This window comes from Lycorma delicatula, chromosome 13 (genome assembly GCF_047948215.1).
Source record: "Lycorma delicatula isolate Av1 chromosome 13, ASM4794821v1, whole genome shotgun sequence".
NCBI classification, from domain to species: domain Eukaryota; kingdom Metazoa; phylum Arthropoda; class Insecta; order Hemiptera; family Fulgoridae; genus Lycorma; species Lycorma delicatula.
In genome coordinates, this window is record NC_134467.1 from 22,595,519 (window position 1) to 22,700,552 (window position 105,034).

Sequence of the window (105,034 nt, forward strand, 5' to 3'; positions counted from 1 at the left end):
GTAATAACATCTCCTAAATTAACTTTTCCTGTTTTTATCAAATTGATTAATGAAGAAACTTTTTACCTGAGAGTGTTAATATTTATTTCTAAATTATTTTAGAAATAATCTATATATAGAATACTAAAAATCAGAGTAATTCAGATTAATGCTGATTAAGTCCATTACTAATTACTGAAGTTCAAGATTAAAGAATGTGAAAAAAAAATTAAAAAGAAACTAAAACTGAAAAATAACATATATAGAAGTATAATTTCATACGTTGAAAAATTTCATTAGCTATAAAGAGTTATTTCAGTTACGCTAAAAAGAATAAATAGAAAATAGTTTATAGAAATTATCACTCTATTGATCACCAAGAAAAAGTGATAGCATCTTTGCCTTTCATACAGAAGGTCCTGGGTTTGAATCTAGGTCAAGTTTGACACGTTTCATACGCTGTAATATTTCATTTATCACAAAAAGATGTACGTAATTGGACAATCAGCCTATAATTATTCAGAATAAATAAATTAATTAATCGGTAAAGATTATTTTAGTTACAAACTTATTTATTAAGGTACTAGCCAGTCAGGACTCGCTTTGCTTGTCTCACCATCTAGCCAAGAAGCTCTGCCTCCTGGACCCTTGGCACGTTTGTATACTAATGTTTGTGAGAATATTAAGTATTTTAAGAAAATAAATATCAGCATTTTGCCGCTATGAACTTACTGAAGTGATTTTTTTAGCTACAACTCCATTTATTGATTCGCAACATATGCTCCGCATTTATTGCTCCATCTAGTGCTCACCCGGCTTTGCCAGGCTGAAGCAGGTATCACTTCGGTCTGCTCTTTGCGGCGTAAAAAGAAATTCAGTTTTTGAAAACTGATTTATTAATTGTAATCGTGTAAAAATACATAATTTTAACTTCAGTTATAAAATTCATACAAATTTTATAAAATAATTGTAGCCGTTTTCCACGCAATCCATGAGGTACAGCCAAATGTGCATTCTTTTTATGGTCTTGAAGACACGATTCTTTTTTGTGTGCCTCACATTAACTGTATTACGAAAAATTACTGTAATTAAAAGATTTTTACAATAAGTTTTTCCGGTACTTTAATTATTCATTTCAATTTCTTATTTCTATATCATAATTTTAACGTTAGCCCTTGTACTGCTAAAAATAGGCTGTTTGAATTTTTTAAATTGGTCGTTCCGTTCCATGAATATAAGTAAATTTCAGAAAAATAACGGATAACCGAATGATTTAGCATAAATCTTTTTTATGCAAATGTTAGCATTCAGCATGGTAAAAAATAAACTGTTACAATTTTTAAAACAAGTCATCATACTGTCTCAGATATAATTGAATTTTGGAATAAGAGAAACACCGGATAAACGAGAGTATAAAAGAAAAACATAAAAACCACCCTTATAATAAATATAAACTTTTTGCCGAATTAAATTTCTTTGTATATCTATAGGGTCCTTAATCTTGCATTTTAAAGAAATCAACTCCTTTATATATATATATATTTTATTTTATTTATGTTCACCATTCCTATTTATGTTAATCTATAATTATTTGAATTAATTAATGATTGAACAAATTTTTTTCCCCTTTTCCCTTTGATTTGTTAATTTATGGACAATTTTAATGTAGCAAGGTCAGGATAATAAGCGAATCTGTATACACATTTCATTGAAGATTATGTTGAAAATTGGCTAAAAGCAGCTTTTCGTGTGAAAATCAGTTACTGGAAGCTATCTAACATATGCTGAAAAACCTTTTTTATAAACTTGGCACTCTGATGAAAAAGGATGACATAATAAGTATAAAAAATACATCATGTTGACATCTGCAGTTTGGTGTAGGAAAATAAGACATTGAAAAGTTAAGACACATGTTATAATAATAAAGTCCTCTCAGGGATTGTAAAACAAAAAGTAACAGTGACTGCAACAAGTCAGTGAAAAACTATTGTTCCAGTTTATTACATTATAGCAGGCATATTGTTGTAAACCCAATACATACTCTTGGTAAAAAAAGGGACGTTCCATTTGTTGCGAATTTTCTTGTAGACAGTAATATTGGCTGCATACTGAAATACTATCTTAAATCAACATGAAGCATACACATTTTTATACGTTTAAAAAAAAAAACTAAATTTGCTTGAAAATTACTAATAAAAAGTATATAATGTACTTAAAATTATACAGCCTTTCCCTAAAAAAAAAAAACACTTTGGAAGGGAAAGGCAATACAATTAACTTAAGTTATGAATTAGGAAGTTTTAACGTCTGTTACTTGCTGTAAGCTAATGAATAAATTTTATTGGAATTAGAAAAAAAATTATAATAATAAACCACTTGAAAGTATTTTAACTAATGATTCTAGGGTTAATATATGTAAAATTAAGACTAAATACGATATATTATGATGCAGACAGAATTTAGTGAAATATTTTTTTTTATACATACAGTTTTTCTTTTTTTATACAAATCCAGTCATAATCATAAATATTCAAATAGTCCTGAAACAGAAAAAAAAAGTTCATTAAAAACATTTCTAAAAAGAAACTAAAAAAAAAGTACTAACATTTTTAGAAATAATTATAAAATTTTGGACAGTGATGCAGTTGGTTCAATATTCTGAGTCACAGGCAGGTACTGTTTATTCTTGCAATTAACTTTGTGTTAAAAAATTTGAGGAAACTGGATTCACATTAGATTTAAAACATAAAGGAGCAGAAAAAAGTGCCAGAAAGCTAGAAAACATTGAAAGTGTTCAAACTGCCATAACATACAGTCCTAAACATGAATCAGAGTTTTTTTTTTTTTTTGTTTTTTGTGGGAGAAAAACACCTGGGCATTATCATCGCCAGGAATTTTATTAATAAAAGGGTAAAATAACTCCAAAACAATAAAGTTTATAAGGTGTAAATGTAATCATATTATTAAAACAAGCCAGGAAGGCAAAATAAAACTCAAAACTAATACCTCAGACGAAGTCGTTAAAATAATCGAATAAAAAACTACCTAATTCCGATTGGTTGTGCAAAAGGGGCTCCCTTCTCGGAAAATAAAATTAAATACATAGAACCAAAATTGAAAGTAAAGGCTAAAAATTATTAAAAAACTCTTCTAGCATAAAAATATAAATGACAATATTAAATTTTTTGCAGTAACCTGGTACTATGCAAAAAGAGAAACATCCGGTCCAAAATTTTGTTATTATTACACAAGACATCACAGACATTTCTAGGTAGATTAAACTGACGCCACATAACATATGCAGTCCACGAGAATGTGGTGCACAGTCATGCGGCAGTTGCATCGTGTTCATAGGGGTGGGGCTTCTCCTGACATTAGGTATTCGTGTGTGATCCTCGTATGTCCTAACCGTAACCCCGGCAGAAGACCACTTCCTCACAACGAGATTTTCTGTAAGAGGAGCCCCATGACAACACTGAATCTTTAATTGGTTTGAGTTTATTATCGACGGTAGTCACCCAGTCACTTTGCCACCGTGCTCTCAGTGATTATTTTATACGATTGATAAAATCAAAGGTAGTAACTCGGGGTCACTACCTTTGAATCAAAGTTGAATATAAGTGAACCATCAATCCATTGAAACTTAAATAAGGACTTAAGTTTTCACTTCTATAAAATTCAAATTGTTAAAGAATTAGAAGATACTGATATTTTTGCCTACAAGATTCTTGTTGCGTTTGGATGGTGATTAAAAACTTAATCTACCTTGTTCATGTCACATAAAGCTCATTTTCCTCTGAAAGATATTTTAATAAGCACTTATTTATTATTAATTGAATAACAGTAAAATACTTAGCAAATTTTATTAAACATATTAATCTGTTAAGCTATTGTAGAACAAAATAAAAAAAAATAATTGAAATTGTATCAGCAAAGTGAAAGTACCTAAAAATAAATAAATTTAATAAATACAAACTACATATAAAATTTATTTACAATTACTTACCATAATATTATCTATTGCTTTGTAATACTGTGTCTTTGTAAAAAAAATAAACTCTCATAAAATTCATTATCATCATCATTATTACTTATATTTGGTATGACATATGGCCAAGTTAAATGTCATTGTTTGTTATTTTTTGCTAAATTGTGTGATGCCCAATTAAGAGATGTTTTCCATGAATTACAAAGCGCTTCATCAAATTTTGACTGAAAATGTGATAACGCACCTGATTCTGGCAAATCTAATACCTGTAAAGAAATAAATAAAAAAAACCTATTTAAAAAATGTTTAAATAATACAATAACAAACTGATACTTCCACATTTAAGTACCTGTTGAAGTCAAGAACTTGTTAGCAGATTTGTGAGAAGGAATCGTTTTCTCATTTCTATTCTTTAAAAATACAATCATTGCTGCAATATTAGACAAAAAATGTTTAAAATTTCTGAATGGACAGATATCATTCAAAATTTATTGCCAAAAAACAACCCCATCAATCCCTTTCATTTAAATATATATTTCTTTAAATTAGCACTAATTTGACAGGACGATGACATTCCTTACTGTTCATTTTTATCTAAAACCCTATTTATTACAACCTCAATTATTTGTTCATAGATGGAGTAAAAGTCAATTTTCATTGAACGATTTATATTCTGTAACATTTTCTAAGAAGAGGGAAATTTTGGTTTTGTAGTGAATATAATTACTGCTCAATTGTTATTTCGTTAATTTTTTTTTTAGATCTGCATTGAGAAAAATTATGTTGTTAATGCACATATAATAGTAAGGGCTACTTAAAGACATTGCTGTCATTCATTAAGACTTCAAAATTAAATTTTCTTATTCTCTATATAAGGATTCTCTGTAATAAGGATAAAATCAAAACCTAAACTGACAACGATTATTAACGTCTATATGCCTACAAGCGCCCATGATGATGATGAGGTAGAGTGTGTATACGAAGAGATTGATGAAGCAATTAAACACGTAAAAGGAGATGAAAATTTAATAATAGTTGGAGATTGGAATGCAAGCATTGGAAAAGGCAAGGAAGGAAATATAGTGGGTGAATACGGGCCGGGCAAAAGGAATGAAAGAAGGGACTGACTTATAGAGTTTTGCACGAAGTATAATTGCCAACACCCAATTTAAAAATCATAATAGAAGAATATACACTTGGAAAAAGCCAGGCGATACTGCAAGGTATCAGATCAGATAGATTATATCATGGTTAAGCAAAGATTTAGAAATCAACTCGTTGACTGCAAAACTTACCCTGGAGCAGACATTGATAGCGACCATAATTTGGTGATAATGAAATGTAGATTGGGGTTTAAAAACCTGAAGAAAAGGTGTCAGATGAATCGGTGGAATTTAGAGAAGCTTGAGGAAGAGGTGGTAAAGAAGATTTTTGAGGAGGACATCGCAAAGGGTCTGAGTAAAAAAGATAAGGTAGAAAATGTAGAAGAAGAATGGGAGAATGTTAAAAAGGAAATTCTTAAATCAGCAGAAGCAAACTTAGGCGGAATAAAGAGAACTGGTAGAAAACCTTGGGTTTCAGACGATCTATTGCAGCTGATGGATAAACGTAGAAAATATAAGAATGCTAGTGATGAAGAAAGTAAAAGGAACTATCGGCAATTAAGAAATGCTATAAACAGGAAGTGCAAACTGGCGAAAGAAGAGTGGATTAAAGAAAAGTGTTCAGAAGTGGAAAGAGAAATGAAGATTGGTAAAATAGACGGAGCATACAGGAAAGTTAAGGAAAATTTTGGGGTACATAAATTAAAATCTAATAATGTGGTAAACAAAGATGGTACACCAATATATAATACGAAAGGTAAAGTCGATAGATGGGTGGAATATATTGAAGAGTTATACGGAGGAAATGAATTAGAGAATGGTGTTATAGAGGAAGACGAGGAAGTTGAGGAGGATGAAATGGGAGAAACAATACTGAGATCTGAATTTAAGAGAGCATTAAAAGATTTAAATGGCAGAAAAGCTCCTGGAATAGACAGAATACCTGTAGAATTACTGCGCAGTGCAGGTGAGGAAGCGATTGATAGATTATACAAACTGGTGTGTAATATTTATGAAAAAGGGGAATTTCCGTCTGTAAAACAAATTGTTAGGGATGTAGGATGTAGAGGGTATACTGAAATGAAACGACTAGCACTAGACAGGGAATCTTGGAGAGCTGCATCAAACCAGTCAAATGACTGAAGACAAAAAAAAAAATTCTCTATATTATTAAAACACATTACCATAAGCTGAATGTAAAATCTGAAATTTCAATATCAGTTAGCAATGCTCCACAACCTATTTGCATTTCTGAAAATGAACAACTTGTTGCAAAATGCCTTAAATGTCAACCAGTTCATTAAGCTGAAAATACTCACTGGTTTACAAAATATTTTAAAGAAATTTAAATTTAAGCATTACCGGCAAAGATTAAAGATTTCTTCATTGACTTTGTCAACATGATCCAAATATACAGAATGTGGTTTACAAAGTAAAAAAGTTAAGGACAAAGGAAGACCATCAGAAAATGATGAGTACCACCTTCAGAATTTTCATATCACTCAAAACACAAAAATTTATGGTTTTTAAATTATTTTTTTCTTTTTGAGTGATATTTCATGGGTTAGTCTGCATATGGATAAGTGCCAATAAATATGTTTTTATATTTTGTTCTCTTACATATGTATTTCCTTGGAAAAACATAATAATTTTTGTTACGAGGAATTTTGTGTCTTATTTGATTAGGTTGTTTAAGCTAGATAATTTTCCATTTTAGGTGAGTATGTGTTTCATGTGTTCATTCAACGTGTTTAAATTTAACTTTAAAAAAAATGCAGTTTTCATATATGAAATTTTCAATGTTTTCATAAATTATTATTACTTATAAAAGAACAGATTAAAAGTTGAATACGCTTATAAAGTACAAAGTGAAGAAAATTAAAAAAATAAATGAGAAAATGTAAGGAATTTTTTTATTAAAAGAAATTAGGGTTGTTGGCCATAGATTAGATATTCAAGTTTGATTAATTTTATAATAGAGATTGAAAAATGTTATGGAAAAGATGATTCCAATATATCAATCAATAATTAAGAATTTAGTAAATATTTTTAGATCAAAAGATAAGGACAGAGAATAAAATCAATCAAATTAGTGATGATAAAAAACCTTCCTCATTACATCAACCTATAAAAGGTAAAAATGTTTTTGTGATAGAAAAATTAACTTGATTACTTGATTGAAAATTAACTAAATTGCTTAACTTTGAATAAAAATGAATTAGAAAGCTTATATAAATGAAATGATATACATTACAGGATAATGCTCACACCAGCAATGAATAAAAAAAAAGAAAACTTCATTCATGGAAAGGTTATTTAAAAAGTAATAATCATCCCCTTCAAATTTCCCACCACAAATACTTGCTTGAGCTTTTTCAGTCTAGTGATGAGGGAAAATATGATTCCTTTTGTGTTAAAATTGTGTTGGCCTGGCCTTGATACAAGTTCATAATTTAGAGGGGCAACATCTTAAAGCGAATTTATTTTAAGAAAATACCCTTGTTAATTAATTTAAAAAAAAATTGATATGGTTTGTAGTTCATTTTTGATGATCCTATAAAAAAAACCTTTTACACAGTTCTATGCAAGAAGACCAACTTTTCATCAACTTATTTTTCCCTTTTGAAATACTATCAAATCATAACCAATCATTACCTTCAAAGTAGGTAGGTAGGTAACACTACCTGAATATGCTGGGCAGTATTGCTAACAATAGATACCACAGATAAAGAAAACAAGAAACATCAACATTCCAACTTGAAGCATAAACTTGCAATGAACCGTGGTTCTAACTTGCCCTGCTCAAATTTTTTACCTTAAATTGGGCGCAATTCAAGAACAAATCAACCAATTTTCATTAACCATTCACAAGCACAACTTCAGTCACACAACAACAGTTCATTTAATTTCAATGAAGATTGAATAGTTTTGGACAAAAATTACTTGGTAAAAGTAGCTTTACCTCAAAATACAGGGTTATCATAAAAGAATGGTGCGGTTTCAGTAATTCATAGGAAGATTGTAGGGAAATTTCTAGATGTTATATTGGTATCCCTGAAAGCCTCCAACCCAAAAGTTTGTTTATCAGCAGTTGTAACCACGTCAGTTCTTGTATTGTTGTTGCGGTGAGTTCAGTGAGTTACTATGTTCTCGGATAAAGACAAAGCAAAGCGTGTTTTATTGATGGCTGAATTAAAATCCGTAATTTTAGTTCAACATGCGTTTCGACGTGAATTCGGAAGAGATCCGCCGCACAAAAATAACATAACACATCGGTTCAAACGATTCGAAGAAACCGGATCGTTTAAGAAACAGAAATCAACCGGCAATTAGAAGTCCTGGGCAGTCCATCTCCCGTCGAAGCGTCGAATTAGGTATTCCAAAATCAACAGTTCACAAAGTTTTACGTAAAAAACTGAAATTACATGTTTATAAAATCCAGATACTGCAGGAATTGAAACCCGATGACGATGTAAAACGTTACAATTTCGCTGTTGAAATGTCGGACAGAATAAGTGAAAACGAATCATTTTTAGACGATATAATTTTTACAGACGAAGCTACATTCCACGTGAATGGATGTGTTAACAGACACAATTCACGAATATGGGGCTCTGAACACCCACACGCAATTATCGAGAAACATCGCGATTTGCCTAAAGTTAATGTTTGGTGTGGTGTGATGAAAAATCGTGTAATAGGGCCTTTCTTCTTTGCTGAAAAAAACAATTAATGGAGTTGTGTATCTTGACATGTTAACCGATTATTGCTTTCTTCAGCCAGATGAACTCGAAAACATTCATCAACTTCATTTCCAACAAGATGGTGCTCCCCCGCACTTCAATGCATCGGTCACGGACGCTTTGAACGAAAAATTTGGAGATCAATGGATAGGCCGGCAAAGATCCATACTTTCGCCTCCAAGTAGTCCAGACATGACACCTTGCAACTTTTTCTTGTGGGGGTACATCAAAAGCGTTGCTTACACACAAAAAATTCGCGACCTAAATCAGTTAAAAAACAGGATTAATGAAGCAATGACAACCATTAACGAAGAAATGTTAACTAATGTTTGGAGACGAGTTTAGTGTCATTTGGACATTTGTCAAGCAACTATGGGCACACATATTGAAATTTATTAATTATGTAAAAAAATGTTTGAGACGACAAATTTGAAAAATACAAAACATAAACTGTAAGTAATTCTGTTTTAATTTAAACCATGTTCAAAACCGCACCATTCTTTTATGATAACCCTGTATAATGTAAAAATATGGACCAGATGTGTAAGAAATCAAAATCTGTGTCTTTGGAATAGAATGTTCAGTAATGCTGAACATTTATATTTGATGAGCTAATTTCAGAAGGGTTGGTTTCAAGCTTAAACAATATGTATTGTATAAGTATTATTGTTGTTGCCTTTTTAGTGAACAACAGTGACTACTAATGTTAATCCATTAAAAGAAATGTCTCAAAAATCTTTATTGGACACTTAATTCAAGGATCCAGCCAGAATTCAACACAAAATCATTTAGCAACATAACCATGTGTGCTAGCATGTGGCAGAAACTAGCTCTTCTTTTGAAAATGTACTGTTAGGAACTCAATCGTTGAAAATTTACCTTTACTTTGCCAACTCCTTGTTCAGAAAGTTAAAGGAACATCATCTTAATGGAAAACATCGGCCCAACAATGAAGAAGTGAAGGGAATGGAAAATTCCCAGAGAGGCAATTCACAAACTTGTTTACCAATGAGGCAAATAGTTATCCAGTTTCTGCAATTATGTTTGATTATATTTTTTCCATGAATTTTATATTTATAATCAAATAAATGTTATAAATTACAATTGGATGTTATGGTTTTAATACTTCCCTTTAATCATATTAAAAAACATAAATTGGATCCCAAAATCAATAACATAATGAATCAATTATTTAATAAACTGGTGCTTTCTTTCTTTTCCTGTTTACCCTCCGGTAACTACCGTTTTAGATAATACTTCAGAGGATGAATGAGGATGATATGTATGAGTGTGAATGAAGTGTAGTCTTGTACATTTTCAGTTTGACCATAGCTGAGATGTGTGGTTAATTGAAACCCAGCCACCAAAGAACACCGATATCCACGATCTAGTATTCAAGTACGTGTAAAAATAGCTGGCTTTACTAGGACTTGAATGCTGGAACTCTCAACTTCCAAATCAGCTGATTTGGGAAGACGCGTTCACCACTAGACCAACCTGGTGCTTACCTAGTTCCATGTACACACTTTAAAAGAACTACTGCACCGGAAATCGGAAGGAATATAATGCCAACATCTCGATTCCCCCCCGAGGGGAGAAGATCCCACCTCATAGCGTGTCCGGTCGCTATACCACCCCCTCCGTTCCTAGCCAGTAGTGGCTTTAACGGAGGACATCTTCTCGCCCTCAAACTGATTGTGCCACACAGCTTTCAGTCCAGGCCCCGCAGAGATGCCCCGAGGGACATTTACATCGGTAAAAATTCACCCCGAGATAGATTTACATGTTTATGCCTTCAGAATGAAGACAACGGACACCTGCAGCTACCACGTCGCCCTCAGGAACTGAGCTAGAAACCTAACCGCGGAATAAAGACCCCGCGCCTAGATCTAACTATTAAAGAGCCACTTTCTGAATGTCTCAGATCCGTACTAACAACCTCAATATAATGCCAACAGGTAATACCACTATTTAATAAACTAGTTTTATAGATTATCCAAGCCATTAGTACAGTTGCACTTTTAACAGGTAATCACATGCCAGCTGCACTTCTGTTGGAATTACAAGTAGCTAATCCATGCATTCAAATAAACAAATTATGGAAAAAATAACTGTATGGACCAGAAAAATTTTAAAAATACTTATCAAAAATATGCCAGCAGGAAAAGGATTAAAATATACTTTTTATGTTAAAACTACTTTCAATTCTTTAATTATAAATAAAACAGTATTTAAGTGCTAATATTTAATTTATAGGTAAATAATTATCTTTACCAAAGTATCACGCAAATAGCTGAGATCTTTTTCAGAACTAAGTTCTGGTAAACCAGTTGAAATCATCATTGCAAATAATGATAATATTAAGCATCCATGGCGTCTAAGTATAAGGAAAGCCTGAAACAAAAAGAAAAAATCTATAAAACAATCATTTTTTTTTATAATTTCAGAATATTTAAAAAAAGTTTTCTTTCAAAATGTTTAATTATTTTTTCCTGGGTGCACAACACAGTGTCATTATCAGGGCTCGGACACAATGTTTATATAGTATGTAAACATTTTTAAATTTAGAAAAACAAATATTTAACTAATTTTGTTACATTATATACAGAAAACGTTGCTAAAGTGGCCTCTAACAAGTAGAAGTTGTGAAAGTTTCGGTTCTGGATATGAAAGCACCTACTTCAAAACTAGTTATTTGTTGTAAATAGGTTTACTTTAATTAATAAATTTATAATTTGTAACTTTTTAGAACTATTATTTGAAGAAGTCTGTTTTTATTTTTATTTTTTATAAATTATTTTTTACTTTTTTCCTTCTTTAGAATATTTACCTTTGTAAAATGGAAAGTAAAAAAAAAAAAATGTACAGTAGAATTAAGTGGTTTTAATGAATAAAATGTATACTACAGTAATAGGAAATACTATCTCTTATGTGGGCCGCCTTGCTGGGCACAATTAAACAATAATGCATTACATCTTTTCCTATTAATACAGAATTCTATAAACTGAATCATAATTCAGTATAAAGTAGCCTATTTAAGGCAGTTAATTAAATGCTAAATGCCGTTTTAAAATAATGTGATTGAATTATTTGGAAACAAATATAACTCATAATTTATATTGGACCTGACAGTTAATTTTTGTCTTTTATTCTGCTGTTTTTAATTAATTTGGCATGCTTAAAATTGAAACTATTTGGTAACAGTTTATAAAAAAAATAACACTATACCTTTCGCATCTATTTAAATATTTTATTGCTTGTAATTTGTGAATCTTTTAAATAACAGCTTCACCTTCAACAAACTATTATTACTTAGAAGGAAAATTAAGCGAACATTAAAATATGAAAAAAAAAGAAATTAATATACAAAAAAAAAGAATTGTCAAAAAATTATTTTACTCTTAAAATTTTGAGATATCAGTCCCGTGATGCTCATATCTCCTCACTCACTTCACTGATTGTAACCAAAATGAAACGGTAACAGCTCGTATTCAAAAATCATGGTACAACATTCCATAAAAATTGCTTAATCTAATCTTTAGATGTAAGCAAAATAATAATTGACAAAAAAGCAAAAAAAAAAAATTAGGTTTATTACTCCCAACCCTTGAATGAATTTGCCTGAATATATAACCAAAGTGAGATGCTAATGTAATTACAAAAATGTCATCTAATTATTACAAAAATGTGACAGAGTTCCGAAAAAAACAAAAAAAGTGTCTTTTGCCGTACCTCTTTCATAGGAGTTTGAAAATACTAAACAACATCATCGACTGTCCTTTAGGTATCTTATCTAAGAGTATTTAATTATGTGAAAAATGTACTTCTAAGAAAAACACCCTTTGGAGATATGAGATAAATAGTGTTCATATCTCCCTCTACATATGTTTTTAATACATATTAAGATCAAAATCAAATGACAACAATTTCCTATATATAGAAATCATGCCAAATTTCTCTAAATCGATCCATACAGTTGGGAGATATCAAGCAAAATTTGGACAAAATATTACATATTAAACTGTTTTTTTGTTAGAGAGGGTCATCATGAAACATCAAGGTTTGCAAAACCCCAATAGCCAAAATTTACCTGATTAGCTATGCTTTCTCACATATGCATATCTAAACAGTAAAACTATATCAACGGGAAAGTAGAATACTTTAAATAAAGAAAAAATATTAGATGATTACAATAAATGTAATTTTCCTATTAACCGGTTGTAAAACATACTGCATTAAAACAGGAATAAAAAAAAGTAATAACAAACACAGATGTAATAACCTGAGAATAACTGTAAGGAAAAACAGAAGTAACTAAAAACAATTTCCAATAATTATTAATCTTAAAAATGTCATTTGGTAGAGATTTATAGGTGAATAAGTGAAAAAGATGCCTATTTCAGAAGCAATAATACAAGCTTAAGAGTTGCAAATGACAAGAATCAAATGCAAACTAGAAAAATTAAATTCAAACATTAAGGCTTTAAAAACAAGCACATTATATGGAATCAAAGTTTAAAGTAAGGTTGCGACCTTGACACAAAGATAACAGTACATAATCAAAGAGTAAGGCCTTGTGATATGATGTGACATGATAAAATTAACAGATACAACAGCAATAAAACATGAATATTTTTCAGATTACAGCCGTCAAAATCTTTGAATGAATATGGTAATAAATGAATTAATAATACCTACTTATAAATTTTTTGAAATTTTTACTTTCCTGGGTATAGCTCTGTTGCTGCTGCAGTACAGTATAAAGGAAAAGTATAACAATCGGCCAAAATGTTGGGTATCAGGGTTTTTTCTAATGTTTCAAGACCCTATCTGTCCAAAATAAAACAAACAAAAAATCTGGACCTGGAATCCTGCTAGCTGGAGAGTATATTTCATATTCTATTGCAGCAGCTGTAACATTACTATTACACACACCCAAAATGAATACCTCATCAGCGTATTCCTCTGTTATAAAGTACGGAATTATTTCAATGGCAAACTGATTATGTTCAAACTAAACTCAAACAAAGATTTCACTGACAGCACAGTTCACAGAACCCTACATACTTAATGAACCTCAGAAAATGATTTAAACATTAATACAGTATTGCGCATAGCTGATCAGCTGTTGTTATTTTATTACCAACTTTGAAATAATAATTTTTATTTATTTTACAATTGTGTAATTTCCAGTTTCTTTTTAATAGCAATTTTTAACAGTAAATTTTATTTTTACAAATTTTTCACATCAAAAAAAAGGATTTGGTTTTTGTTTAATTAAGTTAGTACTTTTCTGACAAATTATTAATTGATTCTATTTCTAAATATTGCACTATTATCTAAATAGTGCACTATTTCTAAATAAAATTCAAATTATTCTAACCTTTCTTTGTTTTATTGAACTTATCTTATACTAGAATTAATCTTATTTAATTCAGAATTAAAATCTCCACAAGTTTTGTCTAAAAGTTTTGTGTGTTTATTACCCACTATTTTTTTTTGTCTTCAGTCACTTGACTGGTTAGATGCAGCTCTCCAAAATTCACTATCTAGAGCCAATCATTTAATTTTGGTATACCCCTACATCCTAACAATTTGTTTTACATATTCCAAATGTTGCCTGCCTGCAAAATTTTTCCCATCTACCTGTCCCTCCAATATCAAAGTGATTATTCCAGAATGCCTTAAGATGTAGCCTATAGGTCTGTCTTCTTTTAGTTAAATTTTTACAAATGCTTCTTTCTTCATTGATTTGCTGGAACACCTCTTCATTTGTCACTTTATCCACCCATCTGATTTTTAACATTCTCCTATAGCACCGCATTTCAAAAGCTTCTAATAATCTCTTCTCAGGTACTCTGATTGTCCAAGTTTCACTTCCATATAAACATATGGAAACTAATTTCCAAACATATACTTTAAAAAACGCTTTCCCGATGTTTAAATTAATTTATGATATAAGCAAATTATATTTCTGACTGAAAGCTCATTTTATTTGTGTTATTCAGAATTTTATAGCACTTCTGCTTCATCCTTCTTTAATTCTACTTCCCAAAGGTATCCCGTCTATCCCAAGAGCCTTTCTCCCATTCAAATTCTTTAATTCTCTATTAAATTCAGATCTCAGTATTTTATCTCCTTTTTCATCCTCTTTGACTCTTTCTTCCTCTGTAAAACAAGTTTTTAATTCATTTCCTCCGCATAACTCTTCAATATATTCCACCCACCTATCGACCTTTTCTTTCGTATTATGATTTGGTGTACCATCTTTATTTAACACATTATTAGATTTTAACTTATATACCACAAAATTCTCCTTTACTTTCCTGTATGCTTTGTCTATTTTACCAATGATCATTTCTCTTTCCACTTCTAAACACTTTTCTTTAATCCACTCTCTTTCACTAATTTGCACTTGCTGTTTGCAGTATTTCTTAATTGTTGATAAGTCCTTTTCCTTCATCACTAGCATTCTCATACTTTCTACATTCATCCATCAGTTGCAATATTTCCTCTGATATCCAACGCATTCTACCAGTTCTCTTTGTTCCACCTAAGTTCACTTCTGCTGATTTAAGAATTATGTTAAAAAGGAAATTTAACATTCTCCTATTCTTCTTCTATATGATGTCCTCTTCAAAAATCATCATCACCTCCTCTTCCTCAAGCTTCTTTGAATTTCACAGATTCATCTGACACGTTTCTTGTTTTTAAATACCAATCTACATTTCATTATCACTAAATTATGGTTGGCATCAATGTCTGCTCCTGGATATACTTTGCAGTTAACCAGTTGATTTCTAAATCTTTGCTTAACCATGATATAATCTATCTGATACCTTGCAGTATTGTCAGGGTTTCTCCATGTGTATATTCTTCTATTATGATTTTAAACTGGCTGTTGGCAATTACTAAATTATACTTTGTGCAAAACTCAATAAATCAGTCCCCTTTTTCGTTTCTTTTGCCCATCCCCTATTCAGAAACTATCTTAATTTATAAATAAAAACACTTACAAACTTAAAAAAAACATTAAAAGTGATTGGCATTACAGAACAGGAAACATTTTGGTGGAATAACATGCTAGGTATTAAAAGCTAAGCTCTCTTATTGTAAAAAACTTATACACACATACATATAAAAATCTGATGTAATATTAAAAAAAAGAACTACTAACCTGTTCACACAGTTTTTGAAAGACTTGAAATTCTATTGCTTCTTTTTTTGCTTGTTGTCCTTTGTTAATAACATGAACAAAATCGTGTGTAAGAACAAATGGTACTCTTTCACGACGAAAACCAAATTTTTCTTTGAAATGTCCAAGTATGTGACCAAAATCTATATGAAATAACTGCAAAAAAAGGAAAAAATATATACAAAAAAAAAAAAAATTAATGATCCTACTAAAATTACTTTTTTATCATTAATCATTAAACTGTTTTAACTATGAGGGTGACCATGATTGGTGGTCCCAGATTAAGTGTAAAAATAGATAAAAATATCGTTTCATGCAGGAAAAACAATGCTGGGCATTTTCTACATAGAAATGGGTATTTGTACATAGAATGAAGAATGATTCATCTAAATTATAGTTAAAAACAAAGCTGCTGAAATAATTCTGCTACCATTCAGCAAGATATCAGAACAGAGATCATAATTATTTTTGATCGATAGAAGGTAAATCAAAAAACCAGTGGAAAAGGTATTCTCCATTGGTAAGCAACATGGAAAATTTTATTGACCTTGTAACTGGTGATAACATGCAAATGATCGCCGATCTCGGTGACAGAGCGCTTTGGCCTATTATCCAGAGGTTCTAGGTCTAAATCCCGATAAGGCATAGCATTTTTCATACACTACAAAATTTCATTTCCATATCCTACACACAAGCTTCTAGCTTAAGTGGCAATATCATCAAAGAAAAAATGAAGGGACAGACATAGCAGCATATAAGTCCTCACAATAAAGGCAAAGAAGGTGATAATTTATTTTAAATAAATTTGTGATAAATTATATGTTATGAAATAAAAATTAAGTAAAACAATTCATTTCTAGATAGATAATTAGAAAAAAACACTCCCCTTCCAAAAAAAAAAATTATATACCTGACCAGTGCGTTTAACCATAATGTTATCAGAATGTCTATCGGCAACACCTAACACATATGTAGCCACACAATATCCAGCACATGAATATGTAAATTCTTCAATAGCTTTATTTAAACTGCTTTCTGATGTGTTATAATCTTTAAGCCATGCTGAAAAGTAAGGTAAAAAATATATTATAAAAATGTAATTTATAAAAATATATAACTAATTTAATAAATTCAGACATAAGTACTTGTCGATGCATGACACTGTTTTTAATTAATATTACAGTTGATATATCTGGAGGCAGTACAGAAACATTTCTTCAGCACAATAAGATGTGGACCAGCAGAGTTACTAACTAATCTTTTAATTAGTTATTCTTTTAAATATATTACTCAATCGGCGTTGAGTAATTGTTAATATCCTGTAAATTGGGATTAAACGCTTTCTGCTGAATAAAATAAAAAAAAACTGCAATTTATTATGTCTAATTAATAAGTTATCGGATTTTTAACTTTGTAAAATATTAGTTAGTTAAAATACAAATGAATAATTTTTTAGAACAACAAACTGAACTAAATTTAAAAAAGTAAAGAATTTTTAACAACTTACTTTAAAACATTTTTAATCATCTTCAAGGAAGCGATTGAGAGATTATACTAACTGGTGTGTAATGTTTATGAAAAAGGGGAATTTCAGTCAGACTAAAAAAAAATGTTATAGTCATGATACCAAAGAAAGCAGGGGCAGATAAATGTGAAGAATACAGAACAATTAGTTTAACTAGTCATGCATCACAAATCTTAACTAGAATTCTATACAGAAGAATTGAGAGGAGAGTGGAAGAAGTGTTAGGAGAAGACCAATTTTGTTTCAGGAAAAGTATAGGGACAAGGGAAGCAATTTTAGGCCTCAGATTAATAGTAGAAGGAAGGTTAAAGAAAAACAAACCAACATACTTGGCGTTATAGACCTAGAAAAGGCATTCGATAACGTAGACTGGAATAAAATGTTCAGCATTTTAAAAAATTAGGGTTCAAATACAGAGATAGAAGAACAATTGCTAACATGTACAGGAACCAAACAGCAACACTAACAATTGAAGAACATAAGAAAGAAGCAGTAATAAGAAAGGGAGTCTGACAAGGATGTTCCCTATCTCCATTACTTTTTAATCTTTACATGGAACTAGCAGTTAATGATGTTAAAGAACAATTTAGATTCAGAGTAACAGTACAAGGTGAAAAGATAAAGATGATACGATTTGCTGATGATATAGTAATTCTAGCCGAGAGTAAAAAGGATTTAGAAGAAACAATGAACGGCATAGATGAAGTCCTACGCAAGAACTATCGCGTGAAAATAAACAAGAACAAAACAAAAGTAATGAAATGTAGTAGAAATAACAAAGATGGACCACTGAATGTGAAAAAAAGGAGAAAAGATTATGGAGGTAGAAGAATTTTGTTATTTGGGAAGTAGAATTACTAAAGATGGACGAAGCAGGAGCGATATAAAATGCCGAATAGCACAAGCTAAACGAGCCTTCAGTAAGAAATATAATTTGTTTACATCAAAAATTAATTTAAATGTCAGGAAAAGATTTTTCAAAGTGTATGTTTGGAGTGTCGCTTTATATGGAAGTGAAACTTGGACGATCGTAGTATCTGAGAAGAAAAGATTAGAAGCTTTTGAAATGCGGTGCTATAGGAGAATGTTAAAAATCAGATGGGTGGATAAAGTGACAAATGAAGAGGTATTGCGGCAAATAGATGAAGAAAGAAGCATTTGGAAAAATATAGTTAAAAGAAGAGACAGACTTATAGGCCACATACTAAGGCATCCTGGAATAGTCGCTTTAATATTGGAAGGACAGGTAGAAGGAAAAAATTGTGTAGGCAGGCCACGTTTGGAATATGTAAAACAAATTGTTAGGGATGTAGGATGTACAGAGTATACTGAAATGAAACGACTAGCACTAGATAGGGAATCTTGGAGAGCTGCATCAAACCAGTCAAATGACTGAAGACAAAATAAAAAAATCATCTTCAGTTACTGATGTTGCTGTTATTATTGGTAACTTTTAAATTAGGTGGACATATATCAACTAATTATATATCAATGGAATTTTATAACTGCTAGAGCAAAATTTATTCGTATTCTGATAACACAGTTCTGATTTTCACACGACAGAACTGGTCAACAGCTTAAAATAACAGGAATGAAGCTTTAAGTAAAATGAGTGACTGGTTAAGCTAGTGACTGGTTAAGGTAATTAATTACCTCTTATTAATGTATTCACGCCTACATAAATGGCTTTTAGTATTTATGAAAATAGTATACCTGTGAACTTAAGTACTCATATTAAAGACAGAAAAATAAAGAGAGCAGTAGAAAATTGAAAATAGTTAGGAGGAATGATAGATTGTAATCTCTTCTCTGATGGTACTTTCAAATAGAATACATAATTAAAAAACAAAGTAATTAATATTTATCTTTGTAAACTATGAAAAGATAAGCCTACTAAATTATTCTTAGTTATTTACTACGTGCATACGTGCATTTCCAGAACATAGCCAGCAAAGGGATTATTAGGTGGGGAGGTGCATACCTTCTAACAGCCTTTGTTACATCTACAAAAAAGGTTATTAAACTTTATAACATCCACGATAACATCCAAAGCGATAATGTAGCTCCTTTAAATATTAAAAAAATTATTCAAGCTAGAATCATTGATCTACCATTATTCTGAATTGAAAATCAAATGACAAGAAGCCAGTTGCATAATTAGAAATAAAATAATTGCCCTTCCAGAAATAAAAGTGTATACAAAAAAGTAGCATAGTAAAATCTATACATGTGTTTAACTATCTTCCATTAAATATGAAAAATATTAATTTACGAAATAAAACTATTAGAAATAACATTAAAGAATGGATTACTAAGTTCAGGAACTACCACAATAAGAAATGATTGTGTAATATACATCTGAAAAATTCTGTTTACTAGTTGATAGGTTACATTTAAGTTTGTCTATTAATTATTTTTACTATTGTAATATCTCAGCCTCCATGCACAGATATCCACCTCTACAGAGATTTTATGCAAATATTGCGAAATTAAATGTGTAAAATTTGAGAATGAATAAATAAATTTAATTACAATGTGGACAAGCATGTTACATTTAAAATGTGGTTGTTCATTTAGTATATTTTTATAGTGTTTATAAGTTTTATAATGCTAAAATGTACATTAGAATACGTTTTAAGAATAATTCAAATCCAATATACTTCGACGATAAATTAAAGATGTTTCTACCTAATTAGAAAAAAATCTTCCACAAGTAAAATAAAGTGACATTAGCATGAACCAAAAATAGTTCTAAGATGAATGAAAATATTTTGAAATTATTAAAACGTTTTATAATAAAATTTGGTTCAGTTTGTCATTACAAAGTTTTTATTTTAAAATGAATATTACTGCTAACCATTATGGACAAAATCACATAAAAAAAGAGAAGAAATATTTTAATAGGTGTTCATGATAAAAAATGTTTTATTGTTTTAAATTGTAATTCTTATTATTACATACCTACACATAAAAACAAAAATTAAAAATACCTAATAATGATCCTTTTCTAAATGCTGATGCTGCAGAAAATAAACCTTTCTCTTTTTGTATATTCGCGATAGTTTCTGCATTTAAAACAACATCTATAAGACCAATTCTATTATCTGTTGATACACACCCATATGGATTCATCCTGTATAATAAAAAAAAAAATTAAAACAAATAAATAAATAGATAACATACATAAATAACGTAAGTTTTAATGTTTTATTGCTATAAATCATATAATTTTTTAACACCCAGCATCTGCCATGTAGACGAAATGTTCATGGCTGATTTATGAACATAAACCATTACCTACTTTTTGCAAGAAGTATCATCGTCTAATTGGAAGAGTACCTGTATTTAAGTTCCCCGATTAAGTGATTTAATAATTTTGTAATTAACACGTTTGTTACTGCCTACATGAACATTCTACATGCTTCACTTAAATAGGTTACCTTTTTCGTATACAACTAAAAATAAATTGCTAAGTTGTTGTATATAATTATTCAACGTATGTATGTTTTGTATATGCAATGTAACACGGTGTCATGATGTTTATTATTGGTTTTTAATATTTACTGTACACAAAGGACTAGTTAATAATTTGTAATAGTATGAACATATATAATTTGTTTTTATTGTAAATCTATTTATTTATATAACAGACATGGTGTTGCTTTTTTCTATTTATTTTGTTGTAAATTTATTAAAAGTTTTCTTTTTTATTCAAATACCAAGGTATTTGAAGTAAGTAATAACAAGTATTACTTACTTCAACAAGGAATGTTATTTTTATTTATAATAAAAGTGATATTAAAGCAAACATTTGGGAAGGGAAATGAACTCATTTTGTTCATGATTTAATGATCTGGGTTGAATATATTGAAAAGTATAAAAGGATCACTTAGTTGGAATAATAAGAGTTTATTATAATATGAGAAAACTGAAACATACTGCACGCTGGAATGTAATTTAAAAACAAAATGTTGCACAAAGCAACAGATGTTGCCATCTAGTAGTTTCATTTCCTTATAACTAACATTCTGAAACTTGTCGACCCATATCCTCTCATTTTCTGTCGCCATTGTTTCAGACTTAAGTATGCCTGCTATGTCAATGCATCTAAAACATGTAGTAATTATATTTTTAACAATGGAAAAAGTATACAGTAGTAGCATTTATCATCATCTACCCATTTATAGTAGTACAGTAATTAACAGGAAGATAAAGAATTTTAAGATTTGTTGATGACATTGTTCTTTTGTCAAAAATCAAATATTCTGAATGGCATGGATTTATTATTAGGAGAAAAATTCAACCTAAAAATAAAAGCATAAAACAAAGGTAATTAAATATCAAAAAAGAAGGATAATAAGGAATTAACTATTGAGGACATCGAGGAAGAGGATCATAATATAACACAAGTGGAAGAATTTGTTATTCAGATACTAGAATTTAAAAAATGAATGAAATAATGTAGAATTTGAAAGCAGATTAACTCAAGCAAGGAGAACACCATTTTATGGTAATGAAACATGCACAATAGGAAAAGCAGAAACGAAAAGAACAGAGGGCTTTGAAATTTTGTATGATTAAAGTATGTTGAAAAGTAGATGGGTTGATAAAACTTGAAATGTAGAAAAGAGAAAATTCTGGCAGAATTTTATAGAGATAAATCATATTGGTGGGCTATGCATTACATCAGTTTTAATTAACCTGGTGATGGAAGGATGAGTGGAAGATAAAGCTGTAAAGGAAAACAAAAACTGAAATGTACGAAACAGATAATTAAGGATGGACAGGGTGATTTTTTAGTCCTGTTACCAAATTGTTAATGTCTGGTAATTTTTTTCTAAGAAAGGGAAATTTTGTTTCATGACATGAAGTTGGTAGCGCTACTGAACGTATAGATAAACCAGTGTGAGTTGTTCTCCTTGAGCTGTGTAAACTTTTGTGCCATTTCTGGTCGTGTTACAAACACGACCAATGTCTTTTACCATAGAACGAGTTTTCATTCTTGAACAATATTTTGCTACGAAATCGTATGCGAGTGTAAAAGAATCATTTCAAATTAAATTTGTTGGTGTTCCTCCACCAGAAAAAATGTCAATTTCTAGACTAGCAAACGATTTTGAGAGAAAGGTAGTGTTTGCGAGAGAAAATGTAGTGGTCAACCAACTTGCTTAACAGATGACGTTTTAGAGAAAGTGAAAAAAGATTGCTCAATTCTCCATGGAAAAGTTTACGAAAACTTTCCACGCAAGTCAATTTGTCATATTCGAGTGTTCAGAAAGCTGCTAAAAAATTGAAATTGTATCCATATCGCATACGATTAGTCCAAGAGCTTCAGACTCCAGATTTAAATAAGCGATTGCAATATTGCCGTTGGTTTAGGACTCTCGTAAACGATAACGGAATTGAATTTTTAAACACAGTGTTCTTTAGTGATGAAGCTTGGATCCATCTCGACAGTTATGTGAACAGTCAAAACTGATGAATTTGGGCGGTTGAAAATCCTAACGCTTTACAAGACAAATCTTTGCATCCTGAAAAAATTGGTGTGTGGTCAAAAAAAAAAAAAAAAAAAATTGCGATATCTCATTGTATAGTCGGACCCATATATTTTCAGACCCATCCATTTTTCATTATCATTCTTCATCTTCTTCATCATTCGGACAGACAGTAAATGGTAAAGTATACAGTAATATTGTGCGCCAATTTGTGTCCCTCCTGGAACCTCAAGAATGGTATTGCTGGTTTCAGCAAGACGGCGCTACATGCCACACGTCTCGAGAAACCATGGATTTTCAGCAAGAGTTCTTTGATGATTGAATAATAAGCAAGGGCTTATGGCCTCCAAGGTCACCAGACCTGACATCTCCTGATTACATTTTGTGGGGCTATATTAAGTCCAAGGACTTGAAAAACAATCCTCACACTATTGATGAACTTAAGTCAATATTACAGACTTAATCACAAATATTTCCAATGCAACTCTTAAAAAAGGTTCCTGCTAATATGCTGAAAAGAGTCTGTGCGTGTATAACCGCAAGGGGTGGGCATTTTGAGCATATTCTTTAAAAATTATGTAAGTAATAGCTTTTTATTACATCTCTTTTGTAAATAACAAATACATTTTTTTAATCCACCTAAATTTCCCTTTCTTAAATTACATTTAAAATTGGGTAAAAGAACTAAAAAATCACTTTGTAGTATGTAGTAATTATGTAAAGGTTAAAATATTAGCAAAGAACAGAAAGGAACGATGAATAGCATCAAACCAGTCGACTGATGACTCCAATTAAAAAATACATTACATGTATATCTGTTGTAATTTATGGCAGGCTTATCCTGGTTATGTTCTACAAATGATTTACCATACATTTCTTCACTTAAATCGTGTTGGTACATTACCTATCTGATGTTTATTGATTTGATTCACAATTAAATAGGCAAAGTTATTTTAAGAATGAAATGCTCAGTAAAGTTCAACCACTATTTGTGAAATATAAATTTTACTTCCCAGGTGTTTATTTTTTGTTTTGTTGATTTTTTTAAAATAAAATAAATGGTAACTTGGGGGGTGCAGAGGTGACCATAACATAGTTGTATCATCTAAAAATGCTATTAAAGTTTTGTACATTATTTTGTATATTTTTAACTGTGTTTAAACTACAACTTGTAAGCATGGCTACATTCTGAATCTGGTATCCTTTATAAGTATAAGTGAAAGTAGAATCAATAAATTTTGTTAAGTATGAATTGCAACAAACTAATGTTACGAAAAAAACATTTTTAGGAAAGTAATGACAAAATACAATTTTATTTCAACATCTTACATCTTATATCTCACATGACTAAATCTTCTAATCATTACAAATGTTAAAAATTACTATATACTTTTTGATTACATGAATTTTTGGAAGTAATCGTGATTCATTAGCCATATCTTTTTAAATCTTACCATATGAATCAATTATGGATATTACCTTATTAAACAATAAATTTTAACTTGTGATATTTTTACTCACCTAAGATCAAGACCTTCATTTTTCCATAATTTATCCATAATTCTGATCATTTGTAATGTTAACATATCTTGCCGTAAATCATCACCATTTTTAAAAATGATATATATGTCATCTCCATGTGGATCGTCGTTTTCAAAAACTAACCATAATGGACGCATTTTGCTATCCATAACTCTGCATTTTTCTAATCTAAAAACAAAACAAAAATATTATATTAGTTAACGCATTGAAAATATAAACAATATTTGAGATAACATTTGTGAAAGTGGCTTCCAAGGATGAAATCTGATGGTTCCTTGTTGAATTAATATATTTATTTTAAAGATGTAAGTCTAGAGGAACCCTTAACAATCAAATTAAAATTTGATAGTAAAATTATCAAAAAGTAATCAATAATATTAATTACCAAGAAAATCGTAGAATTTAAAACTAAATGGCTGTTTAGATTGTTAAATAATGAAAATTTTGTACTTGAACACACATTAAAATATTTCAACTATTTTTTTTATTAACATCAGAACCTCAAATTAATCTAAATAAAAAAAAAATGTTTTAATTTTATAACATATTATGTAAGTAAATTCCTTAAATCTGGAAGTAGACTCTTACCCATGACATTGCAGTCATAGTTTGTAATGTTTGAAATCTGATTTTTCTAGTTTTTTAATTCAATTTTATACTTCTTTAAAAAAAAAAATTAAACTTTTCTGAAGGAAAAAATAAGATCTGAATATTCTGACAATGTCATTTCAAAATAAAGTGATAACAAAAAAATTCTTGTAATAAAATTCAGATGTGTTTCATTGAGAAATAGCATGTTACAGATAGTGCCATAATTCAGTAACTAATATTTTTTCATTCTCCTTTAAGGTCAATGGATTAAATGATGATAAATTCCACCAACTACAGTTGCGTTAAAAAAATAAAAATAAGAACTTATTTCATGGTGGTGGGAAATTACACATTAAACACCAATTACAAGGTCTGTTCAGAAAACTGAACATTTTTAATTATGCACCAATGGAGATATTTAGTGATGGATGGTTAGCAGTTGTGTTCCGCACAACCTCCTCTGTAACCAAATGTTCTAGGATTGTTGAAATCTCTTTTGGTTTCCTGTTACTGTTAAGTGCAACATGTAAGTGTTAACAGTGATTTTTGTAATGTGCGATTTTCAGGAGCAACGATAAAAAGTAAAATTTTGCGTGAGACTGGGGAAAACTTTCACAGAAACATTTCAACTTTTGAAACAAGCTTACATAGATGATGTTGTTGGTTGTACCCATTGTTATGAATGGTTTTCAAGATTTAAAAGCAGACGTCAGTCAATCGAAGGTGACCCTCGACCAGGAAGACCTTTGATTTCAACTGATGACACCCGTGTTCAGAAAATCAATGATCAAGTGCGTGCAAATTCCCAATCGTCTGTTGGAGAACTTGGAGAAAAGGTTAGCATCTTGATTGCATCATATTGCGACATTCTGACTGAAGAATTGAACGTGCATTTAGTTGCATCAAAGTTTGTTCCTCGTTTGATGACCAAACAGGAGAAAGAACATCAATTGGACGTTTGTTGGCAACTTCTTGAACAAGCCGATGACAATGAAACATTCATGCAAAGGATCAAACCAGGAGATGAAAGCTGGGTTTACAGCTATGACATTGAGATAAAAGTTCAATCATACAATGAATTGGCAAAGGATCTTCAAGCCCCAAGAAAGCAAGTCAGTCAGATGCCAAAAGTGATGCTCTCTGTATTTTTTTCAATTTTAATGGAATTGATCACTTTGAATTCTTGCCTCAAGGTGAAACAAAGAACTATGAATACTATCAAGGCATTTTATAAGGGTTACATGAAAAGACACCAGAGTTGTGGCAAGGCAACTCATGGTTCATTCACCATGACAATACACCTGCACACTCAGCTCTGTCAATTCATCAATTTTGTGTCAAAAATCAGATGACTGGCTTTCCTCAGCCTTCCTACTTGCTAGACCTGGCTCCTTACGACCTTTTTATTATTTCCGAAATTAAAATTACTGATGAAAGGATGGCGTTTTGAGACTATTGATGACACTAAAGCAAACTTGTCATGGATATTAAAGACCATTTCAAATGAAGCCAGGACTGCTTCGCAAAGTGGAAATGCTTTTTTCATTAATAGAAGATTTTTAAAAAATGAAATAACAAATGATCTTTCATTTCATGAAAACCACTGCGATGTATAGAGCTCAAAATTCTATTTTTTTTGTAATCTTCAACAAGATAGCAACTGACAATCCAATCTGTAAGATAATTTTCGAAAATTTTTTTCAAGAAAGCTAGTTGAACATTTTTTTACATCCTCAAAATCGAAATTTAACAGTGACAGTGGATCTGAGGGGCTGGGTTTGATTCTGTGAATTCCCATTTTTGCAAAATTTATTCATTAAACTTACTATTTTAAATTATTATTAAGTAAAGGATGGAGAAATTTCAACTGAATTCATTTTTCATGGATTTGCCAAAACCAGTATCTACAATTAACACATCCTTATTCTTGGAAAATAAATTCAGACGTAACACAAAGGACTGAATCATGCTAACACATGATACGTTTGTTTCAATTGATACATGTGGTTAATCTTGAATATAGAGTTTTCATCAGACATAACATAAAAATCTATCTATGAATAAATTATAAATTGTAATTTTGAGGGTTGTACTTCTTTTTTGCCTGTTACTTAATAATATGCATACTAAAATTTTACAAAAACAAATCATAACACGCATTCTTGAGAAATTCAGCTTTACAATTTTGCAAAATATTTGTAGAGTGTATTGTTTAAAATTTGTATTCTGTCTAAGGCCACATTTACTTTTATTCAAAAATAAAAACTAGTAATAATTAATTTTAAAATGACATAAAAAAAAAATAATAATTCATATATAAAACAAATACAACAAACCTCACTCGTTTACATTTATAACTTGGATCTAAAGGACTTGAAACAGAAGAAAACGCATCGACGCAGTGTGGTTCAGTTAAAGTTTCTTGTAAAAAATTTCTAGCTTTTTCTTTATCTTTTCTTTGTTTAACCATATCTGAAACCGTTTTTAATTTATCTAAGAAATCCATTTGCTTCATTAAAGATTTCATATGTTCTTGACTTCCACGACAATATGCTTCCAGAATTAAACCGAAACGAACAGACACCGATGCTACATGCATTTCAGACCTGGAAAATAAATACTATTCATTGTAAACAAGAATTAAAAGAAAGCAGTAGAGTATTTATAATAGACATCATAAAAGAAAAGAACTTGTCCTTGAACGTATTATACCTTACAACTCATTTGACTGAAAAAACTGTGGTTTATACCAGACTATAGAGTTTTAAAGCATATTATTCTTATTACTTATTACTATTTACTACCAAATTCAATTTAATTTAAAGAAATAAGTAAGAATAATATGAGATTACATATCCTAATTTCCCCTGCTTTCCTTGTAGAACATTTCATAACTTTTCTGTCAGAGGTATAAAAAAAAATTAGTATTTTGTATGATTATCAATTAGAGCATTTCTATCTGTTGTTTTAAGTATTTAAACTGTTTTATGACAATAATTTAAATAAAAATTTTATTCTGATTCTCAAAGATTTTATAATTTTTTTTACTGAGCAATATATTTTGAGAAAATATTGTACAGTATAACAATATACACTATACTCGTGTACTGTAAGTACATAGTATCATAATTTTAACTAATGAAATGGAAAAAGTGTGACGCTAAAAAAGAATTTCTATTAAATCTGCTGACAATTTCTGCCATCTGTTAAGAGAAGTCAATTTATACTGTCTCCACTTATAAATGACAGATAAGCATATTAATATATATTACTTAGTATTTTTTTTTTTTAACGTAACCTATTCACAGATATTTCCTCATATTATTTTTAAAAAAATAAGCAGTCACATATTTCTCATACACATGTGAACAAACTCTCCATTCCTCAAATTACAATGAAAGATTGTTTCATTTATCAATGAAGGAGTAAAAAAAATTGACAATTCTAAAATGACAAAAGAAAGTGAAAAAAATTGTTTTAATGAAAAATAAAAGAGAAAAGTAAACACATATAAAAGTAATCTTACCTTAAATGCCAAAATAAATAATGACCAATTTTCTGGTTGTTTAACGCACGTTTCAATAGGAACTCGACAAGATCACAGCATAAATATGACTCGTGTTTTAAAGCCTGCACTAACTGCAGTAGGAACAAGGACAACTTTTCATCACTGGAACGAACAGACAAATATTATATAAATATTCAAAATGAATTCAACACAATGACACATATCGCACACTGGCTTAGACTGAGAATAATCACTAACAATTTTTTTTAAATAAAATAGTTGCTCCAAAAGTTAATAAAGAATATATAATTACATCTATAAATATAAGGACGGTTGAAATATTTATGTTAATGTGTCATAAACATTGTAATGGTGGAAGGTAAGCTGACATGAGTTTTTAAATCACTCTTGCAAAACAATACAGCCATTTTCAGAAAATAACAACCATCCATACCATGCTTACTAAGGAAAATAAAAAGTGAAGTGAGTTTCATGTTGCCTTCTTTACAAAGCTGAATACACTGTTACATACTATCACAAGGTCTAGGTGTAGAGTATAATATCATTACTCTCAAAGAAACCAATAGTAAAAACAAGAATTTGCATGCTCTTATAAAGAGTGGAAAGAGATATGATTCTTTATGGGAAGAGTTTTGCTTTAAGTGAAGATATATGAATGATAAAAGTCGTTCAGAAAGAATTGGAGGAGTCTATCTTGGCGATGTGGAATGCTGTTATCAGGAGTTTTTCTCACTCATGATAATGTACATTTACACAATACTGTCCACATGTCGAGCAGATTCATCATTATGGATGGAAATTATTTGATACCACTCTTTGTAACCTGGACTTTGCACCTAGTGACTACTGTCTTTCTTCACCTAAAAAAAAAAAAGGGTTTTTTCTCAATGGTTTTTAGATTGTGACTAGTTGAAAACCAATCATGATAAAGTGTTAAAAACTTTGTTCCTAGATATTGGAAATGCTTAGAAAACAAAGGTGACTATGTAGAAAATACGTTTTTAATGCTTTCAAACTTATAATATCCGTCATTATGACATTATTTTTCCTGACAGCATACCTACCAGTAAATTCATAACCATTCTTTTCTATTTAAATTACCGATAGCTAATTTCCTTTAACTGTCTACAATTTTTACCTTTTTCAAATTCTCTTCTTTATTCTCTCAATTAATCCTTCTAATATTGTTTTAATTAATTCTTCTCATCTCATGGAACTTTCCATCTGATAGCTTTTCTATTCTGAATTGTTCTAATTCTTTTGCCTTTTTCTTGTTACTTTTTTATTTTTTACTAGTCATTTAATCTTCTTGTCTTTTCCATGAACACATTTGAAATATCAGTTCTTTCTTTTCACCTTGTTTTGCTAGTATAAATAAAACAATTGCCCTATTTTCTTTTAATTTATTTTTCTCTTGTTTTTTATTACACTATACACTTATATAACACTTAAGACTAACTCCATCTTACTATGCAATAACTCTTGTCTGTTGTCTCTTGTCTGTTGAATGCTTTCTTAGTTATTTCTATTCCTATTTTTTACTTAATTTTCACTTTTGCAATTTTCTGTTAACATGATACTTAAATATCCATACTATTTTATTTGGAATGATTCTTTCTCCTTTTGTGCAGATATTACTCTACTGAATCCTATTCTCATTGTTTGTTTTCTAGTATTCACGCATTCCATATTAAAAAAGTATCCTTTAATGAATTGAATATTGTTGACAATGGCTAACAATTTCAATATAAACTGCTTTCAATCAATATTTCATAATGCTTAATTATATCGGCCCACTCATTGCCAGAGAATCTTACATGTCAAGGAACTTAGCAAAAACTGATGCGTATATTTCAATCATTAAGTAACAAAATAGAAATAGTAAAGAATATTTGGAATAATTAAAACAATTATTCTAAAACAGTACAATACTTAAAAGTAATTAGAAAATACAAGGTTATCATAAAAGAATGGTGCGGTTTTGAACATGGTTTAAATTAAAACAGAATTACTTACAGTTTGTTTTTTATTTTTCAAATTTGTCGTCTCAAACATTTTTTTACATAATTAATAAATTTCAATATGTCGCTAGACAAATGTCCAAACGATACTCAACTTCTCTCCTAACATTTCTTCGTTAATGGTTGTCATTGCTTCATTAATCCTGTTTTTTAAGTGGTTTAGGTCGTGAATTTTTTGTGTATAAACAACGCTTTTGATGTACCCCCACAAGAAAAAATCGCAAGGTGTCAGGTCTGGACTCCTTGGAGGCCAAAGTACGGGTCCTTGCCGGCCTACCCATCGATCTCCAAATTTTTCGTTCAAAGCGTCTGTGACCGATGCATTGAAGTGCAAGGGAGCACATCTTGTTGGAAATGAAGTTGATGAATGTTTTCGAGTTGAGGAAAGCAATAATTGGTTAACATGTCAAGATACACGACTCCATTAATTGTTTTTTCAGCAAAGAAGAAAGGCCCTATTACACGATTTTTCATCGCACCACACCAAATGTTAACTTTAGACGAATCGCATTGTTTCTCAATAATTGCGTGTAGGTTTTCAGAACCACATATTCGTGAATTGTGTCTGTTAACACATCCATTCACGTGGAATGTAGCTTCGTCTGTAAAAATTATATCGTCTAAAAATGATTCGTTTTCACTTATTCTGTCCGACATTTCAACAGCGAAATTGTAACGTTTTATACCATCATCGGGTTTCAATTCCTGCAGTATCTGGATTTCATAAGCGTGTAATTTCAGTTTTTTTATGTAAAACTTTGTGAACTGTTGATTTTGGAATACTTAATTCGATGCTTCGACGGGGGATGGACTTCACAGGACTTCTAATTGCCGATTGTCTAATTAGTTCAACCGTTTCGTCTGGTACACTTGGTCTGACAGTTGATTTCTGTTTCTTAACCGATCCGGTTTCTTTGAATCGTTGGAACCAACGTGTTATGTTATTTTTGTGTGGTGGATCTGTTCCGAATTCACGTCAAAACGCACGTTGAACTAAAATTACGGATTTTAAATCGGCCATCAATAAAACACTTTGCTTTGTCTTTATCCGAGAACATAGTAACTCGCTAAACTCACTGCTAAAACAATATAAGAACTGACGTTGTGGTTACAACAGCTGGTAAACAAACTTTTGGGTTGGAGTCTTTCAGGGATATCAATATAACATCTAGAAATTTTCCTACAATCTTCCTATGAATTACTGAAACCGCACCATTCTTTTATGATAACCCTGTATTATAAATTTAACAATATAAAACCCTATATCACTTTCTAAGTGTTAATTCTTTAACACTTTAGTGTTCAAACAAAATAAAAACTTAATTTAATATTATGTAAAACAAATAAAATTATAAAAATTAGCAAACTATTGCAAGTATAAAATAAACTATTAAATGTAAATTTTCACAATCCAATAAGTAAGAAGAAATTAAATAAACATTCAGCAATAACTTAGATGGAAGAACAGTGCAACATGAACACTGATGTCATCTATAATAATGACATAGTTTAATAGCTTATATGTAAATAAAAAATATTTTAAGATTATCATTAAACATTAATAATTATCATCAATAATATTCACCACTGAATATCAATGACAAAAGATTAGTTTATTTAAAAAAATTAAATACAAATCAAAAATATTACCTGACATTGAAAAGGCACTTAACAGCAAAACTTCTAACAGCTTGATCTGCATAGGCGTAATCTAATAATTCTAAAGCCTTTTCAGCAGGTAACTGTGGCCACCTTCCTAATAAAGACATAACTTCCGCTACTTCTCTATGATCATTCCATTCAACACAGTCTAATAATTTCGGTAATAAATTAGGTACCAATATTAATACATCATGCCGCAAACTCCATATCATTTTACGTTCCTGTTCATGCATTTCCTGTAACGGATCTTTTTCAGCTGCCAATCTACAAATAAATAATATAATTATGTAAAAAAATATATACAAATGATATAAAATGTATCTTAAAATTAAAAATGAACACAATTAATTATTCATATAGGATGCAAAATGCAAAAGTTTCAGTACAGAATAAATAATGAATTAGAATACTATAAAAAGGGCAGATAGTACTGTAGTTTCCCATTTAACCGATTCCTGCTCAACTTAAATCTCTATATTAACCAACTGATCTGATCTGTTTAGTACAATGCCGTTCATCTGAAGGACTAGATGTGGTCTGGAAGAACGAAAATCCCAATAATAAAGAAATCTCTTTTTTTGTGATAAGTATAATTACTAATTGAAAAATAAGGTACTTGAAATCGTTATTAATAAAAAAATTTAATTGTTTAATAAATTAAATTTAATCGTTTATTGATCTTTTTTTAATACACTTTAAATTTTATTTACAATAACATCAATTTTGATGAATATAGGCAATAAAATGGAAAATAATCTACAATTTATCACTAAAATTTCTATGAATGAACAATGGATAGTCTTCAATTCAATAATTAGTAAATTAAATTAATTAGGTATAGAAACAATATAAACTGCATTAAATAAAAATCAAATTACAGGACATATTCATTACACCCATTTCAGTTTTTTTATTTAGATATTAAAAGAAATAAGAAGATTAAATTTATAAAATATGCAACTCATCACTAGTCTGATATTCTATTTTTTGTTTTTCTGGAAGAAAAACGCTTCTACGTTATCATCGCTCAGACACGATATATTTGTTGTGATAAAGAAAGCTATATCACATTATATATCTCAATTAAAATTACAATCTACTTTACAGCAATTTGCATGAATAGCTGAAATAAACACTTGTTTGTGTCATCAGATACCCATGAGTGAGTCTAGTAGAGTAGTAAGGCTGGAAAGAGCCTCCTTTGCTGCATCATCAGCACGCTCATCACCTGAAATCCCAATATGGCTGAGGATCCAGCAGAAGCTCAGTGATGTATTACAGTGATTCATTTGCGAAATAACACACTGAATCTCATGGACAACAGGGTGTTTGGAGTACACATCATTAATCGCCTGTAAGGCACTCACGGAATCTGAGCAAACAAGAACATGTCAAAATCTTGGTCTAATTACATGTAAGGCCTTATTAATGGCATACATCTCCACAATAAAAATACTGGTGATAATGGGAAGGCCAACCATAAAAAAGCTCAACCAACAGAATTAACATTTCTAGAGATGTCTGTATAAGCTACAGCATCAGGATTCATAATATTATAAAATTGAGGTGAGGTGGAGGTTTAGTCAGTAGGGTGCAGGCTACATATACCATAACATCTGCAGAACCTGTTAGTGAGCCTGACACTTTGTCTGTAAATGGGATTGAAACTTATACCTTGAAGAACATTCATACATATGAAACTAAACAAATCTATAATTATAAAAAAATTACCTGATTTGTTCTAAATCTCTTGTTGTAGACTGACTACGTGCAGAAGGCTCATTCCTAAGATCATTTTGATTTAATGTTTTTGCATATTCCAACATTCTCTCTGTAGATGGATAAACCACAGTGTTTTCTGCATGGTATCTATAAAAATAATAATAATAATAAATAAGTAATTTTAACTTTTTATCGCTGCTATTTATAGTTCTTAATGTACTTAAAAACATATAACACATAAAGTATCCAGATCAAGTAAAAATAATAATTCTATCACTTCTGGCTAAAAAAATAAAGAAAATAACAAAATATAAAAACTATAATGAAATTATGCTAATTTTTAACAAGACAATGGTTTTAATTGTTACAACCTACAACCAAAACTGCATTTTCCAACTGAACTAATCCTTAATACATTTATTGAACATGCATTTTGTTAGAAATTTGTTTACTATACACTCTCTAGAAATAAAATTTTAGGTGTGGTAAATATAAGTAATAAAGCTGGTGCATTAATACATACAGGTGTCCCATATAGAATGCAACCCACCCTTATATTGGTAGGTATTGAAATAATAAAAAGGCATGTGTAAATCTAATTTTTATTATTACCATCCATTACCTTACATTTAGAGTAAATGTTGGAAGTGGCCGCCATTTGTATTCTTGAATACAAGATTCCATTATTTTTACAGCATTTCTTGCAACTATTTTCAAGTTTGTGGCTGGATATTTAATACAGCTTGTTCAATATTGACTTTCAATTGTTCAAGTGTTCGTGGTTTGTTGCTGTAGGCTTTTTCTTTGAGGTAACCCCATAGAAAAAAATCCGCCGCAGTCAAATCTGGAGATCTTGGTGGCCACAAGCCTCGACCGATAACACGATTACCAAAGAATTCCTCGACAAAATCAGAAGTTGAACCTGCGAAGTGCGATGTCGCACCATCATGTTGTAGCCGGCAGTGTCTGTCTTCCTCTTCCCAGAGTGCAATGAACTGAAATAATATATCCTGATATCGTTCTGCATTAATGGTGTACTCGAAAAAAAACAGGACCGATTATTATCTTCCGCGATATCGCGCACCACACGCCCAACTTCTGTGGGTGTAATTGTTTTTCGTGATAAAAGTGGGGATTTTCAGCACTCCAAATTCTACCATTTTGGCTGTTACATAGCCATCCAAATGAAACCGTGCTTCATCTGTGATAAAGACCGAATCCATAACATTAATTCCCTCACACAGAAATCGACGGAACCGTTGACAATATTATAGCCGTTTTTCTTTGTCGTGCTCAAGAAGTTCATGAACCGTTTGAATGCAATAAGGTCGTAATTGTAATTGTTTGGTCGCCCGATGAATGGTCGATTTAGACAAATTAATTTCAGCAGACAAACGTCTGATCAATTTATTTGGCGAGGCGAGTAATCGGTCTTTGATTTCAGTGACTGTATCTGAATTCAACACTGACGCCGATCTTTTGTGTTCCTTGTTATTAACAGAACCAGTCTCTCTAAATTTTGCAACTAACCTTAATACTGATGTTTTGTTATCTGGGTACTTATGGCGAAACAAATTTTGCACTGCAACCACTGATTTCGTACTGAAGTACGACTCGACAATGAAAACACGTTCATCTAGCGAAAACACCATATTGTCTCTAGCAATACACTGAACGTTATGATTGCATTGTTGTTACTATCGGTACTGTCCTACTGCGTCGTGGCGATGTTCAGATGTTGGACGAGTCCATTTCAGTAACGAGTAGGGGAGTAAGCTTGACTTTTGAAATTTCATGAATGAGTGATTGATGGGTTGCGTTTTATATGGAACACCCTGTATAAAGAAGATTTATCTAAATAAAAACTGAATTTTCAAAATATAGTACTTAGCTGTGTACTCTGTTATTTTATTTATTATTTATTTTATTTTCAATCTTGTATACGTGAGTTATGTTTTGTAGTTGTGGCAATTTTTGAACATAGAGAAACTGAAAATTTTATAAACGCAATATGTTTGTGCGAAAACTTTATTTGAATTTGGGCAATATAACTATACAGACTTGAATACATGCCATTAACAGTGTTACAGTTGGTTTGATTATAATAAATCATACAGTGTTATGATATGTAAGTATAATAATAAATTAGTTTTATTTGGAAATTATGTGATGTTTTGAGGTAGGCTACAAAAACAAAAACACATGAAGTGTGCGAGCATCCAAAACATGGGAATTGTACTGTGAAAACATACCTGTACTTTTAGTGTTCCTATATTTAAGTTTTTAATGAACTCTAAAACAATTATTTCATCCTGATCTCCCTTTTATCATCTGATTTTACAGCTTTAAACTTCTTTCTGTTTCCAAAGATAAAAGTCATCCTGAAAGGAGACCATTTCCAGATGACAGATGAGATCAAAGAAAATTTTTTACAGGACAACAGCAGGCTATTTTGTAAAATATGTACTAGAATACATCCAAAAAGTGGAAAAAATGCTGAGAGCAGTTTAGTAAAATGGAGGTAACTACATTAAAGGAGATAAATCTAATTAAGTTGTCTAACTTGATTACCACTCCAATGGTCTTTGTGAACTGATAGTGTAGTTATCTTTCTATTGGAGGTCCCAGGTTTGAATCCCGATCAAGCTTGACATTTTTCATACGCTACAAACCTTATCATCCATTTTAGCAATTGTTATTGGGTGTCAGGTTGTGAATACTACTAATGAATAAATAAAATAATTTAAAAAAAATGTGGTTTCTGAAATTAAAGTATTACATTATCTACGATTCTAAAGCATCTAAATTTTACCACTTTTACTGGTCACCAAAATCAAATCCATACTTTTTGGTTGATAAGATAAAATTTTAACTGAAGAAAGACATGAAGCGTATGAATCGACAACTATCTTAAAAATGTAAGTTAAAATAAAATGTTAATGCTACTTAAAAAAAAATTATCATTATTCAATATGTCTGTCATTGTTAACATATAAGTTTCCCAATCAATCTACTTCCTACAAATAACATTAATTTTTTTAAATTTTGATTTCCAAAACGTTTATTAAAAACAAAAGTATGTAATAACTTCTTACATAGCATACTTCTGTTCTGGATGAACAGAAAACAATTTAATGTAAAATATTACTGGATGTTTTAAACCCGAATTTCTGTTACTTTACATTTTCACTTCATGAAATTGTTTAAACAATCAATACATTGTCTTTTCATCATGTGTACCTTGTAAATAATACACCTACTGAAAACTACAGCCTGACCAAGTCAACACTCCATATAAAAAAAATACGTGAATTACAGATTTCCAAACAGTTAAGTCATATGATTAAAACTATAGACAGACTAGGCTGCAAGCATCAGTTACTGCTGTTCATGCATTGTGTATTAAGCATTGTTATTTTCTATTTTATTATTAATTAATACAATAAATTTTTATTATAGTTACTATTTATATTCAGATAGAGAATAATATTTAATTTTGTATTGTTTATAAATGGAATTATTAATTTATCATTAAATTAGTTGACTGCAAGATATGATCTTAAAAAAATAAATTTTATATATATATTCATAAATTGTATTTTTTTTTCCTATTTAAATGTTGTAACCAAATTTATATAATTTTTTTTAATATGAATAATTTTCAAAATTTCCTGTCCCCTGAAAATTAAAAAAATAACAATTTCTTAACATTTCTGTGGTTAAAATACGAGGGTAATTTTTTTTCAAGGTCCAATCAGTCACAAAATTAAAACCACAGTGAAAATAAAAAATTTGTTATTTGTAACAAGTACTTACATAGATACGCTATTTCTTTACATAGTCGCCACTCTGATTTAGACATTTCTCGTACCGTGGTACCAACTTTCCAATACCCTTGTCATAGAACGGAGCCGCCTGTGTTCCCAAGCCTCTTGGGAACCTATCTCGCACACAGTTTGCGGTGCTGAAGTCTCTCACTTACAATGGTGTAGAGAGCTGACCTTGAAATTTCAGGAAACGAATCACTCGATACAGAAATTGTGAATCGATGATTTTCTCTAATTGCCTCATCCACTCGCTCAACGGGATCATCGGTTGACATTCACTTCCTTTCCTGACTGCCTGCATCATGAATATCTGTACATCCTGCTTTAAAGTTCCTGCACCATTCTCACACTTTGCTGTCACTCATTGAAGTTTCACCATACACATTACTTATTTGTCGATGAATTTCAGCCGCATTTCACCCCTCATCTTGAAGAAATCGAATTACCGCATGCACTTCACACTTGGCGGGAGATGCTATTGTTGTAGACATGTTTACGTGCAAGCTGCATGTTCAGAACTAAACGAAGTGACACGGCGTGATTGAAGGCCATACTAGAGACGCTGCGCAACACATTTGTGCACAAAGGTTCATCCGATTTTTGAGCACGTTTTTATTTTGCGACCAATCGGACCTTGAAAAAAAAACCCTCGTATCTCATCAAATATTCAATTGGGGAGTTACTTCTTAAATTCTGGCATCCTTTTGGCAATGTTTATTAGTAACCATAAAAATTAAAGAAAAATAGAAATACATTTCTAGCAAACCGAAGGATATAAAATCCTCACATGATATAATAAAAAAAAATTCAAATAATTAAAATTTTTAATTTTCCCTTTAAAAAATACGAGGGAAACCCCCAATAAAAATGTTAAATATTTGTTTTAGATAAAAACTAATGAAAAGATTTATTATTATGTTCTTTTTGTTAATAAAATGATTGATGTCTGTATGTATATGTATGTTAAGCGCAATATTAGCCTTTCTAAAAATAAAAGACTCTATTACAGGTAAAGCAAAAATTAAGTGGCTTACCATCACCTTCAAGAAACTGAATACTGTTACATAGAGCATAAAATGAAATTTAGTTATACAAGTGACACTTTTACTCTTGTCCACACTGGCAATAAGGCGAAAAACATTACTCTCAGTGAAAGCAAACATGATCAGTGCCTCTTGAATATTTCAGACCCTATGTCATTACCATAAGAAAGACTGGGAAAGATAACAAATTAATGAACCCCTTTCTGTTGTGAAATAATATATAATACAAATTTCTACATTTAACTAATAAAATTCATATACATGATCAATAGCGTACAACTAAAAAGATAAAATATAAAAGAGATTCTATTCAGCAGAAAACAATTTTAAGATAAAATTTATTAAAAATTATATATTATTATACTTTTAAGAGATTTCTAACGTAAGACAAATATTACATTTTAAAGTATATATACTTATGGAATGCGATTGTCAATGCAGTAGAATGCTCAACATTAGGATTTGAGACAACCGTTCCCAAAGGATGTAATAAATCATCGCTCTGTGCATCTTCAGCGTAAGTCCACATATATAAAGTCATTGCGCCAGTCTTAAGTTGATTTTTAAAATCATAAACTGTTGTATTAACCCAACCCATTGGATTAACAAATATATCCTGGAAAAAATTGAAGTAAAATAAAAAATAAAAAGAAATCAATTAAGTAAAAATTTACAATTTGCAAATTAAAAAATGCTATTGGAATACTCTAGAACAGAAATTTTTTTTTATGCTGCAGTTATGTTAAAATCACTACTTATACTGTAGTTCGCCTTTTAAAACTATTTCTGTCAGCAGCTCTTCAGGTTAACAGACTGATCTGATCACTTATTCCTTGTAATCAGCGTCAGTATTTTTAAAAACAATAATTATTCTATAGCATTTATTACTGACTTAAGGGAATTACATGAGGAAAATGCCATGCTGTTAGATATGGATGTAAAATTATGGACTATATTAAAATAAGATTAAACAATGAGAATAATACTGAAGTTATGACATGTAAAAATCATAAAATGAAAAAAAAAATGTAAACAAGCAAAAGTGGGCACTGAAGTATAGCATAAGAGGTAAAAAAAAAGCAAAAAACAAACTCTCAAATTATAAAAAACAAATGTCTGTAATTGAAAAATGTAACTGAAAAAAAAGAGATTATGAGCAAAACAACTAAATATTTCAACAACAAAGTTAAGGCTACGTTTTTAATTTCCCAACTATGGCGATATATGCTTCCATAGATAATATGTGAAAGTACAGGGTCATTCACGGGAACTGGATGTTTTTGAAGTGGGTTGTACTTGGGCGTTCATGGTGGGAGGGGCATGTGGCTGGTGTCTGACGTTTCCTTTGTTCATAGCATTTACATTTTAGTCGTTGAGATGGAGCCATGGATGCTAGACCAACGCCTGTACGCATATGACAGTTTTGTGCGAAATGACGAATCCGAAACTGCTGTTCAGCGAGATTTCCGCCATCAGTTTAATATCCATCGTAATGCAAGTGTCCTTTCTTGTAGCACAATATTGCGATGGGTAAACAACCTTCGAACAAGTGGTTCAATATTGAAGAAAAAACCACCAGGTCCCCGACGAACTGCTAGCACTCCGGAGAACATCGAACGAGTAAGGAAGCCATTGTCAGAAGCCCACGCCGCTCTATTCAGAGGCATTCAGCAGCGCTTCAAATGAGCACAAGTACGGTAAGACGAATTCTGTATACAGATCTGCATTTCCATCCTTACAAGATAGCCGTCTTGCAGCAGTTAAACGAGCAACATTTCACGCAGCAATTACAAATTTGTCGACAAATGCTTACCGATTTTGAAGAAAATGAAAATTTGTTATTGTTAATGAGTGACGAAGCCCATTTTCATCTGAATGGCTTCGTCAACAAACAGAATTGCCGGTATTGGGCAGAAAGAAACCCACATCAGCTTCACGAGAGACCACTTCATAGGCCGAAGGTGACTGTCTGCAACAGGAAGGTGTGTGCAATAGGAAAGGTCGGTGTTATTGGACCATATTTTTTTTAAGAAAATGACGCTGCCATAACTGTAACAGCTGATCGTTACATTGCGATGTTGAGTACGTTTTTCGCCCCTGAGTTACAAAACCGGGGAATCGATTTTCAAAATGTGTTATTCCACCAGGATGGAGCTACAGCGCACACAGCAAGGGCAACGATGACTGTTCTTTGTTGCCCCCCGACTTGAGTAGTTGTGATTTTTTTCTGTGGGGGCTTCTGAAATCGCGTGTGTATGCCAATAAACCGCGTACATAGGAGGACCTAAAGATCGTAATTCGTCATCTGTCCATTCATGCCATTCACTGAATGTGAAAATAGGAGGAGACAAGATTATGGAGGTAGAAGAATTTTGTTATTTGGGAAGTAGAATTACTAAAGATGGACGAAGCAGAAGTGATATAAAATGCCGAATAGCACAAGCGAAACGAGCCTTCAGTCAGAAATATAATTTGTTTACATCAAAATTTAATTTAAATGTCAGGAAAAGATTTTTGAAAGTGTATGTTTGGAGTGTGGCTTTATATGGAAGTGAGAAACTTGGACGATTGGAGTATCTGAGAAAAAAAGATTAGAAGCTTTTGAAATGAGGTGTTATAGGAGAATGTTAAAAATCAGATGGATGGATAAAGTGACAAATGCAGAGGTATTGCAGCAAATAGATGACGAAAGAAGCATTTGGAAAAATATAGTTAAAAGAAGAGACAGACTTATAGGCCACATACTAAGGCATCCTGGAATAGTCGCTTTAATATTGGAAGGACTGGTAGAAGGAAAAAATTGTGTAGGCAGGCCACGTTTGGAATATGTAAAACAAATTGTTAGGGATGTAGGATGTAGGAGGTATACCAAAATGAAACGACTAGCACTAGATAGTGAATGTTGGAGAGGTGTATCAAACCAGTCAAATGACTGAAGACAAAAAAAAAAGTAATTACCCAACTTATTAAGATTTATAGTAAGAAAAGTGAGATTACGAAGACCAGAAAAGTGATTGCCTCATGACGACCAGGATGGAACTAACTTAAGTAAATACTCCTAAGTAGCTGCTTCTAGAAGATATTTAAATGTGTAACAGAGCTGAAGGGGACAACCTGCATTTTTTTGCTACATCCTAACAGAATTAAGAATAAAATACTTTGAAAAAAGCATATAGTGTCTGTGAAGTAAATGATTTTTTAATAGGAAAACACGACTTTTAACTGATTACTGCAAGCATTCTTAGTATTATAGATTTGAGCTAGTTAAAGAAATTTCAATTAACTGTCAAACCGTTCTTTGCAGGGCAACCTTTATTGCTTATCTTGTTAACAATGTGGTCACAGTTGTTTACCTCTTATATTATAGTGTGAATTTACATATCCAATATTTGGTAAAGTTATTAGTAATATTTGCTAAATTTCTGTAATCAATAAATTTGTTTTTTTGCTATTTATCATGTAATTTTTTAATGTGATCAAATTATTTAATTTTTTAAATGCTCTAACACAGGAATAAACAGATTAGAATTATAACAGTTCACGAATATTCTTTAATAACTCAACATAAATTGCAGTATACCGTGGGATGAGAGTTTAAAAGCTGTTGATTACACTATCAGCCTGAAAAAAAGAAACCGGTTCTGTCACGTCGCAAAATATAGGAATGTATGAAAGAAAAAGAAAGATTACTAAAACAGTTGATAGCTTACCAGCTAAGTTATCTAGAGGTGCTCTTAAAAGAAATGGTTAGGTTTGGTGATGAATTTAATGATTTTACTGTGCGACAAGAGATCAGTTAAAAGGAGTCAGAAAATACAAAGACAATTGAAAAAGCAGCTCCTAACAGAAAATTAAAGGAAAAGAGACTACAATGGGCTAAGAAATTTGTGAAATGGACTTCTGTATATCAGCCAAAAGTGATTTAATCCAACAAAATGTGTTTCATTGTGAAAGGAAAACAACTGCATTCTGTTGAAAGGATAAGATGGAGAATTTATGTGGTGAAAAATCCAGTAAAAATGTTTTGAGGGAGTTTTTCTGTTGAAGGACCTTGTCATCTTATTTCTAATGAAGAAATAATAAATATATAGACACGTATAGCAATCCTGAAGAACAGACTTCTGCTTCACGGAAAACAAACAAAACCAGAAAGATCTCACTACTCCCAGTCATTCTTCAAAACCAGGAAAAAAATTCATGAGTGACAATAATATCCATTTGCTAGATTAACCAGGAAACTTGTCTGATTTCAACCCTATTAAGAATCTGTGAGCCATATGCGAGAGGGATATGAGAAAGGTAGACCGCATGACAGAGGAGAAAATTATTAACGGTCCGATCCATATATGGTTTTGGGATGGAAAATTTAAACAAAAAAGTGTAATACTAATTCGATCTATGCCAAAAAAGGCAAAGAGGTGATAAAATATAAAGTTGGACAAATTTCATATTAGTAAAATTATGCAGGATAAACTCACTTAAGTAGAATACAAAAATTTGTTAAAATTTTAAAATTTTCCATTAATTTGTACATTGTACTGGAGCATAAAGCTATAAATGGGACTAGAACAGTGGCCAAATCGTTTTCCATTGCCATCTTAATTAAAACAGGAATAAACAATAAGAAAAGCAAAAGGAAGACAAAAGGAACACTCAACCCACAAAGGACTACCAATAACGGTTGCACACCAGTCTTAATTTAGAACAAAGAAGAAAAACTTATTTTATAATGAAGAAACAAAAAACTTAAGTCATTAAATTAATAACAAACCTGTTTAGAATCTTTTAAACGTCTCGTTCTGACAGCCTTTGCATTTTTACAAAGTTCAAAAACAACAAGACATAATCTTGCCATTCTAGGTATATCACAGATATTTATATTAAATGTTAAATTTTCATTCCATTCGCATTCACCTTCTTTAGATACAAACTTTTCTGAAGTCTTTTGACTCTCACATAATGATTTACCACCATGAAACAGGCCAGCATAAACACCAACCTGGAAAAAATAAGTAATTAATACATAACAAAGAAATGATTTAATCTGTTAAATAAAATGATGGTATTATCGTACATATGAGGTGTGTTTTTAAAGAAACTTCTTTTTTGAAATTAAAAAAAAAAACTGAAAAATATGAAGAAAATTTATTACTTACGCATAAAAACTAATCAATAAGACAAACGTTTTGTCTTAAAAAAAAAACAGTAGCCATTACTGTCATTATCAGACTCTTTGTTTGAACTTCTTCCATCTAGGAGATAATGAATGCTGTCATCACATCGACTGCTGCTTTGTCTTGAAGTCAAATAAGAAATCCATGATTCTTATCTGGTAACAATGCAATCAAACAATTCATCACCCTTATTTTCATAACATCGCAAAAATTCATGTGCTTCAGCAACATGTTTTTCCTTGCATGTGTAAGTTAAAAATCTTTGGCACCAATCCAACACACAATTGTTTTATAACCTAATTTTTCAGTTAAAACTTCAAACAATCAACGATCATAAAACATCAAAGACTATTGTGACAGTGAAGGGCTGATTTTCTTGAATTTTTTCATCCACATTTTCAATCAAATCATATATTATCACTGATGGCTAGCCGCTTGTTCATCATGAACATTCATTTTCCCTTTTCAGCATGAACAAAACCTTTTTTTACTTTAGTATCACTCATAATATTCATCAGAAATTTGCCGATGAATTTCAACAACGGAACTGCTTTTACCATCAAAAAATCAGATTACTATTTATACTTCACAACTGGTGGCATAGCACTCATTATGGATGAATATAAACAACAATAGAATGACTAAAATATTGTGGCTAACAGCTGACTATTTACACAAATTCCATCTGTTTACATTGCATATGTAGGCGGCAAATTCAAAACAGACTTGCAATGTGTTTTTCATGATTTTTGAGAGTTTATAACTTTTTTGTTAGTACAATATACAAGAAACGTTTTTATTTGATATAAACATCTACAGAAATACTGTAAGTTGTTCAAATTTGAGATTTTTGTTACCAGCCCCATCAAGAATTATTTGAAGCCAAAATTTGGATTTTTAAAAAAAATTAGTTTTCAAAAATTCATAAAAATTTAGGGGTAAGTATAGCACCATTAATATATTTAAGGTAAAACTACTAACATACCTTTTGGACTGAATTTCTATAGGGCAAACGGATCAGTGGAGGGGGTCGGACCACCTGAGCATGGTAGTGGGGAGCCTTCCAAAGAGACAGATATTTTTTCCAGTCGTCTACAGGCAAGCGGAGATTAAGCACATTGATTTCCGTGAACCTCTGTTAAGAAGTATCATCACGATCCGAGATGGATAAAAATCTCGAGCACTGCTACGCCATCAAATTCTGCATCAAACTCGGGGAAAACCACAACGGGGACCCTCAGAATGATTAAGGACGTCTACGTTGATGCTGCCATGAGCCACTTAACAGTGTTCGAGTGGCATAAGCTGTTCCGGGAGGGGCGGGAGCTCGCAAACATTCATCTGATTGTTGATGAGTTAGTGATTTCGTACGGTAGCATCCAAAAAATTATTACTGAGGATTTGGCCATGCGAAAGGTGTGTGCCAAGAGTCCTGAGTGATGAACAAAAAGTGAATCGTGTGCAAATTTCACAGGAAATTCGGAACTGTGTCCAACAAAACCCAAATTTCCTTGAGAGTGTGATTACCAGTGATGAAACGAGGTGTTTTGAGTATGACCCAGAGACCAAACACCAGAGCGCCGAGTGCCACACCAACAATTCCCTGCGTCCAAAGAAAGCCAGAATGAGCAATTCAAGGGTCAAATCCATGCTCATCTGCTTTTTTGACCGTCGTGGTGTGGTTCACACGGAGTTCGTACCCCCTGGACAGACTGTGAATGCCAGTTTTTACATGAACTTGCTTAACAGGATGCACAAACGCATCCTCTGCGTGCGGCCAGACATCATTGATTTTTGGAAGCTTCACCACAACAACGCACCGTGCCACACAGCGCTGCTGTGAGGAAGTTTCTGGCCAAGCACAGGGTTGCCACGTTGCCTCACCCCCCCTACAGTCCAGATTTGGCATCGCCGGACTTCTTCCTCTTTCCTCGGCTCAAGCGGGACTTCAATGGAAACCGATAGAGCTCCATAGAAGACATCCCAGGGTCCGTGACGGCATCTCTGAAGAGAATCCTGGAAAACGAGTTCCAGAAGGCATACGCACAGTGGGAATCGTGTTATAAACGTTGTGTCGAAGCACAAGGGTCCTATTTCGAGGACTATTAAGGATTTGTACCGATTAGTTCAATAAAAAAATTTTAATTAATTCAGTCCTACTACTTTATGATCCTACTCTGTATACCTACATATAAAAAAATAATTCAAACTGTATATGCAATCTCTGCGTCTTGAAAAAAATTACGCAAGTGAAATTTCACTGATTTTCAAGTTCAACTTTAATGGTAATTATCTCATAGAAAGAAGAGAGATAGGTAAATAAACCAGAAAATATGAATAAATTGCTTTTTGTTTCATTCTTCTAGGACCAATAGTTTTTTAGTTATGATTTTTTCCGTAGACCCTTATAATCACAAAAATGGGTGTGCGCACCATAACAAAAATGGCCGCCACAAATAAACTGCTTAAATAAAAAATTTTAAAATAGTTTTAAGGTTCTGAGACAAATAGGAAACAAGTGGGTAATTTTGAATTTTTTTTTGTATTGGTCAAGCAGCCAGCTTATATTTTTTTTGACATTTCAAATGGATTGACCCAAATGCATAAATTACATTGTTTAACAGCTGCTCTTTCCACCTTCTATAAAATGTAACAAAATCTGAGATTGTACACCTGAGTTATAAGCCTTCGAAGTATATGATAATGATAAATTTGGTGATCGATTTCTCCTTACATATGATTCCAATTACTTTGAAACTGCAGGATCCTACACATAATTATTTCCTTTTTCAAATTACAAAGTCTCATTCCAATTAAAGAACTAGATAAGGCAATATATATGCTCAAACTTTGACTTCCAAAATGTTGCAACAAGATTTTGGCTGAATTTCAGCAGCTATATCTAAAAACCAGGTTTCAAAAGAAACTTGTGATTAAGATATTCAAATATAGCATAAAAAATTAACCAACAGTACCAAAATTCAAATTAGTATCTTTATTATTGTTATCAAAATTGTTAGTCAAAGATAACAATTTTTACATGAGTCCACAAACTGTAAGTAAGAACCCCTTTTTTTTGACCTTTTTCAAGAGTCCACAAAAACTAACCCATAGCAGATAAAAAGCTGCAATTTGGTAAAATGGTATTTCAAACCATGGAGAACCTCCACTAAAAATTTGATGATATTTAGAGATGGTCAGCTGGGTACGATTTTCAAATCTGGAGCACTTGACATGGAATGACCCCGGGATTTAAGTCACCACATCTGTATTTACTTTACTTATTTAAAGGTCAGAGTTAAAATGTTCCTTTAAGAAACTTATACCTATTTTCCAATAGCTATTTAATCTAAATAATTTTTAGAAGAAATGAAAATTTTGTTTTTGTATATACAGAGTGTACAAAAAAGATATTTGGGAATTTATCCTAAGATCTGATTATCATTTTACTATAACTTTTTACCATGAACTGCTATGATTTCTAAAGAATACTATGAGTGGTAATTTTTTAAGAAGTTAAGGGATATTTTAATACAAAAACAGAAAGTGAGGATAGGAATTGCATCAGTCGAATTGAAAATGTTAGATCTCTTATCAATGCTTAAAAAGGAATTTTCAGGCAAAAATAACATAATAATGATATCATGACACTGTATTCACAACACAAAATATCATGCGACTATTATTTCTTGAGAATGGGAATAAAAACCATCAAATAAAAATTTGAAGATATTAATTAAAAACTACCAACCAGATTGCAGAAGACTACACATAAAGTATGTTTTGAACACTGAATAAACATTAGTATGATTAATTAAACGGGAACAATGTAAATATTCTTTTGAAATAAAATGTACAAATACCCATCATCAAACTTCATACATGATAAATAACAAATTTTCAAAATGTAATCAGATTTTATCATAACTAATAATGTAATAATAAAATTACCTCAACTGGTCTATTAATATCACAATTTAATCTACAAATAGCGCTTATTTTAAACGAAAACTTTTCTTCAATATTCCATGCTGAATGAAATTTTCCTTTTTTCCTTAATGTTAATGTAGAAAATGAACTTCTAGGTCCTTTCATTAATTCATCAATATTATCAGGATTTTCATATACATTGTCTTTATCAACTGAAAACAAAAAAAAAGAAACACAGGTACGTGTAAATTATTTAAAAAATGTTATTCTTCTCAACAAAGCGAGCAACTTAAAACCAAATCAACCTAGCACAAACAGTATGAGGCTATCTTATTATCAGTGCTCCTATTAGTTATATATGTTATTACTCTCTCTGTTGTCTCTTGTCAACTGTTCATGTTTCAGTGCAATATAGTTTTGTTCTTTGGAGTTGTGCTTTTCTAAAATGCCTTATTTGATCGAGAACAGGATTAGTATATTGAAAGCTTATGTGCATTTTGGATCCTTCAAAAAACGCATAAAATATTTATGGAGATATTCCTAAACGTCAGTATTCCAGAAAAGAATAGCATAGATGTTTTGGAAGAGCACAGATAATGGTATATAACAGGATTGTTTTAACTGAAAAATAAAATCGGCAACCTAACAAGAGGATTCCAGAGGTCATAGCCGATATTCAGAAATGACTTTCTGTTGGTCTGAAAAAATTTATATGCAAGTTTATCACAAAAACGTGGTATAAAATATACATGTTGCTGTAAAGATTCTTCATGATTTATATTTGAAACCATATCACGCAACATCTACGTAACAACATACGAGAACAGACAAACTGAAATAGCTTAATTACTGAGACAGACTTCTCAAAAACATTGTCGAGACAGATAAACTAGATGGAGATTTTCATGACAGACGAGGTACAGTTTCATTTATCCAGGCGTTTTAATTCAAACAACACCAGATAATAGACGACTGAAAGGGCCGGTTGTTTGAGTGTCCATTTCGAGATTAGAAAATCAATGCAGGGTGCGCTGTTTCTGGTAATGGTATAGTGGATCCAATATTTTTTGGCTGGACTATCAATACAAAAGTACATCATACAATCTTTTAAAAATTCTCTTCTCAGTTAACAGATTGTGAAAAGAATACAGTTACTTCCAGTAAGATGGAACAACCTGCTACACATCAAATGACTTACTAGCACGCACTCATGCAGCTTTTAAAGAAGAACAAACTATCACTAGAAGGCAGCGGCCTCGTGTGTTCCCCAGATTTATCTAGTTGAATTTTTTTCCTTTGAAGCGATTTGAATGAAGGAAACTATGAAATGAATGCAAACAATATCAATGAACCGAAGGCAAAATTCGACAGAAAATCGATGGCATTTTACAATGTTTTGTGTCAGGTAACTCGCAATATGATTACTCAAGCACGTAAGTGCATTGCTGTGCAAGGTGCTAACTTCAAACATCATCTGTAAAAATATGATAAACATATAAACTTCTGTTAATGAAAATACACAATTTAATTTATGCTTTAATTTTTTCATTTCAATCATAAAATGTTATGTCACAACTGTGCTCAGCCTGTAGTAGTTTAGTTTTAAGTTGCTCGCTCAATACTACAAAATCATACATCATAATCTGGCTGCAGTAGCTTCCATAGTGGTATATGTGTATGAAAATCTTTAATAGTGATAAATAGCAATTTCCTATAGCTAAATAATTACTATAATTTTACATGTTAATTCCTAACAGTTGTAATATAAAAGGTTTTCCACATCAATTTATATTAATAATACAGCATTCATTATTTTTAAAAATTGTCATTAACTTTATTTAAATCTAAAGTATAAAAAATAAATGATTAAATGTAAAACACAATAAATGATAAATGACCACCTCAGTTTCTGTTACAAATGTTAATCCTAGGAAGGAAATTTTACATCATGTTTTCATATAATTGTAGTATTACTCTGGGTAAAAGAATCTGAAAATTATCTTCAAGCGTCTGAAATGTTTATTGAATTATTGGTACGACTTGTTTCTTCAGAAAGCCTCAAAGGAAAAGTAAAGAGCTGTTAAACTGCACAATCTACATGGCCAATTGATGTTTCTGTTTCGTGAGATAACATGTCCTGGAAATTTTTCAACAATAATGCAATCTGTTGTTGGCTTACGTGGTTAGGAGCATAATTCTATTGGAAATAAACATCAGCCATGTCCATTTCATCCAATATAGGTTCCAAGAAGTTAGTCAGCATCATGCTCAATACTGATTTTAACCACTGCACCTTCATCATTGTTGAAAAAATACAGCCTGATACATACACTTGTTAAGATTAGAGACATTCTTTAACAATTTATAATTCTAGGATTTTTCAGTCCCAAATTAACAGTTCTATTTATTCATGAACCTATTTAGTATAAACAAAAAAATGATTTCAAGCGTGGTTTCATGGCTGCAATTGCTGCTTTTGTAAGCATGAGGTCCAATATCTTTATGCAAAATGAGATGTAGTCTCTGAAATAGCTGATTACTGTGAACATTTATTATTGACAAACCTGGGTTTACAGCGACACTTTCAGTAACAGACAAAATGTTTTTAGTTGATTTGGCCCTATGTTGATGGACTCTTCTTCACATCAGCAACTTGGTTGGTTTTCTCAAATTTAGTAATAATTTTTACAATTGCTATACAAGACAGTGCTTAATTAATTTTAAACGGTTTTTGAGAAATTTCTGATATATTTGCAATGAATTTCCATAATCTCTTGAATTGTTGGAGAATATTTTACTTCACTGTCATTTAATATTGTCTTTTAAATTAAATTGCTTTGTTTTTATTTAACAGCTGTTAAAACATATAACAGCTGTATATGCAACTGTTGAAAAAAATACTGTGGAATTCAAAATAGCATTATAAAAAACCAACAAAAAGAATTTCAAACAAAATTTATATATATATATCTTATTATTACACAGTCCTTTGTTAAATACCGCTTAAAATTTCTCTTTAAATCAATGTCAAAATCTATTGACTTGGAAATTAGTCATCATCACTCAAGTAAATTGTATAAAATTTAGTTCATGGTTATTCAATTAATTACCAACGTTAGAGGGAAATTATTTTAATTTTCAATATTTTATTCATAAAATAACATTACGTGCAGACAGAGTAATGCAACTCATAATTCATTACGGAAACAATAATTACAAAATAAATAATACAAATTAGAAAGACCAACTTACTAGGTACACTTTGTACAGAAACAGTAACAACTGTTGGAGTCATATCTCTTGATAATGCCTCTTGTATATAGACAAATGATATAATAGGATATTCACCAACTAAATATTCTTCTCTACCGCAGACTTTTAAAACAAAATCATCAACACATTCATTTGTATTTAAATTCATTGCTCTTTTATTCAATATCATTTGTAACAATTGCATTGGCGACATTGTATGATGTACATTAAATGTAAATTTTGTCTGAAATAAATAATCATGAAACAGATTTAAATAAAAATTTGTCAAAAAAAAAATTACTGTAACAAAAAAAAAATCAGCCTGGTAAGTCCAGCAGTTAAACTCATCATTGCAAAATCAGCAGACTTTTGAAGTTGAGAGTTCTAAGGTTTGAATCCTTGTAAAGACAGTTTATTTGGATTTAAATGCAGGACTATGAATGCCGGTGTTCTTTGGTGGCTGAGTTTCAATTACCCAGATGTCTCAGAAGTGGTTGACCTGAACCAGTTACAGATTACATGTTTACTGTAAATGCTAAAGATAACTATTACAAAAAAAAATAAATACATAAAAATACAAAGCAATTACAGACTGGTCAATATTATATATTTTTAAAGTTATATTATTGTATTAATTTATATTATTTATATATATATATATATATATATATAATATAGTTTTAAAGTTTTTGCAGCCACAACAATAAAAAAACATTTCAGAGAACAAAGCGTAAAATGAAAGACAAAGCTTGTCTCCTCCGACATCAGTGAGAAGTCATAAAAATTGAATTCATGTCTAATGTTTTTTTCTTAATAAACTTATATGTTTTAATCCTATGTGATTGAACCACTTTTCAGTAGTTAATAAAGTAAACGACTACCCAGTTTTTCATATAAGTTGACTCTAAGACCACACAGCTCATGCCACTTAATTAGCTCTTTTCATCTGTTACGTTGCAAAATTTATTTTATGTAATATAACTTCTTTCTCTCTATAAAAAAAGTTATAAAACATAAGAATTTTGCCCAGTTTTCCTTTACTTCCTTATTAATACAAGGATAAGGGTTATTATAATGACACCAAAAAATGAGAAAGAATTTAACAATTCTTTTTAATCACTTCTTAAACTTCCCAAACCCGTGAACTGAACTGAAAAAGTATCTGTTCCGAACGAAATGTTTTTATCATAACTAAACTACACGGCCGATCTACATCAAATGAAAGATTTAGTAAAAATTGGGTATTTTTTAAAATTAAAAACAACTAGGGAAATGGTCAAGAATTTTTTTTTAAACAAATATTGCACAATAATTAAATAACAAGTTTTAAAATGAATTTTGATTCTCATTTTTATGACTTTTCAGTAATGAGATATATGATTTTAGATAAATTTCATTTTTATTTTAAGCAAATAAATAATAACGATGACTCAGTTATAATTCTCATGACTACAAGGCTGAAATTAATAGATTTCGCAATCGCAATACCAAACAATTCTGTTTTGATGTACAATAATGCTGACATTCAATATAATGTTATATTTTTATTTTTTATATAATCAAAATTTCAAAAGGGTAAAAAAATAAGTTTTTGAATTGTTAAAAACTGAATATCTATTATCAAATTAAATTTTGTTAGGTAAAAAAAAAAATAATCTCAGGAATTAATATGGCGTTATGATACTTGAAATTCCAAAACAGGAAAAAATCAAGACTGTTATTTTGTACAAAACTTCATGTAATAACAAATTAAATTACCAATCTCGCTCAAAAATTCAGAAATCAGTCTGCTTAAAACATTTCTCTATCTGTCTTTGTGTATATAATACTTTTCTAGATTAATGGACAAGACAGTAAATTAGTACAGGCAATTACTCTATGCGGTAATTATCTTCTTTTACTTGCCATACTTTTTCCTTTCTTGGATGAGAGCTGAAAGAGTTAGATCAACCGCTGTCCTTGTTTCATCACTGGTATTATGCAGGTAATTTTTAGTTTGTGGTAGAGCAACCACTTCTTTATTGGGACTAAGTAAGATGGCAACCCATTCTACATGATTAACTGTCCAAGAATTGTTTCCTAACTAGCAGTCACGGTATCTCTATTGAGTAAAGCTAGATCTACTTTTCTCCATAAATCTATAGGGTTAATAAAATAACTACGCATGTAAAGTAAAAATTTATAAATAGACATTTTTCATTATTGGATGGATTATCAGTAACAGGATTTGAGTACTGATCCTAATGCAAGCAAATTACAACATTTTAGAAGAAGAATATTAAATAATGAAAATGTTTCTACTTTTTAGAAAGAGCAGTGATTATAGGTTTATTGGCAAAGATCCTGGAGATGTCTGAACTTATATGACAAATATCAACCCTCTCAGCTGTTCAGTTGAATCATTGTTTAGTACAGTTGTTTTCTGATGAGTAGCCAATAATGGTAAGTTTAAAAGTTGAACAATGTGTCAATTTAACATTTTTAATAAAATTGAATAAAACATAAAAGGATATTTTCAAATTCTTATTGAGGCTTGCACAGAAGACTGCATTGTCTTACGCATATGTGTTTGATGAGCACAAAATTTCTGTGAAGGATGTCAGAATGTAGAAAACTATGAACATCCTGGACAACGCAAAAAAGATTGCCCAGATTGTTTGAGAAGACCGCTGACTCACTATCCAGCTAAATCAGTGAACATTAACAACGCTGGATGATATGAAGAATTTTAGATGAGGATCTCGACAAAAAAAAAAACTTGTGCCAAGATAGCCTCTAGGGATCTGAAACTAGATACAAGAAATGCTGCTGCAACTTAAAGCTGACCACAAACTTTTTCAAGAAATCATCACTTCTGACAAAATTTGTATTTTCCAGTATGATCCTGAGACACAAACCAAGAAGAGTCAATGCACTGGAAAAGAGAGTGATCATCAAGAATAAAAAGCTCATCAAACCAGGGTTCAAATCCAAAGCCATGCTCATCATGTTTCTTGATACTAAGGGTGTGAATTTAGAAGAAAGAACAGGTTCCTAGAAGACAAAACAGTGAACCAGAATTATTGTAAGAAATTTTGACAAAGCTGAGAGAAAAATTTGAACAAAAGACTGAAACTGTAGAAAAAACACACCACTATGTGTCAGTTCACCTGCTCACACAGCACTTTTGTGAAGTAGTTTTACGATGACAAACACATTACTAGATTGTAACATCTTCCTTATTCACTAGGTTTGCCACTATTTAACTTTTTTCTTTTCCTTAAGTGAAATCTGAGATTAGAAGTAGACATTTTGAGAAAACTGATGCAGTAAAGAAAAAAAAATGGTATACGGGTTAAAATAGCACACCGAAATTGATCTGTCTGCTCTAGTTTTTTCAATTTGTGTTAAACCGTGTTGGTGTTGATGATGAAATTATATGGAGGGGAAAAGCACAAGAATTTTAAAACATAAAAATAAAGATAAGTTACTGTATCAGTCATATTATTTAATACTGTAGAAATACCTCATATTTTCATACGAGGGTTCTTTTTTTTTCAAGGTTCGATCGGTCACGAAATTAAAACCAGTGAAAATAAAAAAATGTTTATTTGTAACAAGTACTTACATAGTTACGCTATTTCTCTACATAGTCGTCACTCCGATTTAGACATTTGTCGTAGCGTGGTACCAACTTTCCAATAACCTCATCATAGAACAGAGCCGCCTATGTTCTCAGCCATGTTTCTATGCTGGTCTGCAGCTCGATATCTATGCCAAAATGTTGTCCTCCTAGCCAGCGTTTCATGTGTCCCCTGTGACAATTTTGTTCAAAAAAATCTTCTCCTTCATTGTGGTAGCGCTGGAGAAACCTTAGGGAGGCGTCTATTCTCATTGTTTTGTGATGGTCGGACAGCATCTTGGGAACCTATCTCACACACAGCTACTGAAGTCTCTCACTCACAATGGTGTAGAGAACTGACCTTGAAATTTCAGGAAATGAATCACTCGACACAGAAATTGTGAACTGAGGATTTTCTCGAATTGCCTCGTCCACTCGCTCAACGAGATAATCGGTTGACACTCGCTTCCTTCCCTGACCGCCTGCATCATGAACATCTGTACGTCCTCCTTTAAAGTTCCTGCACCATTGTCGCACTTTGCTGTTACTCATTGAAGTTTCACAGTACACATTACTTATTCGTCGATGAATTTCAGCCGCATTACACCTCTCAGCCTGAAGAAATCAAATTACCACATGCACTCCACACTTGGCGGGAGATGCTATTGTTGTAGACATGTTTACGTTCTAGTTGCATGTTCACAACTAAATGAAGTGACGGGGCGTGATTGAAGACCATACTAGAGACGCTACGCAACACATATGCGCAAAGGTTCATCTGATTTTTGTGCAGGTTTTTATTTCGCTACCGATCGGGCCTTGTATTAACAAGGGCTATATACAAAATATAATAAGTATTATACAAGGGATATATAAAAAATATATCCCTTGTATTTAGTATTCTAGAAACTTTAATTATAAAATTCTAATTTATAAAGTTCATACTTAAAACATTTTCCCATAAATATTAATTTCTTTCTTCATTCTTGTGATAAATATTACAAAAAATTTACTGTACACAAAAAAAATATGTAATAAAAAATAATAATACCTCAGGATTTTCACATTTAACAATCATAACGAAATGTCCATCTTTTAATCTAGAAAAAACTGTTTGTGGTAAATTGGCTGTTGAATTTGATATTCTTGGTGGGAATTGATAGTGTAGTCTTTGTAACCATGTTTTATTTTGACGTCCACGAGCCATTTCGTCTGCTAAACTTTTCATTTTACTTCTAAAATAATTTACTTCAGAATTTTTTAATGAATCAAATTCATGAAGACCTGAAAACAAAGACAAAATCAATGACTTAATATAAACTGCAAGAGGACAATGTTATACAACTAATATATATATATATATATATATACAGGGTGTCCCATATAAAACGCAACGCATCAATCACTCATCCATGAAATTTCAAAAGTCAAGCTTACTCCCCTACTCGTTACTGAAATGGACTCGTCCAACATCTGAACAACGCGGCGATGCAGTAGAACACTACCGATAGTAACAACAATGCAATCATAACGTTCAGTGTATTGCTAGAGACAAGATGGTGTTTTCACTAGATGAACGTGTTTTCATTGTTGAGTCGTACTTTAGTACGAAATCAGTGGTTGCAGTGCAAGATTTGTTTCGCCATAAGTACCCAGATAAACCAGCTCCTAACAAAACATCAGTATTAAGGTTAGTCGCAAAATTTAGAGAGACCGGTTCTGTTAATAATAAGGAACACAAAAGATCTGCATCAGTGTTGAATACAGATACAGTCACTGAAATCAAAGACCGATTACTTGCCTCGGCAAATAAATCGATTAGACGTTTGTCTGCTGAAATTAATTTGTCTAAATCAACTGTTCATCGGGCGACCAAAAATTACAATTACGACCTTATCGCATTCAAACGGTTCATCGACTTCTTGACCCCGACAAAGAAAAACGGCTACAATATTGTCAATGGTTCCATCGATTTCTGCGTGAGGGAATTAATGTTATGGATTCGTTATTTTTCACAGATGAAGCACGGTTTCATTTGGATGGCTACGTAAACAGCCAAAACAGTAGAATTTGTAGTGCTGAAAATCCCCACGTTTATCACGAAAAACAATTACACCCGCAGAAATCGGGCGTGTGGTACGCGATATCACAGAAGAAAATAATCGGTCCTATTTTTTTTCCGAGTACACCATTAATGCAGAACGATATCAGGATATTTTATTTCAGTTCATCGACGCAGGTTCAACTTCTGATTTCGTCGAGGATTCTTTGGTAATCGTGTTATTGGTCGAGGCTTGTGGCCACCAAGATCTCCAGATTTGACTGCGGCAGATTTTTTTCTACGGGGTTACCTCAAAGAAAAAGCCTACACCAACAAACCACGAACACTTGAACAATTGAAAGTCAATATTGAACAAGCTGTATTAGATATCCAGCCACAAACTTTGAAAAAAGTTACAAGAAACGCTGTAAAAAGAATTGAAGCTTGTATTCAAGAAGATGGCGGCCACTTCCAACATTTACTCTAAATGTAAGGTAATGGATGGTAATAATAATAAAAATTACATTTACATTTACACATGCCTTTTTATTATTTCAATACCTACCAATATAAGGTTGGGTTGCATTTTATATTGGACATCCTGTTTATTATATATTGGGTGGGATAAAGGTTGGTTTCTCTAATTATTAATAAAACACAGCAAAAGGTTTTTTTTTTGTTATATATGTTTAATAAATATCACAAGCATTAAAAATCTTCCTTCTATCCTTATGCATTCAGACAGTACTTAATTACTGAATTACACATTTTCCCCAACGATGTTTAACTCCATTTTTTATCAAAGGAGCTTCAGACAATTCATGTCATTTGGATGAGATAATGTCCGATGATTCCATAAAATGAAAAACTACAAGTCATCAAATTGTATGAATTTTTTGGTCATTTAACTGCTCTCATGTCTTCTAACCGTTGAGATAATCTTTACTTAAAGAGCACAGCAAGATGATGCCTTATTTTGCTGCTAAGCACAGGAAAAGTCAATGTTAAACATAGGTTGTTTAATACCTCAGGGAATAACAACATCTCATAACATATTAGGATATAAATTGTCTCTTACACTTCTGTTGAAGAATTAATGTCCCAATTCTCTTCTTATTTTTGGAATCCCAAATCAAACAAGAAATTTAGGTACATTAAGTTTCTTCTTCACAATTTCAATCAATAAAATGCTTATGTGATCATTACTAGACCAGCCAATTTGAAACATGCTTCATTAGACTGTATCACTAAGCAAGCAAGAAATAATCTACTTCACAACAAATGATAGATCAAAAAGTTTAAATTTGATTGTTTTATATATATATATATATATATATATTACAATCCTCACTGTGGCTTTCCTGTCACTGTCAATTGTTTTTATTTTATGCAGCCAACTGCGACATATACAGTAACAATGACAATGATTGTGTTTGTTGAGTCACAGTACCCTACACCATTGCATCCCTTAAAAAAAATTTAAATACAAAAAACCCAAAAATAATTTTTAGACATTTATCTGAAGAGTAATTTTCAAGTTCAAATCTACTTAAAATCTTGTTTAGTATAGTTGGAAATAGGGAAAATTTGCAATCATTATTCAAAATTTGTTTATCTTTCTTTACCCCCTTTCAAAGTTGAATTTCATAAAATCAAGTTGATATCTTCAATTGTTACCAAGAAATTAATAAAATAGTCAGATTTCAAAAAAAATTCCAAAATCCATTTTAACCCTTTAAACTCAGAATTACAAAAACTTAGAAATTGGTTTTTAAATAACCTCAAGAAGATAACACACCAAAAATCAAATTGATATCTTCATTTGTTACCAAGAAATTAAAAAAATGGCCGGTCTCAAAAATAATTCAAAAATTCATTTTAACTCTTTAAATTGAATTTTAAAAAAATTCTTTCTTAATGTGCTCTTACACTGTAAGAATAATCTGTAATAAATTTTCATCAATTATATTGATAATGTTACGCGGAACAGAATATGCAAACCACACATCATCACTAAATATCTCCGTTGGTAATATACGAGGTACTATCCAAAAGTTCAGGGAATTTGAATTTCGCGTGCAAACCATTGCTGGTATGACCTGCTGCCGCTAGATGTAGCTAACAGTACTCTTTGTGAATCAGTGTCCCAACAGCTGTGATGGTGAGAGGCTGCATTGCTGACTTTCATGGGGTTGTGTAATGTTGAGTTTTACTGCTTCGGCGAAGTTATAAATGACAGATCTTAAAAGGCAAAGAACCTGCATCAAATTTTGCTTCATGCTTAAAAAAACTGGTGCAGAAACCCATCGCATGCTTGTGGAAGCATTTGGTGACAATGCTATGAATAAAAGTAAAACTTTTTTGTGGTACAAACGATTCAAAGATGGACGAACTACAGTCGATGACAATGAGCGTTCAGGAAGAGCGTTCAACAAGCGCAACACTGGAAAACATCACGAAAGTGCGAGAGGCTATTGTTGCAGATCGTAGACAAACAATCCATGATGTTTGTGCAATCATACAAATGTTATATGGGTCCATGCAACGTACCTTATCGGACAATTTGAACATGAGATGTGTTGCTGCAAAATTCGTACTGAGACTGTTGAACAGCGACCAGAAACAAAATCACGTAGCTGTCTGTAGTGAATTGAAAAATTCAGCAAGAGATGACCCTAACTTCATCTCCAACATCATAACCGGTGATGAGACATGGGTGTACAGGTATGACCCTGAAACTAAGCAGCAGTCGTTACAGTGGACAAGATCACCGCGGCCAAAAAAAGCATACCAAGTTTGCAGCAACGTGAAGTTCATGATGATTGTTTTTATCGACATCAAAGGCATTATCCATAAGGAATTTGTTCCTCTTGGTCAAACTGTCAATGGGATGTTCTATTGTGAAGTTTTGAAGCGGTTACGTGAAAGTATTAGGCGCAAATGTTCCGATCTGTGGGGTAACAATAGATGGGTTCTGCACCATGACAATGCGCCCGCGCACACATCGCTAGCCATTCGGAATTTCTTGGCTTCCAAAAAGACGATAGTGATTCCCCACCCACCCTATTCGCCTGACCTTGCCCCATGAGACTTTTTTCTATTTCCGAAAACAAAATTTCAATTGAAAGACCGTCGTTTTAACACAGGAAGAAACGCGGAACATGCTTCGAACACTTACACCTGCAGACTTCCAGGGATGCATGGAATCATGGGAAAAACGCTGGGATCACTGTATCAATGCCCAAGGGGATTACTTTAAAGGAGACACTGGAAATTATAAGTTATGGTAAGCTATTTTATTTTTATGGTAAAATTCCCCGAACCTTTGGGTAGCACCTCATATATATATATATATTTTAAAAACTTTAAGTTTACAAAAAAAACCTACAGTTTTACCTTGTTTGAATGCTATTGCTCCAAATTGTTGGGCTGACTTCAATTTTTGGAGTAAACTTTTAATTACTGAAGTAAATAACTACCTCAATAATAAATAAAAATTTTAAGCTCCAAAAATTTAGAGGACCATAAATAAAATATCAGCTTTTTAAACTTTAATTTTCAACAATGAAAATTCTACTGTATCTTGCATTAACCTACAAAACATGGGAACTTTAAAACAAAGGAGGGTCCCAAGAATACAATTTAAGAATTTAAATTTTTTTATATTTTATGTTATAAGCCAGCCATGGTTGATATTAAAAATGTTGTAATGAGAGCCAACATTTTTACAACAAAATTTTATTTGTTTAGCTATTAAACTCTAAATAAAAAACAGTTTTGATGATAAAAATGTCATTTGATCAGCAACGTCAACTGGGGCCAAAATATTTTACTAAAGATTCTAATTTTTTTTATACTTTTAATATTTCATAATTATTTTAAACTAAAAATATCAGTTGAACAAGGTGGTCAAATTGGATTGGAATTTTTAACTGAATTTTCTGATTTTTTTTGCAATTCTACTCTAAATACTGCGTAATTAATTGATTAATAATAAAATTCCTAATGGCATATTTGAAAAAACATCTGCCATGGGGAAAGAAAAGTCAGTTATGTAACCCTTTTCTGGATTTAAGTATTATATATGCAAAATTTATCTGTTTGCTGTAAATTATTAAAATGTCATCAATATGTCTGATTTTGGATCAGATATATTGTAAGGTATTTTACCTAAGTAAGGTATAGTTTTAACATAATTAATAAAATAGGTTCTTTATATTTCACAAATAGTTTGCCATTAATCTATATTATATAAAAACTGAAGTAATTTGAAAAGATTGTTTTCTGCATAACAAAAATATTTTTTAATACAATTTCTCCCTTCTATCACCTTCATGACTAGACCCAAGTGGCTAAGAATGTGGACTATTAGTTGAGCTCTTTTTTAATTGTTTCAAAAAGCTTCTCTCTTCGTTAACTCTCTTAAATACTTCCTCGTTTGACACTTTTTCTATATGACTTATCTTCATCATCCTTCTGTAACACCATACTTCAAAAGCCAAAAGTCTCCTCTTATATTCTTCTCCAATTATCCATGACTCGCTCCCATACAATGCAATAGTCCACACAAATGTTTTCAGTAATTGTTTTCTCAATTCAAGGCTTATTATATTATTTGCTTATATTAAAAAGAAAAAAGTTATAATTGTGCATGAGAGAAGTAAAAAGTCATTCTCCCTGAATTTTTACACCTTCACTCTTCCTCTATCAATGGCCTCTTGTATATATATATGTTGAACAAATATGGAGACAATATACAGTCTTGTCGTACCCCTTTTTTAATGCTTGCTTCTTTTTTTGTTTCCACAGAAATTTATTTCCATTTCGATAAATACTATAAATAATTATTTATTTCTGTAGCTAATACCTATCCAATTCAATATATGGAAAAGATAAAAAGATTCAGCTATATATTAAATAATTATGCAAAAAAATAAATTGAAATGTATGTTACTTTAGAAATATTTAAAATAATTTTATTGCATAGGCTGGCAATATTAACAGCTGGTCAAAAATGAAAATTGTATACTTCGTTTCAATCTGTTACCATAAATTATCATACAGATAAAGGAAATGTAGTGTTATCATATCACAGTGTAAAAATGTTGTTAAATTTTCTAACAATCAACATGGAATATATAATTTTTATTAATGATAAATGTAATGGAAATTCTGAAGCTGCTCAACATAAATATCAGGAGATATTTTTCTTGGAAGGCGGATTCCAAATACGAAACCTGTTCTTCAGTGTATTAGCATTTACAAATGAAAGGGTCACTTCCAACATGTTCATTTTCTGTTGAACACCAAGTAAATCATTGTGTTAATAATAAAAATTGTGTGATTCAGCATAGCCCAGGCATTAGAACAAGGCGAATTTCATGTTGCACTAGTTTGTCAAAACACAAAGTGTGGCACATCCTACAGAAAAAAATCTATATCCTTTCTACCTGCAGATGATACAAAATTTGCGGCCAACAGATTACCTCCAACGGTTAAACTTCTGTAATTGGCTTCTAGACAAAACTGGTAAGGTAAATTCAATTTTATTTAATGCTGAAACCACTTTTACAAGAAGTAGAGTCTTCAATTCTAAAAATAGTCATTTATGGAGAGAAGACAATTCACATGATATTATGAAAAATAGTTTCCAACATAGATTTCACATTAATGTTAGGTGTAGCATTATTTATTACAAAATTCTGAGACCATTTGTTTTCAATAAAAAAATTTACAGGAGATGTATACATTCATTTCTTGAAAAATAATTTTCCAGCTCTTTCGGAGGATGTACCTTTACAAACTACATTGCAAATGAATTTCCAGCATGAGGTGCAACCCCACACATTTTTTCTTTAATAGCTAGAAATCACTTGAATGTTAACTTCTTAAACTGGATTGGACATGGTGGACCAATCAATTGGCCATCACAATCACCTGACAATGTCACCAGATTACTTCATTGGGGCCATATGAAAGCTACAGTATATCAACAAAAAGTTAATACTAGAAAAAAGTTATTAAAATATGAAATGTTACTGAATTTATATGAATCGATCCAAAGATGAAACGGAAAGCCACTGGAAATATTTTACGTAGGGCAGAGTACTGTATACATTGTGAAGGAGGGAATTTCGAACAATTACTGTTCACTGAGGTTTGTTATTCTGTTAGCATTTATCATTTCATGTATTTTATTTTTTTGTTTTGCTATATTAACAATAATGTTTATTAAACACAGAAAGAATAATGTAATTTTCTGTCTACTTTTCACCTGTTTTGCTTCAATAAAAAACTGGTTTCTAAAAGTTTATTTTCTTTTATATTAACTGTATTTACATTAATTTTCTCAGAATTAAATTCTCTACATGTTCCATTACTAAACTTTCTGCATTTATAAGTCATTTAATAAAGCATTTCCACACCTAATTTATATGAACTCTTTTCATTATTTTCACCAGCAAAACATATACAGAACGTTTCACCGTGGGAGACCTGTATATAAGTATATCCATTTTCAGGAATCACATCAATCTAGGGACAGGGATAAAACACGGAAACAGGGAAATTTATGTTAATAAACACAAAACTCTGAAGGCCAAAACGCTTCAATTAAAGCTATTGAACAACTGATCTGTATAAACTGAAGTGAATTCAAAGTAAACACAAGTTGTGGTAATCAAAAAGTTCCCAAGCAAACTCTATTTACGGGAAAGTACTCTATTTACTTAAATTCAACATCATTTACTTTGATCTAGTCATCCTGAACTGGTCTGAGGGTTTCAGTAACTTCTGGTATGCCAGCTTGATGTTTAAGTGAGTTAGGAAGAACTACCTTCACACTGGATCTTAGCAACCGTGTTAAAGTAGCAACCTTTCAGCTGCATTTTCACCTTCAGTAAAATGAAGAAGTCCAAAAGAGCTGAATTTGGCAAGTAAGATGGGAGTGAAAGTTGTTCTTTATAAGAAATTATAAACAAGGAGGAATCCAGTTCCAACCTGACCTGTGGAGATGAATTCTCAATTTTTTCCACATTTTCGGGAACAATGTTAGTAGAAGGTCTTCTGGATTGTTCATTAACCTCCGGGATAATTCTTCTACTTTTGATGCGTGTATACCAAAAAAATATTGCCTTACTGCCATAAGCTTGAAGAAGCACATTTAATGTCTTCGTGCCGATTTTCCTAGCTTAACACATAATTTCACGATGGCCCTTTGTTTCAAATTCTAACCCAAGAATTATAATCGCCAACTATCACATGCACTTACACCAATTTAACAACAACTTCCCAAGTAATCATTGCACGCATACTGCATTATAAAATTTGGAGGTTAGACCTGCTGTTCGCATAACCCTGTATGTTATCTGTTGACGTGCTATAGAACAAGTCCGGGAACTAATTGACCTCGTACGTACATTAAAAACAAGAGTAAATTTAGATTTAAATCTGTAATTTATTGTAGTTTTTTAACATATAAACCATAAACATAAATTATGAATTTAAAATTCTTTTCTATGCAGTAAAACCATTCTAAAACGGACTCTCAATAAAATGGAAAATTAAGGAAGCAAAATTCTTAGCCCTAATCACTTCATTATATACAATGCTGGTAAAAATTCATAGAATTAACAAAATAAATTAAGACAAAAGCAGAACACAATCTCCCACCAGAATTATTTATTTTCCATCTGATATATTTTAAAAGTTTTTTTAAAATTTTATGAGAAAACAAAAAGAAGTAACGATGGATAGAAATATAACACTATCAGCAACAATGTCTAATCAATGTTAATGCGAAAATTATACTGATAACATATGACAATTATACTGATTGAGCATGTTCTGAAAATTTTTTTTGATTATATCTTCATATATATAACCACAATAAAAAATTTTCAGTACTTACTGATACTATATTATAATAATAATGAAAAATTAAATAAGTAAAAATCAGGAAATGATGATTTATAAGAAACGGAAAATAAATTTACTTTTCATCTAAACTAAAATAATTTCATAAACTTCATACATTAAAACAGGAAGCTGATTGTAATGTTGACCGCAATGATAAAGAAATTTAATAAAAAAAAAAATAACAGCATTACTAATTAGGCATGATTTCCCTCAGAATTTCCTGTATAGTTCATTTTAAAGGAAGTTTATATAAAAAATTCAATACAAAGCCTAATTATTTCAAGAAAGAATGAAGGTAGATAACAGCAAGTACTGTCCCTGTGTAATATGTATATCGCAAAAGAAAAAAGCTTGTGTTAGAAAAATTATACTTCACAAACTACTTTACGGAAAAGTAGTTTTATACCACATCAAACTCGTTCTTTTCAGCATTAATTTTTAAGTTTAATTTATAAGGAAATCTATAAGAATTTAGAAAATTAAATGTGTAAGTATCCTGCTTTTCCAATTGTGACACTCTCCAGTATCTCCACCACCCTAAAACTACCCTTAACAATTATGTAACCAGGAATGAAGTAGGATACCTACATAGAAGAGTACCAGAATAATTTAAAACAAGCCTTGGTATATCACAATGAGAAAGAAGACTAAAAGATCAGGAAAATTAATCTAAATCTAAAACCATCTAAACCTATATATTAAAAAAAATAATAATTCCAAACTGTTTTATCAAACATCAAATTATAAGACAGATATAAACAATCCTACTTTAAAATTAAAGGCAGGACGACAATAATGCCATAAAAGGCTTTAGATCAATAAGATTTTCTTTACTTGTTTAATGAATTTCTTTCTGTCAAATTAAAATAAATGAAGTCTTTCATGAAATTTTTTAAAAACCATAATGGAACAAGCTGTAAATGATACTTAACTGGATTTCTTTACTAACAGTGCATTAAAATTTCTCATATTATGCTGAAGCATTTCTAGACCAGATCGCAATTCATTGTAGTAGTTTTGCCATTTAATACATCACAGCTTAACATTAAATTCTAAAGACAGGAGTTTAGTAAGAAGACCTGAAGACTTAAGAGATTCCAAAAGTGAAAAGACTGTGTAAACAGTTGTCCAACTTGAATTTGATTAACTGGATAAATCCTTTTTAAACTAGTTCAATCAAATCAGTCATAAACTAAGACAACTCTAAACTACGACTCATAGAATTAATATAGAATTCATCTTCATGTGGTATTTTGCCTGTTGACAGGTCCCAGGCACCATTGTTGTCTCCATCTGTTTCTATACAGAATTAAACAAGAATAAATTGTCTTTTGTCCCAATCAATTGCTGAAGAATATTTATTATTCTAAGTTATTTGTCTCATAGTCTGAACTGTTCACAAATACAGCATATTTAAATAAAAAATGACGTGATTCCAAACCCAAACACTGTGTAACCATGCATGGTCAGTGAATGAGATTTGCGTATTTAAATATGTGTAATAGAGATTCAAATACTGGCCGCCAGATTCCAATTTAGTGTTAATATAAAATCTTAATTTAAGACTCAAAGAATATGATATCTATGCTACAAAGATATTTTGTTTTACAATTTAGCAAGACAGAATCCTTTATTTTTCCTGTTTAGCCTCTGGTAATTACCTTTCAGATAAAACTTCAGAGGATGATACGTATGAGTGTACTCAGTTCGACCATTACTGAGATGTGTAATAATTGAAACCCAATCACCAAAGAACACCGACATCCACGATCTAGTATTCAAATCCGTGTAAAAATAACTGACTTCACTAGGACTTGAACGCTGGAACTCTCGACTTCCAAATCAGCTGATTTGGGAAGACAGTCCTAAATAGCACTATAGTGTGCATTTCAGGATCTATCCACCATCGGCTAAGAACAATATTCTCTGATAAAAACAATTTGATGACTCAGGGGGTTTATGTAAGGGGATGAGTCCAGGGTGACCATGCACTTCAGAAGAATATGTACAACAAATGTAAGATGTTTTTCAGCAAAGTCTGAAAAAATCTACTTATCATGCTATATGAGAATTTGCAATCCCTAACGTAACTGTTTGGCGTGTGTTAAAACGTTTGCATTTCAGGTCATAATTGGTTACATGCCTTCATGTACGTGACACAAGAAAACGAAAAGATTTCTGTGTTATGCTCTTGGTTGATATGGAAGGTTATTACCATGGTTAATTTTTAGTGATAAAGCAAAATTTTATTTGTGTTTCACATCACAATGTTTGCATACAGGGAACTTGAAAATCCGCAAAAGACAGTACAGCTGGATTGACATTCATCAAAAGTTAGTTTTTATCGGTTTTTCTTATGAAAAATTATGGCATTTCTTTTTTGAAGTAAACACAATAACAGGGCATTCTTATCCTGAGATGCTGCAAGACTGACTATTTTTACTAGTAAACAAAGACTGAAGAATTAACTTTTCACTAAGATGGGGCCTCACCACATTGTTACAACCAAATTCGTTGATTTCTAAATAAAACATTGCCTCAAAGCTGGATAGGGCATACAGGAGCCCAAGACTTGGCACTGCACTTTTGGCCCCTGAGATACCCAGACACTACATGATGTGATTTTTTTCTTGCGGGATATATGAAACAAAGTGTTTATGTTCCAGCATTACCTGCCGATTTGGATAAACTAAAAACCAGGATCACAGCTACAATAATTTCTCCAACAGAAGACTGTCTGCAACACATTGCAAAACAATCTGCTACTGTCTTCATATTATCCGTGTAGACATTGGAGAGCACAAAGAACATACATAACTCTGTAAGTAGAATTTTAAACATTTCTGAATAGTATGTAAATTTTCTTGTAATTGTAACACATTTTTATAATGAGATATATATGTTTGAAATCAGGCCATTCATGCAGAATAAGCTGAACAGCTGAGGATATATAAAGCTGGGTCCATAAAATAAAAATATAAATAGGGGGATTGAACAGAATGAATGTTTGTTCACATACCATTTATATCGCTTCTATAATTTTTTTTTACTGTTTATCTCAATAAGCTATCACTTTTAAATAATCATAACATTATGACACTATAATAAATAAATAAAAATGACTTAATAATTAATCACCTTTTCCAATCAGATGACTAATTTGAACATCCAGCATACGTTCTGCTTTATCGCCTTTTCTTTCAATCAGTCTTAAAACAGCTACGAATGGTTTGACATCGCACAGTCTTCTATTCTCATCTAATAATTCTTCACTTTCCGACATGCTATTGATACACGAAAATACATACGATGATGCATCGTGCAGCATGCCATGTAATGGGTATTTACTCGCTTCTTCCCACAAATCCTAAGAAATAAAAAAAAACACATTTTTTATAAAATCACATAAATTCAATAAAATAAAAATTCATTATTTTTGTATAAGATAGCTTCATAAAGTTCCTCTAATATGTTTATCTTATAAAAACTATGTAGATTACCAAGCTTCACATAATATTTTCTTTCAGCAACTACAAATTTTTCCTAATGCTTATAAAGTTTTTGCAATGCAGTTTTTTTGCAAAAATATCAAAATAAACATGAAACATATTTGGATCATTACAGAGAATGTTGTAGTAAATCTTCACTGACATTCCAACTTATAATACTATTTCTTCAACAAACTCTTTACTTATTGCTTTGAAACCACTCAATTGTTACATCATACATTACAGTAGACAAACAAATAGTATAATCATTATCAATACTGTTAACACTTTTATAAAAAAACTATGCTTGCGTTTTGTCATTGATGTTTATTATCTGATTTTTTCAAGCAATATTAATAATCTCAAAATTTTGGTGGAAGGACCCGTCCTGAAAATTATAATATAAAAACACAGTAAATGTAAAAAAAAGAACAGCTGTCTGTGCTGGTTGAAAATGTTCTTCTGTTACATGTTGTATACATAAATAAAACTCATAGAATTCCGAGATATTTTCCTATATATTTACGATTTTAACTGCATAAATGCTTGTAATTCTCTCTATGTTTTTAACAATGTTAAACAACAGTGATTGAGGTTATATTTCTCTGTTGATAAAAAATTAAATAAAGTTGAAAATAACAAAAACACACAAGTCCGGCGACTAGTCTAATGTCCGAAGCCGGAATAATGCCACTACATTATAGAAGAGAGATCCTTTTACTAAGATATGCAGCAAATGTATGGGCTTTTCCTTCCCATATAAATAATAAATTTTTCATGAATCATCCTATGGCTGCAGTATATGAACGTCGTGCTACCTATTCCAGACCAGCCGGAATTAGGTACCACGAATTAAGAAGAAAACACGAAATTGCTATTCCTGAGACACTAGCAATTTCCACGAGAGAAATACCGCCATGGCTCTTGCCGGCGGTAAATACAAGGTTGGATCTCTCTCTCAGGGAGAAATAAAAAAGAAGCCAGCAGTGATCATCCAACAGGAATTTTTAGCCACCGTCAGTAACTATGAAGAACATATCAGAATTTATACTGACTGCTCTAAAACTGAAAATGGTGTTGGATGCTCCATATATGTAAGCCCATTGTTGGAAACTGCCAGATATGGCTAATGTTTATACGGCAGAACTTACTGCCATTCAGCAAGCTCTTCACTTCACAGAACATTACTGCGAAGAGAGACTGCTAATTTTTTCCGATTCTCTAAGTGCACTTATTGCAATTGGGAACAAAAACATTAAGGATGCCTAAATTTCAAACATCCAGTTCATTTTATATGTTTTAAATCAACTAGGACAACGATGCTTATTTGTATGGACTCCAGGGCATGCCGGTATTACAGGTAATGAGAGCGCAGACGAAGCAGCCAGAAAGGCAACAGTCTGCGATGATTTGGATGCATTTCCTGTAAGAGTGGCAGATGTTAAAAATTGTCTAACTAACGTAGTAAAAAACAAGTGGAATACTGAATGGAGGAGTTTTAAATACAAAATTAAACTCAGTAAAAACTTCTCCATATAAATGGAAAAGCGACGTGAAGTTGACTCGTCGAGAACAAGTAGCTGTGACCAGACTTAGAATCGGTCACACGCGATTAACAAATTCATATTTGTTAACCGGCGATGAGAGACCAATGTGCGGCGTTTGCAATAAAACACTTACAATTCAGCATCTAATAGAAGAGTGTACAATATATGAGGACCTCAGAAAGAGGTTCCGTCTAAGAAATGATATATTACTGCTGATTTAGCTAATGGAAATGAAAGAAAAATAGTTGCATATTTACATGCCAGTGGACTTCTTAAAAGTCTATAAAAATGGAAATTTTAAAGCTGTGTTAAAGAGTCTCTAAGAGGTAGTTTTATCCATATATGGGAGTCTCGAAGCGTGGCACGTATAGTAACGGGAGGTAGCCCTCTTGCCTAGGCCACCCTGGCTTGTCTGCATTCAAGAGCAGTGAGTCGGGGTGTGTTCAATGATGGCATGGGGAACCCTCAAGGGTGGACTGAGGGCGCGAGGCTATGGGTGGGCGCAATGCATGCCTGTAGCCTGTTTATATGGAGAGACAACTGCCACGGCATCCTGGCGCGACTGATATTCTGCTTAACGGCGGTTCTGGTCACCCCGAGGGTGCTATAATTAACAAATAATCGAGACAGGTATAACTGTCAATACCACTACTACTATCAATACCAATAATGGTATTGATAACTTGTATTTTTAATTTCATGGTTTTTTGAGAACCTTATCTCAAATTTTAATATCGGGGCCCTTTACACCCCGTAAGTGTTGTGCTTGTCTTTGTTATTTGTGTTTTAATGTTCTGTGTTGTTTGTGCTTTTAAATAAAATGTAAGGGCCCTTTACACCCTTGCATATGACGATCCTGATGGTGATACTAATTTATTTCTAAGAACGTGACTAGGGCTAATGACCTTAGTAGTCGATGCCCGGAAAAATTCAAGAAAAAAAATAATAAAAACAAGGCGGAACTGTGTTATGTTTTTATTTTAATCCTAAATTTGTTTTAATTTTATAAATAAAATTATCTTGGTAAGTTCATGTGATTTCCCTACTTAAAATAAATTTCTAACAAGTTAAGAGCATTATTTCATAATAGTTTATAATAATAATCAACCAGACCTATTCAAAGACTATATTTAAATTCTTACAATCTAAAATAGCTTTACTGCAAGAATTTTTAAAAAACTATTTTTACTTTTTACTAATCACAAAGTGAAAAAAATTTCTTCAATTTTCTAAATTAATGTCATCTCAAACAATAAATAACTTAATTTTTCATTTCATTAAATTTCCTTTTTCTTTTGCATTCTCTAATTACAATACTAATTTTTCCTGATCTACAATTATTTTTTAAAGATTCAATTTAGATTTATTTAAGATCTCATCGTAGACGCAATTTCAAATTTTTGTCTGTTACATTAGAAAAATTTGACAAAAATCTATCGGTTTTTTAGAAAGACTAATTATTTTATAAAACTTACACTCTTGTCAGCTGATAACTATAATGGGAGGGACCTCAACCTCAATCTCTTCAATAAAAAAGCATGGTGCATTGATTTTTTTGTTTGTTTGTTTGTTTGTTTGCTGTATGTACTCATATTTTATTTTGAATGAATCTCGCATATATAAAATCAACAAATACAATTTTTTCTGTTAAACGTTTTCATTAAAATCACATGTCAAGTAGACTCACTATCAAGATTCAACTAAATAAATAAATGAACTAAAAATTAAATTTTTTTTAAATTATAGAGCTTATTAAAGTGTCCAATAACCATTTGTATCGTGCAGCACTGAATTAAGACATAAACAAAGTTTAAAATAGAGCATGTATTAAATCTTTATTAATAAAAATAAAGTGATAAACCACATTGCATTAGGTTTTTTTTTTTTATTGTAATTAGTGTAACATCAATTTGTAGCTCAACCAAATAAATTAACACATTTGAGGAAATTTACTTTTTTAGAAACTGATCTGATTATTGGCCTTTTTTAATAATTTTCACTTCTACTAACTGTTAAATGGTTTTACAATGTCCAGCTGTTGATTTTAAAAATGTCTGGTCAATAAAAAATTTGAGAAACCTTTGTATAATTTAGTTATTTAAAAATATATAATAAAATAAATGGTACAAACCTCTTTAATTTCATGTAGCGTGGCATTTCGATTAGCTTCTAGTGGTATTAAGACTCCATTAGGCATAAGACAACTTAATTCGATTATTGTATCTTCAGTATTCGATAACCAGAAGTTGTACGCATATGATTTCGGAATATGAACCATGTTGTCAGTTTATAAATGTAGAAGACTTTATTATAAAGTCTTCTTTAATCAATAAACAGAAATCCTTATATACATATGTATATAATTATAAATAATCACGTATGTTTACATGTTAAAACTGTAAAAAAAAAAAAAGATAAAAACATAATGAACAAAAATGACAACTGGAAATTTTCAAGGAAAAATATTAGCTTGGAAATAAAAATGACATATCCACAATTAACATGTAATAAGTTAAAATCACCATATACTGTTAAAAATTTAACCATTTTTAACCTCACTTCATTTAAGTCAATATTTTTTATTTATTTTATTTAAATAGAAATTTACAAATCAAGAGTTAACTCTGATATCTTAATAGTTGATAAACCTGACTGACTGTTCATGTAACTAAACACAATACTTTGGCTTATGAGAAATTTTAATATCGTGTGCTTATCCTGTGTCCCTTTTTTATAATTATTAAACCTTTGAAAAATAAAATAAAAAATTTTCCCATCAATTTAAATAAAATTAAAAAATTATCTTATCATGAACAATCTATCATGAATCTTTAAATACTATAAAATAACATATTATAGACAATAATTTCATGTAAAGTTTAAAATTATTTATAAACTAAGAGTTATGTGAAATAGTTATTGAAATAAATTAGAAGGCGTAATTACATTCAATAATTCACCAACATTTTTTTGAAAAAATCTAAAAACAGCCATTTCAACTGTGAAACAATCATAATCAGTAGACACTAAGGGAAAGTGTACATAATAAAATAAGTAAATGATAAAAGAAGATAAAATAATGATAATAACAGACAGGAAAGAAAACACCCAAAAAGAGAAATGTTGCTTCATGTGGGTAGTCTGTTAAAAAAAAAACAGACAATTCATAATACTTTTGATAAACTTCTTATATAAATGAAGACTTTAATTGATTTAATACTATATAAAATACAAACCGCCACAACGCAATAGTTAGATAAGTTAAATTTACATTATTAATTTCCAAAAATTGTTTTTGCAGCATCCTGCATCTTTAGTTCCAATTAAATTCTATATTTTTAAATATTAAACTTATTATCTCTTAATAATTTATCATTTTGTTCTGGAAATTATATTTTCCATTATTAAATTTGAAATAATATTGTAAACATGTGTTTATTACTTATGCTGTCCAGTGCTGGAATCTCTCACACATTAAGGACTAAGTTTGTACATTCTAGTACAATCAGTAATGTCCTGTACATTCGAGTACTGGACAGCACAAGTATACTCATATTTACATAATTTAAAATTTGAAAATAGAAAATATAATTTCCACAACAAAATGACAAATTATTAAAAAATAATGAAATTTAATACCAACTGAAGATACAGAATACCATGAAAACCAGTTTTTTTTTCTTCAGTCATTTGACTGGTTTGATGCACTTCTCCAACATTCACTATCTAGTGCTAGTCGTTTCATTTTGGTATACCTCCTACATCCTACATCCCTAACAATTTGTTTTACATATTCCAAACGTGGCCTGCCTACACAATTTTTTCCTTCTACCTGTCCCTCCAATAATAAAGCGACTATTCCAGGATGCCTTAATATGTGGCCTACAAGTCTGTCTCTTCGTTCAGCTATATTTTTCCAAATGCTTCTTTCTTCATCTATTTGCCGCAACCCCTTTTCATCTGTCACTTTATCCACCCATCTGATTTTTAACATTCTCCTATAGCACCACATTTCAAAAGCTTCTAATCTTTTCTTCTCAGATGCTCCGATCATCCACATTTCAGTTCCATATAAGACACTCCAAACGTATACTCTCAAAAATCTTTTCCTGACATTTACATTAATTTAAAACCAGTATTTAAATTAATCGAAAACTAGTCATTGGAAATTAATAAGTTAGGTTTAAGTTAACTAACTACGGTGCATTACTGAATTTTTTAGGGTGCAAAAAAATGCCGGACTATGATTCAAACCCACATCTGGCTGGAAGGCAGATATGCTACCACTTATAAAAACAAGTAATAACTTATTTGTTTATCAAACAATATTTTTTTTATTATTTTTCCTTTTTTATTTATTTACTTTATTATATATGCAGTTTTCCTCAATGTCTAATAATGACTGTTTAAAATTGAAATGTCCATATGGTTTTAGATTATAAGTAACATTTTTTCTTAAATTTACTTAAGAGTATTTTCTAGATTTTATTAAGATTAGATTTTTCAAATGAATTTTTTCTCTCTCTAGTAGGCCAGTGTTTATCAAATTTTATATTTTTAAACAAAGCAAGAAGTAAGATAATAAAATTCTTTCTTAATACTTATGTTCAATGATTGCGCCAAGTATTTCAGACCATGAAATGTTTCTTTCAATTTTTGCAAACAATGCAGTGAGAAAATATGTTTAATTATAAACTGAAATGGTTTGTGTAAAATCTATAAAGTGAGTTTTTAATGGCATAATTTATACTAAGTGGTCAAACAGTCAGATTCAATAATCTTACTGTTACTTATATCCATACTATATAATTTACGACTTTCTCTCTACCTGCACTTTAAAATATTTTTTTTAAACAGGATTGTATCTTCACCTGTAGTTCATCTATTTTAAAAGTAACACTTGCATTTAAATACATTAATATAAACTAGACTGTTGATATAACAAATTTAGTGATCTTTTTTCCCTTCTACTGTTAAAGAAAACTATTTTTTCTGTAATTCAATGCAGAAGAAATAACTTGTAATAGAATGCATGGATTAGATAATGTAATATAGAGTTAAGGCAACAAAGAAGCAGAGAATCTATGAAAAAGTGACCAATTGGATGTACAAAAATTGTTTATCAATACCTTTCTCTATATATTCTGATATCTATTTCCATCTAAACACTTGTTTTATTACATGTCTACCCCTCAAATTGAAAAATCATGTTCTGAAAAAAGCAATAGACATCAAGGAAATTTTTCCTCAATGTTTATCATTTGAAAAGTCACAACAGTGGGAACTAATGGTTGTTATTAACACTGGAATTATTTTAAGTTTTCTCAAACAATTAATGACTTTTTTGAATGTATGAAAAGTCTGTTCTTGCAAATTAAATTAAACTGATTCCAATGACATCTAATGGTCACCCTTCTTGAGATCTGGTAAGATCTCTTATTATCTGATAAGATAATAACTGCTGTATTTACGGGTTGGAATACATATTTTCATTTTAAATCTGTATTACAAATATTAGTTTTTAGTAATGGTGGCTTATTTTTGCATTAAAATATATTAACAGTTAAAATTATATTCACAGTTAATTTTAGTAAAAAAATCATTCATATTTCAATAATAATAGTTTTAAATCGCTATTAGTGATAATGAGAATGACTGAACAATTTAGGTTCATTGATTATAACAGAAATAAGACATTCTTAACATTCCAAGCTAATTAATTAATACTGACAGCTCAGCATAAACGATAGTTGCTACACGTTTAACTTTATCATACATATGAGTCAGTTCATAAAATTATCAAACTTTTTTCTCATGCAAACATATTATTATTATTATGCTTTTATGGCCAACATGGGACCACTTAAGTCAATTTTAGTTGGATCTTTTCTGAGAAAAGCGTGTTATTTTACTCTTCCGAGCTGCCCAGTATTTCTTCATCCGTTCAGATTTTCTTTTCTTTTCTTCATCCGTAAAGATTTTTTCTTTTCTTCATCCGTAAACACCCTCTTCGTTGTATTTTGTCTGTCTTTTGTTTAAATCTAATGCTTTTGTCTTTTAGCTTTGTAATTTTTCCAGTTTTATTCTGTAGGTCGGTCAGGGAAATTCCCAATTCTTTCATATCTTCTCTAATTTCTTTGATCCATCCTACTTCTAGCTTTTGGAACCAGAGCTTTTCAATGATATTTCTTGACAGTCTTCTTTCCGGTGTCCTTATGAGATGACCAAAGAAAGAGATTCTTTTTTTCCGCATAGTATCAGTAACAGGCTCTATTTCTCGATACACCACCTCAGTTGGCACAATCCACCATTGGCCTTCTTTTTGGTGTTTTTTATTGATACACGTTCTGACAATTCTTCTCTCTATTTTCAGAATTTTTTCAATTCGGTTTTTCTGAGTGATTTTGAAAAGGGTCTCGCTTCCGTAGGTGACTACTGGCTGTACTACAGTTTTATAATGTTTAAGTTTTGTTTTAGCAGAAAGGCATTTTTTGTTATATGTTGACCGAGTTAATTTTTGGGATTTAATCATTTTATTTGTCCTGTTTTGCCATGTCACTTTTTCATTTAAATTATAAGTTATTATTTCCCCTAGATATTTAAATTGTTTTACTATTTTAATTTTCTGATTGTTTACCGTAATGTGCTCTATTACCAGAGGATCTATGGCCATTAGTTCAGTTTTTTCGAAAGAGATATGAAGCCCTATCTTTTGTGCTAGGTTTTGAAGGCTCATGATTTGTGTTTTGGCTTCTTGAATATTATTTGCTAAAAGAGCGAGGTCATCTGCAATTCCTAGGCAATTTAGTGTGATGGAGTTTTTCTTAGTACCCATTTTTATATTTTTGGGATTTATTTCATACCATTTTCTCATGACAAATTCGAGGGCGCAGTTAAAAAGGAGTGGTGAGAGGCCGTCTCCTTGCCTCATATTGGTTAAAGTTAATTTTATCATGTTTACGAGTTTAGGGTGAAGGCCCAGGTTTCTCAGAATATTCAGCATGGATGGTCGGTGTATACAATCATAGGCTCTTTTAAAGTCGACGAAGGTGATTATTAGTTGTTTTTTCCGTCTTTTATATAAGTCCATCATAAGTTTTAGGGATATTATTTGCTCCGGGCAACCTCTCCATGGCGGGCAACCTCTCCATGGCCTAAATCCCCCTTGGTATTCCCCAAGTTCCAGTTCAAGTTGGTCTTTGCATCGGTTGTATATGATTCTCGACAGGATTTTGTATGTGCAATCCAGGAGAGATATGCCTCTGTAGTTTTCTGGATTAGTTTTATCCCCTTTTTTATGTAATGGATGAATGAGGGCTGTGGTCCAGTGTTCTGGAAGTTTTTCTTCGTTCCATATATTCACGAGGCATAGATGTAGAGAAGTTTTGACTGAATAAACTGATGAATGTTTCCAGAGTTCTGCGTAAAGCTGGTCTTCTCCGCTTGCTTTGTAGTTTTTTATTTCATTTAAGGCTGCGAGAACTTCTTGAATTGTTGGCGGGTTGATATTTAACGGTGAAGTTTTAACTGGAGTTTCAGTGTCAATCTCAAAAAGCTCTGGGGAGTCGTCACAGTTGAGGAGTCTATTGAAGGTTTCTGCCAAAATTTCAGCATTTTCTTTATTGGTGTGGGCCATATTTCCTTTTTTTCCTCTCAGCATAAGGGTGGGTGGTTCATATCTTTGAAGAGCCTAACCAAAAATTTTATAATAGTCTCGGGAGTTAGTTTTCTTGGAACTTTCTTCTATTTGCTGAATCAAGTTTTTTGGGCTTGTCGTTTGGTTCCTCTTATAATTTTCAGCAAACATATATTATAAGTCATGTGGTTGGCATTATTACGTAGTTTAGGAACAAACAATCTCCCCCCCAACCTGGATGTTCTATGGAAATTAATTATCACATAGTATCCATTCACAGTAATGTTTGGTGCCTTCAGTGATTTTTGTGATGTGACATGACTTACACGTACAAAGAATTGCCGTAAATAGGTTTGACAAAAAGTTTATAAAAAATAATAATTGAAAAGGCCTAACAGAGGGGATTCTCTTTGCTGCACCCAATCCTATTAGTAGTCCAGGTCTTACAAGAGGTCAAGAATCTACCGAAGACAATGCTCATTAAGAAGGGATTGACGCCAAAGGATACATCTCATATTGTTCAAGCGAATGATTCGGTGAGGTCAAGCGAATGTTTAATAGTTCATGACATAGCAGAAGTGACTGGGATTTCAGTCATTTCATGTCATGAAACTATAAATGATAAATCAGGAATGTGTCATGTTGTCACCAAGTTTGTTCTGAAATTCCCAACACAAGAACAAAAACACAATTCAGAAACTTTTGAATCATGCTAATGATGATGAAACCTTCTTGTCGGTAATAACTGCCAATAAGACATGAGTGTACAGGTATCATGTAGAAACAGCCTCAATCATTGCAGTGGGTCAGAAAATTGCCATCAACAAAATTCCCAGAATGTCTTCTGGGAAGGCGTTAGAAGTAATGATTCTTAAAATTGAATTTTAGGATGTTGAAGGAAAAATATTCATAAAAATAAGGAGAGTACCTTGAAGGAGATTAATTATATTATAATGCTTTTAATTCAATAAATTTTTTTTTAACACATTTGTTCATTATAGAATTACACTTTTAGTGTATTTTGCTGAACATTTTAAAATTCTGATTATATGTTAAAACTGTATCTTGGTAGTTAAATTTTAATTTCCATAATAATGTTTATTAAATATTCATTAAATGGTACTAGTTAATGTAATTATTTAAACTCCTTCCACAGGAAGATTGTTTAATATACCACAGCTAACAATAACTAATGAGGAAAAATCATTTATAGAGAATGATTAAAAGAGGACTACAACCTTGAAAAACTGGATGAGGTATCATTTTGTAACAAAAAATAAAAAAATTTCCGAACAACAGTCGCTTTGTTTGATGTGAATGCAATTGGTGATATGGGAGATATCCCACCTGAAATGGATTTCTTGCAAAATTTGACGAAATTGGGCTCATCCATCCGTGGATGGATGAGCCCATCCATGGGCCCTGGGAAATCCATCCAATCTCACTTCTATTTCTGTGCAAAGATTCAACTTTTGAATTCTACAAAATTAAGATGGAAGAAAACTTCACAAATTTGGAGAATGAAATGGCTGTGCCATTTGGCCAGTTCAATTATTCCAATGTTTTGGAAAAAGATTAATAATGAAATTCCACTTACAAACAGTAGAGTCCATATCATCTAAATGGAACTGCAGAATGAGAAAATTCACAAGGATAGCTTCACAAGGTATCCTAGGGCAAACTTCTGTGATGTGATAGTTTGATTTTCACCACGCTCACAAAGGGGCGTCTGTGTCTTATTCCATTTATACAGAAAATAGGAGCACCTACCATGCTGAATTAAATTACGCCTACATGGGCCTAATTTCTAATGTAATATCCTCAATAAAAACAGGAAATTCTTCCTTATTTAAGTCGAGGTATAGTCTCAGCAGTCACAATATTTTCATAATTCTTTGCTCCAATAAATTCCAGTCCACATAAATATTTTTAAAACTACATCTAACATCATAGAAAGAGGATTCTGAAGGCATTGTGAAGGTGAATTTTGTAAAAAGTGATCCTTCTGTAGTAAGAATAATCTTACAAAATTCAAAATTCGGTACTTACGTATTAACGCCACCACAGCTACAGCTTTATTTAAAAACAAAGTAGTCAATGGATTTTGGTGGAAAATGAGCCAATATAGAGTTTAACATAGATTCAAAACAGTCTATCTATTAATTTTAACAAATGGTTATTTATATTTATTTATTTTATAAATATAATTTAACCAAACTTAACCTTCACTCGCTAACCTTGACTAATTAACAGGAGTGTTTAGATTATTTAAATAATAAATAATTGCAATAATTACTGAATTTATTAAATAAATACTCAAAAATTACGGTATTAATTAATCAAGGTTAGCGAGCGAAGCGAGCGTAGGTTATATTTGGTTATAAATATAATTTATAAAATAAATAAATATAAATAACCATTTATTAAAATTAATAAAGAGACTGTTCATTTTCCAGTAGCTGCGGTGGCGTTAATACGTAAGTACCCAAAATTCTGATATTAATTTTCAACCAAACATCTCAATATATCATGTAAATTATTAAAACTTTTCTGGATAGATAAATGAAAAATGATAGTGATGATTCCATACTGAGGTGTCAAAAAAGCATACTTAAAAGATGATTAGTTAATTTTTTGTTTTAGCAAAAAAAAGGTGTTAGAACTGTGATTGCAAGTTACAAAATATAATATATTTAAAAAAAAAAACATTACTAGCTTAAGTAAAGCTAATAAGGGTAAAACTCCACTAAATGCCAAACAGATATTGTTGATGATGTATACGTTTCTCAGAACTCGCAAGATGGCATCAGTTTAGTTGATGGCATTAGAGAATAAATCTGGCGATTGATAGGTAACAGAATAAACAAGATATTTATATTTTTTAAATGTTAATATATTTAGATATTCAATTTTTTTTTTTTTTTTGTCTTCAGTCATTTGACTGGTTTGATGCAGCTCTCCAAGATTCCCTATCTAGTGCTAGTCGTTTCATTTCAGTATACCCTCTACATCCTACATCCCTAACAATTTGTTTTACATATTCCAAACGTGGCCTGCCTACACAATTTTTCCCTTCTACCTGTCCTTCCAAAATTAAAGCGACTATTCCAGGATGCCTTAGTATGTGGCCTATAAGTCTGTCTCTTCTTTTAACTATATTTTTCCAAATGCTTCTTTCTTCATCTATTTGCCGCAATACCTCCTCATTTGTCACTTTATCCACCCATCTGATTTTTAACATTCTCCTATAGCACCACATTTCAAAAGCTTCTAATCTTTTCTTCTCAGATACTCCGATTGTCCAAGTTTCACTTCCATATAAAGCGACACTCCAAACATACACTTTCAAAAATCTTTTCCTGACATTTAAATTAATTTTTGATGTAAACAACTTATATTTCTTACTGAAGGCTCGTTTAGCTTGTGCTATTCGGCATTTTATATCGCTCCTGCTTCGTCCATCTTTAGTAATTCTACTTCCCAAATAACAAAATTCTTCTACCTCCATAATCTTTTCTCCTCCTATTTTCACATTCAGTGGTCCATCTTTGTTATTTAAGATATTCAATAAATAAATAAAAAATTAATTACATTATTAAAATGGCATCAATTTACCTCAATATGTGTCACAAAACACTTTTCCAAACACACTTGGCAATCAATTTGATCCAATTCCTTATGCTATCTACCCTGAGATTTAATATTTTAAGGTTAATTGGATGAGGTTAGCGAGCAAAAAAAGCATTCCGTTATGCTAATATTGTATGAAGTACACGGAATCGTTAGTTACCTAACCTTAATCTAAAATTTTACCTTAAGCTTGAATTACAAGGATAAAATGTGATAATGATGTGCTGTCAACTAACCAAAAGTAATCTGTTACTAGATGACTAATGCCATCTACAAGAGACTTATAAAACTGAGATGTGTTTGTAGCAGATGAAGTACATCTGCTGGGCATTTAATGTTGTTTAACAACAGTAATGTTTTAAATAATCTTAAAGCACTAATTTTTTTTTTTAAATAAAAAATAAATATAAAAGTTATATTAAATAAACAATCCCACATCACAATATATCTAACATTTTTGCCAAAATTAATAGGTATTAAAAAAAAACTTCTGCAGGCACACAGGTTTTGATAAAAAAAATAATAAAAATGACATTGATTTTATGGAAATCATTATCATAAATCTAGTTGTATTATCATGGGAATTTCCAACCCAAAATATTATAAAATTCATAAAATACAAATGCTGAATAAGAAGAGATAAAAACAAATCTCATTATTAAAGGCAATTTACAAAATAAAATGCACTATAACAGCTACATCTAAGCAAAAAATTCCTTCCGCATTAATAAACATTGACTTGTATAATACATTTCTAATACACTATGAACATATAATGAAATAACATATAAATACAAAAAGTTTACAAAAGAAACATAATAATTTTTACAAAATTTATTTTTAGCAGTGTAAACAACCAGTATAATTAAAACTGTCATATATGTTTAACTATACAGCAGCTCTCCCATAATAACAGAATTAAAAAATGGGAAATCTATGTGCTTGAATATTCTTTTTTTACAATAGTATTTTCTGAATGTCTGTGAAGTAATAAAACCCAAACATTCACTGTGTAACAAAAGATATTTGTTACAATGAACAGTTTGTTTATGTGACAGTAAAGAAACTGAAAGACTGCTTATATCACTTTAGACTAATTTCTTATAAAACAATCAGTAAAAAATAAACTGCTGTTGCACATAAATTTCTTATAAATATTACAAAATCATAGAATTTTATTTTTAAAGTTAATTTTTTCAAATGTTTATTCTAAAGAATTACTTATGTACACTAACAAAAGCGTATTCAATAAAATAAATTGAATAATACTAAAGTAACAGCAAATAGCTAAGGTTCCATCTCAAGAAAAAGTTACTTAAAAAAATAATTTTATGTCTAATTTAAGATATGCAAGAATAAAGATATGCTTATAAAGTGGTGCATATAACATGATCTATTTTCTATGTAAACGTTTCAATCTATATACTCAATACCAAAAATAAACTATTTTAGTAATTAAAAAATTAACAAACCTATACTAACACTTCCTTTAAAAATAATTGTAAAAGATAAAAGTAACAAGGTTTAAAATCTTTCAAGAATAAGAAATCCTTTATTTGTATTTTAATACTAGGCAATAACAGTATTAAAATACACAAATCCTATGGACTTGGTGATAATAGTATTTCAATTCATCATTTACATACAATTAAATAAATGTTTAAAAAATAAAATAACTTTGCAAAGTAAAATAAGTTATTTTCATTAGCAAATTTATAATTTAGATGTAAGAACATCAACATGATAAGTTACTTTTTGCGATTAACAGTTGATTTACTTACCGTAAACAAACGCCCAGCGCAATCATGGACGTGAATAATAGGTTTTTTCCAGTAATAAAACTGATATAATCAGCTAGTGTTATTATTATTGGTTTAATAGGTTATATTATATTATGTAGACAATGCAATTAAACAATACAAATAATCAACAATGTAAGTCTTCAATTCACCATTATTTTTGAAAAATTACTAACCTACTACACACACAAACAATAAGTAATATTTACGCAAGTTAGTCTTAACAAATTAACTGAAAGAACAACCGAACGCATAGTCCATAAAAGCCTACCCCCAACTGTCAAAAGCTAACTTCAAACTTACTTCAGAAGGAAATTACGAAATTTATTACTGAAATAAGTAATTTTATCATATTCGCAGCTCATCCACATTCAACAACAATATATAATTACTTGATTGAATAAGGATAAAATAAATGTAATATTTTCATTACAAACACAAAGACAACTGACAAGTAGACGCCATTTTGAGATTAAAAGTAATTGTACCAGGTTGACCAAATTTAAAACTAAAGTTTAATTTTGAAAATTCGTTATGTTTTAATTCTGAAAATTTATCAACGAATAACATTTCTTCCCAATAATCCTTTTTTTTACATCAGAACTTAAAATAAATAAAATAGATTTTTTGTTTATTTCTTTTGTTGTAATAGTTTTTCATCAAGTTAACGGTTTCATTCATCGATTATGGTTTTTAAGTAATAAAAAAAGGTAGTATTTAAAATAATAAGTGGACTATTAAAATTACATTATTTATTTTTAATAATGTATATAAATTAGCTTATCGATAACAGACTAGTCTCCTGATTACAAAAACCATATTTTTCTCCTTTAAATAAGCCAAACTTTATTAAATAAATTTATTTGTATTTTTTTTTTGTCTTCAGTCATTTGACTGGTTTGATGCAGCTCTCAAAGATTCCCTATCTAGTGCTAGTCGTTTCATTTCGGTATACCCCCTACAATCTACATCCCTAACAATTTGTTTTACCATTTGTATTTATAAAAAATTATTATTACATATTTAACTACACTTCGCGTTGGTATTAAATTTGGGCTATAAATGTTATGGTCTTTTACTGTGAGTTTACAACTTTTAAGTTTTATTTTTTCTTGCTAATTCCTGCATTATTTGACCAAAGTTGTTATAAGAAGTAATTTATCCCAATAAAAGTACGATAATACCATACTTAAAGACTGCACTAATTACAGTTCACAAATAAATAAAGATTATTTATTTGAAGTTAAGTAACTTACTAGCGACCACTGTTATTCAAACAATAATGTTTTAATAGATTAGTTAAAAGTACTCTAATTTTAATAAAAATTTAAATTGATTAACTCTAAGTACTATACATTAAATTAATAAATACTATTCTTTAAGGGTTATTAGTTTATAAATACTTATACTGTAGTTAAAATGATTTTTTTATTATTTTACATTCATGTACAGATGAGACTGTTAATATTACATTTATTTATCTTATATACTTCACGTTTCAACAGCTGTATTATACTTCTGAGAGAGAAAAAACTGTGGTGTAAAAGATAAATTAATGTAATTTCATTCATAACATATACTCTGATTAACAATTTAATATCCAATCAATTTAGGGTAGTTAAATAATGACAGCATTGTTCCATTATTTAAATTACATTTTTATAACTTTTCATTATTTTTTAATTATATGTAATCACTGACTTGCTTTAATTCTTAAATCACAGTGTAGAACCAGATCTAATTGTTGTTGTAGTAATTTATTTTTAATATTAAAACCTGTATGTAACGTTCAGAATTTATGAATCTTCAGTCATTTTGAAAACGATTAATTTTTTTTAGAAAATGTTAATTATTGCTGCAAGATAATATTCTTCAAACAAATATGGGATTAGATTTAATCCCCTAAATACAATTTTGCAAATATCACAATATTTTTTTTTACGCTTTGTTTTGCAAACTGAATTACAGATTGGCCACAAAGTCTCTTTGCATATAAAGAAATAAACATGACAGCAGTTCATGTCAAGTAGTTCATATTTTTACAGATAAAACTTACTCACTCCATTTCTCTGCACAAAGTTTTGTAAAGCTGTCTCTGACAGCAGTTTCAGGACTTTTAGGTGGCCACTGATTTTCAAAGAAAGTCAATACCAAACCATTGCTCTTTAAAATCTTGATTTAAAAAGTTCCCTATCAACTGAGCTTAATGCACTGGAACTCAAATTAGCTAAAAAATATTAATTAATTCCACACCAATCAACTGAAGCTAACGAATAAAATATTTTTCAAGCTTGTTAATGTATGAAATGCTGTTAACACTTTTTTTGAAATAGTATACTACTATCAGATGCATTTCAGATATCGCTGAATATAAATATATATAAATGGTTTCTTTTAGCCCCTTTCTAGATTCCTTCCATTATTATATTTTCTACTACTTTCTTCTTAATTGGCAGGAATCTATTACTCAGGTCTGTTATAACAGTTTTGTTACAATATATATGTGTAATTATGACATGATCTAAATAATATATTAAATGCTTATTTATGTAATATTTTGTTTTTAACCCTTCATGTGTGATTGCTGTAAGTCTGTAATTGGAAAAAATTATTATTTCTTGTGATTCTACTCAATATGCTGGCTTACCTCCATATATAACATTCTGAAAGATTTTTTTCATTTAGATTCAGTTCTGAATTGAAATGTTGCATATGCAGTTGTTTTTGATAGTGACATGTCAATTGGTATCAAATCTGCTACTAAACAACTGATCTATAAAGCAATTTTCTTTGGAAAGTTTTTTTACATTAAATAGTGGAAATCCATAATATTTGTAGTATTTTCTTTATATTTAACGAGTTTGATGCGTGCAAGAAAAATAAGTACAATGGTTGGGTGAGTGTATTGGTTCATGTTTAAATGCCAGGTATACATGTAGGAAACCATTTATAATTCATCATTATAAATTATATGGTGTATATTGCTTTACTTTTTAATGAGGTAAAATGCTTTTGATTATGAAAGCATTACAGATAGCCATGATGGAGTGGTAGTGCTTTTACCTTTCATCTTGAAGGTACTTTGTTTGAATTGCAGTTACATTTGGCATTTTTCATGTACTACATAACTAATCTAATCATAAAGTGATTGTGAATAGGCTTGAGCCAATTGCTGTTTTTAGAATAAATAGATTATGAAAATAGAAGGATGAAATAAATGATGGTCTGGAGTGATAAAAAAAAGTTGGTAATGAATTCCATAACTTTTTAAATAATCATACCCTATTATCATTTAAATATCAATCCCTAACTGATGACAATAAATTAAAAAAATAACTTAAAATTGCTTAAAAAATACAAAGACAGCCATGCCATAAATTCTAAATAAACAAAACTAATTTTCTAGGAAGGAGTGGAAACTTTTGACTATTTTTTTTTTTTAAGAAATACTAAAAAGTAAGGCCTATCAAAAAATTAATAATTTTACATTTGTCATGCAATTGATAACTTGCAAGATGGATTTAGATTTAAAATAAATTAAAAAAATTCTTTTGTACCTCATATCGTTAGTGGGATGGGCATCAAAGATTTATAGTGGTTTAAAGCCTTATCAATGTAGAAAATATAGATACAAAAACTCCCATTAACTCCTTTTCTAAAGTAATATACTGTTAAAAAAAAAATATGTAAAGCAATTTTTTGAGGAGGGATGAATATTAAATAAAAAATTATGATAATTTGTGATCTTGATAAAAAAAAAACTTCAACTTTTGTAAGAAATGTTTTCTGCTACAGTGCCCCAGTAAAGATTTGAAATTTTATTTCGGTCAAAATACTCTAACCCTTTTTCCAATTTTTGCAAACATTTAACACATTATATCCCCTAGAAGGTATTACCTGTTTATCAAGTTTGAAGAACTTGATAATACCTTCTGGTCACTGGAGTCCAGAATTATAAAACCAAATACATGCCAATTTACATACATATGTACTTTATATAACATGCATAAATGCATGCATTGCGTACATGCATTGTATGCATACATAAATGTCCATCTGATAGATTTTTTGGACTTTGGAGGATAGGATTAATTTTTTTTACAGATTATTTACAATTTATTTAAATCAATTTTTTTATTAAAAAAATTAGTTTAATCTTCTTGTCACAAAACTTAAAAAAGAGAAAAATTTTTTAGATTTTTTTTACTGATCCACAAGGTCTGTAGATAAAATAATAGCAATGTTTCAGAAAAACTTTTTATTTACAATCCAATTATATATGGACTCTATCACCTTCGAAATAGTTCTCTTGGGAAGCCACACTAAGCTTCAAATGGTTTTCCCAATCTTCATAGCAGTGTTAGAACTCAGAAATTGAAATATTCTTCAGCGGTCGGTTATATTTTAAAAATATTTTCTATTGTTCCAAAATGGTGTCCTTTAGGAGTTTTTTCTAAAGTCGGCAACAGGAAAAAGTTGCAGGGACTCAAGTCAGGTGAATAAGATGGTTGAGGAACTACAGGAATGTTTTTCTTTGCCAAAAACTTATTGAGAGTGCAGTATGACAAGGTGCATTGCCATGATGCAGTATCCAGTTGTCTTTGATGGCTGGTCTAATGTGGGCAACTCTTTTCCACAGTCTTTCAAGAATTTCTCTGTAAACATACTGATTTACAGTCTATCCTATAGGCAAAAACTTGTTATGGACATTGTCATTACTATCGAAGAAACAAATTAGCATGGTTTTGATTTCTGATTTGCTCATTTTTGCTTTCTTGGGATGTGGTGACTTTGAAGTGTGTCACTCCTTGCTCGGGCATTTTGTTTCTGGGTTGTACTCAAATATCCAAGATTCATCACCAGTAATAATATTTTTTTAGAAAATCAGGATTAGTTTCAATTCGCCCAAGAAGATCGTGGGGCACACTTCCACCCGTTGTTTTTCTGTTCAACAGTGAGATTTTTTCGGACCAATTTCGCACAAACTTTTTTCATGGCCAATTCGTTTGTCAAAATTTGATGGACGTGGTACGATGCAAATTCAGTTGTTTTGTAATCATTCTGACAGTTAATTGCTGGTCGTACCGTATCAAGTCTGATTTGCTCAACAATGCTCATCACTTTTTGATGTTAATGGTCTTCCAGAGTGTGGATCGTCTGCAACTGATTCCCGACCATCTTTTCTTTCTTTTTCCTGTTTAGTCTCCGGTAACTACCGTTTAGATAATTCTTCAGCGGATGAATGAGGATTATATGTATGAGTGTAAATGAAGTGTAGTCTTGTACATTCTCAGTTCGACCATTCCTGAAATGTGTGGTTAATTGAAACCCAACCACCAAAGAACACCAGTATCCACAATCTAGTATTCAAATCCGTGTAAAAATAATTGACTTTACTAGGACTTGCATGCTGGAACTCTTGACTTCCAAATCAGTTTATTTGGGAAGATGTGTTCAACAATTTTTTTTTCTTTTTGTTCTAATCACTACAGATCACGTTTACATAGTTTTGACTTATTTTTCTTTTGCAAAAAGATTTTTCTTCTTTTGCTCTATTGTTGTCACCTTCCTTTTGTCCATTTATTCAGGTTTACATCCTTATTTTTCTTTCTTTTTAGATTCTTGAATCATAGTTTTTAAATTTATTTCATGTCTTTACAAAGATCTTTAGAAATGTTTAATGTTTTAAGATCTGTTTCTATTTTTTTAAACTGGTCAGTCTTTGTGGCTCTGTTTATGTAGAAATTAATTATTTATTTTGTCAATCTTTGGTGTTCATTATGCATCAATGTCTGTAATATTGTAATCTTCTTTTCCAGATTAAGTCCCCTGTTTTTTCTGTATGTTTATAATTTTTTTTTTTCATTTTTCAATTTGTAAATTGCATCTTCACATTTTGGCCCATAATTTGTTTTTTTAAAAAATCCTTTTTCTACTTTTGCAATTTCTTTTTCTGCAAAAAACTGCAGAAATTCTGCCCCGTACAGTGGTTCTGGTAGGAATACAGTGTCATAGTTCTTCATTTTTGAATTAGAGATTTTTTATTGCAAATGTTCTTGGTGAGATAATAGATGGTTTCCCTTTTTCATGTTCTATTCTTCATCCCGATTTTTCCAGTCATATTTGATGTTATGATTTCTCCCAAATATTTTAATTTTTGATCTCTACTTATTTCTTTGTTGTCGGAAATTTTAAGGGATTGAGTTCTGTTCTCTTTATTATTGAAAAACCAGTTAGTTTTTTATAAGAAATTTGAAGACCAATTTTATTTGCACATACGATTTAGTTTTTGAATTTGGATTTTAGCCTCATTTACATCTCTTGCACAACTTGCAATATTTTCTGTGAAGGTCAGAATGTTTGTGTTTATGAATTTAATTCATGTACCTTTAACTTTTTAAGTTCTTTCTCTCATTCACTTATAACTTTTTCAAGGGCATAATTAAAGGGGATTGGAGACACTCAATCTCCTTAGTTTACTCCAGTTGTAATTTTAATTGATTCTGAAAGATCTACTAAGAATTTCACTTTTGATTTTGTATTTGTTAATTTTCGTTTTATAATGTTTATTGTCTTGGGATCTATTTTAAATTCCTCAAGGATTTTAAGAAAAGATACCCTATGGATGCTTTCTTAAAACCTATAAAAATTATAACTAATTATGGGTTTTTAATTTTTTGGTACAGTAATTTTTTTATGTTGGCATACTTCACCAGTTAACATAACCCCCGTTTTATGTATTCCTTCTACTCTGAACTCATTTCCAAGTTTATCTGGTTAAAAAATTATTAAATAATCGATATATACATACATACAGTATGCTAATAAAGTATGGGGGTTTAAATAACTTTTCAAGAATAGAATAGAAAAAAAATTAAATTTAGCAAATAATTCTACCTCAAAATAATATTTTTTTTTTGTACGAGACCAAATTTTTAATAAAAACGGTAATGTTGTGTGATATAAAGCATTGAAGTACAAGATTTTGTAAAAAAAATACTACTGGTACAGCAATTGTAACCGAAATGGCAGCCATTTAATTTTTGTTCACCTAGTTTCAAAAGTTTCAATTAACCACTAAAAATAAATAAAATATAACAAATAATATATAATAAATGTATATGAAGATACAACAAATATTTGTTAAAAAACATGCAATATAGTCATGAAAGATGATTTATCGAGAACGAGGAATATTTGGGAGTCAATTTTTTTTTAATATAATAACATAAGCATGTAATGAACTTAATATAATGTAAGATTAGTTTGCAAAATTTTAAGAAAATTAACCACAAGGATCTATCTACTCCATCCCCGGGAGACATTGACTCCACATATTTACCAATAAATTGCAACATATACGTGAGTCTTTGTACAAAATTACATCAAAATCGGTTTACCCGATCAAACGTTATTAATCATCAAAAATACCACACATTTACATACGTACGTACGATTATTACCATATTACATTTTTTTTATTTTATTTGGGGGGTTCCTGAGTCCTGAAACCGAGAAATACGAAAAAAGTTATCCCCCAAATTTGTATTAATAACCATACTTTACTTGTAGCACAGCTGTAGTATATAATTAACAAAATTTTCTTTCTCTTTTGATTCCCTTTTGTACGGTTTTAATTGACTTAAGTCGATGATAATTAATGGAATTTTAAAATCAAATCTTAATTAGCCAAATGTAATAATAATTTAATTATAGTAGATATAAAACCACATATTTTTTCTGAAAGGATATCCTTAACATACCGGATTATCTCTATACAAAAAAAATTTGGTTATATTTCCTTTTTCAAAATGATATAAAAGTGGGCAGATCTATGTCTTATTAAAACAGTGCGACTTCTGAATTATCACAAGAAAATCGTAGTTTTGTGTAAACAATGAGATTATCAAAAATTTATTTGATTGCTTTTGTAGCAATCTTTGCTATGATTACGACCGCAACTGCATATCCTAGAATATATGAAGAATACGATAGAAATGGTAATGTAAATCAAAGTTGATTCTTATTTATTTTTATAAATATATCTATAAATACAAAATATCATTAATTTCAAAAATAATATATTCAATTTACTTAATTATTAAGCAATAGTTTCATAGAGAATTTTGTGATGTTTAGGACTTATTCAATTACGATTGGAATTATGGTTTTTACTTTTAGTCCAGGTTATGCCAGTTTTTGGTTGGTTTTTTCTATATGATCGCTCATTTTTAGTTTAATGCCTTCGTAATGTCATCTAGATAATTATTACGTTATGCGCCAGTTGGAAAATGTGTGCTTAATTTTTATTAAACAAATGTAAAAAAATGTGATGCGAACACCACGTATCTTCCTTGTACACATATTAAATTATATATACACATTTTTGCTGCACTTCAGTTAAACTTATTTCGATAGAAATTGAGATACGATCCCCAATTCTTTAATAAAAGTGAACAGTTACACAATTGGTAAAATGTTAGTTTTTATTAACATCAAACCTTTATTCAATCAATTTCTCAAACATGTTACCGCTGATGTTTTAAACAAATAAATTAATATAATCAAACCTATCAGCACATAGATTCGTTCTCTATATCTCTCGGCTTACTTGGAAGCCATTATCAGGAATTAAAGTCAAAGTAAGTATACTAGGAAGACCGGTACATTTATGAGTTTTTTTAAGTTTTAAACTTTGACTTTAATGCATTAATTTTAACTTCTGATGATGGCTTCCAAGTAAACCGAAAGATCTAGAGAACGTATCAACGTGCTGGTAAGGTGCATTATATTAATTATTAATTTATACAATTATTAATTCCACAATCATACCTGATATATTAGGTTACAGTAAGTCCCTTTATTACTTTGTAAGTCGATGTAAGTCTTACATCTATCTAATAATATGTTTTTAAATTATTAGGATGTATCCTTCAACAAAATGAAAATAGAAAAATACCTTTCGACACGCTGGAATGTGGAGATAGATTTCACCGGTGGTAAGTAGGGTTAAAATAGATTTCTACCTTAAAAGGTGAAAAAGCGTGTGAAAAAATTTCACATGTATAGCATAGGACAAGCCCCATCTTCTAAAAATTCCGGCAACAATTTGGTCATCCCTTATCTAAGGGTTGGTCATATCAAAAGTTGTTTCAGACAAAATTATAGAGAATTTCAGAACAAAATTAAAGGACTAACCACCACTTTCAACCTATACTGTATCTATTAAGGAAGGTATGATCATTTTTGCCTTCGTAAGCCAACGGTTGGTGATATTAAAAATTTTTACTTAGACAATTTTTAAGTTCTTACTCAACGGTAATAGGAACGTAGAAGAATTCGATATTTTACTTAATAAGAAAATTATAGCGATATATTTTTTTCGATAAACCCCCCTTCATTTCTACTCCCATCGTCCGATTATGCCCATGAACGAATTCGACCGAGATTTTTGGTCGTTATATTTAAAAAAATGTGTACGGAAACATTCCGAAGTCTACCAGGCCGAATTACGACATTCTGTCCCGAAAAGCACCATGGCCAGAAAGATATTGCATCACGTACTTATTAGGGTGTCCCGGAAACCAACATTTGTGAAGAGATCATGCATATAACGCCCACCCTCTGGCTCATCCAATCTGGTTGTCATAAGGCATCACCGTGTTGTTCAATCTTTGGAATTTTTCCTGCGCTCAGCTTCCGAACTTCTGTACATCAAAACCTGCTCTGACGCAATCGAATTTATCGGTTTCGCGTCTGCAAACACCAAGAATGCAGGCGAAGAAAAACGTTGGATTTTAGGAGTTCCCTTATTCCATTGGGAGTAATTGGGTAAAATTAATATTATAAAAGTAGCCCCGGCAATAAGAAATTTAAAAAACCTGATGTGGACAGCACAAGACATCCTTTACCTCTATTTAATTACAGATACATATTATTTTAAAAATAAATGTACATAAAACTTTATTTCATTAATAATATCTGATATTTTTTAATTTTTTTCCGTTATTATTGAGTACAAACTTTATTCAACGTAAAATTTGTTTTACGATGAGAGGTTAATAATAATTAATAAATCAATTTGTTTAAAGTTAAACCAGAAACGAGATGTGCTTTCCCCTAAAATCGAAATATTTCATTAATTAAAATTTTATTTGGCTATAACTCTGGAACCAATGTAAATAAATACAATTTATGATATATTGTTGAAAACCTATCAATTAAAGATTATTACTGCAGTTAAGGAAAAGTCGGAACACAATTTTTTTTTGATTTTGGGCTTTTTTGGACACTTTTTGTTCAGGTGGTTGCAATCAAAAGGGAGGTGCACACCTAGATGTTACAACATTTGTAAATCCAAAATTTCATCATTCTGCGTGTAATTGGTTTTGAATTATGCGAGATACATACGTACAGACGTCACGACACCAAAATTATTCACAATCATAGTACTTCCTTTACTTCGATTTAAAAAAAATATGGATATTTAATTCCTTTTTTATGTTAAAGAAGTATTATATATTTTCAGATTTCAACGGTAATATTCATTTTGTCTATCACTGAAATCAATTTTGACTAATTTCGGTGTGACATCTGTACGACCAAAAAGCCCAAAACCAAACAAATTTGGTTTTAGAAATTTTTTTTTAACTGCAATAATAAGCCCTTATTGAGAGCTTTTCAACGATATATCATAAGTGATACTTATTTTCATTGGTTCCAAAGTTATAGCCAAATAAAGAATAATTAATGAAATATTTGGATATTACAAGGGGAAGACACAGCAGTTCGAATCCGACTTCATACACATATATATTTTTTAACCTTTTTTTTAATTTAAACATATTGATTTATTAATAATTAATTCCTGACCAGAGATTTTAAGAAAATTTTTACGATGAATAAAATTCAATAATAACAAAAAATATGAAAAAATATCATAAAATGCATTTTTTCTATCTGTCGAAAAAATTTCCGATTGGGGCTCGAATTCATATCCTTCGGATGGAAAACAGAGACGCTAATACTGCGCTACGAGGATAAGATAATAATATATTATTATGTAATTTTTTCACTGTACTATGTCTAATTCTTATCATAAAATAATACAATTTATTTTATTTTTCTCAGGTGGGAGACCAGGTACACGACAAAGTTGGGGTTGTAGACGCATGGGGGGTTGCTTCTTCAGAAATAATGGCTAATGGAGATTTCAATGGATAACGTTAAAACACTTCGTTTATATCACAACTGGAGTTATACGAGGAAAGACTGTATATTTATAATAAAATGTTGTTAATAAAACTAAACGATCAAACTGTATTTATTTTATTTAATTTTAATAATGAAAATTCATTTTCAGGCTACCCAATCTATTTCTTCTCTTTAAATGCATCATCCTGAAATTTCTCTCTTCTTCAATGCTTCCCAACATCTCCTGATTTCGTATTTTATCAATTTCCGTGGTGTATGAAGATATTGTGGTCTCATACGGAAAAATATTTCGTTATTAGCAACATTTGCTAAATATCGTTTTTATTTGTTTAACCATTGAAAAATTACAATAGCGAAATCGGAATTTGTTAACATTTTCTCTTTGGTTACCTCTATAAATAAATATATATTCAAGGTATGGCTACTAAATAACGAGACTAATGGTGTAAAATAATTTATTTTAAATTTATACATATTTAGTTATTATCCCCTTGAAAATTTTCCATTGTTCGAAACTGTGCTGGAAGAATTCTTCTTTGAGTTTCTTTCATGACGCGTGCCGATTTTTCTTTCACAGCTTCAACGGTCTAAAATCTTGTTCCTTTTAATGTAAACTTGATTTTGGGGAACAGATAAAAGTCACATGGTGACTGGTCATGCGAATAAAGCGTATGGTTTAACATTGGGATGTTATACTTTTTTCCCCTACATCCCTGGGCCGGACATCAAGTATACACGGCCCAGGAATGTATCCTTGTGACTCTAAGGGGGTATCCTTGTGACTCCCCACCCACCGGCTGTACGTCCGGCACGGCAGATCAGCCCTCCCGGTTCCAGATCTTTTCTTATTGCTGCCCGCCTCTAATCCTCCGCACGTAAGGGAAGGTCCGGCTATGCCGTCCCCCACACCACACAAAGAGAACCGGATCTCGGTCTTTACTCTTTTATGCCTGCCTCAAACCGGCGGCGCCAGCCCCACCAAGCACCGAAGCGGCTCCAGGAACCGACACCGCCGGCCGGGACTCGGTCTTTTCTTTATCCCTTTCAAGCAACCCCAGGAGTTCCCACCCCATCACCGGAACCCGCATAACTAAGCATACGGGCCCTCCGGGGTGGGACTGTCCTCCCTGCCCTATCCTCGCGCCTATCGTCTGTGATGCCTCTTCTCTTCAGATTTGAGGACGGTGTTCGCAAAATTGGAAAAACAATCCCAGTTGTTATTGGATTGCATTAGCCAGCTAACCAGGTTGTCAGGTGTCAGGTTATTATGCCTTATTTCATGTCTGAGACCCTCCCATCTATAGCAGTTGAATACGGTGTGTTCCCCGTCGTCTTCTTCCTGACACTACGGACACCTTGACGTCTGCCTTTTCCAGATTCTATTAAGGTATTTCCCGAACGACCCATGTCCTGTCATCAACTGAGTGGTGTGGAAATTTAGTCCGCCTTTCTCCCTACCCAACCACTCTTTCAGATTGGGAATAAGTCTCCTTGCCCACTCTCCTGCTTGAGCGGATGACCATGCGGTTTGCCAGTTGCTAACGACTGTGTCTTCTACCTTGGCTCTTGGCACACCTGCCGCCCTCATGCTTCGGCCTTTTATCTGTAATTCAATGGGAGGCATTTCAGCTAAGACACATAACGCATCGTAAGAAATTGTTCTATATCCTGAGACAACTCGTATTAGTGGTACTCTGTGCACGCTTCTAAGTTTGCGTTTATTGCGTTGTACATTTGTTGCAGTGCCCCAGACTGGTGCGCGTATAAGATAGTTGACATCATTGCCGTTGTGATCAGCCTTCTGACCACCAGTTTCGGTGCACAGTGGTTATTAAATAGACCTCTTAGAGCCTTAATTGTAGGGGCAACCTTTTGACAAATCATATCTATGTGATAACCGTACTTTAGACTCTTATCTATGAATACGCCCAAGTATTTGACGTTACTGACTTCACGAATAATTTCTCCCCTTATTTCTATATTTGTTCCTCTGACCCTTCACCTACCAGAGAGAAAAATGCATTTTGACTTAGCTGGGACTACTTGGAGTTGGTTGTTATCTAACCATTCGTCTAATAGTTGTAAGGCCTGATTTGCCTTAATTTTAAGACGGTCCACTTCCCTATCTTCCACCCGTACCGCAACGTCATCTACATAGCCGACAATCCTCACTTTTTCCGGATAAGGAAGCCTGAATATTTCATCATAGAAAATATTCCAGAGTATGGGTCCTAGAACGGACCCTTGTGGAACGCCGCCAAACATTTGAAAATTTACCGTGCCCTCAACAGTCTTGACCTCAGTATGTCTATCGTGTAAGGGATGTTATACTTGGCTAGAGACATCTTGCCAGGCGATGCGGTGTGAGCTGGTGCGTTTTCACAATGAAGAAAGCAACGACTTGTTCTTCCATAATTCGGGTCGGTTTTTTCTTATTTTTTCAGGAAGTTGAGCAAGGACCTTGAATAAAGACAAGAATATTCGATGGTCAGATCGGATTAGATTACCAATTTTTTCAATATTTTTATCAGTTTTTGACATGGAAGGGTGAACAACATCTTCACCGTCTTCTCCGCCATCTTGGAAACGCTTCAACCATTCAAAAACCCGCGCACGTGATAAGATAAGTTTCAGTGGCGAAGAATTGTCGTGAAATTTCACTACAATTATTTGTTCTAATAAAACACTAATCATTTTTTGGTAAAACAAAAAAAAAAACGATGTTATCCAAGCGAAGCATACGGGCAGAATATTATGCCTACAGAAATTGGAGTGGCAACAATCGAAAGGGAAGGCTTTACTCTATACAGTTGTCAGTCGTACGCATTCTGCGCATGCGCAGTTCTTCTGTAGCAGCATTGGTCTCGTTATTTAATAGCCATATCTCGTAGATATCCAAGAATAATCAGTACATAATGAAAATTCATTAATCAGAGCTGTATATCTGTTTGTCTAGATTAAACTCTTTCGCCGGCTATAACTGCTCTCACATAAACTGCCTTCAATAGGATGGAACTCTTGACCTCCAAATCAGCTGATTTGGGAAGACGAGTTCACCAGTGTACCATCCCGGTTGGTTCCTGATCTAATAACTATATAATCCGATCTCAATGAGGGAATGTTTTACTTTGTTATGAAGTTTCTAGGTTCGAATTTCGGTCAGGGTGGCATTTTTTCACAACTAAAACAGATGTAATTTATAATTATCATCAATCGGCAGGCAGGTTGCCGGAAGGATTTGTTAAGTTTTCTTTCCTCAAAGAACGTTAGAGTAATTTAATACTCGATATTCATTGTATCGAGGAAACAGACTGAAGATATTTAAATATGTATAAAAAACTAAAGACAAGACTAGTAGAAAATTCTATTTAAAAAAAAAAAGAAGGTATTCTATGTTTTTATACTTCTTGATAAATTATTTATTCTCATATAATAGAAAAATAATGATGCATGAAGAAAAAATTTTTAAATTCATAAATCGTGATTTTTTTCTGCTCCACCATCCCAATATCACATCACTAAAAAAATAACGATTTTCTTCTTTTACTATGTTATATGGAAGAATTAAAATAATGTTCCACTAAAAAATGTACAACCAATAAGGAGTAACCTAAGATTACTATTTTGGGCGTGGGAATAACTTTATTACAAAATTTTATAGTAATTACTTGTAATATTAAGTAATTAAATAGAAAACCAAAAAAAATTAAAAATTTAAAGAAATCTATATATTTAATCTTCGATCAGCCACTTCACCTAATATGTGGTCCCCAAAGTATTTTTACTGACCGCTTCAGCTTTTTTTATGTTTATACAAAATACAAAAAATATTTCTTAAAAACCATGCAATATACTCATGAAAGACGATTTTTGGAGAACGAGGAATTTGTGAGTCAATGATTTTTTTAATATAGTAATATAAGCATGTATAGTATAAGCATATAGTAATATAAGATTAGTTGGCAAAATTTAAAGAAAATTAACCACAAGGATCTCTCTTCTCCATCCACGAAAGACACTGACTCCACATTTTTACCAATAAATTGCAACATATACGCGAGTCTGTACAAAGTTTCATCAAAATCGGTTTACCCAATCAAACGTTATTAACCATGGAAAATACCACACATTTACATACGTACGTACGAATATTACTATATAATTTTTTATTTGGGGGGGTTCCTGAGTCCCGAAACGTCGAGAAATAGGAAAAAAGTCATGCCCTAAATGTTTATTAATAACCATACTTTATATGTTGCTGCATAGCTCTAGGATGTAATTAACAAAATTTTATTCCTCTTTTGTACGGTTTTAATTGACTTAAGTGTGACTTCTGAATTATTATAAGAAAATCGTTGTTTCGTATTAATAATGAGATTATGTAAAATTTTCTTGATTGCTTTTGTAGCAATCTTTGCTATAATTGAAATTAATGATATTTTATATATATAGATATATTTATAAAAATAAATAAGAATCAACTTTGATTTACATTACCTTTTCTAACATAATTGTTATATTTTCTAGGATATGCAGTTGCGGTCGTAATCAAAGCAAAGATTGATTGCTACAAAAGCATTCAAGAAAATTTTGGAAAATTTCGTTGTTAATACCAAACAACGATTTTCTTATAATAATTCAGAAGTCACACTGTTTAAATAAGACAAAGATCTACCCACTTTTATATGATTTTAAAAAAGGAAATATAACCAAAATATTATTTGTAGAAAGATAATCCCGTATGTTAAGGATATCCTTTTAGAAAAAATATGCGGTTTTATATCTCCCTTAATTAAAATATTATTATTTTGTGGCTAGTTAAGATTTGATTTTAAAATTCCATTATTTTTCCTCGATATAAGTCAACTAAAACCGTAAAAAAAAAAAAACTATTGTTAATTGCATCTTATTTTTGCGACATTAATCAAAATACAGGGTATAATTTTTTCGTATTACGACTCAACGTTTTACGACTCACTAAATCCCCAAATAATGTAAACAAATTCAATGCGCTAATAGTCATACGTGGATTAACAGAATTTGATGAAATTTAGTAGAAACACTCCAGTGTATGGTGCAATTTATTTGTAAAAATGTTGGGTCAATATCTCCAGGGGATGGAGTAGACATTTGCTTGTAGTTGATTTTGTTAAATGTTTTGCAAACTAACCTTACATTATATTAAGTTTATTAACATGTGTACAAGCTTATCTTACCTTTTAAAAAGAAAATTTGATCGTAAATATTCCTCCTTCTCGCAAAATCATCTTCAGAGTATATTGCATGTTTTTAAACAAATGTTTTTTGTATCTTCCTAAATATAAAAAAGAGGTGAAGCGGTCAGTAAATATACTTTGTGGACAAAATATTGGATGAAATGGCTAATCAAAGATTGGAAATATCGATTTCTTTTTTATATACTTTTTTTATTCTATTCAATTATTTAATGTTAAAAATAATATTACTATAAAATTTTGTAATAAATCATTCCTTCGCCCAAAATGTTTCCTTAGGTTAGATCTTATTGGTTGTACATTTTTCATTGGAACTTTATATAACTACTTCCATATAACGTAGTAAATAGTAATTGTGACGTGAATTTGGGGATGCTGGAGCAGAAAAAATTTTAAAAATATCTTTTTTTGAATTTAAAAATATTTTTGCACGAATAACTTTTTTTATATTTTATAAGAATAAATAAATTGCTAGGAAATTATAAAAATATTGATTACATTTTTTTTTTTTTTTTTAAGTAATTTGTATTGTGTATTTTATACACAATCAAATATCTCCGGTGTGTTTCCTAAGAATAATGGATAGATGTGTTAAATTTCTATAACTTACTTAAAGAAAAGAAAACTAATCAAGTTTTTTGGCATCCTGTTAAATTCTGCCGACTGATGATAATGATAAATTAAATCTGTTGTAGTTGTGAAAAAATACCAAGCCTGACCGAAATTGGAACCCTCAAGATCAAAGGCAGAGTCGCTACCACTCCCTCAGTGAGATCGGATTATATAGTTGTTAGATCAGAAACCCATCGGGATGGTCTACTTGTGAACTCGTCTTTCCAAATCAGCTGATTTGGAATTCATGATTTCCATCCTATTGAAGTCAGTTACTTTTATACGGATTTGAATACAATATCGTAGATATCGTACACATGTAATAAACTTAATATAATGTAAGGTTAGTTTGCAAAACATTTTAGAAAATTGACTACAAGTAACTATCCACTCCATCCCCTGGAGATATTGACCTAACATTTTTACAAATAAATTGCGCCAAATACTAGAGTGTTTTTACTAAATTTCATCAAAATCGGTTAATTCAATCAAACAATATTAAGCATCAAACATATCGAACACTACATACGTACGTACGACTATTACAGCATTTAATTTTTTTTTCGTTATTTGGGGGTTTCGTGAGTCGTGAAACGTTGACAAATACGAAAAAAATTATACCCCATATTTTGATTAATGTTGCAAACATAAGATGTAATTAAGAATTTTTTTTTTTACGGTTTTAGTTGACTTATATCGAGGATAATTAATGGAATTTTATAATCAAATCTTAACTAACCACAAAATAATATTTTAATTAAGGGAGATATAAAACCGCATTTTTTCAAAAAGGATATCCTTTACGTACCGGATTATCTGTATAAAAAAAAATTTGGTTATATTTCCTTTTCCAAAATAATATAAAAGTGGGCAGATCTTTGTCTTGTTTAAGCAGTGTGAAATCTGAATTATTATAAGGAAATCGTCGTTTGATATTAACAATGAGATTTTCTAAACTTTTCTTCATTGCTTTTGTAGCAATCTTCTCCATGCTTACGACCGCAACTGCATATCCTAGTAAATATAACAATTATGTCAGAAGAGGTATATCAAATTTAATTCTTACTTATTCTTATAAATATATCTATATATATCATTAATTTCAAAAATAATACATTCAAATTACTTAATTGTATAGCAACAGTTTATCGAAAATTTTTTGATTTGGTGAACTCATTAAAATATGATTGCAATCATAGTTTTTTTTTTTTTAGTTCAATGTGTACCGGTTTTTGGTTGGATATTTTCTATATGTTCGCTAATTTTCGCTTTATTGCCTCATATCATCAGAAATGATTATTTCGTTATGCGCCACTTGAAAAAGTTGTGCTTAAATTTTTATTAAACAAAATATAAAAAAAAACTTATGTGAACACAGCATTAATTCCTTGTACGTCTATTAAATTACATATACACATTTTGCTGCACTTCAGTTAAACTTATTTTATTAGAAATTGAGATACAATCACCTAATACTTTAATAAAAATGAACAGTTATACAATTGGCAAAATGTTAGTTTTTATTAACATAAAACATTTTACTCAATTAATTACTCTAATATGATACCGCTGATGTATTAAATAAATTAATATAATCCACCTACCAGCACAAAGTTATGTTCTGTGTATCTTTCGTCTTACTTGGAAGCCATTAACAGGAGTTAACATTAATGCATTAAAGTCAAAGTCAGTATATTAGGAAGACCGGTACATTTATGACTATTTTTAAATTTTAACTATGATTTTTAAACTTAGACTTTAATGCGTTAATTTTACTTCTGATGATGGCTTTCAAGTGAGCCGAAAGATCTAGAGAACGTTTCAACGTGCTGTTAAGGTGGATTATATTAATTGTTAATTTATCCAATTATTAATTCAAAAATTTTACCTGACACATTGGGTTACAGTAAAAGTCCCTTTATTACTCTTTAAGTCCATGTAAGTCTTACATCTATCTAATACTATGTTTTTTTAAATTATTTTGGTATAACCATAAAAAAAAGAAAATAAAAACAACCGTTTCGGCACGCCGGAAGGCGGAGGTATATTTCACCGGTGGTTAGTAGGGTAAAACGATTTCCACTTTAAAAGATGTAAAAACATTTAAAAAAAGGTTTCACATATGCAGCATATGACAAACCCCTTCTTCTAACAATTCCGGCAACAATTTGGTCATCTCTTGCTGTAATGGTGGCAATATCAAAAATTGTTTTACACAAGATTTTACCGAATGTTTAGAGGACCAACGACCACTTTAAACCTATACTGTGCTTATTAAGGGAGATATGATTTTTTGTATCTTCGAAATCCAATTTGTCCATCCCCTGGACCAATGTTTAGTGATATTAAAATGTTTTATTTAGGTTAGTTTTAGGTCCTTATCCAAAGAAAGGTAGGAACTTTAAAGTAATCCGATGTTTTACTTTATAAGAAAGTTATAGCGATATTTTTGTTTCGATAAAGCCCCCTGCACTTCCACTTCAATCGTTCGATTGTGCCCATTAACGAACTAGACCAAAATTTTTGGTCGGCATATTTTACGGAATGTGTTCCTAAACTTTCCGAAGTCTACCAGGCCGAATTTTGGGATTCTGTTCCGAAAAGCACCACGGCCAGAAAGATATTGCATCACGTCCTTATCAGGGTGACCTCCAACAGGCTTAAAACCTACAGGGCAAACCTACAACATTTGGGAAGAAATAATGCATATAACGCCCACCCTCTGCCTTATCTCATCTGGTTGTCAAAGGCATGCCGTGTTGTTCAATTTGTGGAATTTTTCCTGCAGTCAGCTCACCGGACTTCTGAACATCTAAATCCGTTCTGACGCAGTCAAATCTATCGGTTTCACGTCTGCAATCACCAAGACAGCAGAAGAAGATAAACGTTGGATTTTAGGAACTCTCTTATTCGATTGTGAATAATTGATAAAATTAATATTATAAAAGTAGGCCCGGAAATAATAAATTAAAAATTCTGATGTGGATAGCACATGACATCCTTTTACATCTATTTTTTGAAAAATAAGTATTTTTTGAAAAATAAAAAGTATACGCAAAATTTTATTTCATTAAAAGTTTTGGTATTTTTTCATTTTTTTTCGTTATCATTGAATAAAAACTTTACACAACGTAAGATTTGTTTTACGATAAAAGGTTAATAATTATTAATAAATCTATCTAAAACAAAATGTTTTTGATTTTGGGCTTTTTTGGACACTTTTTGTTCAGTTGTTTGCAATCAAAATAGGAGGTGCACAACTACATGTTACAACATAACTAAATCCAATATTTTCATCATGCTACGTGTAACCGTTTTTGAGTTAAGCGAGATACATACTTACAGGCGTCACGACGAACTAGTCAATTTGTTTTCAAGGATACTCAACATGAATAATTTTGTTGAAATTTGGAAATCAAAATTATTGGCAATAGCACTACTTCCTTTATTTCGTACAAAAAAGTAAAACAATTATGGATATTTAATTCCTTCTCTAACTAAAGGAAGAATTGTCTAACTAAAGGAATGATGATCAGAATTCAACTGAAATATCCATTTTGATCATCATTCAATCCATTTTGATTAGTTTCGTGTTGACGTCTGTACGTACCAACAAGCCCACAGTCAAAAAAATTGGGTTTTTGGAATTTCTCTTAACTGCAGTAATAAGCCCTCATTGAGAGCTTATCAACTATATATCACAAGTGGTATTTGAATTTATTGGTTCCAGAATTACAGCCAAATAAAATTTTACTTAGTGAAATTTTTTGATATTACAAACTGAAGAAAAATTACTTAATTTAATTATATTGATTAATTAATAATTATTGACCTCAGAATTTAAGAACATATTTATAATTAATAATAATTCAATAACAACATAAAAGTTATTAATTAAATAAAATTTTATGCACTTACGTTTTAAAAAAAACTATGTATATTTAATTTAAAGGTCGTACAAGGAAGTCATGTGTTGTCAGCGTCAGACTGGCACACTGTAATGGCTGGTAATGGATGATAATAAAATGTACTTTTTCTATCTCGTGAAAAAATGCCCGTTTGGGGTTCGAATTCATGTCTTTATGGTGGAAAGCAGAGACGCTAATACTGGGCTACGAGAATGAGACAATATTATATATATATTATTTGATGATTTTTTTGCCTGTAGTACGTTTAATTCTATTCATAAAATAATAAAATTTATTTTATTTTTCTCAGACAAGAGACAAGCTCCTTGGCCTTGTAATCACATGTGGAGTTGCCGCAACGATGGCTGATGGAGATGTTAATGGATAACCATCAGACAACTTCGCTTATACCACAGTTGGAGTAATACGAAGAAAGTAATTATTTATAATAATTTGTTTTAAATAAAACTAGAAACTCAAACTGTATTTATATCATTAAATATTAATGTAGAAAATCCATTTTCAGGTTCCCAAATCTATTTCACGCTTTAAATGCGTCTTCCTGAAAATTCTCTCATATTCTATACTTACCAAAATCCCCTGATTTCGTATTTTACAATCTTCCTTGGTGAATGAAGTTTTTATAGTCTTATACGAAAAAATTGATCGTTTATTTGTAACAACATTTGCTAAATTTCATATTTATTTGTTTAACAATTGAAAATTTACAATAGAGAAATCGGAATTTGTTAATATTCTCCCTTTGGAATATAGAAATATTTGAGCCAGTTTTCCAGAAATCGGATCAGTGAATTTTGAGGTACCAGGCCCAAAGCAATGCGACACACCTACACCCATAGATGTTTACATATTTTTTTTTATGTCTTGATCATTCTCAACATTTTCAGCTTCAAACCGCCCACCCCCCCCCGAAAAAAAATACTGTAATGAAAATTTAGCAACCCCCATCCACAAGTCCATGAAACCTAGTTAAAACTTTTTAACTGTATCGTTAGTAACGAGTATGAAAATGCATATGTGAAGTGTACAAAAACGATCCCATTTACAGGTTCCAACTTGATGTTA

The 105,034-nt window shown here is 31.0% G+C and overlaps 1 protein-coding gene across 1 annotated transcript; it reads right to left on the reverse strand.

The window, feature by feature from the left end:
• Positions 1-307: 307 nt before the first annotated feature.
• Pi3K92E (phosphatidylinositol 3-kinase 92E) lies at positions 308-83,432 on the reverse strand. Its single transcript, XM_075381413.1, has 19 exons — positions 82,963-83,432; positions 72,047-72,311; positions 68,019-68,247; positions 55,974-56,206; positions 51,322-51,565; positions 48,091-48,281; positions 43,737-43,964; positions 39,382-39,581; positions 34,105-34,242; positions 32,362-32,637; positions 28,688-28,831; positions 27,498-27,767; positions 24,550-24,738; positions 20,524-20,666; positions 16,919-17,070; positions 15,991-16,164; positions 11,088-11,207; positions 3,986-4,233; positions 308-2,519 (listed from the first exon to the last, which is right to left on the reverse strand). Exons 2-18 carry the CDS (start codon positions 72,191-72,193, stop codon positions 4,105-4,107), a joined length of 3,207 nt encoding a protein of 1,068 aa, XP_075237528.1. The 5' UTR covers positions 72,194-72,311; positions 82,963-83,432; the 3' UTR covers positions 308-2,519; positions 3,986-4,104.
• Positions 83,433-105,034: the final 21,602 nt, after the last annotated feature.

Excerpts from the sequence above, each read along its gene's own strand:
- Pi3K92E (XM_075381413.1), bottom strand. The coding sequence starts at position 72,193 with ATGGTTCATATTCCGAAATCATATGCGTACAACTTCTGGTTATCGAAT. Across the intron at positions 51,566-55,973 it reads TTAAATGTGAAAATCCTGAG|ACAAAATTTACATTTAATGT; the intron begins GTATTATTATTT and ends TATTTATTTCAG. Across the intron at positions 24,739-27,497 it reads TATAAATGTAAACGAGTGAG|ATTAGAAAAATGCAGAGTTA; the intron begins GTTTGTTGTATT and ends TTTTGTTTTTAG.